General features: G+C 35.8%; 6 protein-coding genes across 10 annotated transcripts in view; 4 read left to right on the top strand and 2 right to left on the bottom strand.

The window, feature by feature from the left end:
• The window catches only part of LOC132560118 (uncharacterized), a 15,009-nt gene extending 14,957 nt beyond the window's left edge, over positions 1-52 (top strand). Inside the window, exon 4 of the mRNA XM_060224763.1 lies at positions 1-52. This exon is cut by the window's left edge and continues 954 nt beyond it. The gene's annotated coding sequence lies outside the window, so the exon portion shown is untranslated.
• Positions 53-15,675: 15,623 nt separating this feature from the next.
• On the top strand, positions 15,676-48,241 carry LOC132560122 (uncharacterized). Its single transcript, XM_060224771.1, has 10 exons — positions 15,676-15,721; positions 21,367-21,848; positions 36,352-38,161; positions 39,079-39,169; positions 39,356-39,449; positions 39,674-39,882; positions 40,603-40,747; positions 40,908-40,997; positions 41,508-41,645; positions 42,006-48,241. The coding sequence occupies exons 2-10, from the start codon at positions 21,387-21,389 to the stop codon at positions 43,743-43,745; spliced, it is 4,779 nt and encodes a 1,592-aa protein (XP_060080754.1). The 5' UTR covers positions 15,676-15,721; positions 21,367-21,386; the 3' UTR covers positions 43,746-48,241.
• Positions 48,242-49,531: 1,290 nt separating this feature from the next.
• LOC132560120 (galactokinase-like) lies at positions 49,532-67,979 on the bottom strand. 3 transcript variants are annotated; one of them, XM_060224766.1, is made up of 8 exons: positions 67,743-67,979; positions 61,376-61,562; positions 60,667-60,925; positions 58,929-59,110; positions 57,234-57,384; positions 56,458-56,620; positions 54,113-54,222; positions 49,532-53,554 (listed from the first exon to the last, which is right to left on the bottom strand). In XM_060224766.1, exons 1-7 carry the CDS (start codon positions 67,902-67,904, stop codon positions 54,151-54,153), a joined length of 1,176 nt encoding a protein of 391 aa, XP_060080749.1. In that variant the 5' UTR covers positions 67,905-67,979; the 3' UTR covers positions 49,532-53,554; positions 54,113-54,150. The 3 variants fall into 3 exon arrangements, with proteins under 3 accessions (XP_060080749.1, XP_060080748.1, XP_060080747.1); XM_060224765.1 differs by having other exon boundaries at positions 49,532-52,853; XM_060224764.1 differs by having other exon boundaries at positions 49,532-54,222.
• Positions 67,980-78,014: 10,035 nt separating this feature from the next.
• LOC132560116 (mucin-2-like) lies at positions 78,015-99,690 on the top strand. The gene is made up of 4 exons (XM_060224761.1): positions 78,015-78,036; positions 81,009-82,011; positions 95,558-95,639; positions 99,599-99,690. Exons 1-4 carry the CDS (start codon positions 78,015-78,017, stop codon positions 99,620-99,622), a joined length of 1,131 nt encoding a protein of 376 aa, XP_060080744.1. The 3' UTR covers positions 99,623-99,690.
• A 7,752-nt stretch (positions 99,691-107,442) lies between these two features.
• LOC132560121 (cytosolic Fe-S cluster assembly factor narfl-like) lies at positions 107,443-114,800 on the top strand. Of its 3 annotated transcripts, none has more exons than XM_060224770.1 (10): positions 107,443-107,565; positions 109,082-109,208; positions 109,385-109,477; positions 109,699-109,854; positions 110,122-110,254; positions 110,830-110,964; positions 111,413-111,661; positions 112,520-112,592; positions 112,992-113,129; positions 113,925-114,800. In XM_060224770.1, exons 2-10 carry the CDS (start codon positions 109,143-109,145, stop codon positions 114,325-114,327), a joined length of 1,446 nt encoding a protein of 481 aa, XP_060080753.1. In that variant the 5' UTR covers positions 107,443-107,565; positions 109,082-109,142; the 3' UTR covers positions 114,328-114,800. The 3 variants fall into 3 exon arrangements, with proteins under 3 accessions (XP_060080753.1, XP_060080751.1, XP_060080752.1); XM_060224768.1 differs by having other exon boundaries at positions 107,443-107,582; XM_060224769.1 differs by having other exon boundaries at positions 107,443-107,582; positions 108,584-109,208.
• Positions 114,801-119,700: 4,900 nt separating this feature from the next.
• On the bottom strand, positions 119,701-130,155 carry LOC132560123 (glutamate-rich WD repeat-containing protein 1-like). Its single transcript, XM_060224772.1, has 6 exons — positions 129,957-130,155; positions 127,307-127,590; positions 126,924-127,134; positions 125,574-125,716; positions 124,962-125,159; positions 119,701-120,334 (listed from the first exon to the last, which is right to left on the bottom strand). The coding sequence occupies exons 1-6, from the start codon at positions 130,153-130,155 to the stop codon at positions 120,029-120,031; spliced, it is 1,341 nt and encodes a 446-aa protein (XP_060080755.1). The 3' UTR covers positions 119,701-120,028.
• Positions 130,156-133,003: the final 2,848 nt, after the last annotated feature.

Here is a 133,003-nt window from a genome sequence, read left to right as displayed (position 1 = left end):
ATTAAGACGTCATTGCATGTTCAAATTGTATGAAATAAAGTGTAGCCATCTGTGTTAGATTTACTTATTTTTAGTCCACCATGACGTGATCAGTTCAAATCGTGTCTAAACTTCTGACCGTCAGCCTTCAGCTTAACATGATACAGGTATTTGTATGAAGAACTTCTTTGGTCCCTAGTCATGTGTAATGTTTGGGACCAATTTGAATTTTTTAATGAGCAGGTCTCCTCCACCTCCTCAACATTGAATTCACTGTAGTGCAAAATTTACAGAATCTCTTCCTCGTCCTCATTAAAATGAAGTATATTATTCTATAAATATGAACAGAATTTATCTTATCCCCATAAACATTACTTGGAAACAAGAAAAAGTGACTGCTAGAAACCACAAGAATGTCTCCCCAAGCTCCCTCATCTGAACAATTTCTAGGTAAGAAAGCTATATCTCAGTTTGCTTGCTCTAACAATACTTTCATGACACTTAAATACCAAAAATAGAATGAAATATTTTCAAATTTAAAAAAAAATCAAAGGTAGATGGTTGGAATGGATGTTATCTTTACAGGTGGCCACCTTGGAGTTTGACTATCATCCCTATTTCTTGATTTCTGTCTCTCTAGATTGTTATTGTAAACATCTTTCTCTATAGATATATTGCTTCATGATAAGTAATAGGAGATTGTCTGTAGTGCGTTTTATATATTTTTTTTGCTGTATGCACCAAACATTTTTTTTTATTTGAAATGAAAAGAATCAATAATGCATAAAGAAAATTTTCAAAGTTCTGAAAAATGACTGTACAGTACTTTTGTACACTCCCGTATAACATGTACTAGTGATTCTGTACTTGTGTACGCTCTCGTAATACATGAACTAGTGTTTCTGTATTCTGTACATGTACTAGTGATTCTGTACTTGTGTACACTCCCGTAATACATGTACTAGTGTTTCTGTATTTCTGTACACTCCCGTAATACATGTACTAGTGTTTCTGTATTTGTGTACACTCCCGTAATACATGTACTAGTGTTTCTGTACTTCTGTACACTCCCGTAATATATGTACTAGTGTTTCTGTACTTCTGTTCACTCCCGTAATACATGTACTAGTGTTTCTATACTTTTGTACACTCCCGTAATACATGTACTATTGTTTCTGTACTTCTGTTCACTCCCGTAATACATGTACTAGTGTTTCTATACTTTTGTACACTCCCGTAATACATGTACTAGTGTTTCTGTACATCTGTACACTCCCGTAATACATGTAATAGTGTTTCTGTACATGTACTATTGTTTCTGTACTTCTGTGCACTCCCGTAATACATGTACTGTTTCTGTACTTGTGTACACTCCCGTAATACATGTACTAGTGTTTCTGTATACTTATGTACACTCCCGTAATACATGTGCTAGTGTTTCTGTACTTATGTACACTCCCGTAATACATGTACCAGTGTTTCTGTACTTCTGTACATGTACTAGTGATTCTGTTCTTGTGTACACTCCCGTAATACATGTACTAGTGTTTGTGTATTTCTGTACACTCCCATAATACATGTACGAGTGTTTCTGTACTTCTGTACACTTGGATGTAATATGTGAGGGTTCTTACTGTCGGAGGAAACTTGAGTACCAGGGAAAAACCCACATGTTGACGGGGGACTCCCTTCCTTTTCACGTCCGTTCCGGGAATTAACCGGTTAGCTAGTTAATCTTAATACCAATATAAAAGTTTTTAATCTATCATTTTCAGGCCTCTTCTGTAAAGTCTTAAATAATAAGGTTCCTTTTCTCTTTCTACTTTCCATTTCAAAGAAAGTTGAAGAGTTCTGACTATTTTTGTTTTTTGGGTTGATAAAGGATAAGTCAGGATTTGGTAATAATATATAGGGGTAGTAATTAGTGTTGTTTTATCCCTATTATTTAAAAGAGATTGAAGTTTAACTTTTTTATCAAAGTTCACTTTAACAATTATATGTAGATCTACAAGGAAATCAATTCCCAAAACAATATCTTTTTGTTTTCCGAATGTAAATTCCATCATGGACAATTTTTTACCACACTGCATTTCATGCTTCCTATTAAAATTACTTCTGTCTTACTCATGTTTATCTTTAATCTGATATGTCTGCTTTATTCTAGAAATTCTAGATTCGTCGAGAATGACTGGTGCATTATCTGCATGTTGAGATAATAGTATCCGAGTACTTTCTGTAGTTCTTAATAATTCTCGCTGATCCTGAAATTTCAGCACACGAGGTAAATAGATATGGAGAGATGAGGTTGCCCTTGTGATAACTACATGTAATGTTGTAAAAATGAAGACATATTGCCCCTGATTAACAGACAAATTTGAACCATTTTGAAAAAAGTATGACCCAATTCCTTGTTATCATTCACAAAGTTAAAAAAAATTCAATCACTTTATCAATAAAATCCCAACTGAGTCCAAAGTCCAAGGCTTTTTCAAAATAAACATTTAGTAATATGCCAGGGATGTCATTTTCTTCAGCTTAGTGCATAATGTCTTACTTAATTGTATTCTCACAAATATACCTACCAGTCTAACCTATATCTATAAGTTTATCTAAAACCTTTCTAATTCTGGTTGTAATTGTAATCTTCATATGGTAAAGCAGAACCAGTTTTGTAAAACTGGAGGGCTCGGGTACCTGGGGCCTAAGGGCCAGGGTTCAATACGTGCAATAGAAGAATAGTTTTAAAATCCTTGTTTGGGTGAAGGTATATTGTTTAAGTTTGGTCTGAGCCTTCCTTGGGTGAAGCCCAATTTTGTATGAATGGTAGGTCTTGCCACTTGTCACTACCATGCCACCCCAAACCCCTGGGCCTGAGGGACGAAGCATCTTTAGGGGAAGGGCTTAACATTTTATATACACAATGGGTCTGGATCCCAAAGGTTTAGAAAGGGAAAACAAAAACAAAATGCACAAAGAGTCGGCCAAGGATAGGGGCACAATTACAATTCATTGTTGGAAGGTTATGCCACCAAACTTGTTCAAGACATTGTCAATCAGAAACTGAAGCATTATGTTGGTTTCTTTTCAAGAAATACCCTTCGTTATAGTTCACAACTATCATCGAATAAAACATTTTTAACCTGAGAATTAATGTAAAAAGTTGAAAAATCAGACATTCTGGTGTTTTTTTCTTTCTTTTCTTTTTTTTAGTTTTCCTAGGCGGATGTTCAAGATTGGTCACAAACTGTTTTGAATTCTTAAAAGTCCACATTTCTGCCATTTTACTTCTTCAGTGAACAGTCACGTCACAGCAAGACTGGAATCCTTATTTGAATTTATAAGAAATGATAAGAGTAATTGTGAAGATTATGTATCTAATATAATAAAGGAAGGTCCGTAGCCTAATTGTTAACCGGTGATCTGAATGAGTCTAAGACTAATGCATGGTAAGCTAAATATTTGCTTTGGTAAAGAAACACTGCATACACATATTCCTACGCTACGGACAAAGTCTTGTTATTTTTATATAGAGTTGTAGTTCACTGTATCGATCTTATATAATTACATAATTCTCATAAAATCGGGTTAAATATTCTTTTAGAGAATGATGTAGATATCTATTGAAATGAACCGCATTGATACGGATAAGTTACAAAGGGTTTCAAAAGATGCAGATTGACGAAAATTATTGGAAAGTTTTTCGGTCGTCATAGTGATCTCATTGAGAATTATTCTATTTCATTTTGCGATATGAAGCTGGACGTGTTTGATGTTCGTTAGTTTGCCTGCTGGTTCCGTGGTTGTAACAATGTTCTTATTTGATAACATGACATTACTTACCTGGATTGACCAAGGTTTACATGACTAGTCTCGTTGATGACGCAAAGGACGCTTACTCTTCCGGAACACTTCTTGTAATTCGTCAAACGTGTCCGTGCTAATATTTCTTTTGTTCATATTTTGCACCAGTTTGATTGAATTTGAGTTTGGTATCTGATTATGTTGACATTTTGGTATTTATGTATACAAAAGAACTTGCTGAAGAAAGAAGTCATCTTATGTCATTTTTGACTTGTTGCTACTGTCTAAGTAAAGAAATCTAAGAAATCTACATGTGTACGATCTTAGTTCTGTAAGGGCTCGTTGGAATTTAGCTGTAAAAAATAAAACAATTGTGTCTGACATAGAAGACGAAGTACAGAAAATTCTTCAGTTTTATAATCAAAGATCTGGCGGTTGAAGTGAGCCTTTTTAATCGTCCGTATATTATAAACATTAAATGTACGAATTATTTCTGTCTTTTTATCTTACACGTATTCTTATCATTATTGCATTCTTTTCTTTTGTTTTTAAGTTTTTAAAGTACTGACTATCTGCTGTAACAAATATCCACAAAAGTACTGACTATGTATCTGCTGTAACAAATAACCACAAAAGTACTGATTACCTGCTGTAACAAATGTCCACAAAAGTACTGACTATCTGCTGTAACAAATGTCCACAAAATTACTGACTATCTGCTGTAACAAATGTCCACAAAAGTACTGACTATCTGCTGTAACAAATGTCCACAAAAGTACTGATTACCTGCTGTAACAAATGTCCACAAAAGTACTGACTATCTGCTGTAACAAATGTCCACAAAATTACTGACTATCTGCTGTAACAAATGTCCACAAAAGTACTGACTATCTGCTGTAACAAATGTCCACAAAAGTACTGATTACCTGCTGTAACAAATGTCCACAAAAGTACTGACTACCTGCTGTAACAAATGTCCACAAAAGTACTGACTATCTGCTGTAACAAATGTCCACACAAGTACTGACTATCTGCTGTAACAAATGTCCACAGAAGTACTGACTATCTATGTGCTGTAACAAATATCCACAAAAGTACTGACTATCTACTGTAACAAATGTCCATAAAAGTACTATCTATGTGCTGTAACAAATATCCACAGAAGTACTGACTAACTTTGTGTTGTAACAAATATCTACTGAAGTACTGACTATCTACCTGCTGTAACAAATGTCCACAAAAGTACTGACTATCTTCAGTAACAAATATCCACAAAAGTACTGACTATGTATCTACTGTAACAAATGTTCACAAAAGTACAGACTGTCTATGTGCTGTAACAACTATCCCCAAAAGTACTGACTATGTATCTGCTGTAACAAATGTCCACAAAGGTAGAGACTGTCTATTTTCTGTAACAAATGTCCACAAAAGTACTGACTATCTTCAGTAACAAATATCCACAAAAGTACAGACTATCTGTGTGCTGTAACAGATATCCACAAAAGTACCGACTATCTGCTGTAACAAATGTCCACAAAAATCACAGAAGTACTGACTACCTGCTGTAACAAATATCCACAAAAGTAGAGACTATCTATGTGCTGTAACAAATGTCCACAGAAGTACAGACGATCTATGTGCTGTAACAAATATCCCCAAACGTACTGACTGTATATGTACTGTAACAAATGTCCACAAAAGTACTGACTATCTTCAGTTACAAATATCCACAAAAGTACTGACTATCTATGTGCTGTAACAAATGTCCACCAAAGTACAGACTATCTATGTGCTGTAACAAATATCCCCAGACGTACTGACTGTATATGTACTGTAACAAATATCCACAGAAGTACTGACTATCTGCTGTAACAAATGTCCACAAAAGTAGAGACTATCTATGTGCTGTAACAAATGTCCACAGAAGTACAGACTATCTATGTGCTGTAACAGATATCCACAAAAGTACCGACTATCTGCTGTAACAAATGTCCACAAAAGTATCGACTATCTGCTGTAACAAATGTCCACAAAAGTAGAGACTATCTATGTGCTGTAACAAATGTCCACAGAAGTACAGACTATCTATGTGCTGTAACAGATATTCACAAAAGTACCGACTATCTGCTGTAACAAATGTCCACAAAAGTAGAGACTATCTATGTGCTGTAACAAATGTCCACAGAAGTACAGACTATCTATGTGCCGTAACAAATATCCCCAAACGTACTGACTGTATATGTACTGTAACAGATCTCCACAAAAGTACCGACTATCTGCTGTAACAAATGTCCACAAAAGTACCGACTATCTGCTGTAACAAATGTCCACAAAAGTAGAGACTATCTATGTGCTGTAACAAATGTCCACAGAAGTACAGACTATCTATGTGCTGTAACAGATATCCACAAAAGTACCGACTATCTGCTGTAACAAATGTCCACAAAAGTAGAGACTATCTATGTGCTGTAACAAATGTCCACAGAAGTACAGACTATCTATGTGCCGTAACAAATATCCCCAAACGTACTGACTGTATATGTACTGTAACACATACCCAAACGTACTGACTGTATATGTACTGTAACAAATATCCACAAAAGTAGAGACTACCTATGTGCTGTAACAAATGTCCACACAAGTACTGACTATATATCTGCTGTAATAAATGTCCACGAAAGTGCCGACTATCTGCTGTAACAAATATCCACACAAATCACAAAAGTAATGCCTATCTGCTGTAACAAATAACCACAAAAGTACTGACTATCTGCTGTAACAAATGTCCACAAAAGTACTGACTATCTGCTGTAACAAATGTCCACAAAAGTACTGACTATCTGCTGTAACAAATGTCCACAAAAGTACTGACTATCTGCTGTAACAAATGTCCACAAAAGTACTGACTATCTGCTGTAACAAATGTCCACAAAAGTACTGACTATCTGCTGTAACAAATGTCCACAAAAGTACTGACTATCTGCTGTAACAAATTTCCACAAAAATCATAGAAGTACTGACTATCTGCTGTAACAAATGTCCACAAAAATCACAGAAGTACTGAATATCTGCTGTAACAAATGTCCATAAAAGTACTGAATATCTGCTGTAACAAATGTCCACAAAAGTACTGACTATCTGCTGTAACAAATGTCCACAAAAGTACTGACTATGTATCTGCTGTAACAAATAACCACAAAAGTACTGATTACCTGCTGTAACAAATGTCCACAAAAGTACTGACTATGTATCTGCTGTAACAAATAACCACAAAAGTACTGATTACCTGCTGTAACAAATGTCCACAAAAGTACTGACTATCTGCTGCAACAAATATCCACAGAAGTACTGACTATCTGCTGTAACAAATGTCCACAAAAGTACTGACTATCTGCTGTAACATATGTCCACAAAAGTACTGACTATCTGCTGTAACAAATGTCCACAAAAGTACTGACCATCTGCTGTAACAAATGTCCACAAAAATCACAGAAGTACTGAATATCTGCTGTAACAAATGTCCACAAAAGTACTGACTATCTGCTGCAACAAATGTCCACAAAAGTACTGACTATCTGCTGTAAGAAATGTCCACAAAAGTACTGACTATCTGCTGTAACAAATGTCCACAGAAGTACTGACTATCTATGTGCTGTAACAAATATCCACAAAAGTACTGACTATCTACTGTAACAAATGTCCATAAAAGTACTATCTATGTGCTGTAACAAATATCCACAGAAGTACTGACTAACTTTGTGTTGTAACAAATATCTACTGAAGTACTGACTATCTACCTGCTGTAACAAATGTCCACAAAAGTACTGACTATCTTCAGTAACAAATATCCACAAAAGTACTGACTATGTATCTACTGTAACAAATGTTCACAAAAGTACAGACTGTCTATGTGCTGTAACAACTATCCCCAAAAGTACTGACTATGTATCTGCTGTAACAAATGTCCACAAAGGTAGAGACTGTCTATTTTCTGTAACAAATGTCCACAAAAGTACTGACTATCTTCAGTAACAAATATCCACAAAAGTACAGACTATCTGTGTGCTGTAACAGATATCCACAAAAGTACCGACTATCTGCTGTAACAAATGTCCACAAAAATCACTGAAGTACTGACTACCTGCTGTAACAAATATCCACAAAAGTAGAGACTATCTATGTGCTGTAACAAATGTCCACAGAAGTACAGACGATCTATGTGCTGTAACAAATATCCCCAAACGTACTGACTGTATATGTACTGTAACAAATTTCCACAAAAGTACTGACTATCTTCAGTTACAAATATCCACAAAAGTACTGACTATCTGCTGTAACAAATGTCCACAAAAGTAGAGACTATCTATGTGCTGTAACAAATGTCCACAGAAGTACAGACTATCTATGTGCTGTAACAAATATACCCAAACGTACTGACTGTATATGTACTGTAACAAATATCCACAAAAGTAGTGACTACCTATGTGCTGTAACAAATGTCCACACAAGTACTGACTATGTATCTGCTGTAATAAATGTCCACGAAAGTGCCGACTATCTGCTGTAACAAATATCCACACAAATCACAAAAGTAATGCCTATCTGCTGTAACAAATGTCCACACAAGTACTGACTATCTGCTGTAACAAATGTCCACAAAAGTACCGACTATTTGCTGTAACAAATGTCCACAAAAGTACTGACTATCTGCCGTAACAAATATCCACAAAAGTACTGACTATGTATCTGCTGTAACAAATGTCCAAAAAAGTACCGACTATCTGCTGTAACAAATGTCCACAAAAGTACAGACTATCTATGTGCTGTAACAAATGTCCACAAAAGTACAAACTCTCTATGTGCTGTAACAAATATCCTAAAACGTCCTGACTGTATATGTACTGTAACAAATATCCACAAAAGTACCGACTATCTTCAGTAACAAATATCCACAAAAGTATTGACTGTGTATCTGCTGTAACAAATATCCACAAAAGTACTGACTATCTGCTGTGTAACAAATATCCACAAAAGTACTGACTATCTGCTGTAACAAATGTCCACAGAAGTACTGACTATCTATGTGCTGTAACAACTATCCCCAGACGTACTGACTGTATATGTACTGTAACAAATATCCACAAAAGTACCGACTATCTGCTGTAACAAATGTCCACAAAAGTACTGACTATCTGCTGTAACAAATGTCCACAAAAGTACTGACTATCTGCTGTAACAAATATCCACAAAAGTACTGACTATCTGCTGTAACAAATGTCCACAAAAGTACTGACTATCTGCTGTAACAAATATCCACAAAAGTACTGACTATCTGCTGTAACAAATATCCACAAAAGTACTGACTATCTGCTGTGTAACAAATATCCACAAAAGTACTGACTATCTGCTGTAACAAATATCCACAAAAGTACTGACTATGTATCTGCTGTAACAAATATCCACAAAAGTACTGACTATCTGCTGTAACAAATGTCCACAAAAGTACTGACTATCTGCTGTAACAAATGTCCACAAAAGTACTGACTATCTGCTGTAACAAATATCCACAAAAGTACTGACTATCTGCTGTAACAAATGTCCACAAAAGTACTGACTATCTGCTGTAACAAATATCCACAGAAGTACTGACTATCTGCTGTAACAAATGTCCACAAAAGTACTGACTATCTGCTGTAACAAATATCCACAAAAGTACTGACTATCTGCTGTAACAAATGTCCACAAAAGTACTGACTATCTGCTGTAACAAATATCCACAAAAGTACTGACTACGTATCTGCTGTAACAAATAACCACAAAAGTACTGACTATCTACTGTAACAAATGTCCACAAAAGTACTGACTATCTGCTGTAACAAATATCCACAAAAGTACTGACTATCTGCTGTAACAAATATCCACAAAAGTACTGACTATGTATCTGCTGTAACAAATATCCACAAAAGTACTGACAATCTGCTGTTACAAATATCCACAAAAGTAACAAATATCCACAAAAGTACCGACTATCTGCTGTAACAAATGTCCACAAAAGTACAGACTATAATTGTGCTGTAACAAATGTCGACAAGAGTACAAACTATCTATGTGCTGTAACAAATATCCCCAAACGTACTGACTGTGTATCTTCTGTAACAAATATCCACAAAAGTACTGACTATCTGCCGTAACAAATATCCACAAAAGTACCGACTATCTGCTGTAACAAATATCCACAAAAGTACCGACTATCTGCTGTAACAAATATCCACAAAAGTAGAGACTTTCTATGTGCTGTAACAAATATCCACAAAAGTACTGACTACCTGCTGTAACAAATATCCACAAAAGTACCGACTATCTGCTGTAACAAATATCCACAAAAGTACTGACTATGCTGTAACAAATGTCCAAAAAAGTACAAACTATCTATGTGCTGTAACAAATATCCCAAAACGTACTGACTGTATATGTACTGTAACAAATATCCACAAAAGTACCGACTATCTTCAGTAACAAATATCCACAAAAGTACTGACTGTGTATCTGCTGTAACAAATATCCACAAAAGTACAGACTATCTGCTATAACAAATATCCACAAAAGTACTGACTATCTATTTGCTGTAACAAATATCCACAAAAGTACCGACTATCTGCTGTAACAAATGTCCACAAAAATCACAAAAGTACTGACTATCTGCTGTAACAAATATCCCCAAACGTACTGACTGTATATATGCTGTAACAAATATCCACAAAAGTACAGACTATCTATGTGCTGTAACAACTATCCCCAGACGTACTGACTGTATATGTACTGTAACAAATATCCACAAAAGTACTGACTATCTGCTGTAACAAATGTCCACAAAAGTACAGACTATCTATGTGCTGTAACAAATGTCCACACAAGTACTGACTATGCATCTGGTGTAACAAATATCCACAAAAGTACCGACTATCTGCTGTAACAAATGTCCACAAAAATCACAGAAGTACTGACTATCTGCTGTAACAAATGTCCACAAAAGTAGTGACTATGTATCTGCTGTAACAAATATACACAAAAGTACCGACTATCTGCTGTAACAAATATCCCTAAAAGCACTGGCTATGTATCTGCTGTAACAAATGTCCACCAAAGTACTGACTATGTATCTGCTGTAACAAATATCCACAAAAGTACTGACAATCTGCTGTAACAAATATCCACAAAAGTACCGACTATCTGCTGTAACAAATATCCACAAAAGTAGAGACTTTCTATGAGCTGTAACAAATATCCACAAAAGTACTGACTATGTATCTGCTGTAACAAATATCCCCAAACGTACTGACTGTATATGTGCTGTAACAAATGTCCACAGGAGTACAAACTATCTATGTGCTGTAACAAATATCCCCAAACGTACTGACTGTGTATCTGCTGTAACAAATATCCACAAAAGTACCGACTATCTGCTGTAACAAATATCCACAAAAGTACTGACTATCTATTTGCTATAACAAATATCCACAAAAGTACCGACTATCTGCTGTAACAAATAAACAAATATCCACAAAAATCACAACAGTACTGAATATCTGCTATAACAAATATCCACAAAAGTACTCACTATCTGCTGTAACAAATATCCACAAAAGTACTGACTATCTGCTGTAACAAATATCCACAAAAGTACTGACTATCTGCTGTAACAAATGTCCACAAAAGTACAGACTATCTATGTGCTGTAACAAATGTCCACACAAAAGTACTGACTATGTATCTGCTGTAACAAATATCCACAAAAGTACCGACTATCTGCTGTAACAAATGTCCACAAAAATCACAGAAGTACTGACTATCTGCTGTAACAAATGTCCACAAAAGTACTGACTATGTATCTGCTGTAACAAATATACACAAAAGTACTGACAATCTGCTGTAACAAATATCCACAAAAGTACTGACTATCTGCTGTAACAAATATCCACAAAAGTACTGACGTATATCCTGCTGTAACAAATGTACTGTAACAAATATCCACAAAAGTACTAACTATCTGCTGTAACAAATGTCCACAAAAGTACAGACTATCTGCTGTAACAAATATCCACAAAAGTACTGACTATCTGCCGTAACAAATATCCACAAAAGTACCGACTATCTCTCTGCACTAAAAAAAAACCAAAAAATTACTCACTATCTGCTGTAACAAATATACACAAAAGTACTGACAATCTGCTGTAACAAATATCCACAAAATTACTGACTATCTGCTGTAACAAATATCCACAAAAGTACTGACTATCTGCTGTAACAAATGTCCACAAAAATCACAGAAGTACTGAATATCTGCTGTAACAAATGTCCATAAAAGTACTGAATATCTGCTGTAACAAATGTCCACAAAAGTACTGACTATCTGCTGTAACAAATGTCCACAAAAGTACTGACTATCTGCTGTAACAAATGTCCTATCTGCTGTAACAAATGTCCACAAAAGTACCGACTATATCTGCTGTAACAAATGTCCACAAAAGTACTGACTATCTGCTGTAACAAATATCCACAAAAGTACCGACTATCTGCTGTAACAAATGTCCACAAAAATCACAGAAGTACTGACTATTTGCTGTAACAAATATCCACAAAAGTACTGACTATCTGCTGTAACAAATATCCACAAAAGTAGAGACTATGTATGTGCTGTAACAAATATCCACAAAAGTACTGACTATCTTCTGTAACAAATATCCACAAAAATCACAGAAGTACTGAATATCTGCTATAAGAAATATCCACAAAAGTACTTACTATCTGCTGTAACAAATATCCACAAAAGTACCGGCTATCTGCTGTAACAAAAGTCCACAAAAGTACTGACTACCTGCCGTAACAAATATCCACAAAAGTACCGGCTATCTGCTGTAACAAATATCCACAAAAGTAGAGACTTTCTATGTGCTGTAACAAATATCCACAAAAGTACTGACTATCTGCTGTAACAAATGTCCACAAAAGTACAGACTATCTATGTGCTGTAACAAATATCCCCAAACGTACTGACTGTATATGTACTGTAACAAATATCCACGAAAGTACTGACTATCTGCGGTAAGAAATGTCCACAAAAGTACTGACTATGTATCTGCGGTAAGAAATGTCCACAAAAGTACTGACTATGTATCTGCTGTAACAAATGTCCACAAAAGTACTGACTATCTGCCGTAACAAATATCCACAAAAGTACCGGCTATCTGCTGTAACAAATATCCACAAAAGTACCGACTATCTGCTGTAACAAATGTCCACAAAAGTAGTGACTATCTGCTGTAACAAATGTCCACAAAAGTACTGACTATGTATCTGCTGTAACAAATATTCCTAAACGTACTGACTATATGTACTGTAACAAATGTCCACAAAAGTAGAGACTATCTATGTGCTGTAACAAATGTCCACAAAAGTACTGACTATGTATCTGCTGTAACAAATATCCCTAAACGTACTGACTATATGTACTGTGACAAATATCCACAAAAGTACTGACTATCTGCTGTAACAAATGTCCACAAAAGTAGAGACTATGTATGTGCTGTAACAAATGTCCACAAAAGTACTGACTATGTATCTGCTGTAACAAATATCCCTAAACGTACTGACTATATGTACTGTAACAAATATCCACAAAAGTAGAGACTATCTATGTGCTGTAACAAATATCCACAAAAGTACTGACTATGTATCTGCTGTAACAAATATCCCTAAACGTACTGACTATATGTACTGTAACAAATATCCACAAAAGTAGAGACTTTCTATGTGCTGTAACAACTATCCACAAAAGTACTGACTATCTGCTGTAACAAATGTCCACAAAAGTACCGACTATCTGCTGTAACAAATGTCCACAAAAGTAGAGACTATGTATGTGCTGTAACAAATGTCCACACAAGTACTGACTATCTTCTGTAACAAATGTCCACAAAAGTACTGACTATGTATCTGCTGCAACAAATGTCCATAAAAGTACTATCTACATGCTTTACAAAAATGTCCTCAAAATTATTCGAATTCAAATATTGAGAAAACAACTAGAATAATAAGGTTACTTGAAATTTAGCAATTTCTTGTCTTTTGTCATGCGCCGTCCGACCGGAAACGATTTTCTCTATTCTAATACATTGTTTAGCAAAGCGTGTGTGATTACTATTGTCAGATAATTCAAATTTGGTTAGAATTATGATTACATAACATTTCGATGGTGCGTATATGTTTCACTGTGACTGATCCACGTGAACTGATGAGTGTGATTAATAGGTTCAAACTGATTCAATATTAAAATCTCTTCTCCTTATCTTCAATAACGGAAGAATCTTAAGATGCTCTACCAAAATTGTGAATTTCGTTACCCTAGTGTCTCGTATGTTTTCCTCGTGAAAGTAAAATTCACTATAATTCATAAACTGAAAAAATACACATCAGAACATAATTGCTTCAAATTTCAGATATATTTGTGACGTCTTGTCTTTCAATGACAAGAAATTTATTGTCCATTTTCATTGTCTATACCCATAAGAATTGGAAATTGAAGACAGGACATACTCTCTTCTACATTAGTCGCTTATCTCGATCTTTTCCTACAACGAAACAAACATAGACAGCTTTCCATCAAGCTGTATGATAAGTGTGATTATTTTATTTTCCCTGTTGTAAATTTTCCATTCCTTGATAGCAACATTCCTGCATCCAATAGTGGTTACATGCCGTAATTGATTTGATATTCAAGGACTTGTTCCTATTATCACGATTTTCGTGCAAGAAATCGTCAACTGACTAACAAACTCGTAACACAGGTTTTCCGAAGACGCGGGTTGCTGAAAAGTATAGGGAAGTTTTTTCGGTCGTCACAGACATCCCCATTAATAAATATTCTGTCTCTTTGTGCTACATGAAGCTGGATGTGTATGAAGCTTGTCAGTTTGTCTGATAGTTCCGTTGTTGTATACTTTGTTCCCATTTGAGAACGTGACATTACATAATTTCGGAACACTTAGTCCTATTCTCTTTGTACTTTCTCAGGAGTCTCTAGGTAAATCTTTCTCCTGTTTATGCTTTGCCCTAGTTTTATCTAACTTGAGTTTGGATTATTGTTATGTTGACATGTTGGTATTTTCTTGTTATCTTATCTTTTTACAATGGTTTATGAAGGAATCAAATGTTTTAACATCATTTGTTTAATTTCCAGCGTAAACAATCCAAGTGTGGTTAGAATAATTAAAACGGGATGGCAATTTAATATTATATACATTTGACCTTTACATCACATGTGTGTACAATGCCGATCAAGTTGTATCAAGATGACTTCTATGACGAATTACAACGACAATAACGACAGCTTCATAGAAATCGGGTGACCGAAATTTACATATGGAAATCTAACGTGATCTTAGCATAAAGATATATGTTATAGATATAAATAACCTGTTAACTAAGGAATTTAATATCAGCTAGCCCGTGTTCAGAACGATGGAAAGCCACTTACAATCACTCTGTATTTAACAACAATGGTATTCACTTATTTTAACAACATGTTCAGACATGGACCTATAAACATATCGGACACTTGACAATAAAATCAATCAAATACATCGATCCACGAGGAAGGAAGGAAGTTCCTCGTTCTTGATCTGAATGCTAATACATGCCCAACAATCCAGGCGTTCATTGTATTTTTATTATGAAATATTCTCTGTCTATTTTACTGTAACACGTGTTCAATATGTTTTCAGTGGGCACAGATTAAAGCTCATTCAGACTAAGTATAATCGCGTACGGGTTTACTATCCAAGTGAGAAATGACGATGTCACGTGACGCAGTGTCTGCCCCTTGTATTTGCATAAGCTAGGAGACGACAGGTCGGAGCTATCCGACTCGGCCCGACACAAGGTAAATATTACGTTTTCTGCACACCAAACGAGCTCGCAACATTTATACAAATGCACTTATACATTATCGAATAACCTGACCATCATGTATTTACAGATCGTTTCTCTCTTTTCGAAAGTACAGAACGTTTAACAATATGGTTGACCTCGAAACACACTAAAGATTTCGTGCATGGCGAACACTTGTACGCTATATATTAGCAGATATATTTTTATGGTGGCAGTATTGAATACTTTCAGTAGTATTTCAGTGTGAATGCAGTTTTAGTAACTAGTAACAGTATATTAAGACCTAAATAAGTACCCATTAGCCGTGTTGCATGTCTGAATTTCCAAATTATCGTGGAAAATCCAAACACGAAACGCCGCCCAGATATGTTAGATTCGCATATTTTATGTTGTTGAGCTAAAAATAGCCACGTCGAACCACAAACAATGCCATGCTTTCTTAATATCTTACACTTGATATCGTGATGTTTCTGAATTCAGCACCATACTTTATAAAAACAGAAATGTTTTGATAAAGACACCAATATAATGTATACTTTCCCGCGTTTTCCGGAATCGCATACATACAACGTTTGGAATACACAAATGTGTACGTGAGACCCGACATGCTCGCCAAGTGTATCGGGCATTGGGGGGTCAGCGGAAAAGTCTAGTATCCTGTAATTTATTCTAAATTTATTACTATAAATTTATTCAATATTATCTCCTACTAGAAGATAACTGTTGTGATAAACATTGTTGAACATTATTTAAGAAATGGAATATATAATAATGTTTAATATTGGACATAGTATTAGCGGTAAAAGTAATTTCATATTGATTTTACTGCACAGATGAAAACTGGCCAATACACTTGCCATTAAATTATTTAACATCATACTCTTAGAATGTATTCAAAAATTTCTGTTCGTCAAATGTTTTTCGTTAATTTAGTTATGATATTTAAACATTTGAAAATTCTAATATTTGAAAATTTTTAACTGTGGGAGAAGAAAATTCCTTTACCAGTATTTGTGAAGTTATTTTTTTTTTAAATATAACTTAATATTTATATGAAAGGATGTGATGTTTATAGTAAGGTATTTAAATCCGGTTAAAATGAAATGATTAAAACTTACAAGCTAGTATGCTAATGAGTCATTCTTTCGAATTGTCATTTTTTTTATATATATACGAAAAGTAACATGCTATTGTATGATTATTTAAAACTAACTCAATTCTGTTTATTTTGATGTAAAGAATAGTTATTTGAAAGTCTTCTCATATTTATTGATTAAAACCATGCATTTTATGTAGTTCCAAGAGGTTTTTGACCATAAATGTTCGATCGCGAACAACAAGGGGAAAACCCAGTTTATCTATAAATAGACCTGTTTCAACACATGCAAGTCATCAACTTTGGGCTGTTCTGTCACTGTGGCTAGTGACCTTGAACTTGTTGACAGTCTAGTAATATACCAATGCAATTATATGACAAACCTGTATTTAATTGGTAGTGACTGTGTAAAAGTTTTGAATTCTTGTCAAATATTATGTGATGCATGAACTGATACACAGAAAATGATGACAAAGCACTACGTTTAAAACAGATCTCAAAGTCTTTTTTTTGTTTCTAGTGTAAGATTCAAGTATAGATTTTCAGTTTTAGATCAAGGACAAAAATTAATTGATTTGTTTCCTTATTTTCTGGTGTACTTCCTTGTTATCATGGTTATATGATTGTGTCAAATGTTGTTCAATTACATAGGTATTCTAGACCTCAGTACAATCAAATGTAGTCTTAACCTGAAAATATTTCCAAGATTACAAGTACATGCTCAAGTTACCTCAGTGTAAGGTATCCATATCTGTGGATACATACTATGTGTAAAACTTACCTGTGAAATAAAGCAAGTTATGTCAGTTTCAAGATAATTTTAACTGACAGAAGATCTACCCCAAGCTACGTAGTCTAATGTGCTCAATGACATCATCTAATGTTAAAAACAGCCGATTAATGAGACGTATTGATTTGTATAAAAATCTTTCATGATGTCACAGGCAGATTCTACTTGAAACCCTTCAGGGATTGCTGTACAGAAGGAAGAATCATAAGATGATATCTGTGGTGTAATTATATCAGTGTTTTGATACTGCTGTAAAGAGATGTTTGGAGAATTCAACAGAAGGGTATTAATTAGCAATTTGGAAAATAAAGGAACGTTACATATACCTCAATGGTTGATTTGATTTCAAGCATTTGGTCAGTTGTTTGTGCATCCTATTTTTGACAGTATAATGATATTGAAACCATAGAAAACCAGTCTCAAGAGGCCTTGTATAATCACTTGAAGTTTGTCACTTATGTAGTTAACTGGTAATTAATCAATTCAACATGACTTAAATGTCATGATGCCATTATCAGAATTAACACTGCATATTTGCATTTGACTATTACTTCACGTAAATGATAAATTACGGATCATAATCGGTTTTATAAGTTAATAATAGAAGATATCAAAAAGTTTCTTTAGAAAACACTATAGTAATGAATGTTGGAAAAAAACTCATTTAAAGTACATTTGTCCCTTTTTATATGTGATGTACATATATAAAATGTAAGTTCTGCTGCTCTTCTAGTCAGTTAATAGCTATAAAGAATTCTTTTTAAGTAACAGCCGTGTTAATTACAATGTATGGCTATATCAAACTTTGCTAAATCAGGTGTCTAAACTTAATTGATTTATTTACTGTTTTGGCATCTACATTGTTTTGTGTTTTATTTAGTTATTTGATCGATTTCAATGATTATGAGACATTGGTTCATGATTAAAGTAATTATGCTGATGGTAAAGTTACTTTCATTTTATTGGATTTTGACATTCAGGGAAAAACACACACAATGACTTTTTTTGTTAATTTGAATAAATTTTAAGACAAATTATTTTAATCATAAAGAAATTTGATACATTTTCAGTGTAGTGTATTAGGCTTCAATGAAAAGTTTATATTGGATTGTCTTTCGATATAATTGGCAAAATAACTGATTAAAAAAGACTTACAATTTACTATTTTCAGAAGCGTTTGTAGAGCAAACTTAAATTACAACAGTATATGATGTAATAGTTTGTGTAATAGAATGTGTTGATTTCCCGATAGTGCTGTTGGTACAAAAAATTCACAAGCTGTAATGCGAACTTAAATAAAAACAGACTAGCAGAAAACTATGAAACATGGCAAATTTTGGCTTAATCAGTACCACAAAAGTTATACACAAACATATATATATTGTTAGACAGGAATTACATGGCCACACACAACAATCTGACATTTTATTTCTTTAGTGTGCTTCAAAAATGAATTATGTCTGAAAAAAATTTATATAAGTATTTACTTGACAAATTATCATCGCTATGTTGTTAGATTAAGTTCTGTGTAGATGCAGTGCTTCAGGATCGTATTGAACCAAAGTGTAATAATTTGAATGAAAATGACGGAGATTTCTCTAAAAGTAGGGAAGGTTGACAGGTACGCAATTAAACCATTAAGTGTCTGGACTTTTGTATTTGCTGAAGATATAGGCAAATCTGATTGGAATTCAATGAAGGTAATCTACTCACAGGAACTAGTAATTTGTGAGTTATTGATAGTATGTAAGAAGCTTATCATGTAATGTGATCATAACGAGGGCGATTATATGATTACCATAGAAACATGTAATTAAAGTTTGAACATAATGCTGTATATGTGCTCATGCAATAGAGTTATATTATTAGTCGAAAATTACCTGCTACAATTGAGATTAGTCTTTTGGATGACCTGGGAACTGAACTTCAAGTATCATAAATATGCTGGAATTTACCTCTGAACGGGGATTCCCCTCTTTGCGAATGCTTATCTTAAAATAGCATGCTTGTCGATACAACTGTAAAGCTAGGAAATGTAAATAAGGATCTATTAAATAAATGAAATACATAATGCTTTGTTGAAATATTATGTAATGTAATAATGTTATCAATGACTACTTTTTTAAAACGTTCGCATTTGTTAGCGACAGTAAATATTGTGTTCAGATCTTGTGAATCGTAAGCGTTAATTTGCCTTTTGATTTTTTCCCTGTTATTCTGGCGTAATGTGTACATACATGCTATAACAAGTAAGAGGTTTATTATACGAAGAGTTTATGCATATATTCATGAAAGATTACTCAATATAATGGCTCGTGTTTTAATGATTGGAAGCAACTTGAGGGTCGTGCACCAGCACTATACATTGAATGTACGTGCATGAATATGCTGTAATGGTGCAAGCACTTTATATATGGCCGTTTCTGTTTGACCAAAATGCAACTGGAAATGTAGGTCAGGGGAATTTCCCATGTACATGTACAAGGCTAAAAATAAACTAAATATATCTGCCCTATGTTTTCTATTCAAAACGAAAAAGCGTGTCCCATAGGTCTATTCATCTTAATGGAAGTAATATTTGAATCCTTATTAAATTGCTTCAAAAGTTTCTCCGCATTTCATTCCTAAATTAGTTTTTTGTATTTTAATTAAAGTTTTTTTCAGATTACATAGGAAAATCTTAATTTTGTAGCAAATGATATTGCTTGTAAATATTTTATCTGTAGTCTTCAGGTTTAGTAGTGAAGAAAGCATTCGTTGATGATGACGAAATATAGGATCTGATTTATGATTGGATGATTTTATTACTTGGTCAACAACAAAATCACGACACCTGATTCAGAGTCAATTTGTGGCAATTTTTTTGTCTCTTTCCTGACAGATGGATATTTTCCTACAACAAAATCTGCCCAGTTGGGTTGGTTTACGTGACTTGCCTCTCGTATCCATGTTTTTTTATTGATTTTCTTCTTTGCCTGGTGAGTGGGACATATGATAAATTTCCTTTTTGTTCTATTAACTTGGTCTTCTATCCGTTTTTGATCACACACATGGCCGTTAGACACGGAGATGGGGGATTGCAATGTACATGGTCTTTGTATCCAGAAGTCCATGAATCGCTCCAGTTCAAACCATTTCAACTGAATTAGGAGCATTTATATTGGTAATCAATTCTTTAGGCTTCTGTAGTGCAAACCATCTGCAAGAGTTGAAACTTGATGATCACTGTAGCTTTCAAAACACCTTGTAAAATAGTGGGAAATTCTGAATGATGTTGCCATAATGAAGTAGATTTTATATAAGCTGTACAAGTAAAAACCGAAAAAAATCAAGTTGGAAAATTATAGCATTAAGCTAACCAGGTTTGTGCAAACAAGCTACCATTTATTGATTTAGGCCAAGGTATGAGTAGGTTATCTGGAGCAAACAAAGACTTTTATTGTGTCGAACTCAGAAGACATCTGGGGATATGGGCATGGGAACAATGAACCTCAAACTCTACAAAGACTTGAAATACAAAACTCATTTCTAATGGTAATTTGGGGTATTAAGTTTATGAAACAAAAATCATCTATTGCATCTTTAAAAATAATTGCTTAAAGTAGATTATAATGCTGTGTTTTTCAGCTGTTATACAGTAGTCAAAGATTCTTGAAATTTTGATGGTTTTATGTATTGAATGTTTTAATTAATTTGTGCAGAATATTGTGGCTTTTATTTAAAATATTGATATTGATTTTAAATGTTGTAGGTTGCAGAAAGTGATGTGTGATGGATGATGGCAGAGTGCGGGCAGATGGAGGGTGGGCCATGGGACAGGAGCAATTTGCCTTCCCAGGAGCTGGTGCCTACAACCCTGTAGGCCCGGCTTTGACTCCACCCAACAAGGGGGTGTCTGTCAGCGGCTACAGTTCCTTAGGGAGTGCTCAAGGTCCACCAAATAAGGATGTGTCTGCTATACCAGGGATGGCTTCCTTTAAGTCAAGCCTCCCTGGAGGAAAAGAAGGATATCCTACATATGACATGGGAAAGGGATTCTATGGGGGTCATAATCCCAGGACTGGCCCTGATGTCCAAGGTTTCAGTGGACCTAGCACCAGTCCTGGACATTCTGCTGTCCCAAAGCCACGGACGGAAATGATGCCTCAGGGATGGAAACAGTTTGGTCCAGGGGGAGTTGGTCCAGGTCAGATGCCAGCAATGTTTGGCCAGTCAGAAAGTCAAAACACAGAGGTAAGAAATATCAGTTTGTTATTAATATAGGCATATAAACTTTTCAACAATAACCACATTGGTATGACTAGGATTAACCATCTCAGATTTCTATAGAATGCCAGTATTGCGTTAGATAGCAATATGGCAGAATGATAGATATTGAAACCAATATTGCATGCAGTTATTAAGCAATCGGAGTTGCTTCCCCTGTGTCAAAATCGGAAAAAACAAAAGAGTCATGGAGGCCATATATAAATTAACATTTTGAAGTGTTGAAGGGTAACAATAAAATGTTAACTTGAAGCTGATTGGACAGACAATAAGGAAACTGGATACAAGAAAGAAAACAAATATTGTCTGGGAGAGTACATTGATAGAAATCCAATCAATTATCATAATTATAGTTTGCCACTGGTTTGTTAAAGTGTAAAAGTCCATTGAATACAAAATGTTGATAAAGTTAGCAATCTTATAGAAATGGAAATGATCACTCTCATGCAAAATATGTGCAACATGAGATACTGTTTCTAGAGTAGAACATATTTCTACATAAATCATACTAATGTTATGAGTACATATGCACACAAATCATAGGCCAAGGAACAGAAACACTTGATTGCTAAGCACATTTTGGTGGCAACAATTGGTATTGAAATCAAGGTGGGATGTGGTAATTTTCAAAATAAGTCCTACTCTATATGTGTATGTTTTAAATTTGTCCCAGAAATGTATATACACCTCTGTTCTGTAGTGTACATGCTTGTAGTATTTTGTACTACAAAGCCCTGGGTTCTAACATACCAAGCATGACTAATCAGGTGATTAAATAAACTGACCACTGGGTCATCTGTGTGGTCAACAGTTTGGCGGGAGATGGCCATTGTGTGAGGGACAGCTGAGTAACATACTTTTAACAGTTCAGTAGAGTACAATGATTTAAAGATAGGAAAAATATGGTCTTCTCCTAGTTAGCTGACTAGGCCAGTTATATGGTGACCTTGGCTAGAAATGAAGGGTCAGTAATGGTGAGAGTATTCAGATTGAGTGACCAGTATCACAAGTCAGTCAGGTGCACCAGGTCCCAGTAGGAACCTCCCCCATGCTGTGTACATGTTTGTTGTGCAAACCTTCCTACACCTGTTGGTTATTTCTTACTTAAGATATCAAGTACACATAACTGTACTCCTGTGTTACAATTCAGACTAAATCTTCGTGCAATCTGGCCTTACATTATTATAGTGGATGTACACTCTTGCATTATCTTAATGTAAGCACAATTGCCACATTCCTGTTATCAGTAGGAAATGCACTTTCTCATCATTTTTGTAAAGACTACACTAAATAGCATTTTTGTAAAAATGAATAAGGGGTTGAACCATCAGAGATGACATTGTACAAAATCATGATGAAGTATTAAAAATGTGCTCAATCTACCAATCTCCTTAGACAATGGCCTGTTTGAAATATTGAAAAAATGTGTCAGTTACTATATGATAATCTTTCTTTGAAACATGTTAATTGACTGTTGAGAAATTGAAGGTTTCATTTTGTTCATCGTGTTGGATATTGTGACAAAAAACCATGTAAGCGAAAAAAAAAGAGTGTTTAATTTGTGCTGGCAGAAGTTAGTATTGCCAATTATTATTAGTAAGTGGAGTGTGGATGGAGACTTATCTCGACAGGTTAATGTTAATTAACATCGTCACTACCTTTATTTGACAGACCTGTGTTAAAATAGGGATAGTCTTGGCATGATTATCTTACAAAATATGTAGTGAAATACTAAAGCTTTTTATACAGATTGCTTGTAATACAGAGTTGGGGCCTCGTACAATGTGACAGGATATCAATATGAAATCACAATGAATCAATGGTAGATAAGTGACGTATGATGTTCATTTAAAACCCACTACCTGTTTATTGTTGATGTCACAAATATCCCTAATAACTCTTAGCGACACTTGTGTTTGAACAGTCCATAGGAAACAAAATTAGAAATGTCGAAACAAGAATAGAAAGGGTTGAAACTATCACTAGATAGAAAATGATTGTGTTTGAACTTCCTGTCTATTCAGACTCACTTGAGGTTTGATGTACATTTTCATATTATGAAAATTCCATTCATATTGGAAATAAATACAATGTGACAACTGCAAAATTGTTAGATCATTTAAGAATGAATATCTACGTAAATCATCACAGTTTCTTTCCCATGTATATTATTAACTGGAAGATCTTTCTGAAAACCATAATCATGTAAATGATTTACGTAAAGCTATAATGTGTGTTGTCATGAAGTGAGTTGTAAAGCATTGAAGTGACAAAGGTCAACATGGTGTTTAAATGATGTCTGTCATAATATCTTGTGCTGTACAGTGTATCTTAACTCCCGTGAATAAAAAATTACACTTAAATTAATATGAGGCCATTAATTGGTCAGATGGTGCATGCACTGTGGTAACACATACACTCGCCTTCACCTAAATGTTCCATTACCTACATGGAGGTGAAAAGTAAAGTGCTTATACTCTAGATAAAGTTCTGACTAGAACTTGTACTTAGAAGGTGAATATTTGATTGATGGTGCTTACCACCCTTGCCTTGGTTGATGTAAGAGTATAGCCAGTACATAGTGATTGACTCTGAAGGGATCTGTTTCCAGACACATCAATGGTCACAGTCCCACACCTGTGCATACTATATTTATAGCACAGGCATGGTGTGTGGGTCAGATAGCATTTATAGTTTACCATTCAGTACTTTAGATCTATAAACTGTTTGCTAGGGGAATATATATGCATTTGATATAATTCTACTTTATTTACTATATTTGAAATAAGTGATTAAATATTGTACATTCAATTTTGCTTTGACTTTGCTTTGCTGTACTTTAGCCTCGTGTTTTAGCATGGAAACTAAAACACACCTGTAGAACTCAAACACCCCCTGCACTTGGATGTTTCCATAAAGCCAATCAGATGGTTGGCAGAGCTTGTTCATGAACACTCTCACAAATGTTTGGGTGTGCATAAGACACAGGAGTTGGGCAGTGCTTTTAAGTTAACACTGACAATCTACATATGTCACAAGGGGTTGTTAGAGCTTGTTATTAAGTGCTTTCAATCTACATATATCACAAAAGGTAGTGGGGGGGGGGGGGGACTTGTTAATAATGTCTTTGATCTGCATATGTCACAAGGGATTGGCAGAGCTTGTTACTAAACACTGACAATCTATATATGTCACAACCGGTGGATAGAGTTTGTTACTCAGTGCTTTCAGTCTGCATTTGTCACAAGGAGTAGATGGAGATTGTTACTAAGTCCTACAATTGAAATATGTCACAAACATTATAGTCCCTGCCTAAGTATGCCAAATTGTATTATACTATTGGATCATATATTTTTGTGGGAGGGGTTAAAAGATTTCCAAAACTACACCATTTTCTTGTTTTTGCGGTTAAATCTTTAAACTCTGATAGTGCTATGATCAACGTCAACTTTTACCTGGTTAATATATCGTTATCGGGGACATTTGAATTGGTATATTTACATTACCCATGAGTTTGACAAAAATAAACCCCCCATGAAAATGAATGCATTTACAGGATGCAGTTTTCAGTGATTCAGCCTGGATATTTTAGCTCAAAACAGGCAGGATGAATGTATTTGGGTGATGATAGGGGATACAGAATCTGGCAAGGCTGAGAAAAATGAACATGCATTTTATCACGAGGAACAGGAAATCAACAGGTAAAAATGTTGACACAATAAAGGCAGGGAGTTTCCTAATTCTTTATCCTGTTGTAACTAAGCAATTGACCATCTAAGAAATGGGGTTACATCCTTATCTTCATATGTAGTTATCACTGGTGATAGTACTGTTGCTAAGTAAGAGGACAGATGGGTTTACACAGCCAGATAATGAGTAGATCATGCTTGCATGCCCTTAGGGGATGATAAACCTTTTTTTTCATTTGAGGTTGAATATCAGTTTTTCTCATGGATAACGTAGGCAATTTAGCTTCTTCTCAAATTTATGTTACTTAACTTGGAAAAAAAAGCAGAAACAAAAACAAAAAATTGAAGAAAGAATTAAAAAAAAAAACCCAATCCAAAGTTATTTAAAAGTGCATAAGTCGAAAGATTTAAGATAGTGAAAAAAATCACGACCAGCTGGCTAATAAAAGTGTATATTTAAGAAGTTTTGTGAATTAATAAAATGTTACAAGTTACATCAAAGCAACAAGCTTCCCATCGAACATTTGGAAAATAGTTTGATTACTAGGATGTTTGAAAGAGTAGGTAGTTTGTATAGGTGATCCAGGATGTATAACACCCTGCTTATGAAGCACGCACATCCACATGTTTGTAATTATATACAAGGTATGTTGTGATATGTTATATCTGGTACAATATGAAGTGTTGTTATCACAGTGGAAAGTGTTCCTTATCCTGATACATAATGTTCTGGAGCCCCTATGCGGGATATATGTTGTTATTTAGAATTCACATAAAGCGTACATATTTATCTATCTCTGATGATCCGTATCATTGATCAAAGATATGTATATCTGTACAAGTCAGCTGTTTTAAGGGTTTTAAATTGTGTCGATAAATTAGAATATCTTATAGAATAGATTTGGATTGACTGGGGGTTTTTTTTGGGAGAAACAGTTGCAAATTTCAAATAGCTGACTTAAAAATATGACTTAGTGAGGGAAACAGATCAAGCTTAGTTGACTCACTGAGGGAAATATAGGGATTCTAACTCAATGTATGAAATTTCAAGAGCTTGCATATTTATAGAGAAAGAGACTCCAAAATAATGAAGGAAAGTTCAAGGAGCTCAAGGAAGGAAATAGAGACCCTATGTCACTGAGGAGCTTTGTTCATTGTTTATGATACCAACCTAGTGTTGACATTCTTCACACAAAGCTTGTGTTGGATAAGATGGATAACATGACTACTGTTCTACCTTGAGCCAATATATGTTAATTCATATTGTTACCAAATATATATCAACCTTATTACTGAAGGGTACTTTTGATATAGTAACATCTGATGAGGAAGAAAAGGAGAAACATTTGGATCAGATATAGTAACACCCTACTATTTAGGATAATTAGGAAAGTTCCTTTTATTGGTTAGTATTCAGCATCATGAAATTTAGTAGTGAAAAGCGAGAGTATGCTACAAAAGTAATTTGAAATGTTGGCCTGGTTTGTGGATTTGAAAGTAAGGACAATCTGTTTCGTAGATACAGATGTATTTGTGGGGACCACTTACTGAATAATGGATGACAATCATTTAGAATGGAGTAGATCAATAGTGAGGCTTGTGTGGGTATAATAAGCTGGCTGATCAATAATCTTGACTGTTATTGCATGATAGTAACCCAGTCATGATCTCTATATCATACAGGTATACGACCAAATCAGTCGGCCATTTTGTCAATAGTCACAGGTGACTGAATAGTGTGTACTAGGGTTCTCTCAGCATTTCTTTTTATATGAATAGGTTGGTTTCCAAGCATTAAAGTAAGTGAATCATGTGTATATAAGGGCTCATTCAGCATTCTGTTGTTATATATAAGTTGATTTTCAGGCACAAGATTTGAACTAGAAATTATTCATTTGAAATACGTCATGAAAGTGTTACTTACTAGTAAAAAAAGAAGCATAGCTCAGCACAGCTAGGATGTGTTGTATTGAAAAATAAAAAAACCCCAAGAAAATACCAACATGTCAGCATAATGATAATCAACTCAAAGTAAATAAAGCCAGAACGCTAGGGAAAACCATGAACAAAAGAAAGATTAACAAACTCCTGAAAAAGTACATTGAGAATAAGACCAGGTGTTCTGGAAGAGTAAGTGTCTTCTGCTTCACCATGCAGATCTTTTGAAACCCTGTGTGGGGTCATTTGACAACTTCTTGCACAATATTGAGATATTGGGAGCAGGCGCTTGAATATTGGATCAACTGTGAGATGTAAATTCCATAATTATATGAGCCAAGGCATGTTGCTATCCAGAAATGGAAAATTCACAATGTAGGTAAATAGACTTCATCTACTCATCATACAGCTTGGTGGAAAGCTGTACATGTTAGATTTGTTGTAGGAAAAGATCTATTTATTTGATATGACTCTTTGAAGGGTCTCTCAAAATTGATCACTAGGCACTGCCTCAAAATGACAATGACTGTTGAGAGGTGATCAGCAATCAAACAAATAAACCAGTAACTAATTCATTATGCTCCTCAAAGGGAGAGCATATAGTTGCCACTTTAACCTTATAAGTGATAAGTGGTGGGGATGACAACAGGAATTTTTCTCCCCATACATGTCTTACTAAACAGATTTGTCTGTATTATTCCATGGATCATTAAATAGTCTCCTTTATAGGCTGTTCTTTTGTTGCTAAAGCAGTGGTTATAGTGGGGATGGATAGTGAAGACATCTTAATGTAATTACAATGGAATCAATACAGAGCAGACTCTGAGTCATACCAAAGTACTGGGAGATACAGAATGTACATAAAGGATGGGGACAGTGTAGCACATAGGAGGTATATACTAAAAAGGGTGCGATAAAATGTTGTAGATAAGGATGTATAATATAGAGGATGGGATTAAGTGTTGTACATAGGGATATGTAATATAGAGGGTGGGATTAAGTGTTGTACATAGGGATATGTAATATAGAGGGTGGGATTTAGTGTTGTACATAGGGATATGTAATATAGAGGGTGGGATTTAGTGTTGTACATAGGGATATGTAATATAGAGGGTGGGATTTAGTGTTGTACATAGGGATATGTAATATAGAGGGTGGGATTAAGTGTTGTACATAGGGATATGTAATATAGAGGGTGGGGCTAAGAGTTGTACATAGGGGTGTATAATATATAGGGTGGGATTTAGTGTTGTACATAGGGGTGTATAATATATAGGGTGGGGCTAAGCGTTGTACATAGGGGTGTATAATATATAGGGTGGGGCTAAGTGTTGTACATAGGGGTGTATAATATAGAGAATGGGATTTAGTTTTGTACATAGGGGTGTATAATATATAGGGTGGGGCTAAGTGTTGTACATATGGGTGTATGATATAGAGGGTGGGATTTAGTGTTGTACATAGGGGTGTATAATATAGAGGGTGGGATTAAGTGTTGTACAGAGGGGTGTATAATATAGAGGGTGGGATTTAGTGTTTTACATAGGGGTGTATAATATAGAGGGTGGGATTAAGTGTGGTACAGAGGGGTGTATAATATAGAGGGTGGGATTAAGTGTTGTACATAGGTGTATAATATAGAGGGTGGGATTTAGTGTTGTACATAGGGGTGTATAATATATAGGGTGGGATTAAGTGTTGTACATAGGGGTGTAATATATGGAAGGTGGGGCTAAGTGTTGTACATAGGGGTGTATAATATAGAGAGTGGGATTAAGTATTGTACATAGGGGTGTATAATATAGAGGGTGGGATTAAGTATTGTACATAGAGGTGTATAATATAGAAGATGGGGCTAAGTGTTGTACATAGGGGTGTATAATATAGAGAGTGGGATTAAGTATAGTACATAGGGGTGTATAATATAGAGGGTGGGATTAAGTGTTGTGTATGTATATATACACGGGTTTATAATATAGAGGGTTTAGGAACAGTAGGATGTATAACATTGATAGGGGAGACAGTTTTGTCTTATGTAAGATTTAGCAAAGGTCTGTTATTTGTGTTCTGAACTTGAAAATTATCAAGTATTCAGTTTTTAGTTCTAAGATTAAGATAAAAGCTTTTAGAAAGAAATATTGATTTTGGTTTAAGATGCATGCTTTAGCAATGTGGAGAATTATATAGAATAGAAAGATTTACATAGTAATTGGGCCATTGAGAATTTGTTGAATTTCTGAGATTTTTATGTTTTAAAATATCAATGCAGACATATCTGGTTTAATTCAGAATTGGGCTAATCTGTACAAAGAGGATTTCCCCTTTTTCCCCAAAATATCTCTGACCTACTGACACTGTTTTAAGTGTATGTGAGAAAGTAATAGGTGTTTAGAATTGGATTACCTTGACATTGCCATGACAACCACTTTGTCTCTATGATAAAAAAAAGAGAAAATTGATTTGTTTTCCTCTCCTGTGCTGTAGTATTAGTCATTATTACACTCAGCCTAACATTGTTTTACACAAACAGTAGGAGTGATAACTGGTTTCAATTAAGGTTTTCTTTTTTGTGCTTTCTAGACACATAAACATGACTTTGATTAAATACTGGTGGATGTGTTGGTTCAATACAGTCCATTCCTGCTAAGAAAGCCACTTAAGGGAACAGAAAAGGCAGATGTACTCTTTATAAAGGTTCACTTACCATGAAATGTAATACATTTGGACTCGAAACTTGTGGCCTTTATATACATGTTGCACAATAGGTTTTGTCTTTAATTTATTGAACTTGTCTAATACATTTATTGTTACATGGACACTCACGAGAACTGCAAGATCCTCAATTTTGCTTGAACTATAATTCAGATTTAAAAAGGCGTTATGTTGAAACCCCCCCCCCCCAACCCGTTGCCTCCTACCCCCCCTTCCCTTCACCTCCTACCCCCCTCCTTCTCCTTCTACCCCTCCCCCCCTCCCCGAGAATTTGCTGCTGATTTCTACCTGCTTCTACCTGCATATTAGTGTATAAGTGAATATATACTTAGTAATACATGAGATAGGTTGGTGTACTTCTACATCTTATCTGACTTAAAAGAATTTATGGTCTTGTCTGTAGATGATTGCGATTACAATGAGATGTCTGCCAGCTCCTCATCGTCTAGCCCTGTCTATGTCCCATTTGTACAGCATAAAATTATTTCTAAACATATCACCAGACAGACTTGATTGTGGAAGAAGTTTGTAATAATGTATTTAAGATGTATAAAGAAAGTTACATCAAGATTTTAAGAGCGTAAAAAAATGAAATGACAGCATTTTGTCCAAGTAGCTTTTCAGCGCATGAAGAGCTGATGTGAGAAATTATTTTACATGGTTGAACATAAAATGGAACATTCACTGATATGCAGACAGACAGACAGGTCTCAGGTTACCTGCTCTCATGTCCTGGTAAATAGTGGCCAGGGCTCTGATCACAGTGTGAGGTTACAGAGGAGCCCAGACATGCGACAGACTCAATGATATTGGCTACGCACCTGTCCTCTTGCATAAACAATTTTTATGTTACTTGCAATAAAATTAGTTTCTTTAGAAAGTGGAGGCTAAAATCTTGATTTTTAAATCAACATGCACTTTTTAAAAAAATTTTTAATCATATTCAGGCCAAGTTGGTAAGTGTTTAGCAAACAGACCCATTAGCATCATCTTCAGATGAATTTTACCTGTAGAAAAGAGACTAAGCATAAGACATGGATACTGGTAGGGATGTTTCATTGTCTGTTACGTAATGCTCAGAGCAGGTGACAGCAATTGTGTAATGTTCAGCTCTTCTATGTAGAAAACTGAATAGATTCTTAGTCATGTGAGTTTCAATAGTTAGATTTTGTCCATGGAATCATCAAAATTGAAACTGAAAGTGATTCATTTCAGATGTATCCTTGGGTTAATGTGCCATATTTTCATATTTGTGTTATAAAAAGGATCGAATCAGACTTAAAACATTTCAAGGAGAAGAACTTAGACTATGAATAGCTCTATTTGAAAGCTGACCATGCATTTATTTGATTTCTGATTCAGGTGTGTATGTGAAGGTCTGCAAAAGTGTCTGACTATATATGCTTATGTGTTATTTTATGCAGACAGACCTCACACAGTTCTACAAAGGATGCAGAGGAATTAATTAATATCAATCTACTTGATACGATTTACAAACTTATTGTGTTGTACACAGAATTTCGAGATGTTTATTTGGATGAAATTGGGTACCTTGTTCAAAATTTACCAAACATGTGAGAATTGAGGAAAAATGATTAAGAACATGCCCATTGATCAGGAGGTAGGTATGATATTAATAACTCTCATCAATTAATATATCTCTTTTACAACCACATCTTAATATTATCTTGATATTTTACACACCAGAGAAATAGCCATGCCCTGTCATTTGAGATTTATGTGGTTATCATGCAGCTTTAGTTACCAAGTGTCCATGAAACTGGGCTAAGTTTAAAACATAGTGTATACTTCAACATTTAATACCATCTGTTCAGCTTATAGGCAAAATTCACCTGCTGTTTGATGGAAAGATGTTAAATATATGATATACACTCTTAATGTAGGGTATCCATGTTCAAGTAGCCCTTTCACCTAGCAAATGTTTTGTACCTGGAATCAGCTGTTTTGTGCTAGGAGACAAAAAAAAAAGACTTTTTTTGTATCAGGAGACCTGATTTACCCGAACAATGTTTTTGTATGGGAGGCATGCTTCGTGTCAGGAAAAATATTATGTACTTAGAGACATGTTTTATACCCAGAGACATGATACAACAGAAGACACTTTTTGTACCAGGAGACATATTCTTTACCTGGAGACATATTTTATAAATACAGATATGTACTGACTAGGAGATATGTTATTTAGCAAGGGACAAATCATGTATCAAGAGAATATGTTTGTGATAATCAATTTACCTGTATACGTTTCCAAAATTGTAATACATAGATTCAGAATTGCTGTGAATAGACCCACCGACCTGGCTAGACAGAAAGCTAGACAATGTCTCCGCTGGAAAGTGGGTCACTGTGATGGGAGAGTATCTTAGCAAGGTCATCTTGCTACTGACTGTATACAACACACGGCTTGATCACTGTGTATAATGTTAACTACTTTATTATGGTCCTGCAAGTATGACAAATTACAGTTAGAAGAAATAAGGTTTCCGATGATGATAATGTTAGTGTGTACATGAAATCAGGAATAATATAGCATAGAATATAATTAGAAATGATTAGCATAGATTATATTTACTGGAATATGAATTGGAATACATCGGTGTTATATATTTTAAAACTGTATCTGTTGGAGTGTGAAATGGAATATACCAGTGTTATAAATGCAAGTGTTATGTTTTAGACTACATGTATGTGTTTAAGTTTAAAATGGAAACAGTGTTATGATTCAGACGTGTTGGAGTAAGAAATTGAATAGAGGCGTTATATTTTAGACTGTATATATTGGAGTGAGAAATGGAATAAACAGGTGTTATACTTTAGACTGTATATATTGGAGTGAGAAATGGAATAAACAGGTGTTATACTTTAGACTGTATATATTGGAGTGAGAAATGGAATAAACAGGTGTTATACTTTAGACTGTATATATTGGGGTGAGAAATGGAATAAACAGGTGTTATACTTTAGACTGTATATATTGGAGTGAGAAATGGAATAAACAGGTGTTATACTTTAGACTGTATATATTGGAGTGAGAAATGGAATAAACAGGTGTTATACTTTAGACTGTATATATTGGAGTGAGAAATGTAATAAACAGGTGTTATACTTTAGACTGTATATATTGGGGTGAAAAATGGAATAAACAGGTGTTATACTTTAGACTGTATATATTGGAGTGAGAAATGGAATAAACAGGTGTTATACTTTAGACTGTATATATTGGAGTGAGAAATGGAATAAACAGATGTTATACTTTAGACTGTATATATTGGAGTGAGAAATGTAATAAACAGGTGTTATACTTTAGACTGTATATATTGGGGTGAGAAATGGAATAAACAGGTGCTCAAGGTTTAGTTTGGGTAATAAATGCATAATAGGTAGAAAAGAAAGAAGAAGAAAAAAATATGAAATAGTAAACTAAGTTAATTCATTCATTGGCAGCACATGACATAACACTGATTCTGTCATAATTGGCATAGTTGAGTGATGCTGACTATTTAATGTAGCCTACAGGTATAAGATAGGTGATGATGGTAATGTACAGGTGATAATCAATATAACACCTATATCATAAGTATACACTTCATATACATCGTTACAGTCCAGTGGTTCATGTAACTAGAGGGTCCAATTATCACCCAAACAACACTTATCTACCTGAGGCATCTATCCAGACCTACTTACCTGTAGTTGTGTGACTTTATTGAGGCAGATGTCATCCTTGACTCCAGGGGGTAAAGTCACCTTTAAGTTGGGTTTATATAAAGTGATACAGAAACCTTACTGGTCAGTACTGTAAGATGTACAGACACGGCTAGTTCATTAGTTGATCTTTTTTACTAGAGGACTACTTATGTCAATATTATAGTACTGCCCTACAGTAAGCGCAGATTTAGATAGTTTTCAATGACTTCTTGCAAACAAATGCTATCTTGGTGGAAATTATTATATTATGACTGTACTCATTTCCGGGATTATTGTCAGTGTTCTGTATAGATAGTGATAATCATTGTGACTGAGAAAAAATGTCTTCACTGTTTCATCCGTATCAGGTAAGGTATATGTATTTATTTTATTTACTGTGGTATAAGTAAGCCAAACATATTCATTCAAGAATTTGTAATTCAAAATACGGATATATTGGTGTCACTTTGGTAATGAAATGTAACTTAATATATTAAAGTTTTTTGAATATATTACCGTTAAGTTTTTATAAGCTATAATTAAACTTGAAATTGCCTTGGTGTTTCAAAAATGTAATGTTAAAGTTTTTATGATCGGCCATAAAAGATCTTTGATGTTACATCAACCGTTGTGGTGGCAACAATTTAAACATTCCTTTGAGCAAAATCAATATGATGTTTTGCTTTTTCATTTGTCAAGAATTTATTGACAAATTACATCTAGGTAATGATGAAAGAGTAAAATATAAGTAAAAAATGTTTTCTTCAGATTGCGGTTAAGATTTTGTGGTTGGGTATATACAAAAGTGACTAATTTGATGATTAAGGATCCTGGTGCTGCTGCTGTTCAGCCCATATGTAAACAAATTGCTTTTTTTAGTTGACATTTACAAACTTTTTTTTTGGCTTGCAACTTTGTCCCATTAGTGGTTACTGAGTTGGAGGATATGATAGATGCAATAAATTTCACAGATAATAAAGTGCCGATTAGGGAGTTATTGCTTGTGTACGAGGTGAGTGAGGACAGCCAGTGCTGGCAGGCACAAGGGAAAACAGGTTCTCAGCAAAATTAGATTTATACATATACTTACTATACATTTCTCTATAAAGGATTATGGCTCAAAGGATTAAATTTGCTTCTGAGAACGTAAGACCAAAGCTGTTGTGAGAACGAAAAACAGGAAACAAAATGTGAAACTTTATCTCTTACATACATGTACTTAAATGTTAGGTACACAAGTCCTTTTGTTTTTAAATGTTCACTTTATATTTAGTTGGCCTTGTGAAAACAGTGGTGTGTTAAGTGTTAAGATAGGATATTGTTGAACATACTTGGTACAGTAAAAGATATCTTATTCATGGTGATTATGTGTAACATTTTGTTGTCTTTGTTGGCGGAGGATCTGATGATGAAGGCCCTGATAGATGATAAAAGAACTTGAAATTATCATTGATTTGACAGTGTATGATACTACTGCATCTATCGATTAAGTACATTTTTAGAATCTTTGTTGCTTTACCCGAAGTCGTTTATAATAATACTTGCAGAAAGTATATGGTTTGATTAATATCATTAGAACATGCTCCCAACTTTACGAAATGATAAGAGATTGTATATATCAGCTGGTATATCACATTGTGTGTATATTTACTGGGAGATCATCACAGGTGTTACCTTACATAGTCACTATTGGATTTCACCTAATTTGATAAAACTCCCAGTATTGGACAAGACAAGGAACCTTTATATTACTTTGTACTTTTAAATTGTTGAATCCATATTTAGAATATTGAAGATTGAGATTTAATCAGATGTAAAATTTCTTAAGTTTTCTCATCTTGGTTAGCGAAAACTTCCTGTCAAATTTTACCATATGCTACCCTTAATGTCTAACAAAGTTCTATAGGGCCTTGTACGATTGTGATAAATTTAATCAAAATAGCACTTTAGTATAATAGCATAATGGTAGTTAATGTTTGAGGTTATTTTTAATGGTACTTAGTAAATGTATCGCTCCAAAATGGGACATACTCAAGATAAAACCATGTGATACGCATTTCAATTACACTGTCTGGGTCTTCTGTTTACCATTCACAGAGCATAACAGGTTGAATAAATAAGTATACTTCATCATTCATGCATGACAGAAAATTTATATATACATTTGATGAGTCAGACCTTTTGTGTTGCAATGAAGGATTATTAACATTAGCCTAAGTAAGGATCTACAACACAAGCCATTAAAATATAACTTCCTGTTCCATGTGTAAGTAGCATCTAGACACATTAAGGAAACAGGAAACAGATATGTCATGTCCGTGTTTTATAATGTGTAGCTTAATCATTTAATTTTTTCTTACTAATTCTGAACAGAATTTGAGAAAGTTACAAAATGACACCTTTATATGTTTTGTGTATTTCAGAAAGCAACATATCCCGGGCATAACTACCAGACTACATGTAAAAGTGAAGGGGCTGGGGAGTTTGCTTTTAACAAAAGTCAAAGACCAAATGGCAGTGACCCAAGTAAACCCAAAGTGGCAGCTTCACATTTTCAGGAATATCCATCATACCCATTCGAAAGAAACAAAATACCACCAAATAGTGCTCAAAGTTTCATGAATTTTCATGGCCATCCACAACTCAATGGCCATCTTCCTTCAGGAACTGGTTTCCCTGGAAATATGTTTTCAGATAAGACTGACATGGTGTCAAGGTCAGCAAGTATGAACCCAAAGAAGGCAATCATCCCAAATGGTTTAGAAAATAAAAATCAGCCTTTTCCTGGACAGATGTCTTTCAAAAACTCCTCAGAATTTTCATTTAGTACTAAGCAACATTCAACAAATGAATTAGTAGACGGCCTTCATAAGAAGTCACAAATGAATGACAGCCTGAATAACGGGCCCAATCATAGCATGGGATATCCTAACCAGTTCTATCCTGCACCTCCTTATATGGATCCTTTTCTAATGAAAAATTTCAATAATGATTTTCTGAATCATGAAGTGAAAAATGGAATGTTTAAGACTGAAAATGATCCTAGCAAACAGAAAAAAACTAAGAAAAGGAAAGTGAAAGTAATGGATGGTGAGAATGTTGGATTGGTCCCAAAGAAAAAGAAGCCAAAAGAAATAAACAAGGAAAAGTTAGCGCCTCCACAGTTACCGTCCATTGAACACTGTCTCGGGGCAGAACTGGGTGTTGGTGAACAGTCTCGGAATACTGAAGGACTCAGTCCAGAGATTGATGACCATGTGAATCAAAAAACGTCACAAAAAGATTTTGACACAATACAACGTCATCAGTGCGGAGTCAGTGACAGTCAACTGCTGAACTATCCTGGACATTCTAAAAGTCATTCTCATAACAGTTTCATAGGTGGAAATTACGATCCTCTGAAATTTATAGAGTCAATGAAAAGTGATGAAAACCTGAAGAAACCAGATGATGGTAGAAGTACTCCTTGTTGTAACAACTGTGACAAACTGGGAATGAGATATTCTCCTTTGTGTAGCAATAAGTTACGAACTCTGTCTCCAGAGCTGTCATCATCCCTAGATGGCCATGAAGGTAGTAGTGGAGTGGAGAGTCGAGCTGGACCAATGTTTCGTCTGTCACCAATTTCTACTGCCACCAGTAGTAGTATCTGTAGTACATCTTCAGTTTCTGAGGATAGTACAAAATTAAAGACTCCATTGCCTTCTGTTGTAAATTGGAAAAAACCAGAACAAACATTTCAGTTTCAAGACCAAAAATTCTCCCATCTAGGCCAACAAAGTGTTATACATGATGAAAGAAATGCTGTATCTGGGGATGGAAAGTGTCAGTTTTCAGACCAAAAGCTTTCCCCAACTGATCAAAAGTTGCTTTCTCGTACGATGGGTGTCTCTGAAAATATAGAACAAATTGTATGTAAGAAGGAAGACTTAGAGTACAAAGACAGTAAGTTGGAATTTGGTGGGTTGGATATTCTAGCAAGGGAAGCAGAAAAGGAGAATTGCTTGAACAGAAGTCATATGAATGGTGTGTCTGATGTTCGGTCGAACTGTGAAGATGATGGTGCACCTCCTTCAGATGGTATGAAGGTGGATCACCTGGCCTGGGCAGCCGATCAGGTACAGAAAGTAAAGGATACTGTGCTTGGAACCAATGAGGAGGATGACTTGATGGAGCGTCTGAGAAAAAACATCAAGATTGCGATCCCTAAGTGTGGCTGTAAAGGACCTGATTGTAAGTGCATACATGTACTCGTGTACTGTAGTAGTGTACAGTCCCTATGCAACAAAGGCCAGACTGCATGCTATTATCTGTTATCGTGTCCTTATTTTCCTAAGGACGGTGATATGAATTCACCCTCAATAATTCTGGATTTGTTGTACAATCAAGCTCTCTTGCTTTTCCTTTGTTTACTATCATATTATGATATGGATGACTCCTGTGAAAGTTAATTTTGATGATTTCAATTTTTTTTGCTTTCTTTGAGGATGGAAAAAATACCCAAAAGAAATAGGTGGAAAACTATTAAATAAATAGAGAAAGTCATAGTGTGTTGCCTGACTTCTGTGAAAAATACCTGCTGTTTGCTTTTAATGTAGACTTAATTTCATTCATAGATAGACGTTTAAAGGTGACGATAATCCGTGTTGCATAGGATGTGATAAGCCATTCACCTTTAAACATTTTTTATTGGACTGCATTGACCTTCTGTCTACTCGAGAATGTTTTCATTGTAACATTACAAGTCTAAAGGCCCTTTTTGAAACTGTTGAGATTGATAAAATTCAAGGTTATCTGAAAGATGTTGGTCTATATTTAGACTCTGACTTAATATTTTAATCTTTTGTGATAATGTCACCATTTAAGATTTTCAGCATTGGACTTTTACCTTTTTAGTTTATTTGATGTTATTTTATTGGATTGCTGTGCCTTTCACTGGTTGATGACCCTTATGACCTGTAAGGGTTGACGGGGGGGGGGGGTTAAGACTGTAATAATAATAATGATAAAAATAATAGTCATTCATAGATACATATATATTACTGTGTGAAAGAACATTTGCTTCTAATGATAACAAAATATTATAATGACAACACATTTTTCTGAAGATGACAAATTGCCCTGGATATAATTTGGGTTTTTTTCACCAGATGTACCAAATGAGGAAGAAGAAGGGCCTTACTACACACAGCTTGGAGCTGGTCGCAGTATACAAGCTATCAGAGAAATGATGGAGAAAAGGTTGGTGACTTTAAGAACTATGTTCAACTGTGAGAAAAATAGTAGCACTATATAGCATTGAGAAAGTATAAGAACAGTACTACTCTGTGGTTTAAATTTGAGCTTGTGGTATAATATCTGTCAGTCTGAATACTTGGATAATGAAGTAAAAAGGAACATATCTAGCTAAAAGCCATTGTTTTTCAGAACTGGAGTAAGTGGTAAAGCCATAAGGATAGAAAAGATCCGTTACACAGGTCGTGAAGGCAAAAGTACACAAGGTTGTCCAATAGCTAAATGGGTAGGTACTCAACTCACCTTCAAACACATTAAACTCGAAAGGTTGCTAAGAATCCCCCCATACATTGTATATATTTTAGTATTAAAAAATAGTCCTTTTCCCTAATAAGAAAATAATTGGTACCAAATAAAAAAAACACACAAAAATGAAGAAAAAACTTGGCATTGGGTAAGTGTTTGTTATTGGAATCACTTGTCAGAGTTATGATATATTCTATCCCTTAGATTATCCGGCGTAGCAGCAAGGAGGAGAAATACTTATGTGTGGTGCGACACAGGATGGGCCATTTCTGTGATTCTGCCTGCATCGTTATTGTGATTGTGGCCTGGGAAGGTATACCCTCTGAGATGGCTGACAACACATATAGCTACCTCACCTCCTCTCTTACCAAATATGGTTTTGAAACAGAGCGGCGATGTGGTACAAATGACAGGTAACTTAAAATTTCCGTTGCATCAGTCTACATGGGATTTCCATGTTTTTAACAGTTAATCATTTAACTGAAATTTGCATAACATATTAGAGTAATTTGGTAGGTCTGCCTAAGGCTCATTTCATGCTTTTTAAACTTGTTTTATAAATCATTTTGGTATTTACACAAGTGTAAGATGCAATCATCATTAACTGTATTTAAAAGAAAAGAAGGTAAAAATAAAAAGTAAAAAACACAGGTTGGTCAGATGATACAGCAGTGATGCCTTTCATGTGAAAAGGTATGGGGTCAACTGGGGTCAGTTGACATTATGTGTTTTCTTCTTAGTACACAGATTTTCTTCAGCATAAAGAACCTGACTTGAGTACATCCAAGCCAGCAAGAGTGATTAATATGAATCAATAATTTTACTTCACAAATGATGTAATAGAAGAAAACCCTCTGTGATCGCCCTGTAAGACAAGTAAACTCTATACTAGTATACAGACAGCACATGGTGATCTGTATTATAACTGACCATTACATAGCTGTCATCCTTTACTTACAATGTATCTTTCACCTGGTAGAACAGGTGTTTCATGCAATAAAAATCACGTTCAGAATAGTAGATAAGAAGAAAAGTTATAGTGTTAAAGTAAAAAATATTTGTCTGTGATGTGGTAATTACTTTGTTGACAAATAAATAGTTCCGTTTTTTAATTCTATCATTTACCCGTACAGAAAAACGTGTGCATGTCAGGGAATAAACCTCAGGCGAAGAGGAGCCTCATTCTCATTTGGATGTTCCTGGAGTATGTACTTTAATGGGTGTAAATTTGCAAGAAGTCGAGAAGCAAGAAAATTCAAACTTAAAGACACATCACAGGTATGATGAATTTTCATATTAATTTTTTTATAGATATTCATTCATGTAAATCACACTTATTAGCAGTATTTTCAGAATTTCAAAAGTTGCATTAATGTTATTCATATTAATAAAAATACTTTGTATATAATGTCTTGAATTGTTTGATATTGTGTTTTAGGAGACTGAACTGGAGGATAAACTGCAGAAGCTGGCAACTATCGTAGCACCAGTTTATCAACAAGTGGCACCCAGTGCCTACCATAACCAGGTAACTATACATCATTTCCACAAACAGACCCTCCTTACTTGTGGCAGTTTTTGTTTCCCAGTAAACTGAGGAACAGAATGGTTTGTGCTGTCATGGGTGTGTTCTTGGACTAGACACTTTGTCCCATTTCTCAAGATGGCATGATAAAGGCCTCCTGTATTTTGTTCAGTGAGGTAGCCACCATCTTCTACATGAGGACACAAGCTGAAAATAACTGGCTGTTGGCACTGCAAAAAACCCAGCAAGCAAACCATATCTGTGACACTGTAATAAACCCACCAAAGAAATCATTTTACATTTTTTCAATTCCTTGGACCTAAAAGACAAATTTTCTTTCGTAAAACGTTGATGTGATTACTAAAGTGGCCTTGGGTCATTATATTTTACCTGTACTGTGCTGGGACAAAGGTTTCTCAATTTAATGACTCGGATTTACATTAACAAGATATTGGTATATATATTTTATATTTGTGAGTGTCCAATAACTTGATTTATAATTGCTTTTGACAGATTCAGTTTGAGAGCAATGGGTCAGATTGTCGTCTTGGTAACGAGAAAGGTCGACCATTTTCAGGGGTGACTGCGTGTGTTGACTTTTGTGCCCATGCCCATAAAGATCTTCACAACATGAATAATGGCAGCACAGTGGTGAGTTCTAGATCTTATGATACTTTAGTGGAAACGTGGAACAAGTGTTGAGATAGACTGAGATGTGTCATTAATTTACAAAACATCATGATTTAATATTCCGATCAACAAAGACTAAAGGATTTAGCTGATACCCAGATTGAATTTGTGATACCAAAATTTGCAATGAAACAATAGTCACACTGTAAACAATTATGAATTGTCTCCATCTATATGAAATTTTTGAATAAAAAATTTGATGAAATGAATTAATTATTGATTGCATTATATTCACATTGGTTCTGAATTGATCAGGTGTTTACATTTAAGTTCAGCAAAATGACAGAGAAGTTGAATGTGTTGACATTGGTGTTTTTGTAGGTTTTGACACTGACAAAACATCGTGGCCTGGAAAAACCTGATGATGAACAACTCCATGTGCTTCCACTGTATGTCATGGACCTGGAGGATGAGAATGGAAGTCGTGATGCACAGGTGGAAAAGATCAAGAATGGCTCTCTTGAGTGTTTACAAGTTTACCCTATGGAGATGAGAGTTCGCTCAACTCCACTCACTCCAAGTCGTAAAAAGAAGGGAAAGAAAGACAAAAACAGCCCAGGGCCTGGAAGAAAAAGAGGGCCAAAACCAGCCTTTGGGCCAAATTCAACCTCTCAAGGTTTTAATAAAGATCCATCATCAGGTAACTCTCAGGAATCCAAGCAATCACTGTCAGATATGTACTTTAACTCACAGAATTCCAGGTCTTCAGGGAATGATGCAGCATCAAAGCCGGAATCATTTTCAGGGGAGAAAGATGGTGTTAAAGCATTAGGGCCTAACCCCAGGGATCTTTTGGCTGGCAAAAGCTTTATATCTTATGAGGATATGATGTCCCTGTCATCTGAGCCAGGCTTTGCCAATCTGTATGAATCTTTTTGGAGTTATTTTTACTCCTATGGTACATTCCCTCCTCCAAGTTTCCTCAACTCTTGGAATGTCAACAAAGACAAACTTCCACCAGTTACCAACTCTTCATCCAGTAATGCTCCAACTAATATTGCTCAAGGTCAGTGTGACCTCCAACCTCGACCAGGGCAGCAAGCTGAACTTGATCTCTCAAAATCTGGTTCTCAACAAGAACTGGCATCCTCATTTGGTGGTTTAAAGCAGGAAGAACATCGCAATGATAATACAGGTCAAAGGTCATGTCCGTCTGTGCCATTGGCCAAGCAAAACGCATCCCCTCTTGATCTGTTGTCAGAAGCTGTTTCAACCAGAACAAAACAGTTTGAAGAAGATCCTCATAAACATCCATCCATACAACGTCCAAACTCGACAGGCAGCTTTCCATCAAATCTACCTCACAATAATCAATCTAAGGGGGATAACTCTACAACACCTCACAGCCATAGTCTCCAGTCAATGCCTTATGCTAACCAACAACATTCCAACATGGCTGGAGCTGGGCTGAATGTGCCTCCTACCAATATGGCTGGAGTGCCTAATATGGCTGGGTCATCAAATGTGTTGGGTGGATTTGGCATGCAATTTCCAAACCAGGAAAACCCTGATAGTGCTGTATTGGACCCCACTGTGGTTAAATGTGAAATGGAGTACAATGAAAATGCCTTTACTGATCCGTCAGTAGGTGGTGTAGCTATTGCCCTGTCACATGGTGCTGTTTTGTTTGAGGTGGCAAAGCGTGAACTTCATGCCACGACAGGACTTCGTAATCCAGATCGTGCTGCGCCTACCAGAATAAGTCTAGTCTTCTACCAACACAAAAATCTCAACTTTCCTCATCATGGTTTTTACGAGTATGAGCGGAAGATGGAAACCATGCGACAGAAGAGACTTGAAAAATTAAAAGAGGAAGCTACTGGTATATCTTCAGAGATCCCAGATCTTCCTATCAAGAATGGAGCAACCACTGTAAACGGAAAGAAGAAAAAGGTGAAGAAGAGTGAGAAAGTGGATATTATGGAAACATCTGCAGCTCAGTACAAATACATGTGGGAGGTACCCATTGGATTGTCAGACTCACACACCACTGACTCGGTGATAACGCGGTGGATCGACCCCCAGCCCATGGTCACTGGACCATACCAACGCTGGGTATAACATGATAGCCATCTAGATATTTAATCAAGATTTAGTATGTATTTTGTTGTGAAGATTTTGAGACATGTATACTATGTTTGTTGTTTTTGTGTGAGGGGTTCGAGAGAGTATGTAGCCATACACAGTAGGAAAATAACTTTATCATAGGTGTAATTGTTATTTACACTCTGCTTGTGTTCAGTTATCGACACTGCTCTAACAGTGGAGATCAGAACTCTTTTAAAGAATATTTTAACCATATAAGTTTTAAACCAAATTTAATATTCAAATTTTTAAAAAAAATCAGTCTGTGAATCTTTATTTGAATGATATTTTTGCAAGTGAATATTAGTTTTTTTACCCACTAGATTATGGAATTGGCAAAAGTGCATATAATCTTTGGAAATAAATATATTCACTTTGTTATAAATATTGTAAGTGTAGATGTTTCATCTGAAACATCTGCATGAGCCATTTACATTTAAATTCTAGCCTTATTAGCATTCAAAGATGACAAGCCATGATGTTCAGATAGTATAATTGTAGATTGTGAGATGTGTAGATGTAATGAAGTATTACTAATTGTATCATGTACCACATATCTGAACATACAAGGAAAAGTAATGGGTTGGTGTGTATGGACAATGATACGATAATTATTGAATTATTGGACAAAATCAGGGTTCAGAAAAAAGTTTTGATTAATTGTTGTTTGTGTAACTAGCACTATACTGTACAAATGTTAGGGGTATGATATTAAGGGTGGGTGGAGGTTGAATAGGGGTTAAAGGTTGACAGAAGAATGGGGATAACACGACTGTGTCTCTATGTGTGTATATTCATTGTATGCATAAAATCTTTTTGTATATAAACTTTATCATTAACTCACCAGTAAAATGAAAGTACTTCAATGTTCACAGTCAGAAACCAGAAAATGAAGAATTTCTTTGCATATGTAATTTTTCTTCCCACTTTGACCAAATTTTTTTGTGTCTGTCTCTAATGCAAGCAAAAAATCTCTATCAAAACTTGCAGAACATTCCTGTGGAAAAAAGTGCTTAATGTTGTGGTAAGGTGGGTTTTCATTCTGGATAGTGATAAAAGGTAGATTTTTAGTGCTGCTATCACTGAATACATCAATTATTTGACATGTTCTATATACAGTAACAATTAAGATCAGCGAATTCTGTATTTTCATTTTATTGTAGAGTGTGAATATTGATATTGTATTCCATACTGTGTTCAGTATGTATATCAGAATGTTAACTTTTCAGTTTATATTCTTGTTTTATTATTTTTACAAACATCAGCAATTTTTAAACATTTATGACAACAATATTTTATGGGATGTATAGTGCAAAAGTCTTCTTTGAAGATGTTAAGCTGTAATTTTTATTTTCTGTTTCAATTGCATGTAATTTAAAAACAAAACAAAACAAAGACATTTTCCAGTCATCAATAAATGTTTTATTAGGAATTTTTGATACTGTTATAATTTCTGATTATACAGATTTCAAGGGCAGCATAATTTGAAATCTTTAGTAGCAAACGATCAAACTGTAATGTTTCAGATTGTCAGACATATGGATAACTGATTACAGATATAGTTCATCCTTTGTATACCTCCTATATCTGACAGATTTTGTTCAGAGTTAATATGCTACTGTAACTGAATCAGTTCAATATTGGTCAGAACATTAATTATTTTCATTGTTTTAAAATAATCATGTCTTCATTTGACCATAGATAGTTATGATACACATTTCTGTATATGTGACGACTAAACAAATGTTATTTATTAAGGTAACTATGAACATTGTAGTTGTGACTGTTTTACAATCCTGAGAAGTTTCATTTGACAATAATAATTTCCACTCGTTTTTTTAGATTTTTAAAGTAAATTTTATCTTGACTTTGTATGTATCATTAGATTGTCAAAAAGAGGAGACAGTTACTAGTACGCAAACTAGAAACTTTTTAACTACTGTTATTGTTTCAAAATTAGTAATGCACATTTTTGTCAAAGTGCTAAAGAACACACGAAGGCCAACTTTTATTTTATTGTTGACAATATAACTGAAACTAATTTCATTTTAGAAATTAGAAAATGGTTCTGTACAATATTTCCTAATTTTTAGTTCTTGTCTTGCTTTTGAATTACTGTGAATTATTTAGTTACCACAAATTTTCTTGTTTGGTGAAGATTTTTAGTCTGAAAAATATTGAGATATATTGACTTGTGAGATGTAGCCATTTTGTGAATGAATATGAAAATGTTGTGAAAACTAAATTATTTTCAGTAACTTTAATCTGTTTTGTCTTGTTCTGCTTTTCTTTGTTGTTTTTGGTTTCACTCAGGGATAATATGAATCACGCTAATTTTGTATTGTCGTCTGAGCCTTGTGGCTTTCCATTCTGTGATGTTTCAACTTTTTTATGAATATTGTTTTCTTATTTTGTTAGAACTAAAAAACTTAAATATGATAATTATTTTGTTTTTTGGTTTAACATTTTGTTATGTACTGTAAAGTTTCAGTATGTTAATGCCTTTTTAAGGGAACCAAAAGCGGGCAGAATCCTGCAGTATTATTTGTTGAATGCATTTGGTATTAAATGCTCTTTATTATTTCTAGCTTTTATAGGTCACCGAGTTGGTTTCCAAAGTTGATATTGTGAGGTGTAAATTTTCACTGTAAGTGTCCTACAGGAAAATACTATATAGTGCATTAATTGATTTTTTATCACAATTAAGCCTCGATACATCGTACATGTATATAAGTAAAAGCAGTTAATAAGTCTTAGCATAGAACATTATTGATAAAATAACTGTGTACATTTTCTCTTTTTTTTTTCCCCAGTTAGAAAAAAAATTTTTTAAAAGACATGGTCAATCAATCTTGGGTATACTTCAATCTGAAAATACTAAGTTACTAGATGAGTTTTCTTATCAGAAGATTCAACTCTCAGTGTTTTGCCTGAATGTGATACCTAGTGTTCCATCATCAGTTTAGCAACTTTTCACAACATAGATTTATGTTTTTTTTGTAATGGCAAAGTGAAAGAAAGATCAATATTGTGTACTAGATGGAATAAAAGAATGACGGTCAGTAAATTGCTGACATACTATTGTGTGTCCAGACCAACTTTCTATTTAAAGCTATCATTTGGCCAGTATCATCATACATTTTAAGGTCAAAGTTCATAACATCAATGTTATTTATCATCTTGCATTTGCATCATTACTAAGGGCAGATAACCTTTCCGCCCAAGGCAGCAAATAACTACCATCAGATCCTTTGTATTTTTGTATGGTCAAACTTTGTCAGGTTTTATATTCCTGAAGACAGTGTTACATCATCTTATACATATTTAACGTGTTAAATGTATAATACATAATTTATAATTTAAGGTAATTTGTAATATGGTCTAATAGATTATTATACACATGTAATCTTCATGACTAAATTGCAGACACTTGCATTTTTCAAGTGCATTTATAGTTGTATATTGACAATGAGCTTATGTAAATGCTTTAAATTATTTAAGGTATACATAGATTATGCTAATATTGTGCTCCTGTAAATGCCCATGGCTAAGTTGTTCTATTATTGGCAGGCATCTTCTCTGCATTTCAATTATCTCACTTTAGAAAATAGTGGAAATTTCTTAGTGTGTGGAAGATGTGGTATTTATTGTTTTTAAGATGTTCTTTACGAACTCTATAAAGGACTGGTACAATATTTCAATCTGTATGTGTTATAAAGATATACCTGCGTAATTTTAGATTTTCATAAAAGTTGGAAAAGGAATAATTTCTATCATACAAAAATCAAGGAAAATAAGAATACATATCAGTGGAATTTAAAGACGATACAAGAAAAATGATGTAGGTAAAATACATTATGAATTTAAGCTTTTCTAATAGGTCCAGTGTTAGTGAATGACTAACATGGTATAATAGTTAAGGATATTAGGATACCAGGGTTTTGCTTGCTGTCAGCCTGTATATATATATGGTAAATGTATAATAATTTTTTTTTATTAGTTTTGGATAGAATTAATTCTGAATGAAATGGCATATATTTATATATAGATTGGTATCAGTCATTCTTCCTCCCCTTACAACATCTGTCTGGTATGAAACACTACAAAGATAAAAGTAATCTTTCTACCATAGCATCTCGCATGTTTTATTTCGATATTGTATCATAGCTGTGGCAGAGTTATTTAGGTAGAATTCACAGGGACATTTGGGAGACACGATAGTAGTAAATTAATGTAATTTATATACAACACTTATATAATTTTGTTTATAGAAAAGATGTTGACTGTATCAGTTTGTTTATAGTGGCAAAGTACATAGCCAAGTAGAATCTGTTCTTCAGATATTGGAGATAAATGGGAATGTTTACCAAATGTCATTGTTTGGTATTCATATAGGTATATACATATATTATTGTACGTATTTGATCATTGATTACTTTGCGTAAATATATTAAAATCTATTCTTAATCTGATCTTGTGTTGTCATCATTATTTTTAGCATGATTATTGCTTCTTTAAATTCAACATAAATATACATGAAAACTTCAACAATCATATTGGACTGCATGAAAATAGAAAATAAAGCAGTAATTGTTCAATACTTTAGACCATCATAACAAAGCCGCCCAGGTTCAAAAAGATTGGGCCAACACTGAGAGATTGGTTCTCAAAACAAAATAATGCCAAAGTATAAAAGATGAGAAAAAAAAATGTGATAAAACAAACAAATCTTAAATAATAGAAGTTCATGTCAAACACAATTCAAGCCTCTCAAATTTCTGAATGAGTGAGATCTCGAAGGGGAGTTTGGAAAATAAAAGTTAAGGATATCAGTACTACCATCATATGAATTTTTTGTTTGGTATATATAAAATGACATTGTTTTAAAAGTAACGTTTTGATTAGTCAACATGGAACTTGGAACATGTATGGAAGAAATCCCCTTCTATCACATAACTGGCCTTTTGTGTCATGTCATAGATATCATAAGACATGTGTGATAACTTGTTATTTCATGAATTAGTTGCATCTTGATATCACATGATTGTTATAGTAGTAAAAAAAAGTACTATCTGTATCAAAATAAGTCTGTCTAATAGGGAATTAACGGGACGGTAATTTGTTGGGACACCCATTACTCCATCTGGAACAATATGAGACATATGTCTGAGAAAACAAGAGCATATTGTCTGGGACACTTGAGAGGTCTGTCTGGGACAGTTCTGTGAATTATCAGTCTTTGACAGTTCTTTTTGGGCCACAGTGATTTGTTTTGCACTCTGATTGGTCTGTCTGGAACACAATGAGTGGACTGTCAAGATCACAGCATGTGGTCTGTCTAGGGCACAGTGAGATTTATGTCTGGAATACAGAGAGGGATCTGTCTGGGACAGTGAATTGTCTCTCTGGGACAGAGCAAGTGGTGTGTCTGGCACACAGTGATAGGTCTGTCTGGGACAGCTTGAGTGGCCTGTCAGAGACACAGGGAGTGTCTGGGACCGAGCTTGAGTGGCCTGTCAGAGACGCAGGGAGTGTCTGGGACAGAGCTTGAGTGGCCTGTCAGAGACACAGGGAGTGTCTGGGAAAATATGAGTAGTCTCAGAAAAAGTGAGTGTTTTATATGGGACAAAGTGAAATCAGTGTGGGACACAGGTCTGTTAGGAACACAGTGATGGCTGGATTAATAACTTGTGTATTTCAACTTTTGTCATAAACTAGCTACATGTAAATATCTTTCTGTAATAACAAAACAGAGTCAGGCAGTCAGTGATACAGGCATTTATTGTATACAATTGGAATACGATTCTTAATAAATCTTTTAAAGTCTTATTCTACAAAAGATGCTGGTCTACTCATCCAATAAAATGTATGTTTCCTCCCAACATATAATATTTAAACAACAATTTGTAAAAAACATTCTTCTTTCATGACTTATTATCAATGCTATATAATTGTTAAAAAATGTAATTTATCTTCTCTTGACAAGAAAATTTTACTTCTAACCAGGTAACATGTACATTATCACACCTTATCAGTTAACACTGTACAATATTACATCACAAACAGAGTAATGTACATTATTATACATCAAACCAGGTTACATATACATTACTACACCTCTATCCAGGAAACATGTATTGAAGGTATTGGACAATATATATCCTGTTTCATAAACTTATCCAATGATGCCTTTGTTTTTCTTTCATCTTTTTCTGGTGATAAATCTCATGGTTCTCTCTGATTGGTCCACACCTCATTAGGGAGGTGGTGCCCATTTCCAAGTGGGCGCAACAGATAAACCAAATGGGAAATCAAGAAAAATTTTCTTTTTATTCTGTTTTCTGGGAAAAAATCATACAATGAATCAGTGTTCAAAATGTTGGGAAATATTACAGCTTTCATGCTACCCATGACGACAACATGACACTATTTTTAGAAATACACATGTAACCAGGTAATATGCACATTCATACACCTTGAACCAGGTAACAAAACTACCGATACATTTTTAACCGTTTAACATGTACACTTTGTCCATGAACAAAGTTACATGTAATGCATTTTCCTGGTTTTAAGCTGCATCCTTTCTTACGATAAGGTGACAACTATGTTGACGTTTGATATACCTTATGAAGTGGTAACTGTCACATTGACCAAAGTTTGTTGATATAACAGACAACGGAGGGCAATTTGTAATGATTGTCAGCGAAACAATTAAGTTTGCAAATGAATTATACACAGATAGTCCTTTATTTTTATTGTAGTTCGAAAATTAGAAAGTAGCAAATATCCAGCTTGTTCGGCTTGTGCATTCACAGATTGTCTAGGCATAGATATAGGGCTTAATATTACCTATGGTTTACTTAACAATCTATCCATCAGTGTCTGTACTGATAAATATTAATGAAGGCCCTTGCATCCTGACCAAATTCTTATAGTCCCATATCATTTCGTCTTGTAAGTTACACAAAGCCATTCATATCGTAAACAAGCATGGCGGTTGTTCTAGAATTTGACATATACTCCGATGACCTATCGATCCTAGGATACAAAAGGCTAAGGCTTCAAAGTAACCACGAAAGTCCAGGAGATATTATTGTGATTCATATAAAATGGTATGATTAATTAAATCCACAAGAATGTTATTTTTATTTCAATCTTCAAATCATCCTGCATTTGATTGCTAATGATGGTTCTAGATGACCTGTTTCAGTCATAAACATGTGACGGGCAGGTACTGGTAAAAAAACAAAGTACCAAAAAAAAAAAAAAAAACTAAGTACCGTCTCTAATGCAATGGAAATCCGGAAAATACAGAAATACATCATTGTACCTCTTAACAACTTAGTACTTAGTATGTTATTTTTAACTCCAGTAAAGCAGACACAGGGGCTTGTAATGTCAGACCTCTGAAAGGAGGTATGCTCATTATTTAACAAGCTCCTGTGTTTGTACAACCTCATAAGTCTTTATTTCAAACCACAATTCAATGTAAGATATAATATTGCATTTACAAAACATTGGAACAACCATTAAATAACAGAAATGGTTTGAATAAAACTAAAAAGTGATTAAACATCCAAAATTTGATTTCATTAAAAATACAAAGAGGAACTATTCTGACATCAAAACAACATCTTTATGTTTAAAAATAAATACGTCATAGAAATATATATAATCTATATTAAAGCCAACCAGTTTAAGATTCTGAAAATGTTCAAAATACAAGTAAATCTTACATTTAATAACAGTGATGAAATATTCTTGTCCAAAATTACAAATTTATCTTAAAACAGAACAAAGAGTATCATAACTCTTACAAAATTAGCTATACTTATGTTTTTCAGAAACATATTACTCTCCCAGATCTTAACAAGGCAATTGTAAAATTCTGTTACCTTTATATTACTTAATATTCTACACTATAGCACTTACCCTGTAATGACCTCAGAGCCATGAAATTTTTACATTACATCACTTTAGTCAAGATGGAAAAAATTATGTAGCTTCGTGTAAAGTACATTTACATAGTTTCGACATTTTTTTATGCTAATTTGCAGTTTTAAATTTTCCCATCATTTTGTTTTATTTTGTTTTGAAATATAGGTAAAGGTAACAGATAATGAAATTATCAATTAGAGCATAAATAGAAATATATGCCTTAGAGTCTCATGATTTTGGTGAAAGATCTTCTAAATCAATCAAAATTTTTCCAAAAGTTGTCAAAATACATACAATAAAAACTAAAACATTTCTTCAAACCCAATCCCGCTTTTAAATTCTTTCTTGTGTACAGTGTCTTATGGAGCCTAAGTAGTCGTGATCACTTATACACTGTCATGCTGCGTGCAATCAAGCCTGAATTCACACCACTTTCCTATACATGTACATATTAGAATACCAGTTTGAGACTCACTGTCAGTGAGGTATAATGTCTGTTGGGTTATTTGTTTCCCTGATGAGTTTTTCTCCTATATCAACATTGTAGCAATAAATTACACAAAGCTTATGTCAATTGTTAAGTTTGTAAATGACAGGAAGTAAAGGCGAAGCTCACTTCATGTACTGCAAGTATACAATACACAACAAAACAGATGTGCATTTGTTTTCAGGATACAATGTAACACAAATTAAACTTGACAATGAATATTTCTATTCAAGTCACTTGAAAAAAGGTACAATCATTTCAACCTGGTAACACTAAAAATAACAATAGAAAATTACAGATGTAAGAATTTGTTTGAACTTTAATATTGCACCATGTCTACTGCAGTATTTTACTGCAAATAAGCCCCCTCCTCAGTAGAAAAATATTGACAAAATGTAGTGAGGGGGCTGTCTATTATGACCAATTGATTTGGTTCCCAAGTAATACAACTCATTGTCATCCTAAAAAGGAACCTCTATATAAATGCCACCTGGCTATAAAGGCCACTTTCCTGTTCCACTGAGTGGTCTACATAGACAGATTTGACTTATTGGTAAATTTATTGTATCTTTTAGTATATATTTGTTATGTTTATTTTTTTTCAGTAAGACTTAGCAAGCCATATTCAACTTCCATCTCCTTATTTGGATCCATCCCTGTTAATTAAAAATACAAGAGAACTTGATTCTCCTTTTACAACCTGACAATCCTGAAAACTTGATTTAACCTAATATAAATTAACATGTTACTCATATTTTGAATTGTTTACTCATGAACATCTGTACAATTATGAAGAAATATTTTTGTGTGTATAAATCATTTGAGGATTATCCTTTTGTAAAATGGAATTTGAGATTGTATGTTCAAATTGTACTAAACTTTGCCAAAGCTTTGTTTAACAGTTAAAAGATTAATGGTAGATAAAGCTAGGAAAACATCTTACATAACATGCTGCATACAAATCATGAATATAGTATAAAGTTGGTGATTTTTATGTGGACCAAATATCTTTTTGATATGAACTATGATTAGCTACATCAATGTTGACTAGCCAATAGTTTAATCCTTTAATGTTCGTTGTATTCTTAAGAACCTGAACAAGAAAGCTGCCATTTAGAGTCTTTGTTCTATAATACACAAATAGATATATCATTACAACCTCAAAATCTCTAAAATGACAGAAAATTAATTATATTATAAACAAACTGTAAACAGATAACAAGAGGCTCAATGGAACTGCATAGCTAACCTGGTATTAAAAGGGAAAAGTTGACACCAGATGGATGAAGGTCTGATGGCTAGCATAATCCCACTTGATTGTTTGGTCCAAGTGAGCTAAAAATAGCTTTGTGAGATTCTACAGTAAATAGGGAAAAAGTTCCAACCAAGAGAAGTTACACTATATACAAGGTAAGTATCTTGACTAATGAGATTCTCATGCACTTAGGGAAGAATTTGAAGACTAGAGAAGTTCCACACTAAAGAAGAAAGTTGTCTTGATTAATGAGATTCAACAATTAAAAAAAAGTTCAATTGTAAACAAGTAAACATCAAGACAAGTGAGATTCAAGAAAACAGAGGTTCCATTAAAAACAGGTGAAATGTCCAGATTCAAGACTAGTGATGTTCTGCTTTATACAGGTGAAAAGTCTTCACACATGTGAGATTTTATTGTAAACAAAGAGAGTGTTGATCCCTGTATCAATACAAGAGTTTCACTTGATATGTTGAAGGCACACCATGACAATTCTTCTACATAGTAAATTTCATTTTTTAAACAGATCTATGAAATATATTCTAAGGTAAATGCTTCACTTAATACAGTCCACACCCTCTAAATATAATACCCACAACATTTTCTAGTATACCTCATACTGTAAGTATAATATCACATTATTTAACCACCCTTAAATACCTGGTATATTGCATTTTGCAATGGCTCTGCTGTGATAATCATACACTGATCAGTCGTGCTCCCTCTGCAGCTGCACACACATAAAAAGTGGCTTTTCCACTGTAGCATTTCTGTAAGAGGAGAAAATCTAATGAATAACAGAGTTTTTTAAAAGACATAATATAAGGCATTAAAGAATCTGTCAAACACATATATCATTGTCCATTTTTGTACATGGTAAGGATACACCTGTCCATGGTAAGGATACACCTGTCCATGGTAAGGATACACCTGTCCATGGTAAGGATACACCTGTCCATGGTAAGGATACACCTGTCCATGGTAAGAATACACCTGTCCATGGTAGGGATACACCTGTCCATGGTAAGAATACACCTGTCCATGGTAGGGATACACCTGTCCATGGTAAGGATAAATCTGTCCATGGTAGGGATACACCTGTCCATGATAGGGATACACTTGTCTGTGGGTAAGATACACATGTACACTGTAAGGTAACACCTGTCTATGGTAAGAATACATCTGCCTATGACTGGGATACACCTGTCCATGGTAGGGATACACCGTCTATGGGCAGGATACACATGTACACTGTAAGGTAACATCTGTCTATGATAGGGATACACTTGTCTGTGGGTAAGATACACATGTACACTGTAAGGTAACACCTGTCTATGGTAAGAATACATCTGCCTATGACTGGGATACACCTGTCCATGGTAGGGATACACTGTCTATGGGCAGGATACACATGTACACTGTAAGGTAACATCTGTCTATGATAGGGTTACACTTGTCTGTGGGTAAGATACACATGTACACTGTAAGGTAACACCTGTCTATGGTAAGAATACATCTGCCTATGACTGGGATACACCTGTCCATGGTAGGGAAACACCTGTCCATGGTAGGGATACACCTGTCTATGATAGGGATACACTTGTCTGTGGGTAGGATACACCTGTACACTGTAAGGTTACACCTGTCTATGGTAAGGATACATATGCCTCTGATAGGGATACATCTGTCTACGGGTAACAGATACCTATATATTGTGAGGTTACATCTTTCCATGGTAGGGATACACTTGTCTGTGGGTAGGATACACCCATACATTGTGAGGTTACACCTGTCCATGGTAATGATACATCTGTCTATGGTAGAGATACACCTGTTCCTGGTAGGGATACACATGTCCATGATAAATAAACACCTGACAATGGTAAGGATACACCTGTTAAGTATAAGGATACATCTGTCCATGATAGGGACACATCTGTTTAGGTTAAGAACAATATGTGCTAAGAGTAGAGCCAACACCGTAGTACCATTAATGGAGGTGTCGAGATTGTTTGCCTTTAGACTGGATACCCGAAGGTATGCAGGGGATTGAAGAGAAGGGGTGAACTTAAATATATCAAATATCAGCCACAAATATCATCTCAGGCGGACTTCCAACATTACAGCATCATCTCGCAATTCATCACAGGAAGATGTTTTTGTGGACTACCACAGGTTACAGTACATGTCGGAGTCATCTTCAACTGTGTGCTTAGATGAACATTAAATGTTTTATCTATATAATTTTTACAGAAAGTGTATAATTTTTATTAATTGCTTAATCGTGAAGGATTTCAATATTTGATTACTTAGTACTGCTAAAATGGACTATTAGGGAAGTTATCATACTTAGCACTGGAGAGTTATCGCTCTTGACTGTAAACGTCACAAGTCACAATTTAAATCTGCCTTCCCTAAGAGTTCTTTAGATATATAGCTGAGGTTAATATTGTCCTGATAAAGCCTGACTTGAGGGATGAAATTATGGAAGAACCCACCTCTAGTCTGTTGGATTGATTCTGATATATGTTTAGGGTAAGGATACACCTGTCCATGGTAAGGAATAACCAATTTAGGTTAAGGATACACATGTCCATGGTAAGGAATAACCTTTTAAGGGTAAGGATACACCTGTCCATGGTAAGGAATAACCTGTTTAGGTTAAGGATACACCTGTCCATGTTAAGGAATAATCTTTTAAGGGTAAGGATACACCTGTCCATGGTAAGGAATAACCTGTTTAGGTTAAGGATACACCTGTCCATGTTAAGGAATAACCTGTTTAGGATAAGGATACACCTGTTCATGTTAAGGAATAATCTTTTAAGGGTATGGATACACCTGTCCATGGTAAGGAATAACCTGTTTAGGTTAAGAATGCACTTGTCCATGGTAAGGAATAACCTTTTAAGGGTAAGGATACACCTGTCCATGGTAAGGAATAACCTGTTTAGGTTAAGAATACACCTGTTCATGACAGCGAAGACTGACAAATAAGTTCTTACCTGTATATGCTCCATAGCTTTGTCGACCTCATTCTTCTTCACTAAGGTAACAGTACAGCCTCCAAACCCTCCACCGGTCATCCTTGACCCATATACTCCCTCCACTTCCATTGCAGCTTTCACAAGTTGGTCAAGTTCAGGACAAGAAACCTCATAGTCATCCCTGTAAATAAATGTGTGTCTTTTTTTATTTTGATAGATGCATCAAACAATGTTTCTGGGATAGTGTGGAACTTCTCAATGAGACATTTAGTTTCCGTTAGATTCAAAGTTATTGTTAATTCATTAAACATACCAACCAGATTTCATTAAAATCCTCCCCGGTGCATGTTATATCAAGTTATAAATACAATATGAACAAGAGGTCTAGCAGCCTTGACAGTCACCTGAGCAATATTGAATAGAAAGGTTAATAGAAGGGTATTTGATTTGACAATACCTGGGTGTTGAGAAGAAGATTTTTAACTGATTCATACCTTCATAATTCTAACCATATAAGAAATATTTTAAATTTAAAATTAAATTGATTAAAAATGCACAACGCCGGATGAAGGTGATCACAATTCCTCACTATGAGACTCTGTCTCATGTGAGCTAAAAATTGGGCAGGGAGGCAGAATTTCAGAATACCTATTGAGCTCTTTTTACAGAGTGGTATGTACACAATAAAGATAGTTTATGGTCCTATATATTTCAGACAGTTCTAATATCAATGATTAAAAATCAGTAGTATTGGTGAAAACTTTAATTTATTTCAAATCCTGAATTTGACTTACCTAAGAGCATTGTGACTTTCTACCATGAGTTTTCCAAACTTGTCATAGTCCCCATTTTCTAGTGCTGTTGCAGCTTCTTCTGTGCGTCTGATTTCCCCAATCACATGTCGTGCTCTTCGGAAATGTTCATCATCAACCTTATCTTTTAGCTCTGAAGAGTGGAAATTATTATAAAATACAAATACTGATAGTTTTAGTGGTACAAAACTAGATTAAGGCTCTCAACTTTAAATCATGGGAAAATTATTATTTGAATTCAATATAATAATAATAATAAACTTTATTTTCTGAGGATTACATATTTAGCCAACGGCTAATCTTCCTTATGGTCCTCTTGTTAGTAAAATACAGTATATATGTGTTGGTTAAAAGTTACATATTGTATATACAGTGTAAACCTGTAATAAGAAAGCAAGATATCACAGATAACAATTTGGATTGGAATATTACAGGATGCATAAATATCATACATAATATTAAATCAATTTAAACAGTTCCAGCCTTATACACATATATAATAGTGTAGTAAAAAAAGATAAATGAATAAAATTGACATAAGAAAATACCAATAATATAAAAAAGTGTTTACAAAGTTGACACAAGAAATACTCTGGAGGATAAACAGTTAATTATGGGTTAAAATTTTTATAGGTAACACAATAGGAGAATAATCTGCTAAAATACTGAATAGACGTGATACAGTTCTTTAGAGGATATTAATATGAAATCTGATCACCCATGCTCCATGAGGTGATTGCTGAGGGCACATTTAAAGGAGGCAAAACGTGTTGCCATCCTGATCTCATTTGGCAAATTGTTCCAGAGTTGGCTTCCTGCAACTACAAAATTATTGCCAAATATGTAAAATATTTCTATGGCTTGATCTTGTACATCTGGTATGGATATCAGACTTTACTTTAAACAAACTACATAAACATTCTGGAACAAGATGATGGACACATTTGTATACCATTGAACCTGTCCTGTAATGATAAAAATCAGCTAAAGACAATCAGTTTAAAACACAAAACAAATCAGCAGATGGAGTGTCATATGGTATATCTAAAATCACCCTTGCTGCTTGCTTTTGAGCTTTGTAAAGCATTTGTGACAGATTTTTAGAACATCTGCTCCAGACTGTTGAACAATACAGGAAGAGGGGGAAAACGCATGCATTAAAATATTGGATTCTAGCGTTCCTTGGAAGGTACTCCTTAATTCTTCTCAATAGACACAAACCTTTATTTATTTTTCCTAATACATAGTTGACATAATATTCCCAGCATAAACACTTATCAATTTTTACACCCAGCAGTTTAGCAGACTGTACCTGGTCAAGCTCTGTATTGTTTAAAGACAGATCTAAGACATAATCATTACTACTATGTTTCTGCTTTTGTCAGCATTAATAATCATTCTATTTTCAGTAAACCAGTTTTCGACTGCATTAAGGTCACATTGTAATTTATTTTGGACATTTAAAATAGAAGAATCAGAAGCTGATAGAGTTGTGTCATCAGCGTACATATCAGTTTTACACTGTATTTCTATATCAATATTGTATGATACAAATTTTCCTGATGTAGAAGTTTAGAGTAATTTGACTTCCAGCATTGACCATTTCAAACATTTTTAAGACCAGGAATGTGCTGTAGTGAAAACCTGTACTCTTGGGAACACTTTGAGGCTACATACCCTGCAGATCTTCCTCATTAGCCTCCCGCAAGCTTTTCTTGTTGAGGAGTTTAGCGGTGAGTTCACACTGGCGTCGCCTGGTGGGGTATTCTGTTCCTGTCAATTCATGTTTCACATTGGAATTGGTCACCAAGACAACTACACTTGGGTCCTTCATGGCTACCAGGCGACTTTCTATTGATCTATGGAAAAACAGGTAGGCCATTTTAAAGTTCCTTCAATTATTTACATTTCCAAAATCAAAAATAATATGACACAATAAATGCAAATCTTGTGACATTTAAGTCTATGCAGTTTAATAGGCAAAACCAGCATTTATTATAGTCAAATGCTATTAAATGCCATGTACAAATGTATTATATTATCAGGTATCTGGTCCACTGTTTAATTTGAGACACATCCATGCTGGCTTCCCGGTGTTTTGTGAAACAAACAAGAGGCCCAAGGGCCTTAACGGTCACCTGAGTCATAATTATTTTTGTAACATGTCATAAAAATGATTATTTAAAAAAAAAGTGATATAACTTTAACTATATTGTACACATAAGCAAATGTCAATTGTGTATACATTAACTGCTGTCCCAAGCTAAGGCTTCTAACCAAGATTTAATAATTACACATTACACTCAATATTTGAATTTTTCTTTATAAAATCTTCCATTCAGGAACAGTATCCATGAACAGCACTTGATTCTACCATACCTGCGATTTTGAGAAGATTTTTGACATTTCAGTCAATTTCACCCACTTTGACCCCACCCATCAGCCCCTTGGGGTCAGTCAAGGTCAATTTATGTATCTCATCAAACTGTCAGCTTATACTATATCCAAGTTTGAACAATTTCTGCAGGAAAATAACAAATTATGCTCAAAAATGTCATTTTCCTACATAAAATACAGTAAAATTTACCCCCTCCTCAATTTTCACAAAGCACTGTTAGACACTTCCATCCATGAAGAGTATTTAGTTCTACATTATCTGGCTTCTGAAAAGAAGATTTTAGAAATATCTGTCAATTTGACCCATTTTTGGCCCCACCCAACAGCCCCTGGAGGTCAGCTGATGCCAATATGTGCATCTCAATAAAACCGTCATCTTAAACTTATAATTCTAACCAGGTTTGAACCATTTCTAATAAAAAATTCCTGAACAATGTTTAAAAATACAATTTTTTCAATATAAACTATAGGGAACTTTACCCTCTTCCCTAGGGGTAATGTGAGACCCTGGGGTCATGAAATTTACCATTTTGGTAAAGCATCTGAAGGCCTTTCAATCCATGAAAAGTATTTTATTCTACCATACCTTGGATTTGAGATGAAAGTTTTTGAAGTTCAAATCATTTGACTCCTTTAGGCCCCTGAGCATTGGAGCCATGTAACTTATCATTTTGGTGTGCCTTTAGCCATGAAATTTTTTGGTAAAATTTCACTGAAATCAGTTCAAAAGTTTTCCAGAAGAAGTCAAAAATGGTGAAAGTTTATGACGCACGACGCCAGACAAAAGAGAATAGCAGTAGGTCACCCTGAGACAAAGTCTAAAACTACAGTATGACTCAGCATTTGTTCAAGATCCTATACTTCAAATTTAACGATGAAGATATTTCTAAATTGTAATTTTCTGCTCACAAAATTATAATGTATATTATGTAGCAAAATTTTAAAAAGTTCAACTGCTGTGGTACTTGTAATTTGTTACCAAGGGTTACCTGTTGCCAAGCTGTTTACATTTTCTCACCTGCAGTCAATGAGGAGAGCATTATCCTTCTCTCCCATAACAGATATGAACTGGTCCATGATACCACAGGGCATTCCTGGAAACTCATGCTCTGCCTTCTGACATGCTAATGCCTTGTCCTTTTTGTCCAACTGTCCAAAAGTACCTGTCACACCTTCAAGGAATGTGTAGGTAGCGACCTCAATAGAAGCAGAGCTAGAAACTCCTCCACCTATGGGGACTGAGGTTATGATTACAGCGTTGAATGCGACCTTGTCTCCTGTTAAAGTAAGATCCAAATACTTGCACAAAAAATATGGTATGGCTACAGCCTGGTGGCTGGTTAAGGAGGCCATCAGGATATGCCGCAACTGGCCAGTACTTAACAGGGATGAGTGGGGCCACAGACATCCATGACCAAGTGTTAAACAAAGAATAGCAGAACAGACTACAGTACATTGCTACAATCTTGTGTGTGTGTGTGGACTTTTTCTTTCCATAATTTGTTTACCAACTTGTCACACTATTTTCGACCTTAGTGTACTAACACAAGCATACCAGTTACAAATAAGAAAACTATCCTGGCATTGAACTTCAAGTTTCTGGCCTAGTACAAATCACAGACTTATTGTAGAATAGATAAACAAAATTAAGTATGTCTGCTGTTTTTGTTTTGATAAGATTTATAAAGTTTTTTCTACCATTTGTTTTGACTCTTTAATGTATGTACCTTTAAAATTTGCCACTACACCCTTAACATAGTTTGCCCATTTGGGAGAACCTGGTTGTAGAGGAGCAGTTGGTGTAGGCACATTAAACTCCACCTCTCGGTCCTCATTTACATCTGCTAAGGTCACCACTCTACACAAGTCACCTTCAACTTTCTGACCAACAACTAGGGTAACTTGTGGTAAAGCCTGCAAAGTAACAAAGTTTGTTTATTTGCACAAGAAGAGTAATTTACTGTTTCATTTACCTTTTATGGTTAATTAAAATTAATAAACTGAATATAAGATATGTGATAATACACTCAAAATGTTCTCAATTCTTTGTTGCCGATGTTTTTGAGAATGTAAACATAAACAAATTTTTTATAGTTCTTCAATATTCTTCTTGAATATTAAAATTTCTGTAACTTTTTCCCCATTATTGACCAGGTATTAGAAAGCTATGGTAACCCCCATTCAAAGTTTAGCCAAACCAACGTAAGAATGACTAGTGATGTAATGATATTGAAATATGTATTAATATTAACAATTTTGGTATGCCATACAATACAGCATTGAGATATTGCAATATAAACATAAGAACACTCCTTGTAATATTCCTGAAGACAAAATATTGATATTACTTTAGAGATGTTGGTCATTGTGGACACTGAACACATATATTGTACGGATTCAGTTTGAATCAAAGTACATGTTATTTAAATCAAAGGTGATAAGTTGTTTAAATTTGATGTAAAGGCGTAAGAAGGGAAAATTTTTTGTGTGGTTACCATCCATGTTTTTTTTGTTTTGCCTTTTACGATTGAAAATCTAACTTTGTGTCATGGGTCTTCAGATGATTACACAGGGATTTTACATACATGTATATAAAAAATTATATTGTTGCTTTATAGACTACACAAAAGTGTTTAATTTGATTGAATGAAGTTGTTTGTGGTCTAAACTGATAAAACATAGAATAAAACGGAAACTGTAGAAAATCATTCAGGCATGATATAAAGATGTAAAATCATGCATCAAATATAATGGTTACATAAACGAGTACTACCCAAACATGATCGCTTTGTTCCAGGGAGAAATTCTTTCACCAATTCTCTTTAGCCTATATGTAATGATTGAGAAATGAAAATTTAAGAGAAAATAATTTTTTCCGATTCCCATTTCAGAGTAATTATGGTGTGATTATATACAATTTCTTTCTTTGCAGCATCTTTAATTTGGCATGGAACTTTTGGGTGGATTTACATCATTACATAATATAGGAAACAACTAACTCATTTTTATTCCTGCCTTTTTTTTTATGTTTTTTTTTCTTTTGTACTTTTTATACCCTTATAAGTTTTTATCAAATGTAATTACATGTAAAAAAATTAGCTACATGCATACATTAAAAAAAATACCATTATATGCATTTTATGCTATTTTCATGTTCTCTTAACCCTATACAGATAAAACTCGCAATTAGAACATTTTTAGTGGCAAAATGTCAACTGGAACTATTTTTTGTGGGGTTAAGTTTCTAGTAACACAAATTTTCACTGGTAAACATGGGTGTGTTGAATATTGACCAATCATTGATCAGCCACATTATTGACCTTGACATTTCTTGTTCGACAAGCTAGGTCACATTAGACTTGCAAATGTTATGTCTGTCCACAGAATTTGTTAGTGTTGGACATTTTGACAAGAATAAATCATTTGAATACAGTTACTCTTCATATTTAAATTTTTCAAAAGGACTTACATATCTGCATGTGTTTACAGCAATATTAAGTCAATGTCACTTACACCTGTATCCATATGTAGTACTACATAAACATATTCTATACCAATACAAGTTTTAATATAATCATATCTACATGTAAAATAAATTTGTAGGTATTGTAACGGTGTGTTCCCTGAACGTATACATGTCTAGAACAATAGGTAGAAACATCAAAGGGAGGGTAATTATAGTCTATATCATACATGTATTATATTTACCTGAGATATTTTACCTGTGGATCTACCTGTGTTACCTGTATTAACCTGTGATAACTTGCAGAAAGAAAACTAAGATATCAATATGAAGTTCAATATTTATTAACTTTTCTTATGATAATATTACAATTGATTAAATTTAAAATACATTTAACATAAAGAAAGAACACAAAGATGCCAATATTTATGAATATATTCTATCATAATAGCACAATTACCTTTAAATAACATGTAACTTCAACTAAAATATCAAGTTCAACATTCAAATCAAATCTATAAGGTACAATATTTTGATCTAAAGAAAGATCAATGTACAACATATCAGCACATAACTAAAGACATATATACAGCACTAGGAAATGATAAATATATGCAGCACTACTACAAAAACTTATAAATATACAGCACCAGGAAATGACAAATATATGCAACATGACTATGAATACTAATAAATACACTGCACTTATATGTCACACTATTAGAAACTGATTGATGTTACAGCACTAACGGCATATACGAGACACTAAAGACTGATAAGTGATAACACTAATTCAATGATGAATATATAGCACTGACATAAATATCTGCAACAATGACACAACGTACAAAGTCATTCGTTTTGCTCAGAGCAAGTCTAGGCAAGACATTTCAACCCAAGTGAAGAAGCTCAGACGCAATGATGTCTATGGTGTTGCTCTCCAGTCTCTGTTTCAGCAGGGCAAGGCGGGTGTCAATGTTTCTGTACCTCTTGGGTCGGGGTCGTCTGGTTCCACCGGCGCGTCATTGGAGTCTTGCAATTTCGTTGGTAGCCTGAATGTCTTTGAATGTCTGGATGATCTCGAAGATGTTTGGATGGGCGTGTTGCACAATCTTCTTCAGCTTCCCGTGCCAGGCTTCTAGGTGGTTGGTGGTACGTGGTCCATCGTTGTCGTAGTGGTTCCAAACTGGTCGGTCTCCATCCACCCATTGGTCAACAACATAGTCCGTGAATGGTGTCACGTCAGCTGGTAGGTCGGCGTACTCAATGTCCTGTAGTGCGTGAAACCAGACATCCTCAACTTGCTGCTCAGGTACCAGAGGTAGGACTGCTGCACGGCGAACCAGTCTCCTGATGTCTTCGTTGTCCCGGTATGGAAGCTGTAGTCCAGTCATCAGTGCCTTTCTCCAGACGCATTGGGTGTAGTGGAAGAAGCAGCCCTTGATATCAGTCCCTGGGAAGACGGTGCGGATTGCGTTGTGGACAGCTGTCTCAAAGTCAACGAATACTGTGTCGGGCGACATGGGTAGGTGGTTGTCTGCCATGAATGTCTTGAGTAGTGTGAAGAATCTTGTGTAGATGTGCTGACTTTTCCCGGGTAGAAGAGAGTAGACAACTGGGTACATGGATCCATCTATCTCAATGTGTATCGTGTAGATCTGATGAAAGATGTTGGGACACGTGTAGAAAGTACCATCACAGTAGATGCGGTCGGCGGTGGCGAGCTCAGCCAAGTCCTCTGATGTGGCGAAGACAAGGATTCTGTTCTGGTCACCATCGTCAATGTGTAGGAAGCGCTCTCCAGTGTTGGTTTCCGTCCATCTTCCCTCGAGATCAATGTCCTGGGTAGTGGTTGGTAGCTTTGGTGTAAGCTTGCGTCTGGCTCTGTACAGCTGTGACTTCTTGGAGTTGAAGGTGGGTATCTTCTCTACAACGGTTCTTGTCTCTTCATCCCATTCGTTGTCACGCAGTTTGCAGAGTTCCTCACTGTAGATGGTAGGGATTGGTCTGATTTCTTTCTGGCAGCGGTCAGTGATGCAGTTCATGATCTCCTTGGCTACGATGCTTGCATGGTCTCCCGGGTGATTGTGTGGTTGCCGTCCAACTCCTACTATGATGTTGTTGCGGGTGTTGATTGTAGCAAGGCAGTTGGTAATGGTGTATCTCCAGTAAGTTCTGAAAGAGAAAAAGAAGATATTAATGTCTGGTTCACATAAATGTATAGTTTGCAACACTTGAGATTTACATGTAGAAAAAAAAAAATCTATCAGTGTTTCAAAGCAACACTTACTGTGACTTCAAGAGTATGATGTATAAAAAATATGATTTATTATTTTCATTTATTTATTTATTCATCAATTTACTTTTTATCTCTAATTATTTCTTCCTTATTGCATACTTAAGAGCAAAAAAGTCCATTGATACAATTTATGAGTTTTTGTTTCAAGGATAGAATTAACAAAATATTTCTTTTTACAAAACAACTTTTACATCAGTATTTACCTTTCTCCTCGAGATGATCTAATTCTGTACAAGTAACCATTATATGATAAGTTGTTACCCCCAAGTCTATTTCTAATGAACTTAAAATTTAACTGAGCATTAGCCATGATTGGGAATTGAAACACTAGAAGATTTGTTGAATGATAGCAAAGTAAATTATACCAATGTGAAAAATGTGGGAGCTTATATAGATAAACTGCATGAATAGCTTGGATACTCACCTCAAAGCGTCATGTCATCTGTAGCTTTGGTCCTATTAACTGAGTTCATCAGTTTTTTAATTGATCTTTGAGAGGTGAACAGTTTTAGATCAATTAATTTATTTAGCAAACATCATTTGAATATAAAATTCACTATACAAACACTCTTTAAAGAAAATAATCAAAATAATCATATCAAGCAGTTATTGTGATTTGAATAAATGAAATTGAATGCATGCATAATTGTGCATAAATTAAAAAATATTAAAACAAAATTGTACACAATTTATATCCTTCATCTTGTAAATTGAACATTTCTTAAATAATTTGTTTAAAGTTTATATATATAATCCATACAATTGTAATTTCTTCTTTTTTTTTTACTTTAAATAAGTCTATTATACACTATATGTCCTCATCTGTAATTTCCCACCCTAAAATCAGGATGCCTGTACACTCACAGGTAAATACAGGTAACTTGTACAGGTAAATATAACTACCTACACAAGGAAACAGACTATAATCACTGTGTAAACATATCACCCAAGACATGTTTTTAAAATGTATGCGTTCAGGGATACAGCCATTGTAACTTTATCTTCTAAATCAAAATAAAAAAAAACATAGTATGTTTTATCTTCTCTACACAAATCATTACATATTTTTCTTAATATTCTATATACTAATTCAAACATTGTATGTTTTTTTCTTCTATGCACAAATTGAGACATTTTATGTTTTATCTGCTATACAAAAAATAAGACATTGTTTGATTTATAACTATACACTTACTCAAACATTGTATCTTTTATACACAAATTAAGACATTGTATCTTTTATCTTCTATCTAAAAATAAAAACATTGTATCTTTACCTTCTAGGCACCATTCCAGACATGTATCTTTTATCTTCAAATGAATTCAAATATGTTCATATTTTAAGATTTATTTTAAAAACTGATCAGTGAAACACCAGTATTTTTCTCAAAAAATATCCACAGATCTGTCCTCAAAGTCACTCACCTAAAATGATCAACAGGTGTATCGAACATGTGACTGCACTTTTGTTTTCTGATGACATCACTAAATCTCAGAGACGTTTAAGATAGATAACAGTGACCCAGAAGTACATGTAAAACATAAAATCATTATTTTGATGAAAATAAAAATTTAAAATACATTTATGGTGCGAAAGTGGTGGATATCGGTGTTTATATGTGCACTTTTTCTGAAGGGTTAGATTCAAGTCTTTATTGTTTGATTTATTTAATCTTATATAAGCCATATTTCTTGGTAAATTTCTGTTTTACAACACAGACTATTCGAATAAAGTTGATTTTTCATCTCTCTGTCTACAACTCGCTATTTAAATAAAATCAGAAATTTAAAAAAGTGATAATTTATAAATCATAATTTTTTCAATATACAACGTGAAAGGTTGGACTTTTGTATTTCGAAACCTAACAATTGCGAGAAGGCGCGCCCTATTTTTCGTGGTTGACAATAAAACATAGGCATCTGAGGATGAACCGATAGGTTATCTCATCATATCTAGGCGGATGTTTGACATGTTAAAAAAATGTGTAGCAAGAAAAAAAACCACCAATGAAATATGTACTAATAATATTTCATGGTGGATGGTTTAAATCACATTTTTTATTCTTTCTGGAAGCGTGACATGTTCCAACAATCAAAATAATCCGTGTGCAAGGTCACGTAGTTCAATATGATTAATGTAATATGGCTCGACAAAGTGGTCGTTCCGAAATACATAACGGTCCGGAACCGATAACCAGACGATATTATTTTACACGCGGTAAAGAAAAATTTACAAACTTTCACGCCGAATAGCTGACTGTGAGTATGTGTTTACATGTTGTGGCGAAGCACGACAATCTAGAACAGTGACGTGATTTTAAGTCTCACTCACCATCGGGAACACGAACCCTTCGTTGTAATCGGTGTGCTCCCCAATCAAGTTCACCCGACCCGGCGCGCATCCCACAACCTCGGGTTTGCGGCCAAATCGGTTTTCGAAGGCGACACATGCTGTTTTGAGCAAGTCTTCAACTTGGGGAATTGCTGTAGCCATGCTGGACGATTTATGTGCTGTATTTGCTCGTCGATCGCGTCTAATTCTCTCTCAAGGTCTACCTCAACTGTTACGTGTTTCCGGTGTCAGTGTAATTTTTACCGTAGAAAATAATGTCCGCCCAAATGAAATGATTCAACGCTTAATGGGGACATACAAATTTTTCCAGTTTTCGACTGATTCTGATTACATTGCAATTATTTATTTCAAATGCATTTCGAAAAGATTGATCACGAAATGCGATCAACGACTATGAAGTAAATTTTTATACCAATACAGTGTGTTTGTGACACGGGTATAACCCCCCACCCCCTCCCCCTTCCCCCACCTCCCCTCCACCTCCACCACCCCGCCCCATAAAAGTGTTAAGTTAAGGAGAATAGAATAAACTGTTTTTTACAACTTGCTGATACTTGATTTCAAAAACTCAAACAATAACAACTCATTAAGTTGTCTAAGGAACGACAACTCCTGTAGAATTGTCGGTAATTTTCAAAAACGTGCTTGAAACTCAAAGATGACACGATATAGCTTAGCTTAGTATAGCATAGTAGTTACTGAACGCTGGCCTTATGTCTCTATGTTCAGATCCGAAACCTTGTCACAATCCATTGTTTTAATGTTGTCACTTCTGGTTGGAATAAAGATGTTATATGTTCTATCAACACTTTTCCAATATTTATCAAGCCTGTTTTCAAATGAGTTCAAAGTTGGCGCCTGTATACGAAAGCCGCCTGAGGTCATATGAAAGTCAGAGAATATTTTTAATTTCTCGTTATTTCGAGAAAAAATGTCGTTATTACGAGAAAAAGGTCGTTTTTACGAGTTTTACAAGTCGTTATTACGAGAAAAAGGTCGTTATTACGAGTTTTACAAGTCGTTATTACGTGAAAAAGGTCGTTATAACGAGAAAAAAGTCGTTTTTACGAGTTTTACAGGTCGTTATAACGAGAAAAAGGTCGTTATTACGAGAAATTTAATCGTTATTACGACTTTGAAAAGTCATTATTACGAGGAAAAATTATATTATAGACGAATAGTTATGCGTGATTTCAAATGGGAAGACAACATGAGAAGAGCAAAATTGGAAAACCTCCTAAAATTGTATTTTGACATAGGACTTTCCTATCCAGAAATATTAAGCTTCCTTGCAATAAACCACCATGTAGTGATAAGTATGTCAACACTGAAGAGGATTTTAAAGAGTTTGCGATTATCCAGAAAAACTGGATATTCTGATATACTTGATGTCGCATTGTTTATAACTGGGGAGCTAGAGACTTCCGGGAAGCTTCACGGGTACAGATGGATGCACCAGAAGTGTATTCAGTCTGGTTTTAATATTCCAAGAGACACTGTCTACGATCTCTTAAAGTTATTGGATCACGAAGGTGTCTTTCACCGTAAAAGACAAAGACTCCGACGGCGTCAATATATCAGTAAGGGACCTAACTTTGTGTGGCACATAGATGGGTACGATAAACTAAAACCATATGGTATTGCAATACATGGTTGCATTGATGGCTTCTCCAGAAACATTTGGCTTGAAGCTCACACTACAAACAACGACCCCAAAGTAATCGCGCACTACTTTATTGAAGCAGTAAGACGGAGGGAAGGTTGCCCTCAACGCATTCGTGCAGATATGGGGACAAAAAACGCTTACATTGAACAAATGCAAGTGTTCCTTAGAAGAAATCACGGAGATGATCTGTCTGGCAATAACAGTTTTCTTTACGGCAAAAGTACGCATAATCAGCGTATTGAGTGGTTTTGGGGTTGCTTGCGCAAGGAGATGGGACAATTTTGGATGGATTTCTTTGCAGATTTTGCAAGTGAGGCTGGACTACATTTGTTTTGTGGAGATTTCCTCGACAAAAGTTTGATTCAATTCTGTTTCATGAAATTAATACAGGTATGTTGGCATGAAATATACATGACGTATCTTGATATTTGTATTCTGTTTTTAATACATGTACTTATAAAGAGAAGATTTCGTCATGTTTCATCTTAATATCGGCGATGAGTTTGAAGTTGACGCCATAACTATGCCACGTAAGATGGCTTGCTCGTCAGCTATTTTTATGTCTGAATCGCAAAAGTATACAAAAGCGATACTCCATTCTTATAATAAATTCCGGAACAAGTCTACGTATATATTATTCTAGCTACCTTAAGATGTTCAAAAATGGCGGTCTTTCCGCTTTCTGGACAACCATAATGCTGGCAATTTAAATATTGACCTTTTGAACATATTTTATATCAATTTATTATATTTTTTTTAGGAAGAGCTAGATACATTGGCTGCAACATGGAACACGCACAGAATCGCATCAAGGACCAATGCTGTCCGCGGAGGAAACCGTCCATTGATGATGTATACCCTCCCGGAATTATACAATGTCGACGATAGACTCTGTCCAGTTGATGAAGATGAAATTGAAATGTGTGCAGAGGAGACATCTCCAAAACCTACCGTTCCCTGTGATGAGACCGTAGCAGAACTGTGTTGTGATATTATGAAAGAATATGGGTTTGTGTCTCAAAATGATGCAACAGGGGCCAAACAATTATACCAAGATTTGAGGGGGATCGTGCGCTCGCTATTGTAGAGCATCACTCCAGCTTAAGATAATTCATATTCTTTACAAGGGTTTTTTTTTGTGAAAACACTTTTTTCAACAACTATTAAAAAAGGACGAAAAACAGATGAATAACTGAATATGTCAGATTGATGGTAGATCTAGTTTTGTCTGTCGCTAAATTCAACTTTTTTCCAGCATCATCCGTTTTCACAACACGAATGAATATAAGTTTGGATTAAGAATGTCGGAGTAACTAAATTAAATTTTATAATGAAAATCGCTAGATGTATAGATGTAATTTAACAAATGACAAAATAAATCTTGTTAAGCTGATTTTGCTTTTACATTACATTACTAGTTTACATTGAGTATATTGAGAACAATATTTGCCCAAACAATCATTTCAATATTTTATATAGAGAAATCTCAATGACCTCTAAAGCATTCTGAGTTTTGAACTCACTCTAAACATATACTGAACTTAAATATCTTTCTTTAATTAAAAGGATATACCAACATATCAATAGATTCGAAATTCGAAATTAATGATAATATGAGGCCAAAACATGAACAAATGAAAAACTGCATTGACGTACTAAAAGAGGGAAGAATTTCAGAAACACGTGTAGGCTTGAGAAGAGTAAGAGTACACGCATGTCAAAGTTCATCCAATGTGTCTGACTTAAATTGCACAGGGGAATGTCCCACTTCCGGACGAGTTAAATCCCATTAACTATGAACTTCCATAACGTGCAACTAAAATAGTGTTCTTGAGTATGCTTCTTTCGGAAAATTGGATCAAATGTTTCTTGCAAGTTTTTTATAGGTTCGAATGGTTTAAATAAGTTATTTGATATTTAGATTTTTCTGTAAGGTTTTTAAATTTATTAAAACCTTGTCATATGATTAAGGGAACAAACACTTGCTCGACTGGATAGGGTCGATCGCCGGCGACCGGGTAGATCGGGTGGTAGAGCGTACGATCTGGCCGTGCATTTCTCCGCTCTTGTTACATTTGGTGCCTGTGACCAAAACTTGTTCCAAGCGAGATAAAGTACTTGACAAGGGGATACTCGATCCTGGGTTGTGTGTTGGGTCTTCTGGGGCGAAGACTTAAAATAGGGAGGGAGGAGTCTAATGGAACTGGACCGGGTCGATTGCCGGCGACCAATTGGTAGAGCATCCTTCTAGTGTTCAGAGGGTTCCGGGTTCGAACCCCGGTCTGGCCGTGCATTTTTATGCTCGTGATATACACATAATTTTTTTCACAATGGTTCCAGCAATCTACCTTCTTTTATGCTATAAAGAGAAACACACTAACACATAATTTAAAGTTTTTCTTCTCCTTTATTTAATGAAAAAAAATGACAACGAAAATGAAAAATCATTATTCTTCATTACTAAGTGAAACACCATGCACAATTCAACAGTTCTAATAGAGCACCTGGTCCTATTAAGTACGAAAAAACCTATACGGTACATCTGCACATACTTATTATGCCATATAATCTTCAGAAACAGCAAACAGGGATCCGATTCCTAATGAAAATGAAAAAGATAATCATAGACTTTGTATCTGTGTATTTCCATATGACTACTAATTAGATGCGTCGATTAAAACCATCAATACATAACACTGTGTGGTATAATTTTGGAAACTATACTTAGTAAGAACAAGAAAATATCTCATTTTCTTCTGGGTTTTGAGACAACAAAAATCACTTACCGGTACCAGAACTCTAAAACGATACAGATTAATACTTTTTTTTATGTTATCACGTGAGTACTTCTCAGGTACATGTATAATGTTCAATGTACATATTGGTAGTGTACATGTATATGTGTACTGCATACATATTGTACGTCACACTACCTACTCCAAGACGTAAGATAACGCCTAGATTATGTCCATTATCCAAATGTTGGCATTCAGAACACACATAAACTCTGTCCTGAATCGTGAAAAGTTTTCGTAAAATTTTGGCAATTCTAATAAGCATGAACAGGTATGAGCTACTGGGCGTCTAGCCAACCCAACGACATTCACAAAAGCAACTTCAATTTTCTTGCAGATTAACAAGTCCGACCCGGTACAAAAGCGTAGAAACTTCTTCAGTGAAACATAGTCCAGTTCCCGGATAAATCTCTTGAGATGATTAGAGACTGCGATTTCATCAGACGACATTGCTACCGGAAATACAAGATAATTCAGAACTCTCTTTGGCGTGGGCAGTAGGGCAGAGTATAGCGAATCCAACTTCTCTTCAGTTAAATGCATCTGCTTCAGATAAGGACACCAACAGTCTATTTTGATGCCTGGATCAGCTCTTTATGGGCTATCTCATTTACAAGTTTCTCAAGATTTTCTTGTTTTGGGATAATTTTCACTTCATGTTGTTCAAGAATGTCTAACAATTCTTCGTTATCGACAGCTTGTATGTCATCTAGAGCAGCCTTCATTGTACGAGCGTCGGTTTCTGGAATGTACGAGAAGAAAGCATCTTTCATGTCACTCTTCACGTTGTTGTACATACACTGTTGGAAAAAAACAGCTGAAATTTGCACCGGAAAATAGCCGCTAGCTTTCCACCCAAATACAATAATCTTTGCTACACATTGCCATACAGTTTCGCCAAAATCATGGCGGATGCAAGGAACTTTGGAGTTATTTCCCACGGTGCACTCTTCATAAAATGATTCCCAAAATTCGCACAACACGTCTCTAGTCACCCCGCCTCCATCTTCAGCGACTTCAGGCATACCATTTGGGAGCAGCATTTCTACAGAAACAATGTCCCGAAAAGGATCAATGTCCTTAAAACCTGCGATAAGTTCTTTTAACACTTGTCCTCTGTGTAATTTTAATGCATGGTTCACCGGAGAAGTACCGTTATCAACATTCTCGATCTGGTCTGCTTCTTCTATTCCTGCTAGCCTGATAGCTGTAGATAACAGATCATTTGATTGTCGATCATTTTCCAAGGGTAAAGGGGTAGTTGCATCATAAAGGTCTGGGAGAGAGTCATCATCTGACTCTCTGTTTGTGTTTGATCCTTCATCAACGATCGGCATGCTGATGCTTTCCACATCGCGATCTCTATCTGTTTCGTCTTTGCACGTGGTGGCAAAATAAAACCTCAGTAAGGGCATTTTTGTTTCCTCATACATTTCTTTCACTGTTCTATCATCCCGCACACTTCTGTCTCTAAAATCCCAAACATCACAGAGAAAATCAGAAATGTGACCTTTTGTTGATACCCCATCAGGGAAAAACAGCCTCTTTCCTTCTTCTAGAATGTCCCGTTTTGTCGCATCTTTTCTTATGTTTACTCGTCGCGTTCCGCCGCCTTTCTTTTGCCTTACTTGTAAACTGCCAGTTTTGGTTTTGTGAATCCATCCAATCTCAATACGCCTGGTGGCTTTTTCTGCGTTACGATTGCCAAACTGTCTCTTTGTTTTCCGCATTTCGTCTTCGTCGGATGATGATTGTTCTTGTCTCCTCTTTCTGCCCTTTCGTTTTACTTCTATTTTCTCCTTCAATACCTCTAGCAGTTTCCTTCGTCGCGTAACGTGATTGTTTACTTGTTTAGTCCTTTGTAGAAACTGTCGGACCTTTAACCTGTTACCGTGGAGGGGCACATATTTTGACAGATCTTCATCAGTCATAATGGATATCAGATCCGGAGTTATCTGAAATACAATAAAACAATTAGCATTGTAAGACTTTTTTTTTAGTAATTCACACTCAAGATGATTATTGAACATAGTGAATTTTAATACTACATTGATGCTTTATTTTAGATAAACCTCTTTTTTATTCTGTTACTGAATTGCAAGTGGGTTAGTACTTTGAATAGTGCGGTTTTGATGAAGAAACAAGATGAATGTAAAATCCTGCCAGATAGTGAAGTGTACATTCACTTGAATTTGTTCTTAATGAGTGTTAAAGCAAACATCCATACATTTGAATTGTTAAAAACTTGCTATTTGTTTTCACTGGATAATGTTCATCAGAGAAAAGATAAACAAGGCATCGCAAGCTATACAAATCCCCTCGCGCCCCCTTATGTTTAAGAACACATCCCTTATGTTGCAAATAACAGTGTCTTGTTACGTTACATACACCAACTCGTTGAAGGTATTCTAATTGGTATGAAGTTTGATCAAAATCCATTGAGAAATGAAGTCGCAAGAGCCACAGTAAATATTTTCTATAAAAAGTAACATTGACCTTGCGGTTGACCTTTGCATGATACCTAACCAATATATGAAGTTTGATCAAACCCCGTCGAGAAATGAAGTTGCTAGAGTCATGACAACTATTTTCTATAAATAGCAACTGTGACCTTACCGTTGACCTTGGGATGTTGAAACTCAAACTTGTTCAAAGTACCCTGATAATTAATCAATATATGAAGTTTGATCAAACCCCGTCGAGAAATAGAATTGCTAGAGTCATGACAACTATTTTCTATAAATAGCAACTGTGACCTTGCCGTTGACCTTGGCATCTTGAAACACGAACTTGTTCAAGGTATTCTGATACTTAATCAATATATGAAGTTTGATCAAAATCCATTGAGAAATGAAGTCCCTAGAGTCGCCGCGAGGGCATAATAAGACTTTGTCCTTTTGTCTCATAACCTTTTTATCTAATTTTCATGTAGAAATGTTTACAAATACTCTGCTTATCAGACAGAACTAAATACGTCCATATGGATACCTTTGAAATAGGGCCAAAGTCATTCATTTAACCTAACTTATTAACCTTCAATCCAGTATGCTTCAGAACCAATGCTGTATCAAAATGTTGGGCCGTAAGGTTATTGAAAAGTTATTCAAGGATTTTAACACATTTGTCCTTGTGTGACTAAGAAAGTGGTTGAAGGTGATTGATTTGAACAAACTATCAGCCCTTCGTCCGAACATGCTACAGAGCCATTATCAGTATTGGTTTTAAGAAGAGGTCGTTTGAAGGGAAAAGATGGAAAATCGGACGGACGGACGGAAGTCAAACCACAATATAAAATAACTTCCTCTTCGATCAAGTGGCTTTAAAACCTAAATAATGAGCTTGTCCCTCCGTCCGCGATATGTATTGAAATCCTGGTCAGGAAAGAGTCTAAAATTAGCAAAGATGCATGTGGTAACCTCTATCTTGAGGTACCTGACTGGATAGTATAGCATTCAACACGTTTTGATTGTATATTACCATTTGCAATAATCATTTTACCTGTTCCTTTTGCATTTCTGTGATGACCTCATTAGAGGTTATTGTTTGTTCCCTGATGAATTCCCAGAAATTGGACTCCGCCATTGTCAGGACCTTCTTTGAAAATAAATCGTTGATTTTGAGTGCATGTACTAATATACTCGGAAACTCGTAAAAACGACTTTTTTCTCGTAAAAACGACTTTTTTCTCGTAATAACGACTTTCGAAACTCGTAATTACCCATTTTTTTTTCGTAATAACGACTTTTTTTCTCGTAATAACGACTTGTAAAACTCGTTATAACGACCTTTTCCTCGTAATAACGACTTGTAAAACTCGTTATAACGACATTTTTCTCGTAATAACGACTTGTAAAACTCGTTATAACGACCTTTTTCTCGTAATAACGACTTGTAAAACTCGTTATAACGACATTTTTATCGTAATAACGACATTTTTTCTCGAAATAACGAGAAATTAAAAATATTCTCTGACTTTCATATGACCTCAGGCGGCTTTCGTAAGTTCAAGTGATGTAATGTGTGTGTTTGTTTCTGGATCACTGTAATCTATCTTAAGCATCCCTGTGATTTCATGATGTCATCAGAAACGGATTTGCACATGTCCCGGCGATACACATGTCGATCATTTCTGGTGAGCAAAATTGAGGTCGGATCTGTGGATATTTTTTTTCGAAAAATACTGGCCTTTGAGTGATCAGGTTTTTAAATAAATGATATAGTATGAACACATTTCAAATCATTTATGTATTTGGTTGGTAGCAATTCGTTGACAAAGCGTAACGCGCGAGAAATGATTCTTCTGGGGTCCAAAACTAATGCGCCAAGGATACGTCTCTTTTCAAATCCTAGTATGTATTGGCAAGATATTAACACAACGGTTAGAAAAATGACCGCGTCCTGCGCTAAAATATTAAATCCGACAAGCCATTCGTGGGTAGTGGGTATACACGTTTAAAAATATTCGGGACGAAGTTAGATTTGTTGGAGAGGAGATATATATATTACAGCAGAGACGAATCCCATTTATTTATACGTGTATATATGTATGTCAGGCGACGGAGGTACCTCAGGTAAATTCAAATTTACTAACATCTAAAATCGTATTTATAATGAAAGGTAAACATGATAATTTTACTGTGGTATATTCGGTCATGTGTCATAGTGTTCAGGAGTGACCCCAGAGCCAATCGCTGATTGGTCGACACGTTTATAATGGTGGGATAGCCAGGTGATACACATTTTGTACGTCTGTTTCGGCTCATTGACTATAACCGGACAATTTGGAACACGTCAACATTTTCAACTGATCTGTCGACGTAGAGAGTGTGTTAGATTCTAAAAAGGAAGATTTTTCCCCAACACTCAACGAGGTGGCTGTCGATTATGTCAACGTTGTTGCATGCTTTCATTTTGATCTTGTGCCTTGTTCCGAGAATACATGGGAATGACACAACAGGTAATTTTTTATTCACACTAAAGACGGCAAGAGCCCTTATGGAGAATTTTTAAAGATAAAATGATACTCCTGCTGTGTGATGTAAATTTTAATTCATACAATTACAAATTGTGAGTTTAAATGATCACGTACGCAAGTAATATTGACGCGCTCTTCGGGATGGGTCAGGTGTGTACCAGGTGAGAACTCGACACCAATGATCAAGCTCACGAGATTGTGACATCATGATTTCTTTGGTTTTAATTTATAGATAAATGAAATGTTTGTTCAGGAGAGTCTTTTCCATACTGAGTGTTTCACGAAATTTTTGATAAACGCAACAGAGCATGTTATTTATAGCCAAAGTAATCTCTATAATGGCCGACATTTTACAAGGAGTTGCCTCGCCTGGAACACAATAATACATCCTGGTTTAGGTGGATTTTTTTTTGGTGTGACGAGATGTGAGAGATCGAATTAAAGAGTACTGTATGAAAGACACACGACTAAACAGCACCTTTTCATGCAAATTTAGAATTAGATAGAGCCAGAGACGTATATGTGTGATATATACGTCTCTAATAGAGCTAAACAATGAAGAAAACTGCACCATATAAATCTGTTTCATCATTCTAAGACTTGTCGCTGATCAATTAAGGCTCCGAATTATGAATTCTGGAAGGCAACTGATAAAAATCAAAGTGATCAAAAGAAATATCGAAATTTAGATTGGGAGGTGCACAAGACCCATAATTTAATAAATTTTGTACTTTTCACAACATTTGGCACATTTGAAGTGGAAGGAAAAAACTATGATGTGATAATACGTGAGCTTGCTTCCAATCTCAAATATAATGCGTGTATGTGTAAATAAGGGTGAGTATTGCTAACAGTTTTCATCTTGCAATATATTACGTTATTCAGAGGGATACAATGTGAAATATCGGGATATATTTTTTCATAGATGTACATTAGAGAAAAATAAGTGTAATTTAATGCATTGATGTACCGAAAACTAGACAATTTTGATTTAAATTACACAACACATTTAGTTTAAGAACATATCAAACAGGATGAATTTGGGTTTCGATATAATATGCTGCAATATAATGTGATACTGAAATTATATTGCAAATACAGTCGAAAATCCTTATCTCAAAATTCAAGGAAGTGGAAAATATTTCGACTTATCTGTATTTTGACTCAAACCATGTGTATAAATATGGTTGATGATATCGGCTTCTTGAATGAAGTAGGGCTACGATAGCGCACAAACAGCATAGTTTGCTATGATATTCAAAATGACAGAAAATAAACAAATGAATTTATCCTACTTTCTCCTTTTATTGTTTATTCATCCAAATAGCAAAATGTGTAATAACAACTCCAATCAGATACAATTGTACTCGCATTGTTCCCTCCCCAACACGTGTAGAATACCCACATATATTTAGCAGAATTACATGAAATTACATTACAGGAAATTTAAATTTTCTTTTGATTTGCTACAAGAATTGTTGTATGAAGCCACAGATCATATTAATTTAACTTTCTGAATAAATAAACGCGTGAAAAACGTGGCACTAGAAAGTTTTTACCTGTTACAGAAAACATTGTACAAGCACTAGATAAACGTACAGATATAGACTCTATCGATGAAAAATACTTTCAACACTTCATTGTCCAAATACTAAATCTGATGAAGTGCCCGATCACAGTCCTTTACTTAACAAGCTCAAAATGAGTTTCTTTCGGAATTGTTGCAATCAGAATTCGTTAAAAAGTTTGTACTGGTTTGAAGGTTTTGTTTTTATCGTTCCTGCAGGAGCACGTAACCAAGCTAAATGTTTTTATGTTTTATGTAAATGCGATAATTTTTATCATACAGGTAAGTAACTGCTAAAGGATGGTTACACTAATTAAGAAGTCAACCTTTAATTGGATAATTAAGCTGGTAATTAATCGTCATTGACCAAGTGTTATGTGTAGGATGGACTGATACACCATAATTAGCCATGTGTTATGTACAGGTGACTTTCTACTCTGTGTATGTATTGACTGATTTTGTCAGAAGACGTACTGATGTTTTGACAAAAAATAATTTTGAGAAAAGGAAAGACATTTCCCTTGTATACAATTAAAGGGACTGAAAAATTGCTTAGACTCAGTGAAATTTTCAACTAAATGAAATTTGAGTCATCCAAACCTGAGATGTATATATCACATATATATATGATATATGTGATATATATATCTCTGTCTAAACTAAACATACAAAGATATAGAAGGGAAAGGTCAGGACTTGAAAATTATTTTGACTCCAGCAATTTTGAGTTTCAACTGTATGTATTGACTATTACAATATGATTGCTCACTCCTATGTGTAATGAGTGTTCATTCAGATTGAAGTAGTGGAGAAAAGGAAAATCAGATATTGAGAGATATATGAAGATAAGAGTTTAAGATGTTGAGTACCTGGGTAGTCTTGTGAATAGTTGTTTTATGTGATGTGGATGATTATTTAGTGAGATTACATACATAAGGCCATACCAATTTGATTTATAGTTCGTCGGATTTACCACTCCTATTTTAAGCGATTAATAATTAAAAAAAGAAAAAATACCGCTCTTATTTTATCGTCAGTCAAAATTGACGAATCCGGACTTATTTTGCATGGGATTTCAAAACTTAGAAATTGCCCTAATTCTGGATCACAGGGGCGTTTGTCACAAACGTCGCAATTATATTAAGCTTTTTTTCTGCGTCTGATCTACATTCGACCGAGAAAAAAGGCTAGCTAACAACATGGGAATAATCGTAGTTTCTCTAACGACTGAGACTGGTTGTTATAGTGTCATGCCAAACACAGCAATGGAGACAGCTGACAACATTTCGTTTTATGATCTGTACGATCAGTTAGAACTATCGCATCAGATATTGGAAATAATAAATTTTCACTAGTCGTCCTCCCTGTTCAAACAACATCATCGTCTCCTCGCCGACCATGCTTGCATCGGTATGTGCGGATTTGAACATGAAATTCGTTGAATTTTTAGTCAGTTCTTGCCATAAATCAGAAGACACAAAGTCTGATAAATGTAAACAATCTGCATTTTCCGTGCTCATTGGGTCACAAAAAACTCTCTCTCCCACCGAAACCTACAACTTCAAAACTGAATGTTCTTTTTTAACATTGTTTAGTTTATAATTTGATAAAGGTATATAATTTTTTCAATATTTCTTTAATATCTTTTTACATGTTTTTCTTTCAAGCAATTGTTACAATACAGTTATTATGTTTTGAAAATGTGTTTGTTGATAATTTCATTCTGATTAACATAATTGGTGTGTCCATTTTGGAATTCTATTCCAGTGCAGGTCTTCTTCAGATATTCAGTCTTCCTCCACCAAAATGATCTGCTGAACTTGATACAATTGGCCATGGATAAATGCAATTACATTACAAATTAATGGTTCATTGTGAGATATCATGCATACAATTCTTTTCTAACATATTTTCCTTATATGATACAATATAAATATGGATAAAATGATTTATTACTGGAGTCCTTGATCAGGTAGATGTTTTACTTTAAAAGTTCTGTCATAATCACTTAGAAATAACATTAAAAACCAAAAGGATAATTTAATTCCAACATAAAAAACATTGCTTACAGTCGCTTGCTCCAATTGTGGAAGATTTGGATTTTTTTTTTTAATATTAAAAAAGTTTCGCTCGCCCGAAGAACTATAAATCAAATTGGTATGGCCTAAGATGTTAAATGTTGTTTATGTGTGTAAATATACTTGTCTCTGAATTTAAACAAAATTTCTCTCATTTGGTTTAGATGCTTCAAATCAAAATGCTGTACCAGCACCAGTTACACCGTCACTGAATCCATCCTCCAACGGAAGTCAAGTGTTAACAGATTTGCCACAGAATGCGACTGGTTCATCAAATCAGACTGTTCAATCGCCACCACCGATGACAACAGTACCCACTGATCTGTCTAAGATAACATCCACATCTCGAAGTTCTACTTTGGCTGGTGGGGGTTCTGGAAATGTTGCTTCTACCAATGTGGACACTCAAGTTTCATCACTGAAACCCAATATAACTGCAACTTCCAATAAACCTACAACACCATCCCTCGATGCTTCTAACTCCCAAAGCCATACTACAACCTCAAAGACCAGTTCCCCAATGCCCCCTATCCCTAATTCTACTAATACTAATACTACAGAACCTCCCAGTACAACACCAAATAGTACTACTACAGAACCTCCCAGTACAACACCAACTAGTAATACTACAGAACCTCCCAGTACAACACCAACTAGTAATACTACAGAACCTCCCAGTACAACACCAACTAGTAATACTACAGAACCTCCCAGTACAACGCCAACTAGTTCTACTGTAAAACCTCCGAGTACAACACCAACTGGTTCTACTGTAAAACCTCCTAGTACAACACCAACTGGTTCTACTGTAAAACCTCCGAGTACAACACCAACTAGTACTACTACAATACTTCCAAATACAACAACAACTAATACAACTGTAAAACCTCCGAGTACAACACCAACAAGTGCTACAAAACCTCCCAGCACAACACCAAGTAGTACTACTACAAAGCCTCCCAGTACAACACTAACTAGTACTACTACAAAACCTCCCAGCACAACACCCCAAACTACAAATACATCACCAGTTTCTTCTACGAAAAGATCCCATGAAAACGTAAGAAAATCTGGTGGATTGAGCAAAGCAGGAAAAGTAGCTGTTGGAGTAGTCATTACTATCATAGTCGTGATTGCCATTGTGATAGGCGTCCTATGGTACAGAAGGTAAGTGTTTGTGATGCCTATTACTTTACTAGACAGTTTTCTTGTTGTTCAAATCACCCTTCGTCTGCAGTCTGTCTGTTGTCAGTCTGTAAACAATAATTGTTATTGCCATATCTTGAGAAGCACTGAAGGAATATCACTTAGACTTTATGTATAAGTGCTCCTCTGTCCCTAGTTGTACCCATTTAAAATTGAGCTTGAATTTTGACAGTTGAAATTTGTTATCCTTATTGCTTGAGAAGTATAGATCCTGAACAATTTAACATTAAAAAAAATTTTGTTTGCATTTCATAAGTTTAAGAGAAGTTGTGTTCTGAATCTTTGATCTTTTTTGTTTGTTTGCACCATCATTGTTAAATATCTTTATTTAAGAAGTAGGTGTATATTTTACTTCTCTGATGTAAGCTAATTATCACCTTCATCCAGCATTGTGGGTCCGTAAACAATATGAGGTTTTTTTTCAAAATCTCCAGTACTGATTTCAGTGAAATTTTTTAGGAACTTTGCATAAGATGAAACAAAGTACCTGTAGCGAATTATATAATCCCGACCCCATGTGGGCCTGAGAGGTGGGGCCAAAAGGGTAAAATTTACTCAAATTTCAAAAATCTTCTTCTCAACATTCAGATAGGGTAGAATCAAGTACTTTTCATGGATGGAGGCATCTTAAGATGGTTTACAAAACTGAATTTCATGGCCACAGGGTCTCACATTTCTCAGTGGGAAGGAGGTAAAGTTTACAGTAGTTTATATCGAAAAAATAGATTTTTGAGTAGAATTTGTTTAATTTTCATTGGAAATATTTCAAACTGGCTTTGAATTATGTATGGAGAATGACAGCTTTATGGTAAGCTCATATTGATCCTGGTTGACCCTCATGGGCTGATGTGCAGGGCCAAAAGAGGTAAAATTGACTTGAATTTCAAAAATATTCTACTCAACACCCAGGTATGGCTTAAGCAAATGCACTTCTTGGATGGAAGCATCTTAAGGTGCATTTAAAACAAAAATGATTCTCACATTTCTTCCTGGAGAGGATGTTAACGTTACTATAATTTATATGGAAAAATTACATCTTCTTACTGGAGATAACTTTGTAAGAATTTGTAGTATCGGATGACAGCTTTGATGGTATGCATGTATTGACACTGGCTTACTTTATTCAATGTCACAATTTCTGTTTTATGACACTTTATAACTACCCTTTAACCTTTATATTCAATATTGCTTATCTATGGTGACTGTCAAGGCTGCTAGGCCTCTTATATAATTGTTTCGTTGCAATGCAGGGTAGAGGTTTACTGGATAAGGTAGTTCTGCAAAGCAGATTATTTTTGATACAGGAACAAATGTTTTGCTGCTCAGGAAGCAAACAATTATCAGCATTTAAACATACCTTTGTGTTTTACTATCAACAAAAATTTAGATGACATTAAAGTAATAATAGATAAATTAAGTGATGCTCTTCCAGTTGTGTGAGATGAATTATCTGTAGAAAGTCAATACAATGTAACAATATCAACTAATAATTACATATATCATCTTAAACCACTAGAATATCAATGAATAAATCATATTTGTGATCTTGTACTTAAGAGATTATAGAAGCATTTGAAAATGAGAAATACAATATTTTTGTTTTTAGGTCATCTGACTCAAAGGGTTGGCATGATTGTGTTTTGTCCATTGTCACATGGGCCTTGAATCATCCACCATGTGTAAACTTTCTATTGAAACAATTTTTTTTCAATAACAAAAAGGCTCAATGTTCTTATATTGGGTCTCTATCATGCTGGGATGAAAGGCTATCAACTCTGTTCAATTGAATGACCTTGATCCTCTTTCAAGGTCACAGGAGTCAAATATGTCAAAATTTTTAAACAAGGTCCATGATGCTGATATTTGGTGTGTAGCATGTTGGGATGAAAGGCAATCATATTTCGTTTGTTCAGATGAATGATCTTGACCCACTTTCATGGTCACAGGGGACAAAAGATTTTAGATGTTTAAACAAGATCTTCTCAATGACCAAAAGTCCCAAGGGTGCTGATATTGGGCCAGTAGCATGCTGGGATGAAGGGATACCAAGTTTGTCCAAAGGAATTACCTTGACCCACTTTCTAAGTCACAAGTTCAAATCATCAAGCAGTTTCTTCTTAACCAAAAGATCACAACAATTGATATTGGTTCTATAACATAATTTGATAAAAGGCAACCAAATTTCTTCAAATGATTGACCTTGACTTCTTATCAAGGTCACTAATATCAAATGTGTTTAGAGCTTCAAACTCTTCTTTCAACGAGCAGTTGGACCTGGGTCATGGTATTTGTGTTGTAGCATGCTTGAGAAATAGGATTTCAAGTTTATAGATATTGACTATATGAACTGACAATGCCTACTGTTTAAGATGTTGAACAAGTGAGTGATTCAGGAAATTGGTCCTCTGTTATATTTATGTCTTTATAATCAGATGACCAGTATGGCCCATGGGTCTCTTGTTTCTTACACATTTCCACTCAGTTCTGCAAACTGCATATCAGAGTAAACTTAGAAGGTTGTACAGTAAACCTCGAATAAGTTGAAGTCGATGGGACCAAGCAAATTATTCGACTTATCTGATGGTTCGACTCAACAGTGTTTTTGTCTATCATCTGTAATCGAGACATCATATATTTAAACTGACCCTATTTTCGCCGATCGTGTCTGATAGCAAGGTGTTAATGAAAAGAACAAGACAACATCTATATTTTATAATAACAATTATTTTTTTATTAAAACACAAATAAATTTTAGGTTAATGACAGTTACTGTAATCGTCATTGTCACAAACACGTATCTTTCACATCAAGCTTCCTCTTCTGTCCTCTTCTTTCTTCCGCATTCCTCTCAAATGATCCAGTTATCCCCCCAGATTACCTGGGTCCTTCACTAGATTGCTCATTTGAACTCATGATTGAGAGTGTGGAATGAATGACTAATCCCGAATTTGAGGTTTTTTAATGTAAAACCAATTTTCATGAGGTAATACTTACCATAACTTTAGTATGCAAATATGGTACCTACACCCATCTTTGTCCCAAAAAACAAAAGATTCAAAAATCCCGCCCTCCCTACGACCATGAGCCTTCACGTCATGAACATAGAGTTATTTCCCTTCCTCTTAGCCTTTATGTAGCACCCGTAGAGGGGCAGTCAGGCAGATAGGAAGAGGGGAGGAAAGGGTGGGACTCCATAAAGTTATGGTAAGTATTACCTCATGAAAATTGGTTTTACATTAAAAAACCTCAATTTCATTTCAGTAATAATTACCATAACTTTAGTATGCGAATTCGTCTTACCGTAGTGGTGACTAGCAGCCAGGCAGCCCATCTAGCACACTAAACTTAGTAGGGAGGGGGGACAGAGTGCATAGAATAAGAAGGGGCAACCTCCCCGTGACCGAGCAGGTAAACCACGTGCCGCCGAACGGAAAAGACGAGCCCCGGGGCTAACGGGGGGGGCACAGCCACAGACTGTGCAACCACCAGAGGTCCCAAAGAATACAAACCTTCTGAGTGGGAAGCCAGGGATCTCAGATAAAAATCTGTAAATGTATCCCTGCCCCGCCAGAAGGCAGCAGACATGACCTCCTGAAAGGAGGACCCATTAAGAAGGGCCCAGGATGCAGCGAGGGCCCTTACCTCATGAGCCCGCACTCTCACCCTCGCCCGAGCCTGGTCATCAGAATGCTCATAAGCATACTTAATGACCTGGCATACCCACCTAGACACCGACTGGGAGGAGATGTCTCGCTGTCCCTGTTTGATAGGCAAAAATAGACGGGATCTGGAGCCCCGCCCCCCCCTGGTTTTATCGAGATAAAACCTAAGAGCCCTACAGGGACAAAGCAATCTATCCCTCTCCTCCGAGCTAGTCAAAGCCGGAATCTTGATGGGATCGGGCGAGAACCCCGGGACTTGATTCTTCGCAAGGAAGGAAGGATCAGTTAAAAGAGTAACGGCAGCGTAGCCTCTGGACCAACGAAGGCAGGAAGGAAATGACGACAGGGCGTGCACTTCACTCCTCCTACGTCCAGAGGCCAGAGCCAAAAGGAAGACTGTCTTAAAAGTTAGAAACTTCAAAGAGGCAGACTCCATAGGCTCGTAAGGTGACCTCGTCAGGGAATCTAGCACCAAGGCTAAATTCCACTGCGGGGCCAGCTGCCGAACTCTGGGTCTATCCAAAGCGAAGCCTCTGATTAGGGCAGAAAGAGATGAGGAAGAACCTATCTCCTTCCTGCCGTAAAAAGCCAAGACACTGGCAATTGCTGTCCTATAGCCAGCAATAGTGCCAGGTGCCAGATTGCGGTCCCTAAACAGAGAGAGTAGGAAATCTGCAATCAGCTGAACAGAGGCTTCGAATGGATCAACCTCCCTGCCGACACACCAATCACAGAAGATCTTCCATCTGGACTGGTAGACGGCAGAAGAGGAAGCCCTGATAGATCGCGCGATGCGATCTGACACCTCTCGAGAAAAGCCTGCCTTGGCGAGGCTTCCAGAGATAGCCTCCACGCGTGAAGGTGGAGGATCTCTGGTCGAGAGTGTGTCGTCCTGGACCGAGGCTGACGCAGGAGATTCGGTCTGGTGGGGAGAGCCAGTGGCTCCTCCACCAGAAACGACAAGAGCTCCGGAAACCAAGGCTGCCTCGGCCACAGGGGGGCTATCAGAAGTAAGGAGCAGTGATGCTCCCTGAACTTCTGAAGCACCCTGCCCACCAGGTTGAAGGGAGGGAATGCATAAGCATGCATCCCGTCCCAGTCCAGAGAAAGGGCGTCCACAGCCCAAGCCTTCGGATCTGGGACCGGAGAGACGAAGGTTGGCAGCTGATTGTTCAGAGAAGTGGCAAACAGATCTATCAAAGGTCTGTCCCACACCTGACAAATTCCCCGGAAGACCGAGGGACACAGCTGCCATTCCGTCAACACCGGTTGGCGGCGCCTGGAGAGGGTATCCGCCAACACATTCAACCTGCCCGGAAGATGCTTGACCGTAATGGACAATTGCATCTCCTGACAGAGAAGAAGGATGCGGATGGAGAGGGCACACAGGATGTGAGACCTGGTGCCCCCTTGTCTCTCCAGATACGCGACAACTGTAGAGTTGTCGGTAGCCACACAAATCGCCTTGGACTGCAGGAATCCCCGAAAGGATTGCAGTGCCAAAAGAGCTGCCCTCATCTCGAGCACGTTGATGTGCTCCGAGAGCTGATCCCCAGACCACTCCCCCGAGCGACAATGGCCGTCGAGGTAAGCTCCCCATCCTGTCATGGAAGCATCCGTGAACAGGGTCATAGAGGGGACAGGCTTGGTCAGAGGAACCCCGCGGAGAACATTCTCCCGAATGGTCCACCAGCGAGCGAACTCCCTGACCGACTGAGTGAGAGTTATCCAGGCCTCCCACTTCCTGGATGACGGAACCCAGTTGGACAGGAGGAACATCTGGAGAGGTCTGATGTGAAGTCTCCCTAGGGGGACCACATCTGCCAGGGCGTTGAGATACCCCAGAAAACTGAGGAACCAACGTACCTGGACCTGCGACCGTTCGATGAAGGACAGAGCTAGAGCCCTGGCCTTCTCGAACTTCTCCACCGGTGGTAGGGCTATGCCCAGAACCGTATCGAAACGATTCCCCAGGAAGACAAAGTCCTGAGATGGGGAAACCTCTGACTTCTCTCTGGAAGGAATGAAGCCGACTTTGAGTAAGACTTTCAGGACCAGCCTGGTATCCTTCACTAACGATTCCCTCACCCTGTGAAGCATGAGGGAGTCGTCGAAATAGATGTGGACGTCTATTCCGCGAGAGTGAAGGAATCCCACGACTACCTGCAGCAGCTTGGTGAACACCAAGGGAGCTGTCGTCAGCCCGAAGGGCATGGCCCGGAATTGGAAGACCTTGCCGTTGCACGTGAAACGGAGGAACTTCCGTGCCGACTTCTTGATGGGGATATGGAAATAGGCGTCCTTCAGATCTACTGAAGTTGCCCACATCCCTTCCCTCACGGAGGCCATGATGCCCCGTGGGGTCTCCATCTTGAAGTGAGGAGAATCTACGTGCCTGTTGAAGGCACTGAGATCTATGATCGGGCGCCACTCTCCGGACTTCTTCCGAACGAGAAACATTCGGGAGTAGAAGCCGGGAGTGATTTCCGACATAGGAATCTCCTCTACCGCGCCCTTGGCAAGCAAGGTCCTTACTTCCTCCTGGATCGCCCGAGCCTTCTCCAAATCCCCCGGAGGAGGAAAGAAGATCGGCTGGGCGGTAAGAGGCGGATCCTGAAGAAGGGGAATACCTAGACCCTCCTTGACCACCGACAACGTCCACACGTCCTCCGTAATTTCCTGCCACTGGGATAGGAAAGCGGAGAGACGCCCGCCCACAGGAAGCTCTGGCTGGGGCAGATCGAGTCCCTGCCAAAACAGAGAATCGTCCGCCCATCCGGAGCCTGAGCCTGCGGGAGAAGGACAAGAGACCTGAACGGGAGGACCGCCGTCCACCCCGCCAGACCCCTGTTCTGTCTCGGTCAAGGAGAAGAAAGAGTCAGGAACCCTTCTTCTTGCCCCCAGGAGGTTTCTTACCTTTCTTACCTTTCCCCTTATTGCCCTTGAAGTATGGCTGCGATTTGGGTTGGGCAGACGCCTGCCCAGCCGAAAACTTAGCCCTCTTCTTGGGAGGCGCTGACCCCTGCGAGGTGCTGGCCTTCTCGGAACGAAACCTCTTCACCAAGAGTGCTGAGGCGACCGAGTCCTCCTTCATATCCTTCTGGACAGAAGGAAGAGCTCCCCCGAACAGGGTAGAGCCAGTGAAGGGGGCAGTCAATAGACGGGAAAGATAAGGTTCTTCGACTGGGCGATTCTTTAAAATAGAAAATCGCCTAGCCAACACGACATTGGCGAGCAGGGAGACCTGTAAGGCCGCCGATGCCCTCAACGCCGCGTTCAGGGCAGCTGTAAGCCTGTCCTGAATGTCGGCCTGTTCCGTCTCTGGTACCCGACCCTCAGGCAAGTCGGATACCTTGTATAGACTCACAGTCAGGAAGTCTATGTAAGACAGAACTTGGATGGAAAGGCGCAACATCCTCTCCATCCTGTGGTGTTCTCTAGCATCGAACACCACCTGGTCCACTGATTTGCCGGGCCAGGCAGCCAGCTCCCTCGACTCCAGCTTTGCTGGTTGAGGGGCCAGTTGCCCGTCATGTGTAGCGTAGTCAGCGGTAGAAGCCTCTGACAAATCGCCAACACCGAGCTGCAGACCGGCAAACCCGGGGGTGCGGGTAGATGAAGAATTCTTCTCCAGAACCCGTGCCCGGGCAGTGGCCAGAGCCGAAGACACAATGGTGCCTTCTGGCAGAGTCCGGTCAGTACGAACGGAAGCCCGAGGAGCCACCAAAGAACCTAGAAGGGTGGTGGACTCGGGCACCGACGATGCAGAAGGGGGTGGGCATACCTCCGCTCCGAGAATCCGAGAAATGTCGGCCCGTAGGGCCCTCATCCCCGAAAGAACATGCTGAGCCTCGGTTTCAGCAATCTCGGAGCCCCCTACCTCCTGGGAACCCTCCTGGTCAGAAGGGTCATCTGCCGATGACTCGGACGGATCAATCGCCGAGCACCCAGGAGACAGATGGATAACATCGTCATCCTCTGCCAAGCCCACGCCCTCAGCGTCCATCTCCTCCTCGCTAACGACCGAAGTCGCCCTGGGAGGAACAGGGGCCGCCAGAGGAGACCTCTCCGGAGAGGGGGACTCCTCTATACGGCGTTTAGACGTAGAACGTCTAACAGCCGAAGCTGTAGGCTTAGAAGCCAACCCCTGAGGACAGGAGACCGACGAGTCCGCGCGGGAGGCGGAAGTCCTAAAGGTCCGGCGAACCTTTTTAGGACCGGCCAAAACGGCCCCCGAAGTAGCAGAGCGTTGGGGGGATTCAGCACTGCTAAAACGTCTCCTAGAGGGAGAGACCATACCCCAAGGGTTCCATGAAGGAAGACCCATGGGGTTGAACCCAAACCCCTGAGGGAATGGGAACAGTCCCGCGGGCTGGGAGTGACCCCAGAACTGACCAAATTGGCCTGCCTGAGCCTGGGGCTGGACACCCTGTCCAAAGGACCAGGATGAACCTCCACTCCCACCAGGTGGAAACCCAGCCATGTACGGGCCGAGCCCGTAACAGCTGGGTAACTGTTGGTACCCATGACCATCCGCAGGTTGGTCTGGGCGGCCCGGGATTGAGTGCCCGCAGGCACCCCTACACCCCGAGCCCGGGGGAAAAGGCGACCGGAAACCGGAAGCCTGACCTGGGGCCCCAAATCCCTGGGGGAAACCCCCTGGGAAACCTTGCACCGGAAAATCTGGACTAGAGCGAAAAGCCCCAGATCCAGAGACCTGTGAGGGTAGGAACCCAGGCCCCGCACTGACACTAGGATTAGTGAACTCAGTGTCACTAATCCCCGTAGCCACTGACAACCCTGACAAAAAATCAGTGACCCCTGACCCCATACCCGAGGGTACCGGTCCGGCGTCAGGGCGGCCCCCACCAACGACGCCACCTGGTGGCCGAGGTCCCTGAAAGACTCAGAGACCTGTGACCGGAAGTCCCTTTCCGACGGTAGCACCGCCGGCTGTCGAGAGCTACCGGCCGATTCGACCCTAGACTTCGCCGAGTCAGGGTCGGGTTGCTCCCCCTATACCAGGACGCGCCTGAGCGCCTTGGAGGGGGAGCCCCCTGCTCGAGGGCGGAGCTCAGTGTGAGAACACCCCCAGCAGTGACAACCTCACCCCTCGGCTCAGGGCCGGGGGTAGAAAACCTGGATGGCTTACCTCTCTTACCGGAAGATGAGGACGAATCCCTCTTCCGGCGAGAAGTTCGCCGACTGGGTAGGGGAGCCTTTACAGCGGACCCGGCGTGCAAACAAAGTTTGCACGGCGAGGCCTCGCTGCAAGGTCGGCATAAGGGACAGGCATCATGGGGGTCCTGCTCTCCGTAGAAGTGAGAACACCCATGTGCTGAACCACGACGCATCCCTGAATCCATAATTGTTACGAAATAAATAATCAAATAACAACAGTTATTAATACAAATAAACGTAACAAAAATAAATGGAGTGAAAAAACACAACTCCAACAAACAAATACGAACGAAAGCAAAAGCTAACGAAACGTAAAAAAGCAAAGCAAAATATACGGTCGAATAAATAATACGACCGATAAAAAGCGAAAAAACTTCACGAAAAAACCGAACAGCGCAAAACACGTAGATACGCGCTCGGTGCGTGGAGTATAGCAAAATGGCCGAACAAAGGCCGAACAAAGGCCGGCCGATTAAGGCCTAAAAGCAGGATATATTAACTAAATAAACGTCTGCAAAGACTGTTATAGTTAAGGATGGGTTTAAAGCAATAAACCGATATATAAATAATCGGCTATAAGGTAGACTTAAGCTAAAAGGAAAAGGAAGGCACTCAGCTGAATATAGCACGTCCGCCCGCTCCGGTAGCCATAAAGATAAGAGGAAGGGAAATAACTCTATGTTCATGACGTGAAGGCTCATGGTCGTAGGGAGGGCGGGATTTTTGAATCTTTTGTTTTTGGGATACAAAGATGGGTGTAGGTACCATATTTGCATACTAAAGTTATGGTAATTATTACTGAAATGAAATTTCACCCTAACTTATAGCCCCTTTCGACACTTCAACTCAAATGTTGACATTTTCACTCAAATAAAATAACAACTCACGGGCAAAAAGTAAACATGAGATGTTTTATTTCAATGGCTGTTTGATCGCATAGTTCTTGGTAAAATGAGATATTTACCTGTGCACCTGTATAAACAAAAGGATTAGGTGTTTCGATACCCTGAAATTACATTGTGCATATGGGCCTGTTGACACCGTTACGGCTGACCGATCACACTCATTACCGACCAGGAAAATTTACCTGAGACAATGTGGCGTCTGAATGTTCGACACAAACATGGAATTTTTTGTACGATTTAGAAGGGACGGACCACAAAAAATATTCGACACAACCACAGTATTCGATTCAACAGTGTTCGATCCATCCGTGTTTAATTTACTAAGATAAGGAGGAGAAAAAATCGGGACCGAACGAAACGTTCGACTCATCCGATGTAATCGACTCATGTGTGTTCGACACAAGTGAGTTTTACTGTATATGAAAACAAAATTAGAGGATACTGACATAATCTGATAGAATGCAAGATGCTGTTAACATTTCTCAGCACATGCAAAAAGGCTGTAACAACTTCTAGACCTACAAAATGCAATTATGATATATGAATGGGTTTAATGTTAATTTACAATAATCTGTTCAGTTCAGAGCATTTTACCCAACAAAAATGATATTTTCTCAACGATTGGTGACAGTTATATATATTCTGAAAAATTTATCTTCATGAATAGTGCCACTCTTGACAACTGTACATATTGATTTTTCCTAATAATGTATATATACATATATGTAATGCTCAGTCTCATTTTCATATTTCATAATCCTTCATTAATATAATGAAAAACACATGTTTTAGTACTTTCAATGTCAACCAATTGTGATTCAGATATTGAGACCCATGTATCATCTGTTCGTGAGCTCTGTAAATTTACATTTGTACTTGTTTTGATACATTTAGGTTAGTTCATCAATGGTTTGTGAAACCTGGTGTTAAACACCAGTATCAACTATACCTTTATTTCCTGGTCTGTGATAGATAGACATGTTGTGGCCTGATTTATTAAAGTTTTATTTTGTGTGCAAAATAAACTGAATTTTTATTGCAAAGTATAGCAAAAAAATTGAAAAACAAACTACATGATATTTTATTAGTATCACAAGTCGAGATCACTACGGCTTCTGTAATAACTTGACATACAGATAAATAAAATGCTTTAAACATTTAGCATGGAAAACAAATAAATGAATATATCTGGTAGATAACTTATGAATCATTACAAACCTGGAAATTGATTGAATTTATTTTGTAAAGATCTAATTATTTTGTTATTTTCATGGTATGTTTTAGACATAAATAAAGATATCAGGTTAGGATAAGAATTTTTTTATTGCAAACTAAGATTTATCCTTATGTCGATATTGTCAGAGCTTTTCAATTGTCCATGTTTTCGCAGAAATGAATGGGTATGTAGTACTTATCGATATCAGTAGAAACTACACATGCATTACTTATTGATAGAAATGAGAAATAGTACTATAGTCCTAACACTGGTAGTTTTACCAGAAAGAAACAGTATCTTTCTTGGTGATGAAAAATGGGATTTCCTAAAGAAATAGAGTGAATGAGGAAAAATCTTCCAAGTCCCATGTGTATACCAATACAGTGTTTTTCGCATATTCGAGGATATGTATATCCAGAGACCGGCTCTGTTATTATATGCATAATTTGTTGATCCATTTCCGGTCTATCATGCTTATTTTGCATTTTTGTTTTTAGGTCATCTGACCCAATGGGTCTGATGACCTATTGCGATCGCCTTTTGTCCAGCGTCGTCCGTCGTCTATTGTAAACATTTTCAACTTCTTCTCTAGTTCTACATGTCTCATTGAGCTGAAACTTACCTGAAATGATCCTGACATGATCCTGACCAAAGCTTGTTAATTTTGGGTTGGTCCGAAATCCAACATGGCCGCCATCTTGAAAACACATTTTCGACTTCTTCTCAAGTTCCATCAGTGCAATGGAGAATAAAACTTGCATGACATGATCATGACGTGGCACTGACCAAAGTTTGTTAATTTTGGGTTGGTCTGAAATCCAAGATGGCCGCCATTTTGAAAATACCTTGAAAACACATTTTCAAATTCTTCTCAAGTTCTACTTGTGACATTGAGCTGAAACTTACCTGAAATGATCATGACATGGTCCTGACCAACGTTTGTTAATTTTTGGTTGGTCCGAAATCCAAGATGGCTGCCATCTTGAAAACACATTTTCGACTTCTTTTTAAGTTCCACCAGTGTGATTGAGCCAAAACCTGCATGAAATGATCATGACATGGCACTGACCAAAGTTTGTTTCTTCAAACATCTTCTGAATAACCAGAACACCCAGGATGATGATATTTGGCCTGTAGCATGCTGGGATGAAGGTTTACGAAGTTTGTTGAAATGAATAACCTTAACCCATTTTCAAGTTGGTGGCTGAGTGCCCTTAATTCATAAATCCATGTGAAATAAGTTCAAAATTTGAAATCTTGTATTTTATGTCAGATGACCGTTAAGGCCCATGGGCCTCTCTTTAGTTTTGCCTTTGTTTTTATTGATGATTGTTTGATGTTTCTCTTTAGAATTATTTGCATTTGTCCAATTTGTTTGCGTTTTGTTTCTATTTGAGTGAGAATGTTAATTGGTCCAGAGTCAGTACTAGAGGGATGTTTCTTAATGTTTTCTTAATGTTTATGTTCCCTTATGGTCCAAGTTTGTCCTGTCTAATTTTGAGATAAAACACAAATTGTGGATAGGCACATGGTTTATTATCACTATTAATTGAGAAGTATTGAAAGGGTATTTTTAGCCTACCATCATCAGTCTGTGCTTTGTCTGTCTGCCTGTCTGTCAAAAAACCTTGTTATTGCTATTTCTTGAGAAGATTAATCCTTCTTACAGGTTTCATATGAAGGTTCCCCTTGGTCTCTAGTTGTACCATATTGATTTTGGACTCATCTGAAAAACAAAATGGCTGACAAGCATTTTTGATTTGGACAAAGAAAGATTTTTCTTGGTATTTCTTAAGAAGTACTAGATGGATCTTTCTCAAATTTCATTTATTGTAGGTTCTTCATTGATCCCTAGTACTTGGTCTAGTCTTTTGATTTTGGAACTGATAAGAAAACCAATATTACTGACAGGCCAGGCAACTGTTTTGCATTTGACAAAAATTATTTTGGCTAGTATTACTGAAAAGGAATTGTCAAAATTCATAAAATAATGTGTACAAATAGAGGATAGAATAGAAGACCAAACAAAGTTGGGCACCAAGATCCCTCTTGGATGTTCCCCATGGTCCCTAGATATACCTGTTTAATTTTTAAACACATCATTGAAACAAATTGGCTGATTGACTGCGGTTTTTGATTTTCACATTTGAACTTTGTTATTGTTATTTGTTGAGAAGTACTAGAATGATATTTCTCAAACTTGATGTATAGGCTCCCTTTGGTACCAAGCTGTGCCCCATCAATTTTGTGTCTACTCAAGAAAACAAAATACATGTAGCTGACCGAAAAACATTTTAGATTTTGATAGTTGAAGATTGTTATCACTATTTGTCAGAAAGTTCTCCTTAGCTCTTTTTTACATTTTAAATGTAGCATTTTCTTGTTATCTAATGATTAAGAGGAAAAGAGAAAAGAATGATTAGTCTTACATAGAATTAAAAATTTAATGGTGCCAAATCATCTCTCTTGGATCTCTAAATGTTACTGTTAAAATTTATTATTTACACATTTTGTATATAAAATTTTGTTTTCGTATCTTGCAGACGATTTGTGTCCGGAACCTGGGGAGTTGGTTCTTCAGTGGCCTATCGAACGTGGGGTAACAATGATTTTGTGGATGACGAGGTACAGTTAAGACGAGTCTAGTGTCTCAAGTTGGCTTTCTATGCTGATCTACATCACACTGCTCGATGCATCTACATGAGTATATGTAATACATGTACATGAGAATTGTGATGTCTTTATGTGTGCTAATGAATACAATACCAGTGAAATGAACCATTTGATTAATTGGTGAAATCTTTCTTACGAATGAAAAGGGACCATGTTGTGATTGATATAAGAACTAATTGAAGGAGAGGTATTCAGATTGACCATCATATTAATGAATAGGTTCCAATAATTTCACACTAAGAAAAGTCTCAAAGTAGTGGTACATGTGTAAAGAAACAGTTATTTGTAATAAGTGTATCGCACATAGTGGCATCCTCACAGTAAGATTTATACGTCCGTCAGAGACAAAATTGTTCATACGAGAAACATGATTATGTCTCATCAGGCACATGGTTATACCTCGTCAGACACATTATTACGCCCACATCAGGTACACTGTTATGCCTTATCAGAAACATGGTTTTACCCCGTAAGAGACATTATTACACCCCCATCAGGTAATCAGTTATGCCCCATCAGAAACATGGTTTTACCTCGTAAGAGACATTATTAAACCCCCATCAGGTAATCAGTTATGCCCCATCAGAAACATGGTTTTACCTCGTAAGAGACATTATTACACCCCCATCAGGTAATCAGTTATGCCCCATCAGAAACATGGTTTTACCTCGTAAGAGACATTATTACACCCCCATCAGGTAATCAGTTATGCCCCATCAGAAACATGGTTTTACCTCGTAAGAGACATTATTACACCCCCATCAGGTAATCAGTTATGCCCCATCAGAAACTTGGTTTTACCTCGTAAGAGATATTATTACACCCCCATCAGGTACATGCTTATGCCCTATCAGAAACATGGTTTTACCTTGTCAGAGACATTATTACACCCCCATCAGGTAATCAGTTATGCCCCATCAGAAACATGGTTTTACCTTGTCAGAGACATTATTACACCCCCATCAGGTAATCAGTTATGCCCCATCAGAAACATGGTTTTACCTCGTAAGAGTCATTATTATGCCCCCATCAGGCACACTGTTATGCCCCATCAGAAACATGGTTTTACCTCGCCGGAGATATTATTACGCCCCTTCAGTGGCATGATTACGCCCCATCATTAACATAATATTGTTTATTAGTCATGTGTTTTTTACTAGAATTAATCAGAAATATGAGATATCATTGTTCCTTGCAGTAGCACCTGAATACTGTATATCCAATTAGTTACGTGTTATCAGATATAGACAGATTAGACCCAGAAAGTTGCCATGTTTTGAAATCCATCAAAGTTCAGCTCTTTTTCGTTTCTGTTATGAGCAAGGATTAAGGCTTATACCTTTTGAAAGCCAAAACTGTAATAGTTTGTTTTGATCTCTTTCCCTCAACGAGAATCCACTAATATTTTGCCATCCTGGTATCACAGGACCCTGCTATTCATAGACATAGCAGATTGTTTATATCTAAAACATGTATGAATATTTTTACCTGCTTGATTTTGAACATTGTATATTGTAGATTTATGATAAACTGCTGTTTATATATTTCTATGTGAAGATGTTACGTTGATGTATTTGTGTTAAAAACATAACTGTAAATGTGAGATAACTAACAAACTAACTTTTTTTCACACTTGACTACAGACACTTAGATGTGCCTAATAATACGTTGTCCTCAACTTGTATTTACATGAATATTTGACTAGCTAGTAACAGGCCTTCTACTTATCTTACTTACCATATACAGGGAAACATTGCTGTGGGTTATTTTTACCTATATACCAGGTATTATTTTTATTTTCACCTAATGTAAAGTTTGCCTGTAATACATCAAAGATATATATTTGTAAATAAATATGAGAATTCAGCCAAACTCTATTTTTGTCACCCAAATGACAAAATTATGAAGTTAAGTTTTAACGACAGTGAAATTTCCTTGTGTACAGTATATGTTATATAAATTGACTGTATTATAGACATCATGGTGAGAGTTTGGGACGAATGCTATGTGCCTAGGTTGATATCATCATCAAGTTTCACAATTGGTCCTGAAATAAGTTTAACTAAATAAACAAGAAGGTGCATTTTTTTGTGGTACTTACAAAATCATTTGTGTTGTGTATTGTACCTCAGCATGATTGATGAAGAGGACTAGATTATGCTAGAATCATTGTTGTCAATTGTTTCATTTTTTTAAACTAATTTTTGTAAGATTTTGGGTACATGATAAATACAAATAAGGCAGGTTTACTTTTGACCTATTTTGGGTGATTTTTATAGGGAGCTTCCCCCTCCCCCAATTATCATCAGTATCCTTGTATAATTCTGTTGTCAAAGGCTGTTATAAGCCTTAAATTAGCTTACACATCTCAGTTCCTCAGAGATGATAATATAATAATCTAAAAAGTCACATGTGACTGCTTTTGATATGCATTAGCAACCAGATCTTAAATTTTCACCTGTAACAAACATTTTCCCTTCCTGAGTTCAGTTGAATAGTTCAAGGTAGACATGTAAATTTTTGTATTCTTTTAAAATTAAATGCAAACATTTTGTTTTTTTAATTTGGCTTTTCGGAGAAATACTCAGAATAAGGGATGTCACTTTTGTGTACATAAATTTGAGGGACATTTTTGGGTTAATTTTTGGATTAATTTTTGACTGAAACTTTTTATCTTTATTCATCCTTAGGAATATAGTTCAGCTGTTCTGTTGCAGGCAAATAAAAAAAAACCGAAGCAAAGACAAAAAAAAGCAAAAATATTTCTGACTCAACAGTAATATCTATAACATAATGGCTTGAATAGTACAAGTATATTAGGCTCAGATTTGTCTAATTAGTTTCATTTTGGTTGGCCTTGATAGATTTTTAGGTAGCAGTACACCATTTCTCTGTGTGACCATGGGTGATAAGTTTGTTAATTAGATTACCCCATTATAAAAGTTTTAATCAAAATTTTGAAAAATAAATCCTTGCTAAAATTGGTCTTTTCATGTTGAAGTGGACAATGTGGGGATTAATTTTTTTCCCGAATAATATTTATTTAGCATTGTGTTGGGTATTACTGTTTGGGCAGTCTCGAATCTGTGTCTATGCACCAAAAACTAGCTTTACAGGAAGTGAAATTTTCATAGTGTTTAGATGTGGTCATGTTATAAAGGATTTCCACGTTGGAATTTGCTGAAATGTACGGGGGGTAGTTTGTTACCATGACAGTGTTGTTGATATTAAGATAGGTGTTCAGAAATAAATTTCTTCTATAAAGTTGTAGTGTTAGGTTGGAATTAGTTGTATTTCTGTGTTTTTAGCATTTTATCAGTAGGTAACCATGACAATCACATGTCAGAAATCAGAGGAAATTTTTGATTTACACAAATTTTATCTCTCTACTGTTAATGTAATTGTTGTGTAATTTATAAATACATATACATGTAATGATGTATTTTTCATAACCAATCTGCTATACCTGTATATCTCAAACATGACCAATAATTTCAGAAAAAATGCAAATGAACTGTTTCCTTCTACCTTACACATGTATTATAAGTTTTCAGTTCTGACGTTTTATGTAAGCTTTTCTTCTTTCATATTAACATTTTTTACTAATAATTTTTTTCTATTATGTATTATCCCTTTCTAATGGCACTAAAAACTTGTTACATGGAGTTCCTCCACATAATAGTCTTATTTGTGTTGTCTATTAATTAGTGTTGGTTGTGTCTCAATAACTTTCCTCTTTCTGTTTTCTACCAGTAGCTTTTCTTATTTTTCCTCTCTTTTTTTTTTATCATACAATGATATGTATTTTTTGATTTTGTACAATTAGCTTTCTGTATACCTGTCTTTTTAGAATTATTTTGTTTTGTTTTGATTTGATTCATTTTTTTTTGTTTTTCTTTTCTTTTCTTCAGAGAATTTCTATCAACCGTCGATAAGAACATGTACAAGGGACCTATCTCAACATGTACAGTTAGTCAGGAACTTCTGTCATTCTGTGCTATCTTCTGTGATCTGTATGACAATCATTAGACCAGGAAGAAACTCCTGCTAATATGTGTTAGGTTGAGGAAAAACTTTAGTTGTAAGTCTGCAGTGATAATAAACGTTACATTCTTATGGAGTTATTTGCTGTTAAAATAAACATACCGGGAAATTAGATTGTTTTTTAATCAGTTGAAAATAGGTGTATTAATATTCTAAGGTGGTTAGATTTGCACTCCACTGTTGAGAGGGAGCAGAGATCTTGTACTTGTATAACCAAGTTTTTACCCCCAAACTCATGATCAGCCCATGCCATGAGTCAGTACAGTAAACTTACATATTTTACTGGTAGTCTTTGAATGCTTGTCATCCTGAAAGTGTCGTGTTAAAATTTGATTGTGCTACTTGTTGTCTACATATGCTGCTGTCCATGAACCAATATTTACCCACCAAAGCAGTAAGTCACTGGTCCATGAACCAGTATTTACCCACCAAAGCAGTAAGTCACTGGTCCATGAACCAGTATATACCCACCAAAGCAGTAAGTCACTGGTCCATGAACCAGTATTTACCCACCAAAGCAGTAAGTCACTGGTCCATGAACCAGTATATACCCACCAAAGCAGTAACTCACTGGTCCATGAACCAGTATTTACCACCAAATCAGAAAGCCACTAGCCCATGAACCAGTAACTATAAAGAAACCCAGAAAGTCACTGGTCGATGATCAATTATTTACCCACTGATTCATCAAGCACCTGTCCATGAATTAGTTTTTGCAGATCACTGGGCCGTGAAAATGCTTATATATACAATTGATTCATGAACCTGTAGTTATGTACAATGTTTATTTGATAAATATTGATTCATCTACAAATCAACCAAAAGTATTTGGTTCTAACTATACATCAATATGATAAAATAGTGACTGACATGTGACCAGCTCGTTGTGATCTCTCTGAATACTGTACAAAGCATGTCCCTTAAATGTCCTGTTTAGACAGAACACATATGTAATTACTTGTTTTTTTCATATTGTATAGAAGTCTGCATGACTCTCTTTTTGCTTTAAAAATAATTTATCTTTTGCGAAATATTGTAGAGAATAGACAATATTTTTACAAGTGTAATGATTTCTGGTAGTTAAGGTGTAATTAAGTTGTGCTGTACTCTGATAGGTAGGTTTATAAGTGTTAATTATTTGATGCAATATATCATAAAGTGCTCACATTATTATTAATATTATTTTTTCTTTATGTAATTCTTTTGTGTAAACATCTTTTTTGATGTATTTAAAGCTCAAGTGGGCCAAACCTGTTCCATACTGTTTATTACAAAGATATTTGATTAAATATAACTTCTCAAGAATAAGGAATAAGACTTTTGGTCAGCTTAGTACTGTCCTCAAATATGTTTATATTCTATCAGTTTAATGCAAATTCCTTAATTGGTGTCCTGCATGGCTTTGAATCAGGGGAGATAATTTCAGGTTTTGATTAACTGTTGAAGATCACGTTTATGTATGTTTGGTTTTTTTTATTTTAATAGTGCTTTTTGTTCAATCAGAGCCCTTTAATGATAGTTTTTGAGATATTTATAATTTATGTAAATTATGTACATGTGTATGTGAATGGTTTACACAGGATCTCTATAAGGTACTATAAATCACTAGATTAAAGTTTTTGTCCGCATATTAAGGATTTTACCGGATTCTGTTTTTGCATAATGTTTGAGTACTGGTAATTGTATGCAGAATACATTTATTTGAAAATTTTAATTCCTTTAATGCAAACATGACCATGTAAATTATGGTTATTTATAGAACATAGGACTGTGTTTGTTTTATATCCCATGTACACAAATACATTTTTGACTCATTATTACATTCCCAAAATATCCTTTTATACTTATGCTGGTACATTGCTGTTGTATCATCAGTATACCAGTATATGTCATGTATTTCATTGCATTACCACTATTTAGTATTGGGTCTCACATATGTCATTGTTTAGTGCTAGGTTCATATTTCATCGTTTAAATAAAGAAATTAATTTCATTGATTAGTATCATGCATGTCATATTTCATTGTTAGGTATCAGATGTGTCATATCTCATTGTTAGGTATCAGGTGTGTCATATCTCATTGTTAGGTATCAGGTGTGTCATATCTCATTGTTAGGTATCAGGTGTGTCATATCTCATTGTTAGGTATCAGGTGTGTCATATCTCATTATTAGAGGTGTGTCATATCTCATTGTTAGGTATCAGGTGTGTCATATCTCATTGTTAGGTATCAGGTGTGTCATACTTCATGGTTTATACAAGGTGTGTCATATCTCATTGTTAAGATTCAGGTGTGTCATATCTCATTGTTAGGTATCAGATGTGTCATATCTCATTGTAAGGTATCAGGTGTGTCATATATCTCATTGTTAGGTATCAGGTGTGTCATATCTCATTGTGAGGTATCAGGTGTGTCATATATCTTGGTTAGTTATCAGGTGTGTCATATCTCATTGTTAGGTATCAGGTGTGTCATATCTCATTGTTAGGTATCAGGTGTGTCATATCTCATTGTTAGGTATCAGGTGTGTCATATCTCATTGTTAGGTATCAGGTGCGTCATATCTCATTGTTAGGCATCATGTATGTCATTCTTCATGGTTTATACAAGGTGTGTCATATCTCATTGTTTAGTATCATGTATATCATATTTCATCATTTGTCCTATGCCCAAAAAGGAAGTACAATATGTGAATTTTGATTACATACTCAAGTTACAATACCATATTCTATGTTATAGTGCACCTACCCTGATACACATCCCATAGATATGATATTAATCCCAAAGACCAAGCAAATACAGCTGAATTTTAACACTTTTATTTCAAATTATTTATTTCTGTGGCTTCCCAAGTGTACAATAAAATGGTTATATCAGATACATTAGATCTCTGAATTTGCAATTAATTTGGTTGTTTAACAAGTTGACCCAAGTGATCTGTTTCAGTTGAGGTCAACTTCCATTCAGATCAATACAGACATTAATTATATAATTGTAAACAATGTCTTTTCTTTAATGAAACTAGCAAATGACAAGTTGTATTATAATAGTGTATTTTGCTTGTGATGTGACAATGGTATGAAGGTCATTGCTATACATGTTGTTTTTCATGTTCTTTATTTTTGATCTGATTTAGATAAGAGAAGACAGATCTGTATGGCAATAAAAACAATAGTTCTGTCATGATTTTTAGCAGTAAAGAATATTTATTGTTGAAACTCAAAATATTTTGAATAATTCAGGTTTAAATATTCTTTTCATTTTTTTTCTGTGATACTAAAGTCATACCTGCCAACGCAATTTATATTCAAAGTTTATAAATATAACAATTTTGTATGATCTGAAGTAAAGTTTATCATTATTTTAATGTATAAATTTGTTACTATAAATGTTTGTACAAAAGATGATTTTGTCTCATCACGTATGGAGTATTGTGATCTCGCTGTTGATTTGGTCAAGATAACACTGGTACTATATCAAATTAATAATGGCGTCCTTTTCCATTCCTCTGTAAATAGACTACATTTGCCTGGTATTGACACATAGATCACATAAATGTCATAGATAAGTACCATATTCATCCTTCAATAAGTCATGTGTGGTAATAACCTCACCCATATCTATTACTATTCGGTAGTGTTACCCAGAAAATATAAGTAGGGCTTGATACAGGATAAATATGGTATGTATGTACTGTCAGTTCTCAAACTGACTTCTTTCTGTGATTTATGTTGATTTATGAAGTATGACGTAAGAATCTATAAAACTGCACATATATTTATATGTTTGTAGTAAATTCTATTGTTAAAACGTGTGCACATGTATATGCCATATATCTGCAGAGAAGAAAATGATTATTTGTGATTTTAACTGATAATTTGGTTTATCACTCAGTTGTGGTGACAAATATCATTTTTAATTTGATAATAATTTTCAAATAACATGGTTCTATGGTTTTGCAAATATTGATTCTCCATTGATTGATTCAGGTTTCTCTTGTGTAGATAAAAATGATCTGAATGGCATAATGATATTATACTGAGTGAAGGGTGTTTGTATTTGAATGATAGCTTAAGTGTTTTGCGCTATATGCGTATATATGTCCGTCATCCAATATTAATCAGGGTTTATAACCGTAATAAATTAATTGTTGAATTAAACTTCAGATTAATTGTTTGTCTTTTATTATGTCTTTATAACAAAAAATTTTGTTCCTTACAAATGAGGGCCACGAAAGGTCATTCTGTAAAACTTCTAATACTGCACCCAAATAAAGTTGGCACATACAAATGGGTTCCATCCATCTACATGTATGTGTGCTTCTGTTCGTTTATCCATGGGTTTTTAGCCCACCATCATCAGATGGTGGGGTATTCAAATCGCCCTGCGTCCGTGGTCTGTCGTCCGTCCGTCCGTAAACAATTCTTGTCCGTATTTCTGGGAACAATTCATATGTTGCCGCTATTTTTTGGACTGGGAACAGGCAGCCATCTTGGATTTTGGAAGTAAAAGTTTGTTACCGCTATTTCTGGAAAGTACTGGATCTTTCTCAAATGTCATATGCAGTTTCCCCTTGGTCCCTAGTTGTGCATTGTACCTTTTTTGGACTGATTTGAATTCAAGATGGCCGACAGGCAGCCAACCTTGGATTTTGGAAGTAAAAGTTTGTTACCGCTATTTCTTGGAAAGTACTGGATGGATCTTTCTCAAATTTCATATGCAGGTTCCCCTTGGTCCCTAGTTGTGCAATGTGTCTTTTTTGGACTGATTTGAATTAAAGATGGCCGACAGGCAGCCATCTTGGATTTTGGAAGTAAAAGTTTGTTACCACTATTTCTGGGAAAGTACTGGATGGATCTGTCTCCAATTTCATTTGCAGATTCCCCTTGGTCATCATTGTACCTTTTTTGGATTTTGGAACAGGCAGCCATAAAAGTTTGTTACCGCTATTTCTTGGAAAGTACTGGATGGATCTGTCTCAAATTTCATATGCAGTTTCCCCTTGGTCCTTAGTTGTGCATTGTACCTTTTTTGGACTGATTCGAATTCAAGATGGCTGACAGGCAACCATCTTGGATTTTGAGAGTAAAATCTTGTTACCGCTATTTCTGAGGAAGTACTGGATGGATACTTCTGATATTTTATAGGTATTGGTTTCCCTTGGTCCCTAGTTGTGCATTGTGCTTTTTTTGGACTGAATTGAAATCAAGGTGGCCCACAGACAGCCATCTTTGATGTCGACAGTAATACAGCACAAGCATATTTTCTTCGATATTCTATCCTATTGATTCAAGACTATGTCCATTATCCACCTGTAACTGACTGCTATCTAATAATACTTTGGGATCTTTTTCAAATGATATTTGCTAATAGGTGCTTAATAAAAATATCTTGTGCCATCATTGAGTACATTCAATGAAGACCAGTTCATGAACATTTACAAAACCTGTAACAAAAAAAAAAATAAATCTTCAAGAACTGAAAACAGATCCTCAAATGGTGGGCGCCAAGATCCCTCTGGGATCTCTTGTTCCATTGTATATTTCCAAAGGAGTTTCCGAGTTTGAATGTTTTTGGTGACTGTGGAAACAGAGTCAAAACCACTTCTTTAACCCATTTGCAGAATTTATTTCCCAGATTCTTTTGATTATGAACGTCCTGTACAATTCTATCTTAATTCTGCTGCAGAGGAACTGTTTCAGGTCATCTGACTCATAGGCCAAGATGACCTATAATGGTGTTTTGTCCATCGTTGTGCGCAGATGTAAACTTTTCCTTTAAACTATTTCTCCTAAATACCTGATGATTTCAACAAAGTTTAATCTGAAATATCATTACATGTGAGGAGTCAATCAATTTTTAAATTCAGAAAAATGATTTCATTCCCTGAGGAATCCGGGGCAGGGCACCAAAAGGGGAAGTTTGCATTAAATCCCAACTCTTCCTCAACACCTTGGTATATCTCATCCAAATTTGGTCTGAAAATCATTAGGGGATGGCAATCATTTCTTAAATTCAGAAGGTTGATTTGACCATGGGAGATCATTTCTGAAATGAATGATTTGATTTCCAGATGACTGTCCAAGTTCAACTTTATTATATCCAAATGCGATACAGCAATGTATATGTAATGATCAAAATTCATATATGTAATGTAAAAGATAGCGGAGGACAATTCCCAAGACCCATGGTTTCCTTGGTTATGCTTTTATAACTGACAATTCTGTTTTGTACAACTGAGGGCCATGATAGCTCATCATTAGTGCATTGGCTAACAAATCCTCAAGTGAAGATCCAAGGTGTATGGTTTAATGCATATTAGGGTTTGTCTTGTGTATTTTGACAAGGCACTCCACCCTAATTGCTATAGATTGCATGTAATGGACCTCCAGTATGTTGTTCAATGAAGTATATGTAGCAACTGCCTAGAACAAGGAGACCCCACATCAAAACGATCCTTTTCACAGGGCTAACAAACATTCTTACAACTAAAGTACAATCAATGTTTTCAGAAGCTGATACCAAAATAAAAGAAAATGTAGGGGTGTGACCTCTATATAGCAACAAACCTGGGAAAAAAAATCAGTCTCAAAAAACTGCTTTGCCACAGAGAACTTCTGTTTACTTCGATCAGTTGAGTGTCAGACTAGTAAGTCAGATGTCCTGGGTTCCAATACTAGCGGAGGCATTGAAATAAATAATGACCACTTTTACATAGCTACCTAGTATTAAAAAAAAATGAGACCACGAGTATAGCATGATTTATTATCTCTCTGATGGAAACACCTATATACCATTGGGTCAAATCTAATTGGTGTGCATTATGCAACATAATTTGGTTTACTCATACAAATATGACAAAAATTGTCCACATCAGAAGCAAGGGGTTAGTACAGTATCTTCATTTTCAGCAATTGATCAGATGATCAAGTCATAGCAATATTCAGTTTTTTTTTTGGAAAATACAAAGAAATTGGAAAATTTATAGCTATTGAATGAAATACACAGTACGTTTATGCCACAATTTTTTAAAAATATTGCTCACCTGGCCCAAAGGAGTGCTGAGGTCATCTATCCATATCTGAGGGGCCAGAAGATGTGTCTTAAAAGGGGAATTTATCAAATTCTTTAAGACATTTCTGGAAGAATAATTGGATTTTGTCCAGATTTGGCTTGAAGCATTCTCGGATGAAGGGGACTCACTTTTTTTTTTTATTTTTTAAAAATAAATGACGGGTCTCTTTATCTACATGTACCTCCTGGGTGGAAGAGGCAGTGCCCAATAGGGGAAATTCTGCAAAATCTTTCTCCTGTAAAAGAGTGTTACGATTCCATCCCAATATGGTCTGGAGCATCAGCTTGGGTGAAGGAAAATCAATTATGCATATATGTTGTGTCCCGATCCTCTGGTGTTGGGAGGGAAATGGAACAACCATATCCCTTTCTCCAATGGACATTGTCAAACGTTCCCTATAAATTATCCCCAACTTAATGCAAAATAGTATGGCATTATCGGGAAATAGGTATAAACATGTTAAAAGATTTTTCCTTCTGTTTATATAAGAGTCTTTTTTAATCTTTCAATGATGAAGTTGCATTTCGGCGATGGCATGGGTTCGGGAAAGGCATACAAATTTTCACTCCCGCCTTCAGTCGAACGGTAGTTATTTCCCTTTAATATCCTGTTTCCGGCCAAGATGAAAGATTGGCGAAGCACGATGACCCCAACCTAAATTTTAATGCTATTCCTCAAAAAGGCAATAGAGGCTTGTTTACTTTGGTTTGTTGTTCTCATCACTACTTAATGACCAGTAGTTGATATAAAATACAGAGGTAATACGGAATCTACAGTAAGTGAATTCGAAAGATACCACCAGCTGACCATGATAAATACGTTTTTGACAACTGTGATATCTGGGTACAAATATGTTTTTGACAACTGTAATGTCTCGGTACAAACATGTTTTGACAACTGTAATCTCTGGGTACAAATATGTTTTTGACAACTGTAATATCTGGGTACAAATATGTTTTAACAACTGTAATGTCTAGGTACAAATATGTTTTTGACAACTGTAATGTCTCGGTACAAACATGTTTTGACAACTATAATCTCTGGGTACAAATATGTTTTGACAGCTGTAATATCTGGGTACATATCTGTTTTTGACAACTGTAATGTCTATGTACAAATACGTTTTTGACAGCTTTAATGTCTGTGTGCACGCCAATTGTCTCGACAGTAACTCTGTACAAAACTCTACACAAAACTCTACAGGTGTTCTTGGAGATCTGAAATGTCCTAAATGTGATAACCTCGGTAATTCCAAATATCACATGTATGTTATCAAACCATGACCAGAGGTAAATGTCACAAATGAGAGCATCCTTAACAGTAAGACCAAGTCCGTGGTATGAATTGCTCATTAAGCTCTTTTCAGATCATTGAATCTTTCATACCAGATATTTTCATCAGAACTAAAATGTGGCTAAACCTGACTTTGGAGACTAGCTTCACTTTTGTATTCTATTAATGCAGAACTATCACTTGAAGTGGGAGTCTTATTGTAGTAACACAAACTAATTACCTTTCTCCAGAACAAATGGTCAATTTCTCACTATGGTTTAACATTTCTAAGAAACAAGTTATTACTTGTGACAAATTGTAAGCAATTTCAGGAATATTGGATTGTGTTATGGGACATAAATGTCTCTAATCCATCTTAGACCCAGTAAAGGAACATTGTTTTTGGAGTAAATCCAATAAGGACTAATGAGAAATGATGTTAAGAATGATCAAGAACATATTGTCTAACAGAAGTGTTTGGTATTGATGTCCCTATTTTAACAGCTTTTAAGGACAGTGTTCCATAGCTTTCCAGATCTGAGCTTACCAATCCATAGGGACAACAATGAAATTAAAAGACAAGTAAATAAAAAAGTGGGGGCATAAATTATTAGGATTTAAAGGTACAGACTGGTATAGATGTGCATGCAAACAGTGCCAATGGTACAAATGAATACGCAGCTCAACTTAACATCTTTATAAAATCTAGCCTGGCACTGTATCTGTTTCCCCTACCCATTTGGGTAAGGACCACCTTATATCATTATTGGGGTTAACTTATTTTGAGAATTTGGCCTCATTCTATTTTTTCATAAGATGTAAATATAACTTTGTTCAAAGTGATGCTGTGTTTAGTAGTGGAGAAACTTGTCTAGATTTTAGTTTGAAGTGGTTGTGTGAATAGTAGTAGAACAGCTTGGCTAGAAAAATTGTCATGAAGAAAAATATATTGTGATTATGTATTTATACCTGATATGCATTACAGATGTTTATACTTTATAGATTGGATGTGAATCTGCCTGATAATCCATTAACAACATAAATAGAAAAGATTAATCAGAAGATGGCCTCCAACTTCAGTGGAGCACTTCAACTCACTGATCTGAATGATTTCATCACACCTTCCCAGGTATACAGCATCTGCTCAATAGTACATTGTATAAAATTTCATAATATCATTGAATCCCTTGACATATTTTTGATTTCACTCTTACTTGTGTATGGGAGCCTTAATTGCCTCAAATTTCATCACCTAATCAAATAAAAGAGAAAATCTTGATGCTTATCCATTATCTTTCATTGAAGGAATGTGTCAAACCTGTGAAAATAGACAGACGGCCTGGCAAAGTTGGAAAAATCAAGATAGAAGATGATGGGAGTTACATTGAAGTATTAGAGGTAATATGATATTGTTCTTGCAAGATAGGTCTTGTATATATCTTGTATATATGTATACAGGTTGGCATCTAGTTTGTGGTTGATTTGAATTACCATAAAGTATTTGATTTTATCAAACAAGTGTTTTCATCCATGTAAAAATTCAAGTTTTGTTAGACATGTCTGTAGTACAAAGTATTAGAGTTAGTAGATAGCGAACTATAGTTACAAATTTTTAACAGAGTGGCATGGAGAGAAAGCTGGAGAAGGCCAAGATTACGCTGAATGACTGTTTAGCATGCAGTGGATGTATCACTTCAGCAGAAAGTGTCCTTATCACACAGCAGAGCCAGGAAGAACTGTACAAGGTCCTGCGGGAAAATCTCCGGTTACAGGAGGTAAAACAAGTGTTATTTTATATTTTCAGATTAAGATGTTGGAACCCCAATATTTATAAATTGCTGAGAAAAGGATTCTCATGAATTCAAAAGACCAGACTGTGAAACGTGGAAAATACAATATTTTACATTCAATTTTCAAGCAATAGATGCAAATGTATATTGCAAGATTTTCTGTTTCCATGATGGTAAGGGAGGCTAGTTTGTGCTTGAAAGTTTTAGAATGCTTCAGAAGAACTAATGATTAATGTATGTTTGATGTTGTAGACTGGTGATTCCAGTGGACAAAGGGTGGTGGTGGTATCTGTTTCTCCCCAGTCCAGAGCCTCCTTATCAGCCAAATACCATCTGTCTGTCACAGATACTGCACACAAACTTACATGGTTCTTAAAAAAATTAGGTAACCATTTAGCTGCGGTATTTCAAAATTAAATGAAGTGCTTATTCCTTGATCAATTGGTTTAAAGGTGTAAACAGAAATTGAGTAGGTTACTAATTCATAATCAACAATAGTGTTGATGACTTTATCAGCAGTCTAATAGCAAAAAAGGTTCTTATTGGTAAAGCCATTATGAAGCACTAGGGGAAAATTAATATTGAAACGATTAGATAGATGTACAAGCTTGCTATCCAATTCATTTGATATATTTATCAGTAAAATTTATAAAAATGAAAAAAAGTAAATGCAGGTAGTTTAGAATATGTTGTATAGACCATTACATGTACTCTAAAAATACAGTTGTATTACTGAGTAATTAGTATACAATGAACAGGTACAAGATTTTTTATGATAACAAAATATTTATTATTCAAAGTTGGTCTTGATATTTGGAAATATCTTGTTAAAGACAATCAAAAGCTTGAAGTATATTAATGTCGCTAAGCAATCTTTTGCCTGTGTGATCTATGAGAATGTGTTATGTAACCTATTTTGTCTACTTATAAGTTTTAATGATAGTTTTCTTTTGTCTCTAGGTGTCCACTATGTGTTTGATACAACATTCTCACGCAATTTCAGTCTACTGGAGAGTTGTAGAGAGTTTGTTCAGCGGTATAAAGATTCAGAGACAGACAAATCAGCCTTGCCTATGTTGGCATCAGCTTGTCCAGGTAAAGGATTTGTCTTCTGTCCAATTATACAAAACAATTAAATACTACAAAAATGAACTGCTGAACATTGAATCAGTGTTTCTAGTTATATTGTGAAGTTACCTCAATAAAGTTCACATTCTGCTTTGTGTTCTATATTCATTAGTATAACAATACTTCATTGAAGAATAAATGAATTACAAAGAAAACGCCTTCTTTGGCGTACTTTTTGTACAAGGACCATATGTATTTGTGTAAGAATATGACAAACTGGACAAAACACTTTGATTTTTTTTTTCTACTTGTCCAAAAATTTGTACCTGGTAATGATATGTTTCTTATCAATATAAATTTGACCTTGATTCCTTTTGAGGTCACAGAAATGAGATATAAATGTATTTGCAAGCAGCATTGCATACAGGTAAGTGATCTTGTGTGAATTACTTATCAGCTGGCTTACTTTCCCCAGGTTGGATATGTTACGCTGAAAAGACACATGGAACCTACATACTGCCATACATCAGCACAACAAAGTCCCCACAGCAAGTCATGGGGTCACTTGTAAAGGATTATCTTGCTGGTCAGTTGGGTGTCCAGCCAAATAACATCTTCCATGTTACAGTCATGCCTTGTTACGACAAAAAACTGGAAGCATCACGATCTGATTTCTACAATGATATATACAGCACCAGAGATGTGGATTGTGTCATAACAACAGGTGGGTGTATTGAAGATTGATGAACTTCCTTGGAAGTAAATTTTCCCCTTTTATCAGTTTTGTGAGACAAATAATACAAATGTATGTCTCCTTTTATGCAGTGTGTATTGAAGTATATAAAAGAATTTTTGTGTGATAAAAAAGTATAATTAGCTTATTGGGCTATACATTTTTCCACGAAATCATGCAGCCCATGAAAATATATTTTAAGACATGTAATTAAAAACCTTGCTTTTTTCATATTTGTGTCAGTATAATCAAATGAATAATTCATTGTTTATAACAACATAAATGCAGTTAGCAAGATAGTCTGTGTATGTCAAGCATGGTGATTAGTTTTATTTTCGATTAATGCTTCCATGAGACAAAGAGTCATAACCTACAATAAAACTGGAGGTATATCAGTTGTAATGCAATTTCAATTTGGGCATCTCACTTCATTATGTAATTTGTAAGTCCCCCAAGAATTCTTTTATCAAATTTGCTCCCTTTAGTCACATGGACTCAGCCAGCAGTTTCTCCTGCTAAGCTTATGTAAGACCCGTCAACTGGGTCTAATCGAAGTCTTGTCAAGTACCACAGCTGTTATAGCCCCTTAGCCAAATTATGCTGATGATTGATAATTGCATAGCTGAAGCTTATATTTCCCTTGTAATATTTGTAAATAAATTTTTATTTATGCTTCACGGAGACAAGTTTTTATCACCTACAATAAACTCATGCTTATAATAATGCAAAAAAAATGTCTTCTCCATATTTTTTTCTAAAACTTTTGCTTCTAACAAAGAATATGTATGCCATTGCGGTTGTGCTACTGTAAATGCAATAAAAACTGTTCAATCCATATGTGTATTGCAGGGGAAGTGGACCAGATGCTTATCAAAGAAGGTTTAAACCTTGGTGAAGTGGAGGGTCTTGATCTGGATACAATGTTAGTATCAACTTTATTTTATAACTTCTATCTTTCCAAGTCATCATTTTGATGTCAAGTTAAATTGAACATCACGTCTGAATTCACCCAACACATGTACAGGCAATAGTGCTAATATGTAATAAGCATCAGTTACAAAAGTGATCATTATCAAACAAAAATGTTGGTCTGTGAAATAAAATTTGAATTTTGAAATTTGGTAATGAAAATTCCAAAATATTTAACAAAGTTTAAAATTGTTCTATGCAATTAATTAACTTTGTTGTGAAAACAGTGGGGTTTATGTAATTTATTGATTGTGGGGAAAAATAGTTGTAACTAACTCGAAAAATTAAAAGTTCCCATTTTTTTCAATATATATACATATATTATGTCTTTACCATGCCTGTTTTACTGAAGTGTACCTGGAATGTCCCCACCTGATCTGACCAATCATGATGGAGGTGGATCTGGTGGATACCTGGAGCATATCATGAAATACAGTGTTGCCCAGATCTTTGGGAAAGAATGTGGCCAGCTTCAGTACAAAACTCTAAGGTATTGCATTGCAAAACTTGTATGCATAACTCCCAATTCATCTTTTGATCTTCATTGGTGTATATTGGTGACATTCTGTCTGACCGTTATAACTTGTAAAACATTTTGATAAAACCAATTCTCAAAATTAAAATTATAAGCAAAACTGAGTTTCAATATGGTGCATAGGATGTACAGGTCATCCTCCATACTCCAAGGGTTACGATCGCTTTTGTTCTCTGCACCCTTGGAATTAGTCATGGCAAAATTTAAGGTATTTTAAGGACAAGACAAAAGGACTTGTTTGATCCTTTGATGTACATAAAACCAATCTCGAGGTCACACAATGGAATATTGTCATGACATTGAAGTTGGGTGTTGCTTCTTTATAATCGTTAACAGGAATGTATCAGGCTGTGATTGGTCAGTTTTTTTCTCCTGGAACCAATCAAATTACTTCATTAGTGCCTTCAATTTTGCCACGACATGTTCCAGTGGTGCAGGGAGCGAAAGTTATCGTAACCCTTGGAGTATCGAGGAGGGTCATTCTCATAATGGTTAAAACCTATACATAGAAATATTTACAAGACTTTGATGAAATTGTTGCTTGCAGTCATATCTCTCTAATATTTCTTTGTAATGTTAATATCTTGTCTTGTTGTCAATTGTGCATCCTCTAGAGAGCAACTTGTCTTGATTTACTATTGTGTCTATGTTCACTAAGCACACTACTTTATTAGAAACCTCTTGTTTGAACTCTTTACAATTTTAATTATTTCACAAGTCTTTTACTGGAATTTAATTCAATACATGCAGGAATCAGGACTTAAAGGAAGTGACCATTGAAATGGAGGGTCATCCTCCCTTAAAGATGGCTATAGCATATGGATTTAGAAACATTCAGAATGTTGTACAGAAGGTGAAGCGAGGCAAGTGTCCATACCATTTTGTGGAGATTATGGCATGTCCAACAGGATGTAATAATGGTGGCGGACAGTTGAAGCCAGAAGCAGGGGAAGAAACAATGAAGGACAGACTGAAGTGTGTCACGGAACTATATAACTCATTGTCCACAGTGACACCTGACTGTGTACTGGGCATTGAGCATTTATATATTAACTGGCTAGGTGGGGCAGACTCTGACAAGGCCAAACAAATGCTCCATACAGAATACCATGGTGTGGAGAAAATAGCAAATGCTTTGACTATCACCTGGTGATAACACAGGGTCGTAGATTTTGAAAACTGTGACTTGGTTTGGATTAACACTCAGTTCTGCTCGACACCTATTGATCCTACCCAAGTATATCTAAAAGCTATGATTATTCAGTCTCAATATATGTAATTTATGTCTTCTGAGAAAAAACCGGATTATGATACTGTTAGATCTTGGGAATCATACATATTGGGGCTAGTTAAATAACCATGGAATTAAAGAAGATAAAATTTATTAAGAGTTAAAGTATAAAATGTTTAAAGAATCAAAGAGGTTAAAAACAATGTAGAATGTGCCAGAAATCATAACAATATGTATGGTAACGCATGTTCTTGGACAATATATAATAAGAATGTTTATAAGATTGTAACTATGACAAGGTAAAAATGTCCTAAAAGTTCAGGTGCAACATAAAATCCTGTGATAATTTTGATGATGTGTGATGTAATCAATACCATAAAATCATATACAACATACAGTCATTGTTTCATATTTTGTTTTAAATCTTACAAGGTTTTTCAGTTAACAACCATGCTTTCTTTATTTGATAAGATATTACCATATTTGAAAGGTCATTTCATTACTTGGATTGACCATCTGAAGATTCTCAGAAGAAAGTCATTTTCATAAATTCATCAGGGTAACTGACTTTTCATCTTTGGCCGAAACCTTAATACTGTAGACATTAACATGTCACAGTGTGTCCACTAACTGTAACACATACAATTGCTCAGCAGCTCAAAAGTTGTATCCTTAATGACCTTTACCTTCATCTATCTAGGGGTGATTCAAAGTTATTTTTTGGACAAAAACCTCCAAGAAAGGACTTGTGAACCCAAATCTTTTGATTTTGTGGATTTATTTATCATTCACAAATGAAGTCATGAGCAGCCCTTATCCTGCAGTTTTACTACTATAAGACATTGTGTCCTTTTATCATACAGTTTTACTACTATAACCATTGTGTCCTTTTATCATACAGTTTTACTACTACAAGACATTGTGTCCTTTTATCATACAGTTTTACTACTACAAGACATTGTGTCCTTTTATCATACAGTTTTACTACTACAAGACATTGTGTCCTTTTATCATACAGTTTTACTACTACAAGACATTGTTTTCTTTTATCATACAGTTTTACTACTACAAGACATGGTGTCCTTTTATCATACAGTTTTACTACTATAAGACATGGTGTCCTTTTATCATACAGTTTTACTACTACAAGACATGGTGTCCTTTTATCATACAGTTTTACTACTATAAGACATTGTGTCCTTTTATCATACAGTTTTACTACTATAAGACATTATGTCCTTTTATCCTACATTTTTACTACTATAAGACATTGTGTCCTTACAAGTATGCTCTGAGTGAAACACTGAATTTTGGGACTTTGGTGTTCAAGTCCAGAACTCATGATTTTCCTCTATATATCTCCTAGTACTTGGCCTCATCAAAATTTAGGAAATGGTGCTCTGGACTTTCCCACTAATGTACTGCATGTTCATAATGTAAACAAATATACATATATGTAAAGTACATAGTAATGTTCTGTAACCATGTTTTATGACTGTTAGTGTCATACATTGCTCTACCTTGATCAGGATAGTGCACTTTCCTACATCATTATTGATAATGGATAAAACAGGAAACTATCCTGGTTTGGGTGGAGCAGAGAATAACTATACATCATTCTGGTATCGCTAGTGTTCCTCTGAAATCAATCTCCATAAGTAGTCATTATCTACTACACAAACTGATAGACTTAATGTTAAGGCTACTGTGGGATATTTACCCAAAGCCTGGGCCAAGTAACGATTATTCATACTGACAATATTTTTTTATGTCAGAAATATATAAGAAACATCTTCTCGATGCTAAATTTTGTGACTATGATATTTTTGGTGTTTTGGAAACCCATCTTAATAATTCTATTACTGACAATGATATTATCCCTTGAAAATTAAAGGAATATTTCAGGAAGGATAGAACTAATTGTGGTGGTGGTTAGGTGCTCATCTATTCTAAAAGTAAACTTAGTATTCATTGAAGACTTGATCCCGAGTCTATTGGTTGAGGTAACCACACATACATGATAAGCCTATTCCTCCAAAACTCACTGGTTTATTTTATTTCTTTCAAGATTTTTAACAAAATATGCCCAGCTCATGATTATTATTCAATTCAACCTTACATTAATAGTAATACTGATCAACAGCCTCTTAAGACTCTTTATTTTTCCACTAGCAAGAACTCAAATATAAACTACCAGGTTTTTCCAAAAATTATGTCTGAATGGAATAACCAATCATGTCTGTTTCTAACAATGTCGTCATTAGTGCAATAAAAAAGATGTTTTATTTCAACCTGTAACAATGCTGAACACACATGCACTTCATTTTTTTAAAGTTAATGGAGACAGGAAAATTAATATAACTTGATGTCACTGAAGAAATAACTTGAACACAAACTTGTTTAGTTTCCATTCAATAAATAGTCCTGTCTGTAGTCATCCAGTTGAAGATTGTTCTCACTTCTTTCTTCATTGTCCCCTTTTCACTAATCAAAGACAATTCCATTTTCCTTCTCTTTCTGAACTGAGCGATTGTATTCCTCTAAGCATAATTAAGTGGTTGCCATGAGCTTGATGCAGTAACAAATAATTCCATTCTTGAGACGATTCAGAGATTTATTACTGGTACCTGACATCTTTTTTAAGTAAATGTTCTGTTCATACATTGTTGTGTCAGGTTTTTGTCTGCTTGTTATCTGTATGGACTCAGCAAAGGACCATGAATATGTATGGGCAATTTGCCTTTGCTGCCTTCCATTCCAGTTGACTTTGGGACTGATTGTCCCAGTCATCGAGTGATATTATTACCACTAAAACTGTTGGTATTAAGTATTCATTCATTATTTGACTGATGTGTATATTTGATTAGCAAGGAGAGGGCTTTTTTGGCAATGCCTGTTGCCCAATTCCATTTGTTGGTAAAGTCATGACAATACAATATTCTGAAATGAAAAAAAGCAGAATTATTACAGAAATCGAAGTATTTTAAAAGTTGAAAAATCTTTCAAAAGAAAACCAACTGTGAAGATCCCCCTTTTCCACCACAACAACCTTGATTTTGATACAGTAGTATCAGATCAAAGCTAATTCTCCTCTAATAATATAAATACACATTTAGATTTCATGTATTAAGTGGATGAGATTAGTAGCCATTTAGATTAGAAAAGATATCAATGGAAAATTATTCAGGTGTGCACCAATAATAGATTTACCTTTACTGTCTAAATCATTAAACAAGTTGAATCCTTAAAAAAGAATAAAACTAAAAAAAGGGGTGGAGGGGTCCAAAGTCCCGTAGGTGGTACTGATCAATAGATATGTCGGTGCAGGAATCCTAGGTGGATACAGGAGTATTCTAGCAGAGCTCCATAGACAATATGTACTAACAAGATGAAGGATGGAGCATCAATGCCAGGGATTCCGTGGATTTAGATTTTATTGGTTTACATGTTTTGGCCAAGCTTGTTAACGATAAGAGGTTGTCACTTCCGTGCTGTAATTTTCCTCTTAGCCATGTTGAAGATTGAGACCGGATGGTTCCATCGTTTTGAGAGTGGAAATCCACATTTCTTCCGTTCTGAGATGGATGTTGACGTTAGCTGTTGTTGTGGCAATAACAATAACTTTGATGTCGTCAATATTGTGGTTATTTGACGTCAAATGACAGGAAACAGGTTTGTACTGATTGGCGCTATGTATGTCAGTAAAGTGACCATACATTCTCTGACGGATAGAATTGGAAGTTTGTCCAACATATTCTACGGTATGTTACATTTCTGGCACTGGAGTAAATAAAACACTCGCAATTGAGACTGTGATAAATTCTGAAAGATTCTTTGGTAATATTACTGCTGAAAGTGAGTGTGTCCAACATATATGAGCAGGTCTGGCATGGTTTACCGCAAGGACGGCAACCAGGTTTGATGGTAGATCAGTTGACGGCAGCTCTGACCAATAAGTCTTTGAGGCAAGGAGCTCTGTGGTGTGCTACGGTGATACGATGGAGTGACATGGGATTGTCCAAATGTGGTTGTGTTAATAGACCTATATGCAGATCTATATTTCTTTTTAGTGGAGGGTTGGCAGGGTTGTATGCAATGATGAATGGGATTTTAGGATGACCAGCGGCCTTATCCTGGCTCAGTAATGGCATTCTAGGGAGGTTTCCTGCTTTGTTGATAGCTTGAGATAATAGATAATTAGGATACTCACTGGCCCTAAAATAGCCTTGTAGGTCACTGCAATGTTTATCATATTCTTAAAGGGTACTGCAAATCCGACAGATTCTGAGAACTTGGCTGAAGGGTATACTTCGGATTTGATGTTTTGGATGACATAAACCGTAGTTTAGGTGTGCATCAGTCGGTTTGGTATACAACAATGTTTGGAGGGTGCCATCATCCAGTTTGTAAACAGTGGTGTCTAGAAAAGGGATCTGTGATTCGCTGGCCTCGTGGGTGAACTTGATGGTATGGTGAAAGTCATTGAGGCTACCCATGAAGGAGTCTAATGACTCGCTGCCATGGGTCCAGATAAAGAAAATATTATCAATGCAACACCACCACACAAGAGGGGAGAAGGGTTGGTATGGTGAAAGTCATAGTTCGGAGCTCAAATGGTCCCCATACTGGTGCCTTGTATCTGAAGGTAGTGTTAGTTGTTGAATTCGAAACAGTTACAAGTGAGTATGACATGTAGGAACCTCAATAGTATTCAAGTGGAAGTGGATTTGTCAAAGAAAATATTATAAAACTGTGAGTTCGTCTGGATGAGTGGTGTAACACACACCACACAATGAATTTTCTGGATTTAGGTGTGGTTAAGTCCATGGCAGAAGTTTAGCTGAAGTAAATAAATAAGAGGCTAAAGTAAAAATTACGTTTTGGAAGGAGGTTTACGACTGGAATACTCTTTACGAATGGCAATAGCTGTTGTTTATAATCCAGTCTGAAGCCAAGAACCTTAAAAAATGGACCCCACTATCAGAGGCCTGCACTATCAACCAATCGGAAAAAGCTAATTTCCGTATAGTACAAGACACAACTGATTACAAAAAAGCCATTACCACCAGCTTAGAAGAAGACCTGGCTCTGAGTGACACTGACTCCAGTCGGACACTCATATCACTGAACCAACATGGTATAGTTATGAACACTACAAGTATGTACACGAGGACTCCACTTTGGTCCTGAACTCTATCTTTTGTCTAGATGAACTACCCTATTATCTGAGAGACAGAACTATATCTGTGTATAGCATATATGGCATCTTTGACTGTAAAAATAACAAACCCTCTGTGAGGTTAATTCTTTGTAACTCTTCACAATTGTATATCACATGATAAGAACAATCAACTTCATGAACCGTAATTTACACTTAAGCTTTCCGATTTTCAATGTAGATTTGTTCAGAAGATGGTTGGCCTAGCCAACTGAAACATGTAAACCACTATAATCTAAATCCTCGGAATCCCTGGCATTGATGCTCCATCCTTCATCTTGAGGTTATATCCTTGTACATAGATGTCACCATTCACATCATCTAGAAATGCAACACTAATGAAAAATACACTTTCAGATGTTCCATAGTATTCCACTAATGCTTTGAAAACTGTGTGATGCCACACTACACACTGATAGTCCTAAACACATTGAATCCACTGTGAGCTGTGCTGATCATAACGCCGGGTAACTGGGGGTGCCAGTGAAGCTCTTTAATGTCTGTCTGTCCCTGGTGTATAAATAAGAGTTGTGGAGGTACATCTGGCTCACTGTCTTGCTGTTCTATACTGTCCTTTTCTACACCCAGATCCCACACTGTGATCTGATCATCCGAGCCTGATGCAGCAAACACAGAACTGTCATTTGGGTTCCACTCCAATGATGTTATTGGTGCTGTGTGGTGCTTGAAGGCAGCAACAAACTTGCCACTCTGTTAAAAGACAAGGGAGGTAAATCTGTAGTGATACATTGTACACAACACAGTTTTTGCATAAATTAAATATATAAGCTAATATATTCTTGAATTTTATATATATTGTTTACTGAATTTAAGTTTGAATACTGTTTGAGGTAACACATCAAAAAAATAATTCCCAAACAAGGACGTAGCATTATAAACAAAAATCATAGGAGATTTGTATGCAAAAAGTACACCATAAGACTGCAATGTTGATCATACTTTGTCTACAGTACTACAAGTGATTTAATGGCATGCAGAGAAGAGCATGTAAGAAGATGGAGTGTTGATGTCACAGTAAAAAGATTAGGAGTTGATGCTAGAGTAAAAAGATTAGGAGTTGATGCCAGAGTAAAAAGATTAGGAGTTGATGTCACAGTAAAAAGATTAGGAGTTGATGCCAGAGTAAAAAGATTAGGAGTTGATGTCACAGAAAAAGATAAAAAGAAAAAGATTAGGAGTTAGGAGTTGATGTCACAGTAAAAAGATTAGGAGTTGATGCCAGAAAAAGATAAAAAGATTAGGAGTTGATGTCACAGTAAAAAGATTAGGAGTTGATGTCACAGTAAAAAGATTAGGAGTTGATGTCAGAGTAAAAAGATTAGGAGTTGATGTCACAGTAAAAAGATTAGGAGTTGATGTCACAGTAAAAAGATTAGGAGTTGATGCCAGAGTAAAAAGATTAGGAGTTGATGTCACAGTAAAAAGATTAGGAGTTGATGCCAGAGTAAAAAGATTAGGAGTTGATGCCAGAGTAAAAAGATTAGGAGTTGATGTCACAGTAAAAAGATTAGGAGTTGATGCCAGAGTAAAAAGATTAGGAGTTGATGTCACAGTAAAAAGATTAGGAGTTGATGCCAGAGTAAAAAGATTAGGAGTTGATGTCACAGTAAAAAGATTAGGAGTTGATGTCACAGTAAAAAGATTAGGAGTTGATGCCAGAGTAAAAAGATTAGGAGTTGATGTCACAGTAAAAAGATTAGGAGTTGATGCCAGAGTTTAGGAGTTGATGCACAGATAAAAAAAAAGATTAGGAGTTGATGTCACAGTAAAAAGATTAGGAGTTGATGTCACAGTAAAAAGATTAGGAGTTGATGTCACAGTAAAAAGATTAGGAGTTGATGCCAGAGTAAAAAGATTAGGAGTTGATGTCACAGTAAAAAGATTAGGAGTTGATGTCACAGTAAAAAGATTAGGAGTTGATGCCAGAGTAAAAAGATTAGGAGTTGATGTCAGAGTAAAAAGATTAGGAGTTGATGACAGAGTAAAAAGATTAGGAGTTGATGCCAGAGTAAAAAGATTAGGAGTTGATGTCACAGTAAAAAGATTAGGAGTTGATGTCACAGTAAAAAGATTAGGAGTTGATGTCACAGTAAAAAGATTAGGAGTTGATGCCAATTAGGAGTTGAGATTAGGAGTTGATGTCACAGTAAAAAGATTAGGAGTTGATGTCACAGTAAAAAGATTAGGAGTTGATGCCAGAGTAAAAAGATTAGGAGTTGATGCTAGAGTAAAAAGATTAGGAGTTGATGATGCAGAGTAAAAAGATTAGGAGTTGATGCCAGAGTAAAAAGATTAGGAGTTGATGTCACAGTAAAAAGATTAGGAGTTGATGTCACAGTAAAAAGATTAGGAGTTGATGCCAGAGTAAAAAGATTAGGAGTTGATGATTAGGAGTTGATGTCAGTAAAAAAAAGATTAGGAGTTGATGCCAGAGTAAAAAGATTAGGAGTTGATGCCAGAGTAAAAAGATTAGGAGTTGATGCCAGAGTAAAAAGATTAGGAGTTGATGCCAGAGTAAAAAGATTAGGAGTTGAGTTGATGTCACAGTAAAAAGATTAGGAGTTGATGCCAGAGTAAAAAGATTAGGAGTTGATGTCACAGTAAAAAGATTAGGAGTTGATGTCACAGTAAAAAGATTAGGAGTTGATGCTAGAGTAAAAAGATTAGGAGTTGATGTCACAGTAAAAAGATTAGGAGTTGATGTCACAGTAAAAAGATTAGGAGTTGATGTCACAGTAAAAAGATTAGGAGTTGATGTCACAGTAAAAAGATTAGGAGTTGATGTCACAGTAAAAAGATTAGGAGTTGATGTCACAGTAAAAAGATTAGGAGTTGATGTCACAGTAAAAAGATTAGGAGTTGATGTCACAGTAAAAAGTAAAAAAAAGATTAGGAGTTGATGTCACAGTAAAAAGATTAGGAGTTGATGTCACAGTAAAAAGATTAGGAGTTGATGTCACAGTAAAAAGATTAGGAGTTGATGCCAGAGTAAAAAGATTAGGAGTTGATGCCAGAGTAAAAAGATTAGGAGTTGATGCCAGAGTAAAAAGATTAGGAGTTGATGCCAGGATTAGGAGTTGATGTCACAGTAAAAAGATTAGGAGTTGATGTCACAGTAAAAAGATTAGGAGTTGATTGATGCCAGAGTAAAAAGATTAGGAGTTGATGCCAGAGTAAAAAGATTAGGAGTTGATGCCAGAGTAAAAAGATTAGGAGTTGATGCCAGAGTAAAAAGATTAGGAGTTGATGCCAGAGTAAAAAGATTAGGAGTTGATGCCAGAGTAAAAAGATTAGGAGTTGATGCCAGAGTAAAAAGATTAGGAGTTGATGCCAGAGTAAAAAGATTAGGAGTTGATGCCAGAGTAAAAAGATTAGGAGTTGATGCCAGAGTAAAAAGATTAGGAGTTGATGCCAGAGTAAAAAGATTAGGAGTTGATGCCAGAGTAAAAAGATTAGGAGTTGATGCCAGAGTAAAAAGATTAGGAGTTGATGCCAGAGTAAAAAGATTAGGAGTTGATGCCAGAGTAAAAAGATTAGGAGTTGATGTCACAGTAAAAAGATTAGGAGTTGATGCTAGAGTAAAAAGATTAGGAGTTGATGCTAGAGTAAAAAGCTAGAGGGTTGATGTCCGAGTAAAAAGATTGACAGTTGGTGTCTGAGTAAAAGGATAGGGAGTTGATGAGCAAGTAAAAAGATAAGGAGTTGATGCCAGAGTAAAAAGATAAGGAGTTGATGCCAGAGTAAAAAGATTAGGAGTTGATGCCAGAGTAAAAAGATTAGGAGTTGATGCCAGAGTAAAAAGATTAGGAGTTGATGCCAGAGTAAAAAGATTAGGAGTTGATGTCACAGTAAAAAGATTAGGAGTTGATGTCACAGTAAAAAGATTAGGAGTTGATGTCACAGTAAAAAGATTAGGAGTTGATGTCAGAGTAAAAAGATTAGGAGTTGATGCCAGAGTAAAAAGATTAGGAGTTGCTGTCACAGTAAAAATTAGGAGTTGATTTCTCAGTAAAAAGATTAGGAGTTGATGTCACAGTAAAAAGATTAGGAGTTGATGTCACAGTAAAAAGATTAGGAGTTGATGCTAGAGTAAAAAGATTAGGAGTTGATGTCACAGTAAAAAGATTAGGAGTTGATGTCACAGTAAAAAGATTAGGAGTTGATGCCAGAGTAAAAAGATTAGGAGTTGATGTCACAGTAAAAAGATTAGGAAGTGATGCCAGAGTAAAAAGATAAGGAGTTGATGTCACAGTAAAAAGATTAGGAGGTAATGTCTGAAATGTCTGAGGATTTGGAGTTGATGTAGAGTGAAAAGCTAGAGGGTTGATGTCCGAGTAAAAAGATTGACAGTAAAAAGATGGTTGGTGTCTGAGTAAAAGGATAGGGAGTTGATGAGCAAGTAAAAAGATTAGGAGTTGATGCCAGAGTAAAAAGATTAGGAGTTGATGCCACAGTAAAAAGATTAGGAGTTGATGCCAGAGTAAAAAGATTAGGAGTTGATGTCACAGTAAAAAGATTAGGAGTTGATGTCACAGTAAAAAGATTAGGAGTTGATGCTAGAGTAAAAAGATTAGGAGTTGATGCCAGAGTAAAAAGATTAGGAGTTGATGCCAGAGTAAAAAGATTAGGAGTTGATGCCAGAGTAAAAAGATTAGGAGTTGATGTCACAGTAAAAAGATTAGGAGTTGATGTCAGAGTAAAAAGATTAGGAGTTGATGTCACAGTAAAAAGATTAGGAGGTAATGTCTGAAATAAAAAGATTGACAGTTGATGTCTGAGAAAAAGGATTTAGAGTTGATGCTAGAGTGAAAAGCTAGAGGGTTGATGTCCGAGTAAAAAGATTGACAGTTGGTGTCTGAGTAAAAGGATAGGGAGTTGATGAGCAAGTAAAAAGATAAGGAGTTGATGCCAGAGTAAAATGATATGTGTCTGAAATAAAAACATTGGGAGTTGATGTCTGAGAAAAAAGGATTTGGAGTTGATGCTAGAGTGAAAGGCTAGAGGGTTGATGTCCGAGTAAAAAGATTGACAGTTGGTGTCTGAGTAAAAGGATAGGGAGTTGATGAGCAAGTAAAAAGATAAGGAGTTGATGCCAGAGTAAAATGATATGTGTCTGAAATAAAAACATTGGGAGTTGATGTCTGAGAAAAAAGGATTTGGAGTTGATGCTAGAGTGAAAGGCTAGAGGGTTGATGTCTGAGTAAAAAGATTGACAGTTGGTGTAAAAAGATGGGGTGTTAATACAAAAACATAAGGAGTTGATGGCAGAATCACAGATAACTGTAATAATTATACACCTGTTATCTACACAACCTACCTGGAACAAACGTAGATCCCACACTTTAATCATTCCATCATCACCTCCTGATAAAATGAAAGGTTCATTCCTGTTCCAATGAATAACATTGACATCACGGTCATGAGCGTCACTAGCTGTCAGCATACAAGCTTTTGATGGTGACTGTCTGGCATCCCATACACGCACAGATTTGTCTACTGAGCATGAAGCAAATACCTACAACAAGATATTAATTATTTCAAAATGCAACAATAAAAGATTTGATACTTAATCTTTGAGCTCCTCAGGAAAGCTGGATTATGTTTGTGAAGAAGTAATAAGAATATCAAATCATCCAGCACTTTTCCAGAAATAGTGATAACAAGAAGGGCGATTTGAATAGCCCACCATCTGATGATGGTGGGCTAACAAGATCTTTGCATTGAACTAGCCTATGTTAACTTTGAAGATTAAATAGATTTTCAGTAACTTGCTAATTTAGGTGATTAAATTCTCCTAATGCAGGAAAAAGACTTGTCCCAGTATTACAAATAACCTATGCAGTTCGCTAAACAAACTTACATGTAAACTTGCTATGTTTGTACATGTAATAAATAAAGAACAAGCTCACTAGGGTAAGTCAGTACTTACATTTGCTTCATTTGGTGACCACTGTATGTCCTCCACTGAGGAGGTGTGGCCTTTGAAGGGCCGCTGATCCACATGCCAAGTACCACCTTGTTGAGGGTTCCAGACATGTATATTCTTAGTACAGTCTCCTGTGGCCAAGCGTCCTGCAATAAAACACCCAATCTACAAAATCTTCAGTCACTTAATGACCGTCCGATTAACAATATATCTCTTCTTTCTCATAAATATAATCTTCAAATGAATCTGAATTATGCAGTATTTTTCTAACATTAGTGACAAAACTTTAAAATTGATCAAATACCTGTTAATGACAAGAGATCCCAGGTGGGGATCTTTATTGGTTACAGTTTCTAGGTAAGTGAATCTCTCCAATGCTTTCTCTTCTTTCCTCTTATTAATTCTTGACTATTTGCTGCCTTAACGAATTAAATCAATCTAATTAATCAAACCAACAAGTAAAATTTGAGAATCATCATTCAGGTACTTCTTGACAATTAACTTAAGATGTCCAAATACAAGATGGCCACCTGTCAACCATTTGGTTTTTGCACAACAAATACAAAAAAAAGTCTAAACATGAATGAACAATCCATCAAACACTTCTCAAGAATTAGAGATAAATAAATAAAAGACAATGCACAACAATGGACAAAGTGTAAAACTAAACAAGAAACAGCTATACCAAACTTCAACTTTCTATATCCAAGATGGTTTTGATCAGTCGTAAAATCATCAGAGCACCAGTGGGTTCTAATCGGAACATACATATACAATTTGAGGATGATCCATCCTGTGCTTCTCTTGTGATAACAAACTTCCTGTGTCAAAGCCCATGAAAGCTGCCTATAAGCAATTTTATTTTTCTAATTACTAAAAATCAAATGGTACAACCAGGGACCATGAGGAACCTATATATGAAATATGAGAAAGATTGATTCAGTACTTCTCAAGAAATTGCAATCACAGACATTTTGTTTGTTTTTTTCTGATAAGTTGGACCAATAAAAGAGCATAGCTAGGGACCAATGAGAACCTATCTATATGAAATTTGAAAAACAAATCTATCATTGTACTTTTACAGAAATAGTGATGCCAAACTGCTTTTGTCAAACAAGATGCCTATGGGTCTTAATGGTCATCTGACTACAAAGACTTTCAGCAGGGAGAAGGGTTATTTTTTCAACTTTGAATGAATCTTACTAAGAAGCTGACAAGGTAGAAAAATAGTAACACTTTGTTGGCTACCTTTTCTTAACATTCTCATCAATGTTTAGCTATATGACACCCTTCGGGTCAGATGACCTAAAAACACTGAAGAGTCAAAATCATACAATGACATTTCCTTTATACCTGGAGTTGTTGGGGACCAGTCTACTGCATATCCCTCTGTTTGGTGACCACTGAAGGAGAAGACAGGGGGAGGCGACTCCTCATTGCGTGTGTATACTGCCATTATATTGGAGTCATTTACTGCCTGGAGCGGCCGAGTCAGGTCCCAGATGTACACCTTTCCCACTTCAGACCAGGATGCTGCTATGGACTTATCACCAATATTAGTGGCCTGAAATACATAACAACTTACCAATAAAACCACAAATCTGATTTAAGATACTGACAGAACTAATTTTTTTTATGTTGTGGTTGTGAAATAAATATTTGAAATAAGACTAATGAAAAACATATATATACTATGAACAAACCTGATTGTTACAGTGGTACCAGTAAAGACTTACTCTTATTCTGTTAACACAACCAGTATGTTGAATCAAAGCTGTTTCTAATTCAGGTTTTTTTTCATCATCGTCATCATCATCACTTTCCTCGTCACTTTCTTCTTCTGTGTCAGGTTTTTGTTCTTTGGATGTGCGATGAAGGTTGTTCATTTTCATCACAATGACATGGTTAGTGTGACCTCTTTCCCCCTGAGTTCCACTAACAGTGTAGCAGGTCAGTGGGAAGCTTTCCCTTTTGTCCCCAAGGGAGTCACACAAAATGTCAAAGCTAAGGCAAGGAGCTCCTGTTGATAAAACAAAATGTACCAAAATTTCAATCTAAATAAATGTACATTTACTCCTACTTTTTAACATCTTCAGTTTACATTTTCTTTTATACACAATGATCTCTTCAGTTAGGGAAACTCCAAACCTAGTTACAACATCACTGTCACCTATCTCAATATTTAAATTGTTACAAGGTTGATAATCAAATACACAAATCTGTGACCAAGAACAATACAAAAATAGGCTAGACCATGGCGACCTCTCCTTGTAATGAATCTGTGGATAATGAGTGCATCTTTCTAAAATTTCATATACCAGGTATATGCTCCCATTATTTTGAAAAGGATCAGAAGCAATAAAGCGCATGTGATGTTTGTGGCCACGATCCTTCAGGAATCTCTTGTCTTTGATTTCTAAAGTTTGAACAATTTTATTATACAATGATATGTACCCTCGCTGCATGAACCATTATATTCTGTCTCCTCTACCATCTTTCTGAACATCCTAACTCTCCTAGTTTCAATGAACAAACTATTCCTCCAGAAACTCATTATTTTCTATGGTTGATAACAGCAATGCAGTTGTTATATCAGTGTAAGCCCTGTAGTGATACAAATTTTATTAAGAAAAACAATGGGCTAATTGGTTATTTTAAAATTTAGTCTTCAAGATATGGGTATGGAAATTGATTTATAATCTGGTTATGATTTCCATGTGACACAAGTAAAAATTAATGTGCTGTCCTGTACAGCAAAGAATACTGAATAGTAAAAAATATGTAAATAATGCAAGTACTTTGCACTTTCAAAATTTCATTAACCATTTTATAAAATTAACATTACCGGTATATCTTATGTTAAGTATGTTTAGGGAAGGGCTGGCATAGGGTAAGGGTAGATGGGTGTGCAAAATTATGCTTCCTTTCATCTTCAAACAGGAGGTAAACACTGGTTGATAACAACACCCATGCAGTTATATGGCGGCCCTTAACAGGTTATGTACTTGCATATTACGGAGTGTTTGCACATCCAACCATGTCAGACATCTTTATCATTTCAAAAGAAATACAATAGAAATGCATACAAATATGTACCAAACTTGTGCATCCTCACTCTACAGTAGATTCCTGTGATGTACATGTATAACAATGATATACAATCACCTACAATCACCTATCATTTACTTCAAATCTATATCCATTTGTTATGACAGTACAAATCTTATTCTAATGTTAATGTCAATGCAATTTTAAAACTGATTTAATACTTTGTTAGATTAAAGATGTCAATTCATTAAAGGCTCATGACATATCTATTTTCCACATCAAAATATCATCTGGACATCGGTTCCGGACCGTTCTGTACTTCGGAACAGCCATTTTGTTGAGCTGTATCACAAAAATTATTGACCTTTGTGACCTTGCACCTGGATAATTTGGGTTGTTGCCATGTCAAGCTTCCAGAAAGAATTAAAATTTGTGATTTAAACCATTCACCATAAAATATTAAGAGTATATATTTCATTGGCAAATTTGTGTATTTTTTCCAAATAGAAATTTTTATAAGTCAAACATCCTTTCAGATATGATGAAATAACCTATCAAACATCCTCGGATGCCGATGTATTGTTGTTTGTTGTTTTGTTGTTTAACAAACAGGATGCAGCTTCTCATAATTTTTTGGCTATGGAAGTTCAAACTTGAATATCTTGAAAAAATGAAGATTTATGAATGATCACACTTGACGACTCAATTCTGATTTAATTTAAATAGCGAGTTGTAGACCAAGAAAATATGGCTCATTTGAAAAAAAAAGGGATTACACAATAAAACCTTGAATTGAACCCTTTAGAAAGGTGCACACATCACCACAGATGACAACCATTTTTGCACCATTATTTTACTTTGATGTTTTTGTCATCAAAATCAAGTTCCCATTCAGATGATGATTTTATGTAAAACATGTGCACTTCTGGATCACTCTAAGCTAACTCAAGCATCTCTGTGTTTTAGTGATGTCATCAGAAACGGAAGCGCAGGCACATGTCCAATACACATGTCAATAATTTCAGATGAGAAATTTGAAGTCTTATTCATGAATATCTTTTCTTAAGAAAAATATTGTACTCTTTAAATAAATCTAATAGTATAAACACATATCAAGTCATTTAAATGATTGTTAAGGGGTCCGAAACTAATGCACCAAGGATGCTTTCATGCATTACTGTCTCTGGCAACAATATTTTTAAAAATCCATTTTTTAACAGAAATATTGCTTTCCCTTCATGTAAATCAACATTGATGGCATGCCTGCACAAGATCAAAAGTCTCCATGCAGAAAACATTACAACATAAGTATTATTGAAAAGAAGAAGACTAGAGCACCTGTCTGTGCTTGGTGGTACATGACATATGCAGATTCATCACAGACTAATTGTTCGCCGTCTTTCAACGTTTCGCCAGGTAAATACACTTTGCTTTCTTCGGTATGTTCTTCCATTGTGTCCTCGCCATCGCTTTCATCGCTAGCGACATCCATTTCTTCAGCAGAATCGTCCGACATATCTTGTTTATCATCAGCCATGTTGAAAATAACCCACGTGTTGCCAACCTCGTTTTTAAATTGACCCCAAAAGAGGTCAAGCTTGACCAATCAGACGTTTCGGTTCTTTTCTTGGCCTTCGATACATACAAACAACATGGCCGAACAAGTCTGGAATGAGAGGTAAAATGTTTTAGTCTTGCTTTATTTTTTTTAGATAATAATTATTGGAAAGTTCTATCTGAATAAATGATATAATTTTTAATCTCATGAATGGTGTAGGTACGCGATATGGAGGTAATGAAATGGTGCCGGAAGTTTGCCTAATCGATTTGTTGACACTGATCACTGCTACTAATATAACCCATTCAACTGTTCAGCAGATCGCTTTGATGTGGACCCACTATACATCTAATGCAGGGTAGTAGTTGGCTATTACACTGTAAATAGAATATATTGAATTTGAGTGATTTTTACTCAGGTAATAATCGGACTCGTTTGTAAATCTAGATCATTATGTGACATACGTCGTTACACCTACTTCTTGAATCTCTGTCATTCATCACATTCACTGGCACCTCCATCTGGTAAATAAATAAAATGAAATGGACACTGTTTAACAGTTAGCGTAACATTATCAAGAGGACGCACATTTAATAATATATGGATATACATGTGTAACAGAGGTCCTTATTTATTTCAATGTCTCAGCTAGGATTCAAACCTGTGATCTCTGGCTTACTTGGCTGACACTCAACCAAATGAGCTGGGGAGTTCTCTTTAGGAGAGTGGTACATTACAGTTAGTTAGTAGTATTTTACCACAGTCACATACTCCCTCTTCAGTTAATTATTCATCCTGGAGTTTCCAGGGATCACATCAATGTTTGTGAACATATTGCTAAGTATTCTTCCCAACTCTACACAAGAGATTGTTTACATATTTCAATACCTCCACTATGATTCAAACTCACTTCCTTTGTCTTACTGAAATGATCAAGCAGTATATTGTGGCTTGTATTTTACTAGAGTTACATGTTATATACTTCACATATCATTATGAACTGCATGTTTCATGGCTTCTCTCAAATACATACGTGTAAAATTCATAGAAATATAATTAATACAGCTGTGATACAGTAAGGAGATGGGCAAAACAAAACCTTTCAGATCATTCTGTGCAAACGATGATGCATTTCTCTCTACTGGAAAGTGATGAAAGTTTCTGAAGGTTAAGGTTCCTCATGAGCCATAAACTGGAAATCAAGTAAACAAGAAATCAGATGCGCTTTTATCTTGATTGGTTATTTTTTTTTTCAACAAGATTCTGGCAACGTGCATTAAAAACCATTTGTGGATTATTGATATGAATTATTTAGGTTTTTAATATGTTATTATTTCCACATGAAAGCTTGAAAAATTAAGATATTTCATTGATCAAGGTATTATTTATCCAATCAATGGCTCGGATGCTCCTTGTCTGTTCTGCGATTAAAAGTCCCAGTTAATTACTAGTAGTTCAAGGTGATCACACTTATTAAAACATGTTGTCATATACAAACATACCCTTACTTATACTGGATCACTATGGCTTTTGTGCACTTGGCAACTCGTGTCTGCAACAGAGCATCTGATAATATGACATACATTAAAATATAACAAAATTTTCGCTTTTTTAACCCAAATAACCACCCACCTGAAATTACCGCCCATGGACGGCTTATCCATTGGGTGACTTTCTGGTAGAGATCCTGATAATTATAAAGTGACTTGGTTTAATACCCTGAAAACTGTAGGACAATTAACAAATCCTATATATCAACTGGATGAAGATGTCAGTGATCTGAGTAACTATGGCATGTTACAGATTTGCTAATCCCCCCGTAGCAAGAATAGAACTCATGGGGGCCTAATCAGCCATAAATTAGGGCAATGATTTGCTTTCCTCTGTCATACAATGTTTTTGGTCCAAAAGCATAAGGAATCTTCCACAGCCATATCAATTTTTGGGGGAGTAAAACTGATGTAGGATAATGACATATTGAGATAAAAGTTCAGGATATGAGATAATGGCACAGTTGTTGTATCTGATACATGAGCTGTAAATTTAACATTTTATAAATTAATATGTTACTGAACTCTGAAAACTGCAGTTACTTAAAACAAAAATGCAAAATGCATGTGTCCTGGATGTTGATTGACCATGGCAATGAATGACCCCCACCTTTTTAGAATGAATTCTATGTATTAATTTAATCTGTACTTGTGCATGAGCAAAGCTACATGAATGTAAATTATGTTCATTACTGAAATAAGACTACTCCTCATTCTATCAGGTTAAGCTTTCATTCCAAGGATACTATTGTATGTATAGCACTGTTGTCTATGTCTGTGTTACCTGCTACCTCTAATGGTGATGGTATTTACAGATGTTCTAAGCCTTATAAGTTGCCCTTAGGTCTCCTGTCATGTATGTCCATGCTACCCTGCATTTGATTAGTTACACTTCAACCTCATGGATTGATGCATTGTAGCAATAACTATTGATTGGTAAGGCAGCTAGATAATATTTTTTGCACTATCATTGATTCCAGCCTCGGTTGATATTTCTTTTTGTACTCCATAAATTCTCATATTGAACCAATGATAGTGCATTAATTGTTTTATTTCATTTGAATTTTTTTAATCATCCACCTCATATTTAACAAGCATTACAGAAATCCGGCATCTTGATAATTTCAAATGATGGGCGCTGAAAAAATACCTTTTTTTTTTGATTGGTTAAAAATGATGCATGACCTAATAGAAATTCCCATTTGTTAAAAATGCTTAAAAACGGTGCAATATGATAAATTATCTAGTTTAAAGTGCAATATCGATAAAAATTGTAG

This window comes from Ylistrum balloti, unplaced genomic scaffold, assembly GCF_031769215.1.
Source record: "Ylistrum balloti isolate Yb309-2 unplaced genomic scaffold, AGI_CSIRO_Ybal_v1 Utg371016, whole genome shotgun sequence".
Taxonomy (NCBI): domain Eukaryota; kingdom Metazoa; phylum Mollusca; class Bivalvia; order Pectinida; family Pectinidae; genus Ylistrum; species Ylistrum balloti.
This window is presented reverse-complemented; position numbering and strand designations above follow the sequence as displayed.

Coding starts and splice junctions, on each gene's coding strand:
- LOC132560122 (XM_060224771.1), top strand. CDS start 21,387: ATGGATGATGGCAGAGTGCGGGCAGATGGAGGGTGGGCCATGGGACAG. Junction 40,748..40,907: donor AACTTAAAGACACATCACAG/GTATGATGAATT, acceptor ATTGTGTTTTAG/GAGACTGAACTGGAGGATAA. Junction 40,998..41,507: donor CCAGTGCCTACCATAACCAG/GTAACTATACAT, acceptor TGCTTTTGACAG/ATTCAGTTTGAGAGCAATGG.
- LOC132560121 (XM_060224770.1), top strand. CDS start 109,143: ATGGCCTCCAACTTCAGTGGAGCACTTCAACTCACTGATCTGAATGAT. Junction 109,478..109,698: donor GTTACATTGAAGTATTAGAG/GTAATATGATAT, acceptor AATTTTTAACAG/AGTGGCATGGAGAGAAAGCT. Junction 113,130..113,924: donor CTTCAGTACAAAACTCTAAG/GTATTGCATTGC, acceptor CAATACATGCAG/GAATCAGGACTTAAAGGAAG.
- LOC132560123 (XM_060224772.1), bottom strand. CDS start 130,155: ATGGCTGATGATAAACAAGATATGTCGGACGATTCTGCTGAAGAAATG. Junction 127,591..129,956: donor GTACCACCAAGCACAGACAG/GTGCTCTAGTCT, acceptor TTTTATCAACAG/GAGCTCCTTGCCTTAGCTTT. Junction 125,717..126,923: donor CTGGTCCCCAACAACTCCAG/GTATAAAGGAAA, acceptor GTTTTATTGCAG/GACGCTTGGCCACAGGAGAC.
- LOC132560116 (XM_060224761.1), top strand. CDS start 78,015: ATGCGTGTATGTGTAAATAAGG. Junction 78,037..81,008: donor GCGTGTATGTGTAAATAAGG/GTGAGTATTGCT, acceptor CATTTGGTTTAG/ATGCTTCAAATCAAAATGCT. Junction 82,012..95,557: donor GGCGTCCTATGGTACAGAAG/GTAAGTGTTTGT, acceptor CGTATCTTGCAG/ACGATTTGTGTCCGGAACCT.
- LOC132560120 (XM_060224764.1), bottom strand. CDS start 67,904: ATGGCTACAGCAATTCCCCAAGTTGAAGACTTGCTCAAAACAGCATGT. Junction 59,111..60,666: donor GCTCTCCTCATTGACTGCAG/GTGAGAAAATGT, acceptor GTTTTTCCATAG/ATCAATAGAAAGTCGCCTGG. Junction 54,223..56,457: donor AAGCTATGGAGCATATACAG/GTAAGAACTTAT, acceptor CTCCTCTTACAG/AAATGCTACAGTGGAAAAGC.